The following is a 144,179-nucleotide window of genomic DNA, read 5'->3' on the forward strand; positions in this document are numbered from 1 at the left end:
AACAGTGTTCCATACAGAGTACAAAGAATATGATAGCAGTGCTTCAGTCAGGCAAAGCAAGGGAAGAAGACAAACAATCTCACCAGTCCTTAGATGCCACATTTGTCCTGCCATATGGATGGTCCACAGCTGGTGTTGCAAGACAAAGAAAGCTAAAGAGAAAAAGAGGAAAGGAGAGGAGAAAGAGAAGAGACAAAAAGAGGGAGCGAAGGGGCCCAATCTATGTTCTTTTATAGTTAACCTGGTGCACACCTCTTATGTAAATTAGACTTTCACCACTTTGTTCACACCTGCACAGTCAGCCCTTCTCCAGGAAGCAAGGGAGGAAAAGTGGGGAGGTGGAACTGAGCACGAGTCTCACCGCAGAGCAGGAAGTTGGCTCAGAACTGCAGTGTCCCACCTCCGTGTCTCCAGTCATATCTTCCTGTCATAACAGTAAGAACATTTGAGACAAAACATGCTTAGATCTGGTCTTCTAAAGAGTGACCTTAGCCATGTGACCTTAGAGTGACTCCTCCAGTGGTTACTTCATCTTTAGAGCTATTGGAAGTCATCCACCACTCATGCTCTCTCAACACATCCAGGGCTACTGGGATAGAGAAGGTCCTGACAGGGTAGGTCCTTTCAGGGGCTTTGGCTCTTGCCATGAGGAGCAGACACTTTTATCAGTTCATTCCTAGGTATCCTGCTTTCCCATGCCATGACCTTTTTTCCTCCAATGCATGACCTTTCCCATGGCAAGTTTCTGTGCATATCTCTACTGTGCAGAGAACAAACATAAAGGTATAAAATTTATGCCCGGAATACACCTTAGGAAAACAACAACAACAACAAACACTATAAAAAACACTCTTGTTTTTTTTCTCCTTTCACTCTGCACATGCTCAGACACCTCTGTTATCTCACACTTTTTCAAAAAGGGAATATCCGAAGATTTCAGCATCTAAACAGGGATGTATGGCTTTCATCTCCAGGAACTCGTCATCAGGAATAAAGCACAGCTTTTGTATGGTTGAATTGTGTTTCCAGTGGCAAATCAGTTCCTGCTTTTTGTCACTCAGAGCAATCACCACTTTGCCAACCCCCATCAATCAGTGCATCAGTTTAGATTTAATCTCAAAAATATTAAAAGTCCCCCTAGAAAGTTTCCAGTTTTGCCAAACAGACACATAACCTGGCAGCAACCCATCTAACACATGGTAGCTGTGCCACCTTTCATGCCCTATCAGTGGGCCTCTGGCCAGGCACTGAGATCCTCTTCACTCAGCACAGGAACACTTGGCAGTGACATCTCTGAGGAACAGGAACTACTCAATGGAAGGGGACACCAGTGACAGATGATATACACTTTCTCTTGATATATATGCCAAAGCAACATTTAAAGCTTTTTGATGGAAAGTTAATTTTCTGACAATATGATGCCTGCTGGTATTGTACAACCAGGAATGATTCACAGTCAATGAGTTCTGAGCTTTCCAGATTTAGATGCACGATCCAATGACGTGCAACAGTTAGCAGCATCCTCTGTGTGCTTCTCACAATATCTGAAAACAAGGCACTGTTCTGGCAAGGTAATTTCTACTACTTGAACCAATTAAACCTGTTAAAGAGAAAAAAAATAGATCACCCACTAGCATAGAAAATTCAACAATCTACAAAATGGGAGCAAAATTTGAGGAGGAGTGTTGACTGGCAAATTCCTACTGCTTTGGGAGGCTGGAGGTCTTAGTGAGTTGAGTCACTGTGCCACAGGCAACACCTTAAAATATCCTAGGGGAACACTCAGGGAAGAACATCAGAGCTCCCTGTTTGTATTGCTATTCTACCTTTCCTATACCAACAAGCCTTCAGAGAAGGTTGATGAGTGCTGTCTTACTAGCATGGTTTAACCCTAGCCAGCAACTAAGTACTGCACAGATACTCACTCACTCCCTCTCCCCCACTATAGGATGGGGAAGAGAATCTGAAAAAGATTAAAAAAACTGATGGGGTTGAGCTAAGAACAGTTTAATATTTGAAACTAAATAAATATATTAAATAATAATAACAACAAAAACAATAATAGTAATGAGGGGGTAAAAGAGAAGAGAAAAAAGTAAAACCCAGGGCAGACAAGTGATGCACTATACAACTGCTCATCCCAACACAATTGCTGACCAGTACTCAGCCCATTCACAAACAGTGATTGGCCTCTTTATGGGTAACTCTCTCCAATTTATATACTGAGCATGACATTCCATGGTATGAAACATCCCTTTGGCCTGTTCAATTCGGCTGTCCTGGCCATGCTCCCTCCCAGCTTCTTCTGCACCTACCTCCTTGTTGGCAAAGCATGGGACACTGAAAAGTCCCTGACTTAGGGAAAGCACTACTGAGCAACAACCAAAACATCAGTGTGTTATCCGTGTTATTCTCATACTAAATCCTAACCACAGCACTGTAGCAGCTGTTAAGATGAACCCAAACTCTGCTCCAACCAGAACCAGGACACTTACTAACACTGGGTGAGTGTTTTGAGATTCTAGAAGAGAAGCATTGCTGAAGTGCAAGTCTCACAAGCAGTGAGTGGTTTGGGCTGCAGGAGGTTGGCCACCAGAGGAGCTGAGCAAGCACAGCCCCTAGCACAAGCCAGGCAGCTGCAGCCTGCCACTGAGCTCTACTGTACTTCATGAAGGGGCAGGCATCACAGCTGCAGTGCACAGGTCCACCTGGTTGATGTTTAAAAAGTTTATTTAAGTTGGAAAGCAACTGAAAGCAAATGTCATGCCAAGTTCAATTGCCCCCTTGTGTACCTCTAGCTACAGCACTTGTTCTGCCTGAAACACACTGTACCAGCTGGGCTCAGCTGGACTTTGGGGGATACATTGGTATGTACAAAGTCGGGATAACCTCACAGTGCAAAAATCTCAACTGTGTAACTGCTTTGCTTGCAGCAATCATTGTTATCTCATCTGTAAGCATATCTGTCATTGTTGCAGCTGAACATAATTACATAGCAATTTATCTACACTTTGCAAAAACTGTGTAGTTTGTAACGGTGTGACCTCACTGTCCCGGAGTGCCTTGGCTCCATTGTTCTCCTCCACAGAGCATGTTTGACACATGTTTGGGCTCTTTTATTTCCTCTTGGGCAGAACAAAAAGAGCACATAACAAAACTTCTGCCAGTCCTCAGGACCTTACTCTACTCAGGCAAACTTGCCACTAGAACTCAACTGGTACTGCTTCTGTTCAGAGGGACAGGTCTGTTTTTTCCTTAGGCAGACTTTCACCTGGGAGCACTGGAAGAACAGCATGGATACGCATGATCATCACAAAGAAAACTGTCACCATTGACCAGGAGGTCTCCCTTCCTGCTCCAGGCAGTGGGGAGCCTCCTCTGGAGACTGTTGGTGTCCATGGTACACAGCTCCTCTCCCTGGAGGCAGGAAGGGCCTCTCTTGCAGTACTACAGCATTTCCAAGGCACTAGAACAGAAAAAGGACATCAGGTCATGAAACCTTGTGCCATGTGGGAAGGGCAACCTCCTCTTCCCTTTCCCTTGCTTAAGAAAGTTAAAGAGGAGAAAGAAGGAAAGTCATGCACAATAGAAGTGAAAAAATGTTGATAAATGTGAACAGGAATACCTAAGCTTGTGCTTCATTTATGATAGATTAACAAATAGTTTTCATCTCTGGTACATCAAATGTTGAAATATACCTATATGCATGTCTACATACACATATGTATATAATGTGGTATCATTAGTTACATTTTTAGCCTGGTTTTATGCCAAGAGCCCTCTAGAAGAAATACTAGGCATTTTATGGGTAGTCTGAACTTTTAATTTCTACCTTTAAAACAAGGTCTATGGATTGTTTATCCATTCTCTTCAAGTGTGAACACATTCTGTCATTCATTATTGTATGAATTTCCTTAGGGACTATATAATGCAATTAGGCTCCCTTCTGTCACCTTCCTTCTAGGCCTGGAGATACTGTACTATCCAATCTTCTCATACATAACACATTCATTTAATTCCCTGTGGTACACTCACTTCTTGCCCTTCTGTGCACTTCTTATAATATTTAAATAACATCTTCAAACTATTGTTATGAGACTAGCCCACAAAGCAGCACACAGAAATTAGTCCAGTTTTTGGAACTGCTGCAGAGATGACTTTTCTTTGACTCATAATATTATTTTTCTTGGTCTTCCTGCAGCTCAGTCCTTTGAGAAAAGGAGCCTCAAAAGCGAGCCATTTCTAAAAGAGAGCTACAGCTTGCTGCTTTCTCTGGTGGATTTCAGTCACTTTCAGGGCTGTACAGAGTATCCTGGGTTATATGATTTCCTTTTGCTCAAGCGTGTCAACAGCATCTCAGCTCTGTTCTGGTAGTGTTACGCTCAGCATACAAACAGTGCAAGCAATGAATTTCAAAACAGATATGCTGGGAGCTAAAGAGAATGCTCTTAGTATTCAAAGCGTTGTCACAGAGTGCTAAAACGTTGAACACCTACCAGAAAGAATGAAACATCTGCTTAGGAAAGGAAGGTTATAATTTGTAACAGCAAGACTTTCTGTTGGAGGAAAAAAAACTATCAACAAACCAAACCAAATAAAAAAAAAACCCAAACAAACCAAACAAAAAAGAAAAAAACCGAAACAAAAAACCAAACCTGAGGGAACAAAATATCAAACCCTCATCAAGCAACCCTCTGGAGAAATCAGCTATCTCCTTACAAGAGATACCACTTAGGAGTGAAGCATTCTCCACTTTTCTTTCTCAAATTAATTCTGTGCTGTGATTACATTATGCTTCTTACACTTGCCAGTGCCTAACTATATTTAGTCTGCTTCCAAACCCTGTCAAGTTTACCTATTTTCCCCATTGTTAAATAGACTAGTCTGTGCAGTTTCTTTCCTCTGCACAATAATGAGTAGACTGGTGTGTGTCACTCCAGTACTGTCATTAACAGCAGATTGGAACGAGGCCATGCCTTGCTGGAGCAAAGCCAGACCAGAGAAGTGTCTTAATAAATGCCAGTGCTTGTTTGAGAGAATTCCCCAAGCAAAACAAGCCAGAAAAAAATCCAGCAAAGTAAGTTTTTATTGATTTGGTTTCTCAAACATATAATATTAATTTTTATTAATTTTTATTAGCTTTATTAATTTCAGATTAATTTCTTTAAACATGCTGATTTTTGTGAGAGGGGATTTGAGAAGTATGAGTGGTTTCTAGCCAGATGGAGTAATCCTCAGGAATGTAGGGTCTGTCCTGAAAGCACCTTTGTTGTTGAGAGCACAGAAATTATTATATGATTCATAGCCTAGGAGCAGATCCCACTTGCAGGATGCCACATGTAAGGGAATCCATGAACTCCTCAAGAAGTTTTCTTTTTCTGTAGGTTTTTTTTTTTTGGGGGGGGGGTGTTCCTAGTTTTATTTCATCAGAAGTTTAACATATATCTTCTTCTTTTTTTCCCTAAATCAATCAATAAATAAATATCTCCAAAGCTCCAAGGCTTCTGAATATCTCAAGACTGTGAAAAGAACTCTCTGCTTTCTACTTGCCCTGCTCTACAATATTGAGTTCTCTAGAGAGCTCACAGTAAGTAGGAAATGCAGGTCTACACAATGCTACACTCAGGGTGAGCATGTGCTTTAAAATTAAATTGCTTTTGTTTCCCTACAAGTAGAGGAAAACCACAGTAATAATTGTGCAATGTTACCCGCTCTTATGTATTTCTCAGATTTGTTTCTCTTTTGATGGAATACACTGTATTTCAAATTTTCCACTGGAGTCATCGGCAACACTGGACAGTCTCATAAAACGTGAATTAGGGTCCTTGAAGAGCGAGCTTGGATTTAATGGTGGGTTTAATGGCGTAGCTAGTGTGGTTCTCTGAATAACCTGAGTGTCATTAAAACTCGCCTGGGTGAAATGACACAAAGATCCAAACCAGATGAATCGGCACCACACCTGCAAAATGAGTGTAATGTTGAACTCTGGTTCTCAACTAGCGTAGTGCAGGGCAACTGTAGAGAAGACTTATGAGGCAATTCCTCTGTATTAATTTAGGTGACATACTCTCCCTCTCAAAAATAACTTAGGCATTCTTCTGCCCAAGCCCCCACTACATTCTGCTGAGTCAGCATTTAGCTCTTAATTTCAATGCCATAAATCTTAACAACTGGTGATAAAATGTATACTTTTTGTTGCTGAGGAGCACCAGAAGTTTAGATTCTACATTTCTCTACACCTGGTCATTACAGTAGTGCCTTGGAATGAAAGTAATTCATTGCTCCTGATAAAACTTTTCCATAAAAAAAATTCACTATTTATATTCACAAACATACACGTGTCTCTGTTCAAAAAAAAAAAAGCCTTCGAACGAGCCAAAAATTCAAGAAATGTGAAAACCTGCCTTATACTGCGGTGAGGGGGTGGTGCTTACAGGCATATTTACAAATAAAACTATGGTCTCTTTTGGTTTTAAGAATCAAACTCTCCTTAACTATTCCATCAGCAATAGCACCTTTTTAAGACAACTAAGGAATCACTTACATTGTAAAAGACCTCTAAAACCATTGAGTTCAACCATTAACCCCACTACTGATGTTTTCAAGTTTGTTTTTAAGCGCCACATCTACACATCCTTTAAATACCTCCAGAGATGGGGACTCAACCACTTTCCTGGGCAGCCTGTTCCAATACTTGACAACCCTTTCCATGAAGAATTTTTTCCTAATATCCAACCTAAACCTGCCCTGGTGCAACTCGAGGCCATTTCCTCTTGTCCTATTGTATGTTACGTGGGAGAAGGTTGCTTATACATATCAAATTCTAAAAATAAATTTTTATTTTTCTATTATCCTGAGTTTGATAGGAGCTTTAGTTGCTATTTCTGACCTTTTAATCCTCTTATTTGCTGGCCACGTGCATGTTGGCATGCCATGCAGCAGGAGAGGTCTGCTTTCTCTTTGAGCACTGCACACACTGCCTAAATGTTCACAGACCTTAAGTGGTAATAATGTCTAACATCCCCACTTCCCTGTCCTGCTCACACACTCAGTATCAGCCTTTAAGCCAGATTCCAGGCTGGACCTAACAATCTACAGAGGTACCTTTCAACCCTCTTTTTTAATGTGATTCTGGTAGGTAAATATAAAAGCCCTACAAAGAAATGGAGCAACATAGGAATAAACAGGCAGTGGTATAAAGAAAAGGAAGAAACCAGGGCAGTGTTAATCCTGAGATGAATTTCTATGCCACTTGAGATGGTTAATTATTTCATAAACATCACTGGGGAAATGTTCAGTTCCTCAGGCTCAGTTATAAAATGAACTGACACTGAAAGTCAAGTCTCCTAGAACAACATCCTTACCCTTTTGAAAGACTGGACTGTTAATGGTTAATGACCTAAGAAATCAACCACCACTTGCAGTAACCACCCAGGTGGGTGTTTGAACCCATCACTGGAGGCTACAGCTGGGGGTTGAAGAAGATAAGGGAAGAGGCTCATAAGAGGCAAATCCTTCAAAGTGGGATAAGTGCTTTTATCATGCCTAAGTCCTTACACAAGTGACCTGGCTGTGAAAACTCCCCTCTAGAGAAGTACCTGGACATTCACATGTAGCCGGAAGATATTCATCCATCAAAGACTCTCAAAGTGTCCCGTGATCCAAAGTATTACATCATCCAGTGTAAAACTCCCCATCCTAGGGGAGGAACTTGGGCGTTCCCACCTGAACCTGAGCATATATAACCCGTGGAATTTTGTGTTTCACGGGCTTCCCCTACCACCTGACAGATCAAGACTGTGACCATCACCTTGACAAGACTGGGACCCTCATCACCAAGATCACAAGAAGAGGACTGACAGAATGCTGTTGGAATTCACAGAGTGGGGATATTTTTCTACCTAATCTGTCTCTCTGTCACTCTCTTCCTCTCCCCCCTCTCTTTTTCCTATTTCTTTCTATCTCTCTCTACCTCACATTTATTGTTAAATAAAAATCCATACTATTGACTTGGGCATACGGTGTCGTTTGCACCTTAATTTGGGAGAGACATCTCCCTAATAATTTTAATAACCAGATTATAACACACCTCTCACAAAATATGCTCAGATTTTTTATGACATTTCACAGAAGGACAGCCAGCCCTGAGAGAACTGATTAACGTCACTCCCTGTTCAACAGCATAGGTTAAAAGCTGGAATGAGGGCATCCAGCCTAGCAATACCAACTATAATAGTAAGATGACTAATGAGATGAGTAATGAAGGATATCATGTCTTAAAATTCCACCTTTCCCCGAGATGAAAGGTTGAGAGAGATAGTTGCATTTATACACTAATTTCTCCCATACAGGGACCAGATGGCTTTTAGACTTTATTTCATTGATTTTCTCTTTTTTTTTTTTTTAGTTTTTTTTTAATTGACTTCCAGCAAGAGAACTCTTCTTTCATAGCAGCCACATGACTTATCTTTGTATAGTCCTACAACATTTCTTTCTTCCCTTTCACTTTCTTAATCTGCACACTTTTTTTGATAACTAAAAAGCCAGAAACATTCTTTTGCTGACTTGGTTTGTCACTTATGTTAAACCCTTGCTCTGTCCAATATCACGTGTCTGAATCACACCTGGAAAAGCACTTAAGGACATACTTATTTATAAGAGGCAGAAGTGGTTTTCTAACTTGGAATGCACTACTCAGCTGGGAACTGCATTTGTAAATTGCACATTTATCAGTGAATCTAAGTATTTCAGGAGGAACTGTCTGAACAGCACACATGTGGTGCAGAAATTGCCATGGTACCGGAAAGGAAAGATACGGCAGGGTGATGATAATCACTATTATTAGTATTTTAATCAATGGAAATTATGAGTAACTAGTAATAATGTACCCCAGTGTTTTGATTTGAAAGGGTTTTTTTCCTGAGATTAGGTGTTTGACAAAAGTTTGCACTATAAAGGGCAATATTTCAAGAAGGAAGGCAGGCTTAATACATGCTTCAAAGAGCTCTAAACATCAGTTATTTCAACAGTTCAGGCTCATCCAAGTATGATTTTGCTAGGTGTTGCGAGGTGCCATTGCTAGATCCCATGCCAGGAGGTCTCCTGCTCCCTGTTGAATCCATGACCAGTCCTTGCAGCAGCATTGATCGCGCTCAGGTCTGCAACTAGGAGTCTCTCCAAGTGGAATTATAGTGTTGGAAAAGCGAGAAATTTCACAGTCTTCTTCAGACTTTTCATCTACTGTGGTGAATAAGCAACTTTCAAGGAATTTAGCATCTGTGTCAGTGCCAGGCTCTCCTGAAAAAGAGAGATTTCTGTATGCTGTTTTACAAGCCTTGTAGCAAAGATTGTAGCAACAAACAAGCTTGTTCCACAAGGAAACTCTGGCTTTTATAAGCCCAACTTCCCTCGGTTGAGAAGACAGCTTGCAAAACTGTAACATCTGCTGTCTTTAGAAATAGGACGATGATATTAACTCAGCCATATTGCATGGGCAAGAATACTTGCATCCACGAAAATGTTGAGATGGACCATAGTGAGTCAGCTGCCGAGTCACTTAGAAATTTTTGAGAGCCTTGCACATTGGGTGAGATACTCCATTCCCACCAGTCTTCTTTTGCTACAGTGGAAACCATGACAAATATGATCATGGTTTTTAATTCACAAAATGAGACAGTGCATGGAGGGTGCCAGTTGCCTTTGCTAGGTGACTCAGAGTCTTCAGATCTCTGAACCAGAGGTCATCTCTCAGTTTGGAAGAGTTTTTAATGTTTTCAATTTATTACTCTGAATTACTTTCAGTTGAATGACAGATACTCAGTTTAATGACAGATACTCAGTTTAATGACTTGAATTTATAGACCTTCTGTTAATAACTCCCTCTGACTGTGGAGTGCGAATGACAATGGTAAAGACACAGAGTAGTCTTATAGCAAAATAGCTTTTGAAAAATTGAAGTTGAATTTATGCTAATATAGCTATAAATAAAAGGGACTACTCTATGACATCTTTACAGAGGAAAAATACCACAGCAAGGGTACTTCCTATGGCCTTTCTCATGCCTCTTTTTGTGATTATTCAAGGACTTCAACTTCATGCACTTCAGAGAAGTGCAGAGATGCCTAGTTGCCATGTCAGTATTGAAAAATGGTTCAAATTCACCATGAATGTAGTCTCTTTCTTGCCTGCACAATTTATTTCCACTGGTATTGGTGGCCATGAGAGGCACAGTCCTGCTCCGTGCATTGCCAATGGGAAATGGGGACTACATACCTCATATGAGTGGAAGACATGAACCCTCATGTGGGCCAGGACCTTGTCTCTATTCCACACCTCCAGGAGCTATTTCTGTTTTCACTGGTGTAAGGCAGACTGAAAAGCACTGGCAGATACTTTAGAGAAAAGGAGTTTTCTCACAGTCCTTCCCTTCCTATTCCCCTCCACTTATGGGCCTTGCCTAACATATCTGATAAATATCTTAGAACAGTTTGGGTTGGAAGGGACCTTCTAAAGGTCATCTAGTCCAACTCCCCTGCAATGAGTATGGACTTCTTCAGGATCAGCTTGCCCAGAGCCCAGTCCAACCAGGCCTCAAACGGTTCCAGGGGTGAGGCCTCTACCACGTCTCTGGGCAACTTGTCGGGTGTTTCACCACTCTTATAAAAATTTTCTTCCTTATATCTAATCTAAACAGAATCTGTTTTAATTTAACAGTTTTGAAAAGTATAAAGTTGCCATAACCAAGCCACTAAATCCTGGTCACAGGTGATACCCTTCATTTATCAATAAAACTAATCAAACCTTGAGAGCAACTACAACAGTTCTCTTTATTCTGGAGGAAGTCTTCAAAGTCTGTCCCATCTTTCTTACAGGTCCTCCTTAAGCTTCTTTAAACTGAAATGCTACAATAAGGTTTCCCAAGAGCCTTCTCTTCTCCAGGCCTGAACAACCCAAACTCTCTCAGCCTGTCCTCAGAAGAGAGATGCTCCCTCCCTCTGACTATTTTTGTGTAGAAAAGAAGAAAGCAACCTCCCTATTAACAACTACTTTATTGCAGTTGACATTTATCCAGGGCTTAGACCTCACACCTGTCTGTCTCTGCTTCAGCACCGTTCACATTCTTTTGGAGAGAAAACCTTTCCCTTGTACTGCCCTTTCCAACTTGCAGATGGAGCTTTGACTGCAGCTGAACTTAGGAAAGTCTCTGTTCCCCATTAACTACTTCTTCCCATAGCAATATTGCAGTTCAGTCATCAAAGTCTGACCCAGCTACAGTATCAGGAACTGAAGAACCAAGAGGGCAAATTCAAAACATCATAGATGCACTTCTGCTACATAAATATGTAGGTGTCTCTGTCTCCACGCATATGTGAGAGAGCGCATGCATCCCCTAGCTGCTAAATTACACTTTTTTCATAACTTCAATCTGAGACAAATGAAATTGCCCCCCAAAAATAATGAAAGTCAAATTGATCTTCTAAATGGATCAATAGAAGCTTAACTGAAATAGATAAGGGAGTTTATCAGACCTGATGTAGTAAAACACTAATAAGATCACTTTCAATTCATACGTATAAGACTAAATTTTCAGCACAAATTGATCTCATGGCCAAGGATGAATGGGAACCTTTAGTAACGGGTTAGGGCTGCAAAGCATTCTTTTTCTAACAAACAGTAGGTTTTCCTCTTTTCCTTACTGCTTGCATATTTTTAATTCTGCCTTTCTTCTGCACAAAGCAGTAGATTTCTCTCTGAAGTGCTTATTTGTTTCAGAAAACATCGGTTCATTGTCTGCACGGTTTTGCACTGAACGGGACCTGAGAAAAGGAGAATGGGAACAAAAATCCCTTATGGCCTTGATTGTAAAAGTGTTCCTCTTGGGGCCCTTGTTGTTCCCACTGCCTGCAGTGACCACATAAGGAGTTTGGATGAAGCAGAGCAGCCTCAGGAGAAGGGATGGAGAGAGCCCCCAGCCGCAATGCAGAAGATACGAACTGGAGGCTCCCTCACTGGTACTGGCCACTGTATATTTGGCACCTTCTCCTTTAAAATTTTGGGGTTGATGTTTTCTGCAAAAAAGAAAAAAACTATTTTCCCCTAACTCTATGTCTATAAAATCTGCAAAAGGCAGGTCACCTCATCTGCCCCAGTGACAGGCACCAATCCATCTTCTGGAGTGGGGCTGAAGCATCCTTTTCTCTGCATTATCCCTGGTTCACAAGATGCTTTCCTCCCTCTGCACACTATCCTGGCTTCTTACCCAGGCATGTGCTCTGCTAGTTGGAGGGATAATCTTGTTGGGTTTATCACTACTGCTTCAAAGAGTGGGATTTACCTCTTCTATTTTCAGGTGCCCTGAAGTTCTATCTGTAGCTTATGTTCTTCTATAGCCTTAGGCTGCTCTCCATGGTCAGTGGGGAAAATCAGACTCCTCCAGGGGGAGCAAAGAGAAAAACCACTGTGCTCAAAACGCTGTGAGCTAAGATGTGTCAAAAAATATAATGTGAAAGAAGGAAAGTCCAACTGTGCTGGAGAGACAAGAAAATACAACTCCACCAGAAGCAGAAGGCAGGCAGATAGAAATTCATCCCACATACCCCAGAATAGCTCACATCACCTCCTGGAAGAACCAGTTTGTCTCCAGTGACTGCAGAGATCTTCAACGCTTTCACTCACTAAATACTCAGTTTTCGGATGGTTAGAGGCAAGTGAAACGAATACAGCTTTGAGGATCCAGCATCCACAGCTGTGAAGTTAGCTCTTAATCTGATAGTATTTTTTCCTGGAAGGCTGCTCATGCAGCTGGAATATAACTTTTTTGCTGCAGCTTGATCCATTTAAAAGAGGAAAAAAAAAACCTGCAAAAGAAAGTACTTCCCTGGCCATTTATATATGTGTAAATAAATATATTCAAAAAGGAGAGAGCCCTTGAACAGCTTTACCTTTCTCTATCTGACTCCTAAAATAAAAAGAAATAAAACAAAAGGAATCGCCAGGAGAAATCTTCTTGTGCTATAGGACATGAGGGGAAAAAAAAAAAGACAGTACAGTATGTAGACAAAAAAAGCCCCCCATGAGTTTTGACTATGCAAAATTTTGGTCATGTGAAGAGGTACTGTCTGCATCACTGCACAAAAGATATTGGGTTTTGGTGTAACCCAGACTGAAGCTGGTGTATCATCTGTGAAGTGATACCAATTATTTTGATATGGAGATATTCAGTAAGGAATTTAGTCTGCTCTGGGATTAGTTACCAAAAGACTTTTGGCACCACAGAGAGAAGATGGCTGAATATTCATATCCCAAGGTATGACATTTAGAACAATAAATAGGAACAATTGAGATGAAATTATAACACAGCAAAATAACAGGCCTTTCCTAATGTTTTTTATAAAGCAATATATAACAGGATCATCCATTCTTTTTAATTGTAGAATCAGTTATATATTATTTAGAAAATGGAATTCCTAAATAATTACATTTAAAAGTATTCTGCTGAGGTAATCATAGAATTATAGACTGGTTTGGGTTGGAAGAAACCTTAAAGATCATCCAATTTCAGTTCCCCTGCCACGGGCAGGGATGTTTCCCAGGTTGCCCAGGGCCTCATCCAACCTGGCCTTGAACACTTCCAGGGATGAGGCATCCACAGCTTCTCTGGGCAACCTGTGCCAGTGCCTCACCACCCTCACAGTAAAAAATTTCTGACTAATAACTATGCTAAACGTGCTCTCTTTCAACTGGAAGCCTTTCCCCCTTGTCCTATCAATAATCTCTTTGTAAGGAAACCCTGTAACAGTGTACAAGAACAAACACTGACTACCAAGAAAAGCAGAACAACACTGAAGGCTTTTGGCAGTAAGACAACTGCAGACCAAAATGTAGGACTCTGAGCATTGCCAATTAATACAAATATATTTAATGAAAACCAAAAAGAAATGAAGAAAGATAAGATTTTCTGGACTACAACTTCTAAACATAAATTGTTGTCTAAAAAAAAGCATGCTGAATATGGCATATTATAATAGATAGGAAAACCTATCTATCAGCTGAACTGAGTTACAATCAATTTTTGAAATAACAGAAACATTAATAAAAAAGCAACAGTATCATGATACTTATCAGACCTCTTGTTAATGAGGAGTAAAGGATTTCTGCAAAATAGGCTGTTAATGTAAAATCCATAACTCTGCCTAGATTTCAGATAGCTGCCTCTAGAATGATAGTCCCTGGTCTGTTCCTAGCATTGCCAAGAATACAAGAATATGAACTGTATCCAGAGTGCAGAAAATAAAAACAAAGTGGGTTTTTTGGTTTGGTTTTTGGGATTTTCTAGTGAACAAAATCTTTCAGGAATGGACTTGAATTGTAGGCTTTGCAGGCAAAAATTTCAAAGTACTTTTGGAACCCAATGAGCAATATGAACACAGTTAAGAGGAAAAAATAAATAAATTTACTGCTCCAAATAGAGTCCACAACTTCTAAATTAGGGCTCTGTAAGTTACTCTCAAATTTGAATATTAAGTTCAAAGTATATCAAATTAGATGCTTCAAACCATAGAAAACCAAAACCTGTTGCTGTCTTCTTATATACTATTTTATTACTTCAAACGCTTAATTGTAACTGAAGCGCTTTGCATGCCTTTCTGTTCTGTTCTGATTTGAACAGAAATCAAAGAATAGTTTGAGTTGGCAAAGATCATCTAGTTTCAAATCCCTGCCATGGGCTGGGACACCTTCCACTAGAACAGGTTGCTCCAAGCCCCATCCAGCCTGTCCTTGAACACTTCCAGGGATGGGACATCCACAACGTCAATAGGTGCCTTGGCAGAACAGAATCAGTATCATGTGCCTGTCTTAACCAATCACAATTGTTTTATGGATATAATTCCTCAATTGTAGACTGAAGGTTTCAAAACCATATTTCTTGAATAGGTTTGAATACCATTTGATGCTCAAAAAACCACCGTTTGTTAATTACTACAATATTAGCAGAAAAAGGAGATGCAATTTTCAAAAACATCATTAAAAAATGCATTGTCCACATGTTAGTCACAAAACACATCAGGAAATTAATTTGCATAAACTGCACGTGCATTAAGCACAGGATGGGAAGCAACAAATATTTCCAGACTAAATTTTCATAATGAAGAAAGGTAGGACAGAAAAACTTTAAAAACACAGTACTTCAGGGATATTTCCCCCCTCCTCCCCCTCCCCCAGAGATTTACCCCACATTTACAAGTGAAGGGAAATTATTTCTGCACCACTTCAAAGAACCTACAGCAGAATATGATGGGTGCCTGTCTGGGAAATGACCTGTCTTGGGCTGTGTGTCCCCTTTGTCACATGAATTCCTGGGTCTCAATTTTCTTCTTTTTTTGATCCCATCTGTTGGTTGGAGGCTCCTGGGACACACACACACACACACACACATACACACATGAACCAAACCTCATAGCAGAAGTCACCCAAACTCAAATGCATTTGTTCCCTGAATGTAAATATGGGGGGAAATACGAAAGGTAAACAGAGAACTCGAAAGGTTTATATGAACATTCATTCTGTGCTCATAAAAAGGAATGCCACAGCAGCATGGACACTTTTCAGCTCAGTCCTAGTCAATATAACTTGTCCCAGGCACCTCTTACCTGCCCTCAGGTTTTATCCATCAGCCATCAGTTTTCTCTGAAAAGAGAGATAAGTCTGTCTCTCTGACATCCTCCTTTAAGAAGACTTTAAGCCTGCAGTTGCCTCTTCCATAGGGAAGACACCATGACTGGAAATTCATAGGGACAGAACTCTGCTCATTGTTTATTACAGGTGATGACTCTGTTAGCATACTTTCCTGATCCTCAATTTAGCCCGTCTCCTTGCTGTTACCTTTCTTCTTTTCTCCAGCCTCCTAAAATAAGCCAGCATTTGTAACTGCCCTCAGGAACTGAGGTCTTTTTTTTTTTTCCTTGAGATGTGTTTGCCTCTTCAGGGAGCTGAATTAATTATCCCCCACAGAGACAGGAGCACAGAAATACTCACCACACTGGCAGCACTGATATGTTCGCTTTGGGGCTTTATTTCTTTTATACGGTCTATTGTACCTCAGTATAAAAGACTTCATGGTTTGAGAGCTTCCAGTAGCTCTCATTTGTCACAAACAGTGGTTTCTGGATGGGTTCTCAAAAGCCACCCATTTTTCCCCAGCCTTGGCTCTCGCTAAATTCAAGAGTCCCCCTGGGTATAGGGAGGACAGGAACCACGCAGTGTAGGTCACGGGCCACATCTCCACAGGGGCTGATGACTTTCCCAGGTGCATTGCTTCTGCAGCTCGTGCCTCTCTTTTCCACCACCCAGACAGGAAAAAGCCACTCCAGCCAAATTTCTCCACAGTGCCAGCACCTGAAAGACTGGTGCTGGAGGTGCCTGGGAGAAAAAACATGAATATTGAAGTGGTATCCCAAACTCCCTTGCTGCAGGCACTCCTTCCCCACAGGCTCAGCATTAGTACACAGAGCATTGCTCTTATGTGTTCTCCCACCTGTAATGCTTTATTCCCTCTTTCTCACACACATGCTTATCTATTTTTATTAGAGAAAAAATGTTTTATGTAGGTCTGGAGGATTGGGTTTTATTTTTAAAATGTTTGCAATAGTACTTCTGAAGCATCCCTATCATCTGACAAAAAAGGGAATTTAATGCAAACCCATATTTCACTTGCTCTCTCAACACTGTTTCTTTCCCTACAGAAATTGTTTTATTGAATCTGATTCTTTTGAAATTAATTTGGTATTCATGAAAGAGCTCAGATTGATAGCTTGGAAAATGATGGCCAGATTTCTCCACAGAACACGCATAGCAAAACTTATTTCGGACCCGCTGCAACGGATACTGGAGGAAGCTCAGTTTTAAAAGGGGTTCAGATGGAGTTTTGGTTATAATCCACAGGGAAACATTTTATCCATGTGCACAACATCATGCAGGGCAGTGTTTCCACTGACACCCAGATTTCTTCACAGGTTCATTTTAAAGGCTTGTCCCCTGGATGGGGCTCTGTCAGACAGCAGTCTCCATGTTTGGTGGCTTTGGGAGGTAGCATAATGACAGACAGTGGCCAATAATATGGTCAAACAATGATTCAAACAACTGATCCAAGATTAAAAAGGTGATTTATTGCCTGACAGATTCAATCTTCCCTTTCATCAGTTTAGTTAGAAAGAAAGGAAACAGTTGTATTTTAAGAGCAACTTTGAAAAACATGGTATGGATGAAATACGAAATAGAAAACTTTTCTTTCTTAGAGTATCAGTGAAGATTACCCAAAACCTTACATTAGTGCTTACAAGGACTCCAAAGGACTTCATAGTTTGCAGCAGCCTTTCTACTTACCCAAGGGCTATGTTCCCATGACCCAGTATGCACAGTCACTTTGATGTGAGTAAACACAGGTGCAGATTGGCATCAATCAAAAAAAAAGAAAAAAAAAAAAGAAAAGAAAAATCTGTTTTATGTTTTTCCAGTAGCTCCCTTTTATTATCTTTTCCATTTCTATCTAGCTTTGTTCCAAGACCAAAATAACAAGCCTTCAGTCCATGCACAATTGTAGTGTTTGGCAAACTAGGGACTGGTATGATAATTGACCAAAAAGATGTTCCATGCTTAAAGGAAAAGAGGGTCCATCTTATTTTATCTCATTTATATCAGAGCAAAATAGATTTTGAAGTACTATAGATTTATTACAGAGAGTTTCAAAGAATCTCTTAATTGTTATACACTGCTTTAATAGATCATTGTTAAAAGTGTTAATTTCAATTATCTAAATGCTTTTTCTGCCTTGTATGTCATTTGCAATAAAATTACTAGGGCCAGATTTACTGGTGTATACCATTTGCCGTGTGTAATTCCAACCTCAGCTTTACGACTGCTTTGTGTTGCTGGAGTGGGGAACTGAGCTTTCTAATGATTCTGGCATATAGCCTTTTCCCCACACATTCTATACCAATTTATTATTCCATGGTGGATGGTTATGTGCTTGCTGCAATTTACTTCAGAAACAGTATTAAAAATTAAGTTGATGTGCATTAAATAATACTTCATCAATTTTCTTAAACTTGGAACACAGGAATGCACCTCTCCATCACTAGCCCTAAATCACACATACATATATGTATATGTGTGTACAGAAAAACATTTGTATAATAGAAGAGAAAGCCAAATTAAAGCCACACAAGTCAAACATAAATACATGTCAAATAACATCTTGGAAAAATTGTGAGGAAAAAACCCAGCACATCATACTGCACCAGTCTGTGGTTTGTATGTGGGCACATTCATAACACAAATGAAATTCAACTTCCCCAAGAGTGCAGCTCCCAAACGAGTCCCACTCTTCCGATGGCTTCACAAACCCCTCACCAACAAGGCCAGGACAGGGAAACAGCCACGTGCTACTGCCTCTTGCCCCCTCTGCCCAGGTAAGTTATTGGGTTTCAGACCAATATTCAATATTCAAGCCCAGAGTTTTGGTGCAAACGTCCATTGCCAAGAGCCAAACAGCAACAAATCAAACCCAAATCTGTAGGACTAAAGTGGTTCTGATACCCGAGTAAACAGGTTTTTTCTAAGCAGGAAGAAGGGGAGTGTTTGGGTGACCACCTAACCTTTTGACTAACATATAATGATTTCATTTCTAAAAACAGCAACTCTGAGTGAGTGCAGAGATGAGGTGTTTTATTACCCACATGTGTCTGCTTTAGATAAAGGTTTTACATTTCCATTTTGGAAAGGATTTTGAAAACAATTTTTGTTTAAAATATGGGTAAAGGAATAAAAATGGGTCATGATCGATTCAACACAAGAGATAATTATTGCCATGAGCTACAACCTGAAGCATTTCAACATACATACGCCACTAGATAAATATGACACTGGTGCAGCACCGTATGCTGTCTTCTAAGCTAGCCTGCTTTTCATCATACAGATGCCTTTGTATGATCTCTGGGGCTGTATGAGACTTGCAGTCAAATGCAGAGCCTTCATAAAGGTATGATCAATCATCTCTGCCAACCTGACAGTACAGGCTCTGATTTATCCTGCCTCTGACTCATATATTTATTATAAAATCAAAGGTAGCTAGGGTTTAGCATCAGTACAAAGTACTGGAGTTTTGTTCAATAGTGAGCTGTTGCATGTGGAACAAGCATCAAATCCCCTGGCATTTAATGATTTATTTTAAATATATCGGGCACATGAATTAGCAAACAGAGATGTGAAATACTAACAGCAGCCAAAAGTAATTTATGAATATTGAATTGCACTGTGCAGTATGTCAAGTGAAAATAGAGAGAATTCCCTTAAAAGCTTCTTTGCTTGCCCCAGCTTTCAAGCAGAACACTTGAGGGAACTGTCCTGAATGCTCAAAAAGAAAAGAAAAAAAAGAATATTGAAAAAGAAAAAACCTCAGGAAATCTGAAATGTCCCCCTAGAAATGGATAACAGATATTTTTAAATGAAGCCATTGGTAATTGAAAATATGTAGGTAATTAAGTATACACAGATGTCTAATCATAAAATTCATTGTTGTGCATATAGTATCCAAATCTCTCAGTATCCCCCCAGAGTTTCCATAACCTCAAGCAGGGCATGTCACGTGCCCAAATTTTCTACCACCAGGTTGGCTGTATCAGGATTTCTCATTGGGCATTGGAGTGCAAGGATTCTCTTAAAATGCTACAGCATATCCTGGATACCCAAGAGGAGTTGAGTATTTGCCGTGATAAGCTTTAAGATCCTCCAGCCCCAATCTGCAAACAAAACTGTATGAGCTGGTAAGGGAGGAGCTGCTTGGAACCGCTTCAGAGCTTTATGTGACCCTAACTTGTGATTGTGCTACTTTTTTAAAGTACTGCTACAGCCTGGAAAACTGGTTTTCTATGTGTGAAGGACTGGAGAAAATGATTACTGGCTTAAAACAACTGAAGTCTGTGGTGGGGGGAGAGAGGATCAGGGGAGACAGGAAAGAGAGAGAGGGGGACAGAGAGAGAGAGAGAAAAGGGACAGAGAAAGATTAATAATCACCACTTGAATTCCAGCGCTATCTCAGCTACTATAAAATCTAAATGGTGGGCTGAGACCACATGTATACCTCTGCAATTGCATTTATCTGCTCTGGTCTTGCAGGGCCTTCCCCACAGGTGGGGCTTTTGGTGTGCCAAGGGCTAATAGCCCTTCTGGGGCTGGATTAGAGGCTCCAGGGCTGGGGGCTGTGGAGTGTCATCCCACCTACACCGAACTTGACCTATGCCCCTCCACACACACACACACTTTTTTGAGCCAGCAATCATTTTCTCCAAGTCTCTCAGATTATGACATGAGAGTTTTCAAATGAGGAAAAATATGAGGCCTAAAAAACTCTCAAGCAGATGGGCAAGAGGAGCACCCAGCTTAAAATTAAACACAGATGCCTCAAAAAGCTGGCCTGCGAAGGAGGCACTGAAAGGCAATGCTTTCAGTGAAAATTTATTTGTAGTCTTCAGTCAGGTGAATGTAAGAGAAAGCACTCAGGAAATGGAAAGAACAATCATCTGCCCAGGAGGTCATGTTTATACATCTAAGATTTTCTTCATTTTCTCCTAGAAATTTTGCCAAGTTTGGCAGAATGCACACATCTATACAGTTTAAAACCTCTCAGGCTTTGCACACGTTGTGACCTGGGCTGCATCACAAGCCCTTCTGAAAGCCTCAATTCACTTTAAGCCAGAGATCCTGCCTTGACACTTTTAAACAGCTTGATATGTAGGTACCATGAAAGTTCAGCTTCTCAGGAAGATTTAACCATCTTTACCAGTCTGACTGCTATGCTGTGCTATGCATATTCATTGATTAGTATCCTTAGAAATCAGCTGGAAGTCATAATTAAGACAAGTCAGCATTACCAGCAGCTAATTGTACATGTACTTTAGATCCAATTACTCTGTAATGACTGAATGGCAAAGAGATATTGGCAGCTGAAACTGCATCGAATGGCTTTCTTCCAGGCAGAGCCAAAGGCACAGGGTAAATTTAGAAAAAGATCCTGTAACATTTAACTTCTCATAATTAACAGGGAGGGGAGGGAAAAAAATAAATCAAACACACACACAAAAAAATTACATAAAAGAAAAAAATCCACCAAAATTCCTAGGTAACACTTTTACGTAACATTGTAAGTACGAGAGGTGATTGCAAAAGCCAGCTACTTTTTAAAACCCAGGACTCCAACTTTCCCTGAACAACCTCTGGGCTCAGCAAGGCACCCGTCTGGAGCTACAGTCACTTGTTAACATACAGCTCTTGGTGCTGAGATGCACCACAAAGGAAGGGATGGCATTTCCTTTTCAAAGATGTAGGTACTTCCTGGGACCCAAAAAAGGCCTGTAGAAAAAGCTTAGCAGCAGGAGAGTTCTGTAGCTTGTGTTGGGAAGAGAGAACGAGCTACGGAAGCATAAAACTGACTGCAGCTACAGCACTTTTATAACCATGCTGGATCATCATCAATATGGTATTTAGAAAATATCAAAGCTTTGGTTTAGATCACAACACTGTAGACATTCTTGTTACAGGGAATGTAAAAGAGGATCCAAACTCTCTCTTGATAAAGTCAAGCCTTTGTTGGAAAAGGTGTTTTATCCATTTGGGTCTTTGCACTTCAAGGAAAAAATTATTTCAAAAGTTCCTTTGAATAAAAATGAAACAAGAAAGGAAATGTAAACAGAATTGGTGTCAATTGTTGACATGCTCCCCAACAGCTCCTTGGCAAAAAGACAACAGAAAACAAATTAAACATGAACTAACATACAAGAAAACTATACCGGCTTCTGAAGGCAAGCAGAAAACTCCATCAGTTTGCCAAGTCTCAACGAATCCCCAGTTCATGTTTAAGGCAAGGAGGCTTTCTGCAGTTACTCCAGACTCATCACCACAGAGGACTGGTTCAAAGAATGCAGAGGGATGTTCAAGAGGGAAAAAAAAATCTCAACTGATGTCTTCTACAGACAAGAGCATCTTTCTGGGCACAGAGATACCTGTCATCTCCCTTTGGCAGTACTAGCCTTCCCTGAGACTTATCCTGCCAAGGGGAGAGCCAGCATGGGCACAAGTGTACTTTTTTAGGATGGTTGTCCTCACTTGCACAAAAACCACCTGCATAGACTATGTATAGAGCGTGAATACGTTTAAGAGTACAATCCAGTTCAAATGTCTGAAGTTCTGATGATGCTCCCAAACTGGTGTTTGTTACTGGCCTTCCCTGTGCCAGCAGCTGTACAGACACTGTGGTCGCTGCAGAAGAGTCCCCAGCCTCAGGCAGCAGCCCTGTAACCAAAGAGGGGTTATCACACATTGCCCTTCCTCTTGACCACTCCCTCCTGGGTTCAAACTTTGGCATTTGTATCCTTCCCAGACATACTCACACTTCACACACTGGATTGCACGGATTCCATGGATTGCAGTGTGTTACCTGCTCCATGCTCTGCTGTCCAAGCCATCTGTGCTCTGCAGGCCATTAAACACAATATTTGATAGGTATGTTGGAAAAGAGAAATATCTAATTCCTCCTGAAAAAAAGATCAACACCCATTTCTCTAAGACCTATGCTGATTAAAATCTGTCTGGATCCTGATATATGGTTAATGCTTGAATCAAAAATTCTGGAGGTACTGAACATAATGGAAAAGGCTTTTCATCTTGTTGCATCAACACAATTAGCTACCCACCCTGTGGATATAAGTAACTTCTATCTTCTTCTGTAGAATAATATTTGAAAAACATTCTTAAATTTAAGGCTGATTTTCCTCTGAAAATCAAATAGAAGGAGTACAGACATTCAGACAAAGTGTTATATTTATATATAGGTAAGGCAAGAAAAAAATAAAATAAAGGATCACTGAAAATCTCCACAGAAATAGTCTCTGACCACCTCAGGCCTTCATAATAAATATTATATATAAAATGTATCCTTTATTCTAGAAGAATTTCCTTTATGACTATGAAGAAAATATTTAAAAGTCTTAAAAAGTAACTTGATGATGAAAAAAAATGTTGTATCCTGGTTTTCCTCCATTTGTGAGGATATAATTCCAGCTCTAATAAAAGTCCTTAATACTGACTTTCATAATGCAGTGGAAACCAAATTACATTATTTTGCATTGTGATTACATGTACTAAAGAAACTAAGCCTGAAATTAGAATCCTTGTGCACTTTCAAGAAAATAGTTTTTTATTTTGCAGGTATTTTTTTTTCCCTAAAATATACAACTTCACAGTCAATGAGTCATAGGATATCCCTTGGGACAAATTAACCCCTTACACGAAATAAACCCAGCAAAAATGTGTTCATTGAATCAGGCTTCAGAAACATTTCTAAACTTTAAAGACCACGATGGGAAAATAAAGCAACATTCAGTCATATTTATGGAGCCCATTTATTTCTACAAGTTAACACTGCCTACATTTAAACTTTCAAGTAACGTGGCACAATAGGGGTGAATACATGGGATGAAACAGTCAGAGCTGAAAATCACACACCACACATTCTTCGGGTAGTTTTGCTTTGGATCCCATGCACTCAGTATCTGTCAGTGGAGGAAGGGGTTAGGTGCACTCCTGAAGGGTGCCAGATAATTTATTTCTTTCAGAGAGAATTAGAGTTTGTGTACTCTGAAGACGTTCCATGACAACACAGGCCAAACCCTGATAAACAGGGGTGGCAGGAGATGACCTCGAAGACAGAACTCTGACCCAAACATAAGCACTAATTAAACACATCTACTGTCAACACAAAAACCTGTCTCAAAATGTTTACCTAAAAAAAGTTTCAAATAACACTTTTAAGTTACTGCAAACAGAAAACATTTAAAGAAAAAATTGTTTGCAAAATGTTTTCTGTGTCTTAAATTACTGCTCTTTTACATTACTTGCATTTCTCTACTTCTGTGATATTCCACCACAGAGATACAAAAAAGGAAAACATATATAAATTTAAGACATATTACTGTACACCCTTAAAGCAGAGGATATTCTGGATATATACAACACATATACAATACAGTCTCCCTTTACTGTAGTGGTCTGGCAACGAGTTGTGCTTTTCTCCCAATTTCGGAAGTTTAATGCTGCTTAGTTCCATAAAAGCTTTCATGAAACATATGATTTGCTGACAGTAGGCAGCTCAAAAAGTAGTGCATTCAATAGTTAAGTATTATATTCTTAACAGAATGATAACAAACCTTAATCTTAAGGTTGAGTAGTCGTTAACAATATAAAACTGAATTTCTAAGCATTAAAAAATTTCTTTATCTACAACTCTCTTTAAAAAAAGGGCAAAACTTCAGCTCATACTTGAGCCAGAGCTCAGCTCAAAAACAGTTCTGAAGGTGAATTTAATTTGATTTTATCAGTTTTGATGGCTTTTCTCTGTTTCTGCTGAGATAAAACCCCTGAGAAGGCAGGCAGAGCACCTGTTCCTCAGTGTTCCAAAGCCCAGTTAACTGGAGTGTGCTTGAGTGAAAAGCCCACAGATCAGGCGCATATCCTACTCAGATCAACAAATGTGCTGTAGCTTGCCTTATACCTTATTCATAAAAAGGCACTGCATTTATGGCCATGTCTATACCAAGTTCCCACCAGTGACATCTATTTCTGCCTACCAACACTGATATAAAACTTTTAAATTGGGTTTGCCTGACTGATAACTGCAGGACTCTACGCTTCCAGATAGGAAATATTCATACAAGCAACGGAGATCACATTCAAATGTTTTGACTGTTTTGAAGGTTATTTCTCAAGTTGCTGGATTTCCTGTGTACATGTACACAAAGAAACACTGGTAAAACCAGTAATCATCTCCAGACTGGGAAAAACTTAAACACGCATAAATTTACTGTTCCCACACTAAAATCTTCCTGCCCCACTGGCAGAAATATTAAGTCTCAAAAGATGTTCCCGTCAGCCATAGTATAAGAGCTCTGGAATGAAGAAATCTTGAACTTGCCACCACAAAGGTGTAGAAACCGCTGTGCTTCGTCATCAGTGTGCTGGGGCTTCCAGCAAGACAAGAGAAGTCAAATCAGGCTGCCAAACAGTTTGACAGGAAGAACATATTATGTGAAACTCAGCAGGTTTCTCTCACCCTTTCTCTGGTGAGAGCTGGGAACTCCAGGGACAGCAAGCAGGATACATTCTTCACAGAAGACCCCACTACTACTTACACATCACTTAAACCTGTTGTCAGTGACAAGGCAACGAAAATCCTAGCTTGACGAACCTACAGTTTGTTAAAATAGGACTCTGTAACAAAAGAACTATTGAAGAGACGAGTTCCCTCATAACACAAGTTCTTGCTTTCTACATATAAACCAACCACATTAAAAAATATTTTGCAAAAGCATTGTAAAATACAGTTCTGGTAAGTGACTTGCTCAGTTTCCATCTCGACTGTGACTTGTTCCTCCAGTTTGCAGGATGTTGAGAAGGGGGATAAATCTCCCTGCTCTCTTGATTTCAGGTTGAAATGAAACAGCAAGCCAAAAGCTGTACATGAAGATCACAATTTCTGGTCTTCCTCTGATGGGATGACTTCCAGGAGGATTTGCAGTGTTCTGGTTACCCTGTCTGCAAAGATAAAAGCATACACATGGGAAGTTTGGGGATTTTTTGTGGGGGAGATGGGGCAGGCAGAAGCAGACAGGAAACTTAGCTGCTATACAGCCTATTTCCACATATACATATATAATTTAAATTAATTTTTTTTTCTTTTTAACTATGTTTTCTTTGCCTCTGATCCTAGGCTACGCACATACAATAATAATGGAAAGGTATGGATGTATAATCTTATTCAATAAATGTCTGCAAGCATTAAAAGGCTATCTTTGAAACATGACTACTCTGCACGACAGCTTAGTTTTAACCAATTTGCTATGTTGAAATAAATGTCTGGGAGAGTTCAAACAAGTTAATTTAGCTGTAGCAAAACCTGCCTAAGCAAAAAGAAAAAATAAAAAAAAAACCCTAAAATTAAAGGAAATAATAATTACAAAGCTTCACAGGTCTAAGAATATCACATATCCAAAGAAACTTCATGCTGTCTTTTTGTCACGCTGGACATTTATTTCCTTCTACTGCTTTTGTTGGTTTTCCTTTTAGGGTAATGATTCATAAATGGCACAGTTAATTTACATACAGAATAGAAAAAGAGCATTCTCTTACTATTCCTTTCACTTGTCACTCTTTTTTTGTAACCTATTTTAAACAAGCAGGAATGTTGTAAAAGTAAGTTCTGATTTTCCTTGTCTGTTCTTGTATGACACAGAAATGTCAACACTGACACCAGCGTAAAGCAAGGAGGGTAAAATTGTGCAACTCACAGAAGATATGAACTGAAACCACTTCTCTGACCTCCTGTCTAAGGCAGACTCCACCATCTTTTGCTCTTTTCTCTGGATGTCACCAGTTCAGTGCAAAGCCAGCTTGCCCTTAGACTATAAACTGATAGTGTCAAAGGGGCTGAGAGTCTCCAGGGACTTCATTTTCCTCCCACCTGCCTTCCCTACCCACAGTGGGCATGTCAGAGCTGGGCTGAGCGCAGCTGGGATGAAAGACAGGAGGAAAGCCAGCAGCAGAAAAACAGCAGGGCTTCGCTCCTGCCATCCCACCTCTTCCAAGTTGGAGGCTGAACAAAGGGATAACCAGAATGTTATGAAGCTGAGCAATGGTGTAACAGCTCTTGGAAAAGGGCATGGCAGCAGAGGGAAAGCCTGGACAACTCTAGAGTGTGTTGTGATTTTAATATCCTGTTCACCAAAGTGGACAGAGCCACCAGCAGCAAGACATTGCCCACTCCTCCATTTCCATGCAGCAGTTTTGCTCTGTGCTGGGATGAAGCCATAGGGGAGCAGACAAGCTGGCAGTCTTCTTTGCATTTTTTGGTTGCAATGTACTCAGAATAAATCAGTATACAGGGTATTTTCCCCTAAAGAATGTTCCAACCTGTCTCCAGTCAGTATCTCAGAGTACTACCTGGAGTTAAAGGACTAGCTTCACTTTTGTCACAATACAATTTAACGTACTGTGATGGTACAGATAACTTCCCCACTCCACTTTAAACCCTAATTTTCCCTTTCAAGAGGAGAATTCACTGAAAATAGGTATCAGGGGACCACCTTCATAAAAAAAAAAAAAAACAAAACAGACCTGGTATCTACATAAGCACCACATAAAGTTTGGATGAGGAAAGAAAGCAGGAGTTTAATGCATGTATGTAAGACTGGACATGAAATCTGTGACAACAAAATGCTAGGATGTCCCATCACAAACTCGACCAAGAGAAGGAAACTGAGCATATCACAGTTTGTCCTGAGTGAGCAAGTGTGATCCTCTGGTGTTGCTAAATAACCCTGACAGAGACATTTCGTTTTATAAAGAGATCTCATTTCCAGCAAGGGCTCAGGCTATGAAAAAAAAAGCAGGATTTAACTTTTAAGCTCCCTGTAATTCAATCCACTGAAAAGAAATAGATGTTTTAAATATGAGTCTAAGGTTGGATTTTTGACTGAGGAAGTGCAAACAGAAGCATTCTTGTGCTGATGCCGCATCCTTTTACACACTGATCTGCTTTGTAGTATTTGCTAGGCTTGACTTTTTTCATTTTCACATTAGTTCTGCAAAAAGCAAGAAAGCAGAGGTCAAATGAAGCCTGTACTAGCTGAAAATTATTTGTCCCAGCACATCTGGTGCTACAGCAAAATTTCTTTGGAAAAGGAGAGAACAAAATGTTATTACAGCTGCAAAATACCGCCCAGAACCTACGGACCCACGAACTGTGAAGTCACCTTTTGTCAAATACAGTAATTTCATATGGAGAATGGGCAATGTAAATGCCATTGAGGGCAGTCAAAACATACAGAAGACATTCAACCTTGGAAGAGGATTCCTTGGGTAATCCATGGGGGGCTCTGTTTGTGTAATCAGCCTAAAACCCCTTTCAGAAATGTATGTATTTTCAGGCTGGGTATTTTATCCCACTACTCATTGTGGCTGTTCAACATCCCTCTCCTCTGATCTCTACAAAGCCTATTCAGGACACTGAGCCTGATCTTATGTGGGGCTGGTCTGTATCCACATGTTTTTGCACCAGTGCTGACCTTTGCTTAAACAACACATGTTCCATATAGGGTTTATGAGGAGCAGTCATCTCTTCCTGCCACAGCACAGCAGGGCAGCTGAACCTGTCAGTTCCTCAACAAGGTGACTTAGCAAATGGGTAAAGCCCTACCCCAGCCTGCCCATGCACTGATCTGGGCAGATGAAGCAGCCTGGGCACAGTCTTGGTAGCACAGTCCTGTGTGCAGACTAACAGGCTCCCACTCCCCCTCTGGTATTACACAAAATGCTTTGTTGAAATCTAAGGAGATTGTATTCCTCACATTCTTCTTCATCTAGAAAAACTAGTTATCTTCTCAAAGAAAGCTACCTAGTTAATCTGGCAAAAATCTACCTTTTAAACAACAATACCATTCTTTCGTTTTGCCCTTTACCTCATGTCTGGAATTACACTTTCATGCCTATGTACATCTAATGCATATTGTTTCAAGGTTAGAATATCAAGCTTGCAGCTGGCCAATGGCTTTTCTATATCTCACAGAGGTACATTAAGTGAATTTATCCTCATTCAATGCCTTTAGAAAATGTTCTCAGGCTATACAATGGGGGTCCCTTAACACTCACAAAATAATGCCAGTTTAATGACTCCACACAGAAGGTTTATTGCTTCTTCTGAGGAAAAAGAAAATATTTTTATTTAACAAGTAAATCTCCTCTCTGCTTCACCCCAAAACTGTCAGCATCAGTTTTCTGCCATTACTGTTCTTATTTTGGGGATAATAATTGCAAAGCAAACAAGCTGTTTCACCCACTGACTGGCTTCTGCTGCTTTCCCCTCTGAGGCAGTACACCGTGCCCATCCATAGGTATGACACAGGCACCAAGTCTCCTTTCTAGGAGGAGAATTTTGTGTTATCTCAAAAGCTAGAAATTATTCACCTTCATTGTCACAGCTGGCAGAAAAATCTTCACATTTATCCAGTCTACCTTAAAGAGAATATTTTTTCTCTTGCCCAAGTAATGTAGTCCAACACTGGCATCCTGTGGCCAAAGATTCAAGTAACTGTATTCCAAAACCTCTGAGACACGACAGAAAACGCCAAAAAACTCCTGGGGTTTGATAAGGGAAAATTTCCCAGTCCCTAAATGTCAAGACTGAGAAACTATTAACAGACTAAACTCCAACTATTTAATAGAATGTCCTTTTGCATACAATTACTTTAATTTGCACTGGAGGTTTCTACCCATTCCCAGGACACTGCAAATAATTTATAACTTTATGGATATAAAATTAAGAGTGTGCTAGCCTTAAACTAACATATTTTTCTGTAAATACTTTCTGCCCTATTGTCTATGGACCTCCCAGCATGAATTGAGTGGGAAATTCACAGATTATACAACAGATAGGATATAATTATGTAACGTATTTATATAGAGAAATACATATAACTGGTTATAGTGTAATAACATATAGAAACTATTATTTTCTTGTGAGCAGCTCATTTTAAATCATTGCTTAGACTGCAGCATAGAAGACAATATGCATTTTTGATTCAGCATCTATACAAATAAATTATTTTTAGTTAGAAACTTGCACAGGTTGAGTTATAGTTTTGCAGGTTGAGTTATAGTTTTGCAGAAAAAGAGATGTTCTTTTGGTTTTGTTTGATAAAATATCTAGCATTCCTGAAATATTTTGCCAATAGTCTTGTTTCATGTTTTTAAAATTCCCTTCATTTTGGAAACCTATCCATCTGAGTAACAAAAAAAAAAAGAGAGAGAAGAATGGGCAGCTATAATAAATTATACTGACTTCTAATTGAAATGTTCCAAATAATCCTTCTCTAACACATCAGAACTTCTGCATATGCTTTCAAAAACTTTCAGAAATGGTATACAAATGATTCTCAGTGCGTGAAATAGTACAGACAAATCACAAAAAAGTCATTTGAAGAAGCACAGAAACAATTTCCATAGAAGCATTTCAGGCATGTTATATTTTGCTACCATTTTGTCAGGAGCCACTGCTAAGGACAATATCCCCATAACCAACCTGCCTGAACCTGTCCTATTCCAATACTCCTCAGTGGTCCACAAACACGTGGTCTCAGCAGGGAGCACCAAGCCCATCCTATCATCACAACTGTTATGCTCGAGGCTCCAAACTGATTCTCCAAGAAGTGTAGAGCTGTCTCTATTAGCACAGAAAACGGTCAGGGGAAGGGGTCGGGTGATTTAAAAGGAATTAGATGTTTGCAGGGGAGGGAGAGAGGAAGAGGACAGTGGGAGCAGTGTCAGTCATTTCAAATCAATCACTGGGGAAGAATAGCCTTGCTGTAAAGTAGCTCATTAGTCAGTAGACATTGACTGCAACTGGCAGAGCAATGCTAGAGCATGTGCTGAAAAGAAAGTTGTGTTGTCATCCCCAGCTCATGGTAGCTGAGAGGATTGACCAGAAGGATTTCACAACACAGGGAGAACCCTGAGAAACTCCTGGAGTAAGCATGAAGGAGTCCCACTAGGACTTACCTAGGAGCTTTCTGAACCACTTTGGCTTCTTGTCCCATACAATAAAGAGGTAGTAGGCAGGAATGCCAGTCAGGGTTATTGCAAATCCAATCCCTGTGTTCACTGGGTCAGAGTAAAGTGACAGTGCAACCATGAAGAGACAGGTGAAGGAAAACAATGCTGGAATAAATAGAGGAACCTGAAACATAACCACACGAAGAATCATTAAATAACAGGGTCAATGTAAAGTAATGACTAAGGCATTTAATGTTCCATGAAATATAAATTGGATGAAGCCCAGCACAACAGGACAGTTCTGCAGAGATATGGGTGTCTAGAACATACACACAAAATGGCAGTGACTGCAGAAGCCCAGCCCTGCAGAGCGCTGTGCAGTGAGTACCACAGAAGTCTCTTAATTACACTCTAAAATACTTCAGTGTTTTACATCCTTTAAAACGCAAGGACTGTAAATAAGTTACATTGTAAAAGTCCTTTCTCTAATTCCCCAGCAGATAAGTAAGCAGCTCTAACCACAGTAAAGATTTCCACTTTGATAATTACCCATCAGAAAACGTTTTAAAACACAACCAGGAGCTCAAGTCACCTTTTAAAACTATTAAGAACATATTGATTTTCTTCCTAAGGTAAAAATCAAAATCTAACAGGAAGAGAGCAAATTAAACACCAATTTGACTAGGATAAAGATATTTGATAGTGTTATGCAACTGATAGCCCCTGAAAAAGCCCTTTCTGACTGTATGACTGATAGCGTTATCAGCGTCACTGTTGAAAGCACACAAAGTAACAATATCAAATTTATTTACTCAATTTTCAAGAACACCATTACAATCACTCTGTTAGCACCTCTCTGAAGGAACCGCCTACAGGCATGGCTTATGAATGTAATGGAGAATTGGAGAATTCCTTGGAGATTGTTCTCTTCCTTTCATGCCTCAAAGCATTACTGTTCCTCTTTAGTGCACTGTCAAAGCATTTTTTCTTTTAATCAAAGCAAAACAGGTTGTGTCACTGACCTCCTTATTTATAGATATACCTACAAGAATGCAACAGCGCACATTCTTAGCTCTTCACAAAACAGACTTCTTGGCAGCATCTAAACAGAAATATATTCCTCCATTTTTATGATGATGGACATTATCTTTCTGGGTACACAATGGGACAACTTACTTTGTAAGACAGTACTTGAAATAAGCAAGAAGAATGGTGGAATCAAGGCCAAAACAGCTACAGTTCAATGGGTTGGACTATTTAGTATTTTCTTTCTGGGTTCACAATCACTGTGTCTGCAAATCCACTGCAAGTCTCAAATATTATAATGATAGCACTAACCACTTATTTGCACGGAAAATTGGTGTATTTGATATTGGATAGGCAATGACATAAATGTTTTATATTAATTTATATTAATGTTTACGCCTGACATGAATTTCGGTAGCAAAATTATTCAGGCCTTTAGCTGAGGAGCTTGCAGGGAAACACTTGGAGAGCATTCAGTGCAAGACTATTTTCTTTTAACTCTGCTTTTCTTGAAACAGAGGTTAGCTTGCTACATCAGAAAATGCTCCTTTGCTGTCTGACTGCAGAATGGAGAAGAGGGAGAAGAATTCATGTAAAAGAGTAGAGAGCAGAGGTTACCTTGAAAGGACGAGGCATATCAGGACGTTTATATCTGAGATAAATCAACCCAGCAACTACTAGTCCAATAAAAAGCCACCTGGCAAAACTGAGGAAATTCAGAAGGCTGTAGAGATCCCCGTTGAATAACATTATCATTGTGAGAGGATGCTGAAAAAGAAATAAGAGGGGTTTAGTAGATCAATCTCTATTATTTTACAGCAGTGATGTCAAATTTTTCCACAGGGACAAGCAGCACAGCCTTATGCACACACCTGAGTGCCACAGACTTCAGGCTTGCCTTTGTCATGCAATCGATGTACAGCTGTCCCCTGAGACCACGGTGGATCAATATAGATCTGTCCTGGGTGGCCACACATGGTCAATACAAATGTGTCCCCTGTGACCCAGACAAATATACAGGCACACAGCCCACTGCACCACCCAAATGCTTGAGCATCCTGGGCAGCATTCCCATGGGACCTGACAAGTGTATTAGCCCACTGCAGCTTTACTCGCTCATCACCGATGCAAATAAGAGCAGTTAAATTCTGGTCACGTGTGATCATATGAAAGCAGAGGTTTGTAGGTGTTTTGTGGAAGGAAAAAGGTGACTTTTTGCACATTGTAAATGCAAACATTCCTAAGCAGAAAGAAGCATTTAGCTGTCACTCAGGCAGCAACTAAAGAACAAGGAGAGGGACACCAGAATAAATATGTTTTCTCATCAGAAAGCTGTTCTGAGATACAAGTTGTCTGTGAGGCAGGCAAAAGCTTACGTATAAACGAGCGATGTGTCTTGAGTTAGGTGGTTAGTGTAGCCTACTAGAATCTATTTCAAAGTAATAGCTGGACAAAAAAATGTCCTTGCATTTGAGGATGAAGGAATGAGTCAAATTCCCCATAGCCCTTATTCTTCAGCAATAGGGAAGATTCTGGCGGTGAGAGTATTTAGATTTATAACAAGGCAACAGTTGAAATCAACTGCAGATGCAGTAAAACACTGGGCTAAATCTTTAGATAAGGAAAACTAATTTGTATTAATAATCTAGATTCACAGCCTCTCTCTCTTTCCTGTTTTCGAAGAAGTGAAGACAACATGGATTTGAACCAGAAGAATCAATATTTCAAATGTGGGTCTCTGTCTTCCAACCCCTAATGACTTATAAAGTACTTGGTTCTTTACACACAGACATTAAGCAAACTGCTTCTATGTAAATGTCAAAGGAAATTTTACCACTGAATTATATTGGGCAAGATTTCTTCTCTATAGACTCAGCCCTAAAAGTTTAAAATATCAGTTATAACTAAAATGCAAGTTTTAATGATAATGTAAGTGAAGGAGAGCTATCAAGAAAAAAATAAAATGAAGTAGGTTTACAACCAGATTGGCATGATTTCTTGGAGTTGCTACACACACATCTATCGGATACCAGGGCATTGCTGAGGAACACATCTGGTCCAGGTATCCCGGTTTGCAAGACGCAGGTTGAGATGCAGATTGAAATGTAGATTGAGCTCTCGGTGGGAGCCCGAGACAAGAGGCCGTGAATTGGCAACTTTTGGGATAACAAAGGGCACGAAGAGCTGTGAGCTGGCCAGGTGAATGAACACTGTGAGACACAGCAGGAGCCGGGAACTGCCGACCTTTTGCATGTCAAAGGAGATGAAGATGGGGGATGCCAACGAAGTGGATGAACTCGGAGGGGGGGACAGGAGCCGAAGACTCGGAAGGAAGCGAGAGTTGACTGTGAGGGGGTTCCTTTGTTGGAGCTGTTCCTGTGCTGCTGCGCCGTGAGTGGCTTTATGAAATGAGACATCTGAGACTCTAATATGGGAAACCTGCGGTCGAACCGGTGAGGAAACCTGGTCTGACTGAGTGGGCTTCGGTTCCAGCAGTTAAAGTCTCTGGTGCTGAGTGTGATTGCCAGAGAGTCCCGTGAATGGTCAAACTGGGAAATTTCTTTAACATCATCATACAGACATTAACAGATTTCTTAATTCCTAAAAATGTGGGGAGTTTTATTTAACAAGCCTCAAACACGTTTACCCTCAAGAGCTCTTTCCTTTCTTACAGTGTGTAGACCTTGGCAGGAGAAATAAAATAGGGAAATGCTAAAACACAGATTATTGATGCAGAATATATCCTGTAACTGCTCTATTTGCAATAAGGTAAGACAAAAAATAGCAATCTTTGAAGGAAATCCCTCTTCATATGAGAATTTGACTTTTTCAAAGGAAATCAATGCACTAGTGTAACAGGACCATATACAAAGGCAGAAAATGTCTCTCAGAACAATAAAAAAAAATCATATATTAATACATTTGTGCATTTCATTCCATGGAAAATAGTCAGTCTTTTACCCAAAAGGTATAACTACTTCACCTAAGGAAATAAAATGTAAACTGAATGCTTATGGAAAATTAATTTCATTAAAACTTTTCACCATAATCACATTGCCTAATTTTCAAAATTTGGAAGCCTATGATTGTATGGCCACATATAAAATTCAACACTTCAGAAGTGAGTTATAGGCAAAAAATTATTTAAACTCCAGTACAAGCATCTGATCTTACTAGCATAGACTCACACATGCATCTTTTGCTGTGGCTGGAACTTCCTAAAGAGGCAGAGGTCTGTCCAGATCCATTACAGTCCACTGAACCCAAACGAGGGGCTGAACATCCATGCTTATGAAAACTGCATGATAAGTGAAAATCTTCCCAGCACTATGCAAACTGAACTTTGAGGTTGGTATTTTGACATTTAGTCCTAACATTTTACCATACAAATCAGTCTGCAATGCAAACACACGGCCAACATTTACCTCTGCTGCTGTTTTAGAAATCAGTATTAGGATTTCCACTAAAACACCAGTAGTTTTCCTTAGACAATTCACAGACTATTTCCCAGGCACATGTTCTCTCATTTTTTAATCACCACTACACTGCACTGCTGAGGGTTCCCCCTCCATTATCTTAGTGCATAATTGTTTGCATTTTTCACTATAAGGTAGTATAAAGACCCTTAAGGGTGTTGTTTCCAGATGCTGGTATTTAGCTGCACTTTCAGTTAACTGAAACCCTTTTTGTTTGTTTAACTGGAATTTGTTTCTCTGAAAGGGAACCAGCTCATCACTAGCAGCTCCTTAGAAATACAGAGCAATAAGGCATGAATTACGTTGCAGGGATAGGCAGTCAAGTGCTCCGACAAGAAAGCAAGGAGGAGATGATAAAATAAGAACAACTCCCAAATCTCATTCCTCTCTTTCCTGTTCTCTGTCCTGCTCAAAAGCCCATGTACACATTAATAAATGAGACTCAAGCAGTGCCCAGATTCTGCTGGAATTCTCCAGAGCAAGTCTGTAATATGAATTCTAGTGCAGGAACATTTGTTTGTATGATTTACCAAAACAATGACAGCTGGCAGAGGAGTGTGCTTGCGGACATGAATCATGGAGAGAATTTCCGGAAGGTGACCCTCGCGGGATGCAACGAAGAACATCCTGGTGGGAAATAAATGTGGACAGACTTTAAATGTGCTCATTACTGTGACTACGCAAAGTGGCTCATGAAAGTCACAGAGCACAGCAGCACTTCTCAGTCTTGTTTGAGGTACTCTGAATGAAAACACTAGCAGGAGAAACCCATATACAGAAATCAAAGAGATCTCTGAATGTGTCCCCTGACTGGCGTTTGGAATTAGTTAATATTTTCTCTCCAGTTTCCCTCCTCCACAGGTAAAAAAGTAGCCATTAATTAAGGGGTATCCTCGGAGGAATTAATTTCCAAACCATTCAAAGGATTTTAACAATAATACACTGAAGTCAACAGGAACAAAGTGAGAAAAATCCCCGCACCTAGTAAACAATTAAGTAATTTTGCATATCCTGCTGAAGAAATGAACCCTACTCTCCCTTCCCCTTGCTTGCTTTCTTTTGCTGTGTATCCCAAGCCCTCACCCACAGGAATATCAGCAATGCTCACCTGGAGACCGCAAAAATACCACCATTCATAGATCCAAAGCAGGAGAGAGCAACAAATACTGGTACAGCTAAAGAAAAGTTTCCCATTAGCCGTTCGGCAAAGGTCTGTCAGAGGAGAGAGAAACATACAGTGATTTTTCATAAAACAGGAAAGTAACTGTACTATATTAGCAAATTATTATGGTGTTAATTATAGTCCTTTTCTGCATCCCTCACTGAAAGCTGAGCTGTGGCCTCTTCTTTTGTGTCACCAGCTGAGCTCTTCCACCTTTACTGCTGAGGATGTCTGGAAGATCACTAGTCGAAGCAACGCTGAGGAGCTGGAATCACGCTCTAACTTATGTCTTTTTAGACCATTACGACTCTAAAGAAGAAGACCCAGTCTGAATGGATCAAGGTCTGATTTGCATACCTAATTTTTGTTTTTCTACTGCCTTCATTGTACTCAGCTGATGCTACCCAGCGGTATAGTCCATCAATTCATTAGCAGAAGAGACTTAACTGGAGTTTGGGGTACCACAGGAGACGTGCACAATTTTCTTCATGTTTACAAAATGTTTTCTTTCTAAGTCTCCCATTAGCTGCAGAATTTGGTCATTTTTCAAAAGCCATGTCAACCAAAATAACCACAGGCAGTGTCACTACTGGAAAGGAAGTGGAATTTTTTTACTTCCTCATTATGACTTAGATACCATAAATATAAAAATCGGTATCATCACCACAATTCAGCAAGAACAACCAAAGCAGTATTGCCTAGCCAGGTTGCCTTGCAACTCCTTCCCAAATGAGCTCCCTTATTCACAGCAACCCCCTTCCTAAATACTCAGGACACACTTGTGCAGAGACAGCATGACTGTCTTGCTACACAAGATAGTTCAGAGCTCCCACTTCCACAAATATCTGTGATTCCTGCTTCCCAGGAGCCGAGCTTACAATTTAGCACTGAATTTTTCAAGCATGTACTCAGCTATAAAATTTAAGTCCTATTGAGTTTGTTATAAATACAGTCCAATGTTATGTTTATAAATGTTATTGATGGCCTTAAGTGCAATCTCAGCCATCAGTCAAAAATCAGACTTATTTCACCAGTATGCTAATAAGTGGTGCCATACAAAAACCTCATTAGATCTGTCCACCCAATTTTTTCCCCTGGAAAATAAGAATATATCAACAAACACAACTGCAGCAGGGATACAGCTTTGTATTTTTCTTCTGTAACTTACCACTGCTACAGCTTTTGAAAGCAGCAATTCCCCAGCACTGATTGTAGTGAAATAAGCCACGTTTGTTAACACATAGCCAACTGTGACGATAATCATTGAAATGCATATTGCGAGGGGTATGTTTCTGAAATACACAAGGTAGCTCATTATTTTGCAATCTGGTTGCTAGTCCCTGAACATGAAACAAATGACATGAGAAGAAGCCACTAATGATGGTGAATGCACATTTGGTGATCCCAAAATATCATAATTAGAAACCACCAGTAAAAAAAAAAATAAACAAAGCTATCTAGACAAAGCAAAGAGGTTTATAATGAAGAGGTGAGAAAACATTTGAGGGACGAGTCCTTTGGGGACACCGAGAGGCTGTGATCCCTGTGCTTCCCATACAAGAAGTATGGCTCATCTGAGCTGCCTACTCAGACTGACTTGCAAGCTGAACCCAACAGGAAGGCAGAAGGTGTCACTGGCTGAACCAGCAGTAAGGCTGAGATGACAGATGCAGGTGATCCAGCTCTCTATCAGGAGGGCAATCACAGTGGCATCTCCAACATACCCACTGGCACTCCATGGCCACTGACCACCTGGAGGCGTTTGACATCCTCCCCTGGATGCCAAAATAGCCAGCATCTGAAATTCTGCCCTTTCCTCCTCTGTGCATTTCTTCCCTCACACACCTTACCATATCCTAGTTCTCTCTCTCACTATTCAGGGGAATATGAGAGCAGAATATGACACAGAAATAGAAACAGCACAAATTTGTACTGTTATTACAGCACAAACAGTATTGAATAGCACAAACCCCCGATAGCTAAAAGACAGAACAACAACAAACAAATAATAATGCCAAAATTTTATATAGCGTGTCCTGCAAGTCAAAAAGAACAGAATTATTCCAATTTTAAAAAACAGGAACAGAGGCACAGTGAATTTGTCCAAAGCCACACTGCAGGCATACGTTTGAGTCAGGAGAAAAAAACAGATGCTTCAAGTGTTGCTCTAGTCTCTTTCCACTTAATATTATTGATATCTGCATTACACCAAGAAAAGATTCAGATCTGAAACTAATGTTTGATCCTTTAATGCCAAGGTTAAGAGTTGCAGTATGCAAACTCCCTCACTGCTTCACGTCTGATTCCGTCCAGTTGTCTATATTAAGGCTGCTTTTGAAGGGATGGAGAGGTTGCCATATCTAGAAAACTTCATTGTGAAGGTCACCCCACCAGGTGGAAGAAAGGAGAGACAGAACTAGGAATTCTGATGTTCCAGAAGAGATCACAAGAACAGCCCTAAAGGACTGTTGTAATCACATCAAAGGAAAAGGTGTTCTGGAAATCAACACAAAGATCCATTCTTTTCTGATCTCAAAGAAACACAGCCTGGTCAGAATTTAAGGATCCTCTTTGCTACCAGTCCTTGTTTCTCAAATAAATCCTTTACATCAGTATGCCTGTAAAGAGCTGAAAAGAAGCTCTGAACTGAAACTAAATAAATGTATTTATTTATAAATAAGTAAAGCAGGACAGTATCACTGTCGCACATCTTGCCCACCTTAGAAACCATGGTGTCAAATACTCCCATTAACCCGGACACACAGGTAAGTAAGAGGATCATGCTGTAACATAACACCAAATCTGGGTAGACATCATGATACTGCATTAGCCCATGGCTACCTCATGCACACGTCCTCAGGTGAAGAAACTGGAAAAAGGGAAGCCAGTCAGCTTGTAGAATGTACTTGTTGATGAAGAAGGAGATAGCAAAGACCACAGCAAAGAGCCCAGAATGCAGGTGCTGTATTGCTGGAAAACCCACAAAGCTACGGACTCAAGAAATACTGCAGCTCTCTGTGTTGATACTATGGGCAAAAACAGGTTTTGTGGGTCAGTTGCCAGATATTTTGCAACCAGCAAGGTTAAGCTTCTTACCTGACCTGGGTGTAAATTGAATTCAATCCTCTTAGCATCTGATTCAAGGCAGGGATACATGGATGCAAAGCCTCTCAGAACAGTGATTTTAACTATATCTTCTGCATCACAGATGAATGCTTCAACCACCAAGTTATTGGATAAACCTGCACTTACTCCAACCTTAAAAAGAATGTTTCCAGCCAAAGATAGCAAATTTGGACTATTTTCACTAACCATTTAAATGACTGTAATCACATTGTTAAATTTAAAAACTATTTTTGTTCATTCTAACTCTTACCAAACATTCTGTATTCATATCTAATTTAAATCACAGTCTTAATTTCTGATAAAACAAAACAGCAGTTCAAAACTAAGGGGAAAAAGAAAATCATGCTTCCAAACATGACCATTTTCTTAGCACTGAAGGTCCTACCTTGTTATGCTGAAGAGCACTAACTCCCTTGGATAGTAATACCAACAATAAAAAATACACTCAGGAGAAGAATAAAACTCCTAAACAAGACAGAACTAGTCAGCAAGCACTATTCATTAAAAAGCCTGCAAATCATAACTCAGTGCCTGGAGCATCACAAGGGATGCTGTGACTTCTAAGCTCCTGAGTCCTTGTTTTTGAGGGAAGCGAGCTCCCAGGCTCCACCTCCTTTTGTCTCCTGGCAGGAGCGAGCCTTCAGAGAGCCGTCGTACGCCCGCACAACCCTTCCAAGTGCTGCTTATTAGCCACTGCTTTCAGTGACAGACTTAGACAAAAATAAAAGGCCAGCTTCAAGATTCCAGGGATGAGCAACACAGTACGGTTCATTTCTCACTGACGCCTCCACTCGTATTTGCAGTTGGACCTTGAGTCACCTGAGAGCACAGACAGACAGGCACAAACCATATGTAAAACCACTAAGTGAGAGCTTTAACCGTGTCTTTTCTATCCATCCAATTTAAGAGGCAGTTCCCAATTTGCAACAGGATCCCATTATTAGATTCTCTGCAGTTCCCAATTTGCAACAGGATCCCATTATCGGACTCTCTGCAATGAACTGCAGTCACTGCACTGGAATAAAAACTGTAATGCCATTACCAATAAAGATTACCTCCTTTCCTTGGAGGATCACTGTACCAATTCTCTTGGAATATTTTAGATATTCTCCAAGACATCCAAATCTTCTCTGTAAATAAGAAAAACCATACCAAAGTTCTGCTCTCCATTAAATTGCCTCTATTGATGCAAGTTTCACCTTTTCACTTCCACATCCTGTGAATCACACACAACACAGGGTATCAGAACACTGATAAGCCATGTTTCTGATATAATGCAAATTCACAACTGCCTCAGAGCTGAGAGATTTGCACTAGAGGGAGACAGAAAATTCAAGAAAAACACATTTTCCACTTTAAGACTGTTTTAATATTTTGATTCATCGAAGTTAAAGCTTCTGATGAGGAACTTGAACATATCAGTGAGATGTTTCTTAGGAAAAAAATCTTAGAACAAAACAGAAACCTTATCCAACTGATAAAGACCTCAGAATGGTCAATGGCTTAAAAACCATTGCACTGTGTGTGCTCAGATACAGTAGACTGCAATATCTCATTTACTTAAAACATGTCCAGGACTTGAACTTACATTGAAGTGGCTACTGGCTACTATAGGGCAGTGCTTTCCTTTTGTACTCATCTGAGAGTTAAATCTCAATAGATTTCAAAATCAAGAACAATTCTTTTCAAAACAGCTCTTTGTCTGAATAGACCTTGAGGTGCCAATCATAGAATCATCATAGAATCATAGAATGGTTGAAGTGGAACGGACCTTAAAGACCATCTAGTTCTAATCCCCCTGTCATGGACAAGGACACTTTTCACTAGACCAGGTTGCTCAGGGCCCCATCCAGCCTGGCCTTAATATTAGATCCAAACTTATACAATTATTTGGAAATGTCTTGAGCATTACTGTCAAGATGATATTCAAGCACACTGTTCCTTGGTTAGAAGGGGAAGCTGCTGCCAGGGAAGTCTTTTTGCAATATTCATCTCTTCTCCCAAAGCTTTGAGGAAAACCAGTACCAAAATGAATCTGAGGAAACCTGAATCAGGCAAATATTGACAATATAGTTAAAAAGTCTTTATAAAAGCAGATAAGAGACAATTAGGATAATTTCCATGCATCTGAACGTTGACTAAAATTGAATTGAATCTCTACACCTTTTAAGACTTAGTAGCTATTCCTAGCTACTATTCAAAGCTAAATCTTCCCCTTTTGCCCTATATACAGAGCAACTGTAATAAAGAATTGCAACAGCTTGAACAAAGAGCCCATCTACCTTATGATTCCCAGAAAAAGAGTCACCAAGGAGCCTACCATCACAGAGAAATTCAGCAGTGGGAATATACCTAGCCCATCCTGTGCTATATAGGGCTGAAATGCATTGCCAAGCAACACTGTATATGACTTGGAAGCAAATTTCCTTCCTCTAGACCCTGTAAAGGGCCCAAGAGCTAGGGAATATGGTTCAGTTAATCAGGATAACCACTGGGGTTTGGATTTAACCTTCAGCATTGCAGAATCGTAGATCTTCTGATAATCAGCTCTAGTATGTCTCTACCTCCCACAAATATTTTTGAAAGAAAAACACAAAGCAGAGCAAGTAAGAGAAGGGAAAAAGTGAAAAAAAAAGATAAAAGGAAAAAGAGAAAGAAAGTCAGAGCAAGAACCCAGGGATAAGAGCAACAATGTCAATAAATCAGTTGAACATTCCCAGAAATCTACAGCATATATCCCAGTTTAATGACAACTTTTATAACAACAGTGAGCACTAAGAGCTGTGATCACTGAGGGCTGTTCTTTCTATAAAATGACAAGCACACAGTCAAATACACCCCACCAAGCCAGCTGAGTTCACAAGGATGAAAACCATTGTCGCCACATCCTTTGTTGTTTAGAGGCCATTCCAAAAACTTTTTCTTGCATCCATTTCAAGCCAGGTTTTTACAGATGCTCACTCCCAGTAAACTGTCCTGGACAAAGCTACACTGGTGGGACCCAGCCAGGAAACATAAATAAGAAGGTCTAAATAAAGCATTTAATTACTGATAAAGTTTGATTGAACTACATCTTTACTGTACCAGGGAAATAGTGGAAGACACTTTCTGTTACATACAAATTTAAAAAGAAAATAGTAAAAAAGGAGAGAGGAGAAGTCCTAATTCCACATGATTTCCAGGCAAGCATTTACTTGGTTTTCATGAGCAAGAGGCTGTATATGCTATATTTTTTTAGTTGAAAATTTACCACCAGAGAAGTTTCAATAGTTCTCTTGTGCAATAATTTATTCACCATTTGCAATCTGCTAAGCAAATTTGCAAATGAACTCTTTCCAGATTCTGGCACTCTTAAAAAAATCTAATCATCCACTGCACTGGTCATAAGGCCAAATCTTGGCAGAAGAAGTCACAAGAGCAAATTTATCCTAATAACCTGACACTGGAAAAAGTAACCAAATACCGAAAGTGGCAAGAGAACCCTGGTTATTTAATATTCCCAGGACTTCAGTGCAAGACTAGAAGACATATAGGCTTGCCTTAATAAGGGCTGTGTTCCAGAGTCCAACCTATATCTCTCACTGTTACCAGGTAGTTATTCTGTGAGCTGTGGCAATTCCAAATTCTGGACAGTAAAGCAGTACATTTTGATATAAACTTACTTTTCCCTGCCACGTATTTTTCATGCAAAAAGCAGCCTACAAGACAGAACACAACACTGAAGGGATCAAATAGTTCTCACCAGGTCAATAGATGAAAAAACTGCAATCTCATCCATCTGTTAGGACAAAAGGAGGATGCAAAACTTAAAAGGATTGAATCAAAGCCAGGAACAGAGAGGCAAAAGGGATGGAAATCATCACAGCACCTCTCAAATCCACATATTTATAAATGCTAATAAGTGTCTCAGCAACAGCTGACTTCAACAATAAGCTATTATTATTATTTTGTTTATTGTAGTAAAGGTTCCCCTCAGCAGATCACTCCTTCCCCCCCTTCACTGCCTCCCAATATGTTCCATCCTTATGTTCCAGATCAGAGCTGCTGCCTGTGGGCTTGCAGCTCAGACACTATTCAATTACATCACTTCTCTTCATCATCTTTTGATCTTCTTGATTTTGAGGGGAGAAGTGATGACAAGAAAATCCTAGCTATTAAGCTGCACTCTCATTTACACCATCACATGCTCCATGGATGTTACTCCTGGAGTGAGTGTCAAAGGGCTCCCTTCTTCATTTCCATGCTTTGGTTCCATACTTCTGACTTCTGCAGAGACACAGCAGGATTACACCAGGATAACAGAGTGATGAATCAGGCCACAGTTTGCATTTAAAAACCTTCTTGCCTTCTACCATCTAGCAAGAGAAGAAAAGAGCTTCTGCTGTGCTAATTACTTGTTTTCTACCTGCTGTTTGACTTCACTGGTTCAGATTATAATTGCTTACAGTTCACAAATAAGGTCTTCCATGACCCACTGACTTTAAAGGGTCAAACTGCATTGCCAGTGTGCTGCAAAGGGCAGGAAATTTTATCAACTTCTCAGATGTTTTCAGTACTCCTTCCAGCAGGCTTTCCTCAAAACTTAATTAGCATAAATACTCCTATGTCTGAAATTTAAGACTTAGAAATGTATTAATTGCACAATGTAACCTCTTCTCCATAACATCTCTTCCAGGCAAACCCTCCCAGCTATTCTCAAACAGAAGCAAATCTGCCCAAAGCCCTTGAGAAACTGAGAGTAGTTGTTACATTCAAAAGGGAATTTGCTTTATTTTAACAGAGATTTAAACTTGGCTGTGATCTCTTTGTGTACAAACTCAGGTTGGCAAGCCAGATGCCATCAGAGTGCCACACTCATTTACCTTGTCAAGCCAATACCTCTTATGAAACACCTTTCCTTGAAGAGCAGAATGGATTCCTCTAAAACTTGGACTACCAGCCAGAGACACCCCTCATGTTCAAGCAGGGTCCTGAATCTCTTTGCATGGAGTGGATAGCATTTCTGGCATTCCCAAAGAAAACTAAGCCAACACAAAAGATATTAGGATGACAGCTAAATCCACAAAGAACTTCTGAGGTTACAGCACTAAATATTATTCATGCTGTCTCTGTTTAGCCATTTTTTGTTTAGCAAGCACGTGAGCACTGTTAGGAGCCAGAAACTGAGCACAAGAGGCAGCACACAGAGCTACTACGGGGGCTAATTTTTAAAATCTCTTTAAAGAAATAAATGGAATACAGACTTGAAACACAAAATACAGACTTGAAACATATAATATCAATCATCCCCTATGATTTCTCAGTCAATTCTGCTTCCATATGTCCAACAAGTGCCAGTATTCAACATCTTCATGTTAACTCTGTTGCAAAACTTATAGTACAAAGTTTACAACTGCTTCCAAAAGACGTGAAAAATCAAACCCAGCTTTTATTTTGTACTGTAACTTGACCCGAAATTACATCCCTCCCAAGAACATAAAAGTCTTTTCTGGTTTTTCTTTCCTATTGCAATAGGCATATCTGCATGGAGCTAGGCTTATCCTGGGAACTCAGGTGTGGTTATTATGAGAGTCCAGGAGGCTTAACCACAGAACAGCCAGGAGCCTGGAAATGTGGGCACCAGCTCAGCAGGATGTCTATCAAAGGATTTGCATTTAATTTTTCAGAACCTGAAATGGCAGTGAAGATGCTCAGAAGACAATGCTTGTTTAACTAGGATATTGCAATAAAGGTGAGGCTTAGGCTGGACCTGTAATTAAAAGGGTGTCTGCCTCTCTCACACAGGCGGTCCTCTTAAAAAGCAACAGAGCCTGAACTCAGAGGATTCAAATACAAATATATCGTCACTCTTGAGTTTGATGAACGACTTCCATGTTTCTACCTCACATCACTATTTAACGTCACCCTCGCTGTATTTCACTTGTGGGAAACTTTCATGTACTCAAGGTAAGTTTGTGACCTTTTCCACCAGAGATGCAAAACCTCAGGTTTTACATTTATTGCTCAGCTCCCTCTCAACCAGAAGATGAAAGGAGCACCTCTGCTCTTTCACAAGCTCCAGCATTTTATTTTCTTCCAAGATCTATTTGCTGGAAGTGCTCACAGCACTGCCAGCAGCGTAGATCACAGTGAGAAGCACTCGTAAATCATGGTGCTTGCTTGAAGGCAAGGAAGCCATAACCACAAACCTGACATAGGGTTGTAAAAACAAAACACCTGCCTGCACCAAGTTCCTGTATGGAAATGAATGGGAATGGGGTAGAGGCTCAATTCAAAGAGCTTCCTACAAGTTGCTTTATTTAGCATGGGATAGTGAGTCTAACTTCCTCTTAATTGCTCCACACTGACATGACAGATACCACACTGACAGACTTAAAATAAATGTAAAAAGAAGGGAGTGATGTAATTGTGTATTAAAAGTAGTTTTATTTATTACAGGGGGCTCTCCTGGGAATTTGAAATTATTAGTTCCCTGAGCACGTGATTTATGAACAGGGTCTACTTTCTCCAGGCAGAATCATTTTCTCAGGGAAGACTGAGCACTGGCAGTAGCTGGCAGGGTGAGGGGAGGGATTTTTAGAATTATAAACAAGGGAAATGTGTCAATCAGGCCACATAGCTGAGAAACCTAAGCCATCAGCTACAACATAAGAATAATATCATGGACAGGGAAAGAGATTATGGTGGTTATGAGAGAAATCCCACTAAAAACCATGCTGCCTGTCACAGCACCCTCCCCACACTCCTGCAAGTACCTGCGTGTTTTCAGGCAGCCGGGCTGGGGTGGAAGCAGATCCTGCCTTGATCTGTGTGTATTTCTATTGTCTGTACTGAGGACTTATGTTTCTGATTTTAGGTCATCTGCAAATGACAAAGCAACACTTTGAGTAATGCAAGGGAGCAGGCTGGCAAGGCTGCTATCATTCCCAAAATGAGCCCCTCAAGTTCAGAGTCTGGGAACAAGCAGCCTGAATACAAAACACCTCACTCGACTCCAGGGGAAAGTACAGGAGGGAACACCGCCCCCTCAACCAAACTTTTTAGGAAACATGTTGATAGCATACTAATGACTCCTTACAGTAATAAAGGAAGATAAATGCTTAGGTGCACAGAGGAATGGAAGGAGAAACGTATGTCTCTCTGTGTGTGCACGCATAAAAAGAGCTAGATTTCTCAGACTTGTTAAATTCCCTGACATTTAATTTTGAGCAGGAGAGTTTCCACAATGCCAAGGATCATACAGGAACAATTTGCTGCCGTATGTTACCATTGATATTTCAGCATGAATGAAAATTGCACCATTCGGTGATGAAAAGAGCAGCTACTTGTAATAGGGAGCACCATGGAAACTGAAATATCATTTACCAAGATAGGCTCTTCTTCTGAAGGAATTTAAAATGAGAAAACGGTAACTGCAAGTGCCTCAAAGCATTAGCATTTTAAAAGATATAAAAAGGTGTAAACGAAATTAAAAGGAGATGTCTTAACAATACTACACTGCCATGAAGGAGGCTGTCTGGCAGATAAATTGTTTTCTCTGCAGAACACAGGGAAATGAGGCTTTTGCTAAGGACAGCCCAGCAGACTGCCCATGGATGTGGGACAGCCCATATAGCACACTGAAATAATTCCGTAGGAGCTCCGACATGGAAGAGAAATCCAGAAAACTCCAAATGTGAGCTGAAATATGCCTTTGCAGCCCGCAGTAACTGGGGGCACTTGAATGGAATTCAAATGGGAATATCAACTTTTTCTGTTGCATTGCTTCAGTGCTTTGAGAAAGAGAATATCAGTAAGTTGAAATCCTCTCTCACTAAGCCTTCATAATGCTTGAACTACAATCATAGGCACATGAGAAGAGCTTATCCTTTTTTTTTTTTTTAAAGAAGTGATGAAGTGATGTCATGAAGTGAAATATGCACAACTTTCGAAATCACCGGTAAGGTTGGATTTTTCTTTTTCTGTGTCCAAATTGAGAAATTTTAAATATAACCTTAAACATAACCTTAGGGAGTTAATCCTGAAACCTTTCTGCAAATCAAGTTCCCTTCAGTTTGGATAGCAACGGGAAATAGACAGAATTATTAGTTTATTCTAATTATCTTGGACAGTATAATCAATGAGACTCAGGATTTTAAGGCTGACTCATCTTTGCAATTGCACACTCTTCAATGTACCCTGAATGCACTACTCTTCCATGCTAAAATCTCAAAATGAAAGCGATAACAAGGATTTATACAGAACTTACCATACTACCTCTTATCCTGACCCACAGAATCAACCTATTAAAAAATATGTACTTGTGCCATCAAAAAAGCCCTACATCCTGGCACTCCCTAGCACCCTGCCCAGCAACAGCCTCTGTGACATCTGAATCTGAAAGTAAACCTAGAGAATCATAGAAAGGTTTGGGTTGGAAGGGACTTTAAAGGTCATCCAGTCCTAGTTCCCTGCAAAGATCGGGGACACCTTCTACCAGATCAGGTTGCTCAGAGCCCCATCCAACCTGGCCTTCAGTGTTTTCAGGGATGATGCATCTACCACCTCTCTGGGCAACCTGTTTCAGTGTTTTACAACCCTCATTGTAAAACACTTCTTCCATGTACCTAATCTAAATCTACCCTCCTCCAGTTTAAAACCCCTTTTTCTATTTATTGCAATAGACCCTGCTAAAAATTCTGTCCCCGTTTTTCTTATAGGTCCCCTTTAAAAACACCAGCTCTGGGGAACAGCATAAATTTATGTGTTAGTTTAGCAACAGTGCTTGTAAGGTGCTTTTTCAGTAACCAAAATAAGCACAAAGCAGATGGCAGGATTTGTGCCACTGTGGGCAAAATTATGTTCTTAGAAGCAGAGAAAATATGTAATTCATTATGCTCCAGGGCCATTCTTCTAGCACAGCATCGTGACTCTGACAATGCTCAAAACCATGGTGGCCTGCAGCTTGGATCTATTCATGTCTGGGATAGCCTGCAACTAAAAAAAACCCTCTGCTCATGGCCTTCACAATCACCAAGCAAGAATCTTAAAGCAATTCTGCTTACTTTTCACACTTATTGAAATATTTCATCCTTAGATACACAAGCAGATTATTCTCTAATGGGAGATTTGCCCAAGGAAGCCCAATGTCATGGTCTTCTTTACTTTTATTTGGTTTTGCTTGGCAACTGTTTTTTTCCCTGTTATAAACAAATATGAAAAAATAGAAGCACCTGTCATTCTTTTACACCACAGAATGAATCTAATTCTTCTTTTCTCTAAAATAACCCCACACAGATGTTGAACCTCTTGTCACACCAGAGTACTCCTGTTCACTCTCCATTCTCATGATATATGGAGGAGATCTCTCTATTGCTGTTGAGTCTTTTCAATTGATACTATCAAAACTACTCTTACAAGGGATTTTCCATTCCATCATACTTTAAAAAATTAAATACTGTTATAATATAGTCCATTTTTTCACAATGAACAAAACATAATGACAAGGTGAAGATGCAAATAACTGCACTTGCTCAACAGCAAGTGTTACAAGTGAATGAGGACTGACATAATAGACCACAGCAGTGCAACTTGTGAAATGCAGATTATTCACTTCACAGCTCCTCTGGAGCCATTATAATCTTATATAAATCCTCTTAGTTTACAGTTCGTGGATACAGGCTGTACTGTAATTTAAATGATTGAAAACCCTTACGGGTTGTTAGTTAACAATAGTCTTTCCTTAAATAAAATATCACTGTCACTATGTGTTTAAAATTCCAAAACACTCACAGCCAAACACCAAAGTATAAGCTACAGTGTAAGCAACTAGAACCTGCTTCCAGAACATCTGTACTCACAAGCGCTCACATAAAACAGCAGGGAAGGGATGTGCAGGAGAATAAGAATCTCAGCACTCATTAGCTACCAAACATCCTCCTCTGATGGAAATTCTTCTGTCACACAGAAAAGGATGTACTCACCTACAGGAAAGATGTACAAAGCCAAATTGTCTTGTTTTGATACGACTATTACGTATCTTAAATACAAGCCAGCAATTCCACTACCTATTAAAGCTGAACAATCAAATGAGACAACCCCACTGAATGTTTCATCCAAAAAGACTGTGTCAGAGTTGAGTAAGTTATTCTGCTGGCTGAACCAAGTGGAAGATATTTGTTTCCTTGTGTATGATAATACCATTGCTATTGGCATTTTGACTGTGCTGTTCTAAAGAATAGGTATTCATGATGACATGGCATGTGTTAGCAATCGTTTGTGCAGTTATAAAACTCCAATCTGATGTGCATGAGTGCAATAAAGAGCATACTACCCTTGCAATTTTAGTTGCCCACTGCTTTATTTGTATTTTATTCTCCCATTCTGTATATTATACCACTAAAAAATGCTGTCTGTCTTTCTGTCTGTTATCTCACCACCCCTGTCAGATGGTGCCAGCATCATCCTATAGCAGTTTTAGATGGTGCTGTAATAAAAAGCTGCTGTTAATGGCAAGCAAGATACTGCTACCTGCTCTGATCTAACATCATGCTTACCTAACACAACCTTAGCACCCTGCTCTTTCTCATTTTTGAGGCTCAGTGTTAAAGGGAAAAGGAAATAAAAGGTGGAATAATAGGCTCATGCCCTTCTGGATCCAGGAAAGGATGCACTTCAGTACAGATCAGAACATCACACAGTGATTTAAACTAGTCATCTCTGCCATATATATACCCACAGGTAGTGGGGGTTGGCTTGCTTTTACAAATAACAGGAGAAATGTCTGTGAGACCCCTTTTTCTATACACAGGCTATAGCCAACAGTGACAGTACCCATAAGCAAAGGCTGATTTACACCCCTGCAATTCCATACGGGATTTCTTGGCTTTGACTGGGTTTTACAGTGAGATTTCGGTGCTATTTGAAACACAGATTTAAATCTCAGACCAAAACATTAAGGTGAGTGCTTTGAGTCACCTCCACAAGAGCTAATGCTGTTGGGTAAATACAGAAATCAAAGCACATGTGTCAGAGGAAACCAGGCTCCAGTATTAAAGTGGGAAAGAAAAAACCCAGGAGAGGTTTGTCTCCACCCACACTAGAAGCTGTATAAACCACATTTGCTTGCTTTCACAAAGAGTGTAACACCCCCAGGACCCAAGGTGATAGATGTGGAGGCTGTGAGGGAGCTGCAGTGACTGCTCTGAACCGCCTCACGTGGACTTGTCACCTTTACCCAGCTGTCAGCCCAAAGAATGGTCTGATGCCAGTTACCAGCGAGTACAATCAAGGCTTTCAGGCATTGCATCAGCATACAAAGAGGCAATGCACCATAGTTGAATGAAAAACTGCTTCCCGAGCCAGTAAGTCTTACGCAGACAAAACGTTTGCTGTTTTGGCCTGGTACATTTGGCCCAAAGGACTCAGTGTGGTGGCTAACATTCTAAGCACATAGACAGACATTTATCTGATCTCTACCGACACAATTTTGGGTTTGCCTCATCTGGTTATAACTGATCTGGTGAATTTACTCGTCTTTCTATCTACCACTAATACACTGCTGTCTCACCTCTCCTCCAGCAATTTCAGCCAGGCCATCTCCTAATGAACCACCAAAAGAGAATGAAAATGTCATATGGGACCTTTGCTGTGGCCAAGAGAAGAGCTGCATAGCCCTGAGAGACCCATCATCTCTCCAGTAAAATACAGTCTGTTTTACAGCTCTGGACCTTCAGCAGTACATCAGTCTTGCAAAAGATTTGTATTCTTGCAATGAATATTCTGCTGAGCTGCTTAGGCTTCCCATAAAGAAGATACTGTCATCCTTCCGTACAGGTACTGCTACGTCCCTCAGTGCAACAGAAATAGATGTTATAACAGTTTTTCATATGTTTTAGCTGGTGAAAATGAAGGAAAATGCAGAGCAATGGAAACTTCGAAGGTTACACTGTTTTGTGTTACATTTCATTACCCTGCTGGTAAAGCAGATTAGGATTTTGCCAGCAACCCCAGGGGAGACTGTGGATAAACATTTGTTTTACTTCCTTAGCGGAGCTGATTCATAGTAACCATGATTCACATAAACAAACAGAAAATGATAAAAAATAAAATAAAATTAAAAAAAAAAACAGCAAAAGGAAAGCAAACACACCTGACACTCAACAGGTTATCACATCAGCAAACAAATTGAGCACTGAGGGCTGGAAAGGAGCAATGAGCTCTGTGGTGACGCAATGCTGTGCACCACAAACCAAACAGCCACCACAGGGACAGATGGGGCCAGCACGTGGGCTCATCACATCCTTACACCTTGGAGCCACCAAAGCTCTCTGAAACTCTGTGACAGGGGTGCTCCAGGACACTCTGTGGCAGCCAGCCACAGCTCCTGCAAACCTGTGGGAGTCCTGGCACCCTGGGGAGACACCTTCAAGGCTCTGGGGGAGGGAGGAGGGCAGGATGCTCCAGATGAGTTCCCTGGAATTTGCTTCCTCAAAGGAGGTGCCACAGGCTTGAGAGAGGAAAACCTGTTTGAGGGTTAGTCTCTTAAGTGTCCACTTTCATGTAGATGTTTGCCTTCCGTGTACACTGCAAGCAATAACTTCACCCATACCGGGCCATGACGTCTCTCATTGTCACTGTTAAATTGACAAAAGCAGTCACTTATAAAAATCAAAAGACTGAAATCATAGAACCGTAGAATGGTTTGGGTTGGAGAGGACCTTAAAGATCATCTAGTTCCAAACCCCCGTCATGGGCAAGGATACCTTTCCTAGATCAGGTTGTTCAATCCTCATCCTCTGCAGATGAGATTAGACCAGATCCCCTTTTTCCACTGGCCTTGGATAAAAGAAGAAATAAGGCCAAGCACCATGGCAGCCTGCATGTCCATTTGTCCAGTGAGTCTGCAGGAACCTCTCCCACCCATTCTCCTGCGGTGAGATCCTGCCCAAACAATGCATTTTTACAACTATCTAATAGTTCTAACAAATAATCTTCAAAAAGTTTCAAGTGTCTCCAGAATTCTGAAGGAATTCATTCAGTTATTTTCATTTCAAGTTGGTCCTTTTTATCTTAAACCACAGAGTCTACATAAACAGAAACAAACATTTCAAAGCAATAGCTTCTGAAGTATTACCCTAAAGTAGATGCTGCCTTAGTGGGGAGACAATCATGCAGGCAGCCTGTCCTCCCACCCTGCCTTACTGTCCTCCCTCCCAAAAGCGCACACACAGGCACAGAACCACTACTAACCCTGTGTCCTGGCATATATCACTATGGTATTACAGTCTGCCCTTGAAATTTTTCTTTTTCCTTCCATCCTCCACCTATGTTTGCTGACTATCTTTGATTTTTCAGGTAGCTGACTACCTTCCTGATTTCTGTACTAATGTCTTGGTGGTATCCTTATTACATTTATGAGACATAAAAGGAATTAGAATCAGATTCTATATCAGACAATTAGGAAAAAAAGAGTAAAGACAGCACTATTAATTTCCATAAACATATCCACAGTTAAAATCCAGCACAGTAATATTGTATCTACCCAACATCTATAACATTCATTTTTGTTCTTCCATTTTTCCACTCACTCTTCTCAAGCACCCATGCCAGGCGTGTGTTATAAGTTAACTTTGACTGTATGAAATAATAATTCAGTCCAGAAAAATCAAACAAATACATAAAAGAAACTACAGGGTTTCTTTAGTATACCCTCAAAGCTTAGTTAAGAAATCTGCATTTCCTAGTCCTGAATATTTCTGGGGCCATCAGCTTGACTTTTATGTGAGTAGGAGCATTTCATACAAGGAATATAAATGTTAGAACAGGTAATTATACAAGTGACCTTGCCTTGCTTCATTCGATAGTGAATTATTAGTCTTCTCAACTGCAATTTTATAAGACATCCTTATTGTCCTAATTAATGATCAAGGTACATCTTCGAAATCTTTACAGACACTATAGATTACATCAGTCTCTTTTCTAATTTACACATATTGACTGGCATATCAGTTTAAGCCCTGTCACAGGTAGCTCTTCACAACAGTCAATTTCTAAACAGAACATCACTTTTTTTTTTCTTAACATTAAAATAGAAATATAATAAAGTGAAAACAGGAGATAGAAAGACTGGGAGGCAGCCAAACCAATTCAAATGCTAAACTGGTGTTTAGAAAGCAGCTTCCAATGACAAAGATACTGGTGACTGAAAACCGCACCCGAGGGTCATCTCTTGTCTCTCTCATGGTGTAGAATTGCACCAGAGGACTCAGTACTGATATAAACACAAAAAACACCCATGGGGTAGGAGAAAATTAAAAAAGGCAACTGCACAAGGGAGAAGGAAAAAGAAATAATAATATGTGATGAATGTGTGCCACATACAAATTCCTGTAGATTGTATCCACTAAGTCAGTCCCTAACTAAATGCGTAAGTAAAACATGCAGCCTCTGGAAAGCAGCAAGCACACACAGCAGCTGCCTCTGACTCTGCGAAGGTAAGGAAAAGGAATAGTGCCCAATGAAATCTGCAGCCCTTTTGTTCTCCCTGTGCAGGAGCCTTTGGTCTCTGTGATCCCTATTCCAGATGACAGGTGAATTCATGCAGTGAGTCATCTTCCTAGCCCCTCTGCTGTCTGCATCTATTGCTCTGGTGAATTCAGAGCACTGCTCAGACACAAAGTGCCTCTGTCAAAGACGAGGTAGGGGATTCAGGTTTGCAGAGTGTCTTTCTGCATACATCTGGATCACTCCAGTCTCAAGCTGCTGTGCTTTCCAGCTGTGCTCTCTCTGTTTCCTCTCTCTTGTGACACAGAACTGCTGTTGAGCAGGACCCACTGCACTTGTGGAGCAAGGGACACCCAGGTGTGGTAGGAGGAATCTGTGTTCAACAGCCAAGAGTGACAAAAACAAGAACAGAAGGACTGAATCTGCATCCTCAGTTAATTATGAGATATTACATATGGTAGCTACAATGTTGGAACTCTTAAAAATTGCAGGGCCAAAGAAAAGTCTGCACTGCAGGAGTACAGGATAATCCACATTATTAAATCCAAAAATCCAGTTTGATATAATTGACGTTAGCAAAAAAAAAAAAAGCAACAAATTACTTGGGTTTTAACTTGGGTTAGCATTTTCAATTCCATTCTGACCCCTTTCCCATTTTAACTCAAGCTGCTAACACAGTTTCTGTTCTTTGCTCCATCCAGTTGGAAATATTTTATTGATTCAATGACCTTCACCAAATCCTATCACAAACAAACTCCAATTATGGCTCACAAGCAAGTTGCACCCCTTGAATTGTCTGCATGTCTCACATGTGGCTCATTTAAATGTATCATTTCTTGGCACAACCAACAGATTGTCAAGATTAGGGCATTTATGGCACATCTTATGGTGGATGGGATGGAGAGTGATGAGAGAATAAGTTGGAGCCAGAACTCAGGAGTGTTCAAGGCCAGGTTGCATGGGGCCCTGAGCAGCCTGGTCTAGGGGAATGTGTTCCTGCTTGTGGTACGGAGTCAAAACTAGATGATCTTTTATGTCTCTTCAAACCCAAACCATTCCATGACTCTATTTTTAGTGTTTCTCCTCTCTCCACCACTACCTGCTCCAGCTCCCTAGTTTTGCAACAGATTTTGAATCCAAGCTGCCTCAAACCACCACCAAAGATTAGCTGAGATCAGGTGCAAAATTAAGTAATAATTACTTTTTCTTACTAGCAAGTTGTATTTATGAAGCATATCATGTCATTGATAACACCTTGTATTGCCTCCCACATAATGTTTTGTCAGTCTGAAGTTATACCCATGGTCTTCAAGCGACACAGTTTGGGAAACCCCTGTGTACCAAACTATAGGACAATTAAAATCTCCCAAACTAGGAGTGAAAAGAGACTATAAATAAAGGCAAAGCAACTCCGAACATTCATGTCCCATTCATAAGAGAATTTCTAACTTCCATCAAGAACCAAAAAAAAAAAAATAAAAGAAATTTATGAGGGGGAAAAAATTAGTTCCCATGCTGAGATTTCAGAAATCTGAACCCATCAAAAAACATGCATCCAAGACTGAAATATTTAGTTTCAGAAATTAATTATTAGCCATTTCTAAAAAAAAGGTAATGAATGAGCTGAAGATGTGAGACATGCAAACAGTAAGGAGTTAATAAAGTCAGTGAGAGAACAAAAGTAAAGTTTGTTTTATCAAGAACAGTTTCATGCTGGTGAGTCAGCTCCCCTGAGCTAGTAATTGTCTATTTGTCCCTCTCAAACACACACAAATACTACGGAATTATATTCTTAATTAAATGCTTTTCATACATTTTACAAATAGCAAACCCCATGCTTGGTTTTGCGTAAGTACATTTGAGCAAGTAAATTACTTTGTTTTCTTTACTTGGCAGATTCACCTCCCCATTAAAGGATTTTATAGATTTGAAAACATGATTTTATCCCTTACACAGGGCACAAATAAACCACAGAAAGTGATGCTGAATTCACCAGTGTTTGGACATGTCATCTGAGATACTTCACAGATAACTGAGGAAATTTAGGCAGATTGTTATGCTGTTAAGATACAGTAAAATTTAGAAGGAATAAGACTTCTTAAAGCAACATAAAAATAGCTGGGAGGAAGCTAATTAGAATATCATCATTTTATGATGAAGAATAAGTATTCAAATACAAAAATAACCCAAGACACAAATAATATATGGAGGGAAAACTCACTCAATTCACTTGACTCTCACTTAACTGACCTGGCTTTCCCTTTAAGGTAATCTGATGAATTCACATGAGCAAATGGGCTTTGAAAAATACTGGAAAGATTAGCATTTGTTTCATTTGATTATCTTCAGATAAAATATCAAAATGTAATCCTGTAACTTCTGCACTGAATATTTGGCACTGTAGGCTGACATGAAGAAAATGAATTGGAGTCAAATGTATCTTTTATGAATAAGTGCAGTATAATAAGGCAAGAAAGAATTCAAACTCAAGGCAGATAAACCTTTCTAGTGCCTAAGATTACTGATATCAATATTAATATTCCTCTTCAGAGTAAATCTTGTCATTAAATTATAAAATAACAAAAAAAAAAAGAAAGAAGCAAAGAGGCAGAAATGGCAAAGGTTTGCATTCTCTCAATTAACACTGAAAATACATTCTCCCAATTAACACTGAAAATATTTTTTACTGTTTTTTGATTACTGGGAATCTGACCCCAAATGAGGGGGTAGATTGGCAGTGAGTGACAGTGCAATTCAGGTTTCTGATGGATTTTGGAAGGGGGCTGCAATCTAATGCGAAGTGCCAAAAATCAGATGGCTACAAGAAAAAAAGGGAGCTGGAAGAGTTGTAGCATCATAGTCACCATTCCCCTCCCATCCATCTGCATGTCTATAATGCTTAGATATCCTGAAAGAAACACTTCTAATACCACATTTCTCTCACTCAGTCCTCATAGATGCAAAGTGGACTTTAAACTATAATTAGAACAAATGGGTGGTACACATTAGATTAATTAGAAATGACATTCACATTATTTAAAACCAATATAAAAGCAGATTACATAAAACATTTTGATATCCTGATTTTACAAAATGTCTGATGACATCAAGACTTGGTGACTTGCTATACATTTACTGTTTCTCAGTTCCTTAGAAAAGAAGGAATAAATGAAGTGAGAAGAACACTGGAAAAATCTAATAGACAAACTGACTAATCTCAGACCCCAAGGTCATAGCAAAGCAATTAATTTCTTGGCTTTTCAACAGCCCAAGACATGATTTATCAATCTGAGACCAGACTTATAAACACTATACATCTCAATAATATGTTCTTTGCACTGTGTAAATTTTTAAACAATGATAGATTGCCTGGGCTGGACCTAAGTTATTTTACAAACAGAAATAGAATATTTGCAAATGAAATGCTTCAATAACAGGGGAGGAAAAATGGAAAAAATAGAGTAAAAAGAAAGGATTATGCCAAATAGCAGCTATACTTAACTGCAGCTGCAAAGTAATCTGTGCAGTAAAATGTTTTCAGAATCCACATCCTTTGAAAGTTTATCATTTTGTACCACTGACACTGAAGACCACTAAATGAAAAATATCTCCTAAGTTCAATAACACTAACAGAACACTGCCAAAGAAATAATGTGATTGAGCTAAACAAGGGCTGTAAATTAATACCTCTCTCTAGTTGCTCACTCAATCACAGACTGCCTTGAAATCATTAAGGAATTTGAGTCTTAGTTTCTTTCCCCTTAAAGTGAAATAATTTTTTATCTCTCTTCCAACAAGAGCCTAATCTTCATACCTTGAAGTGTTCAGGCTGATCATCTGCTCATAGTGAGAATGCAGCACTATTTCTTTAAAGCTGGATTCTCTTTGGCCAGCATCTGACACAATCTGGCCCTGGCTCTGACAAGGCTCTGAAGATTTTGCTGTAATATAAAAACACTCTTCTGCTATTTTCTCATCTGGAGACAGTCAAAATTCTTCACTAACTAGAGCACTGATCCTGGTCTCTGCTCAGCCTGGGAAAGGAGGAGGGAAGTGCTGTTTGGGCATGAGCTGCTTTTAGGGTCTTGATTGAAAAAACTTGGGTCTGTTTCTTGAGAGAACATAGTGGGTGCTCAAGAATACAGATGAGCTCAAAGACTATGTATAAGAAATGAGTTTGAAAGTTCAACACGCTTGATTTCCTGTCCTCTAAATTTACTGCTCCAGACAACACGGCTCCTGTCAATTTTCAGGTGACAAATTCTCTCTAAGAGACCCAGCTGTTCCTTCATTCACTTATTATTTAGACAATACAGTAAGATCTCAGTTTGTATAGGGCTGATCCTTATGATGCTAGAAAATCAAAAAGATCAAAGGTGCACGTGATATGGCTGCACAAGTTTCTTTAGGTGAAGTGCTGCTCCAAGGATTATTTAGTTATTTCATTTCAAACAACAACTCCTATTGAGCCAGCACGCATATGCAAAGCATAGTTTTCCAAAAAAGCAAAAGAAATTTCTTGTTACCCATCAGTGTTGTTCCACATATTCTTGATAATAAAATTATTAGAGGTTCTTTTAAAAAATTGAACATTAAAGCAGTGAACACTGCAACCACAGCACCCTGTAAAATAAACATTAACTTCATGTTGCTTCAGGTCCTACTAATGCTGCAGGAGGTGAGCACTTGAACAAAGAGGAATAAAGAAACGAGTTCAGGCTTAAAAATGAGACATCAAAAGGGGGTTTAGCAGGAGACGGAAACAGCTATTTTTACATCTTATGATAATGGGGTTATAATAATGTCTTTATACAAAAGAAGGAACTGTGGCATTTCCAAAGTGAGAATTCAACACTACTTCCAAAACTCTGTTCAGAAAGTTATGGCATTCACTTTCAGATTTTTTTTTAAAAGACTTTCTATTCTCCCTTCTATAATTTAAAGGGTGCTTCCTCCCCGCTTGGCTCATTTCCAGTGTCTCCGTGCCAGCTCTCTCTATCTAGGGTTTCATATCACCACACCATCCCAGTGCCTCAGGCCCGTGGTATTCATCCTACTTATAGACCCAAGTCTGCAATTTATTGCACCCGGGACAGGCTGCTGCACCTCCACAGACTCCTACAGCCTCCATAGCCCCTTCTGCCCCTACAAACACCCACCCTGTTGGAGCATAAAGGGGGCTGTCAGCTGGGCAAGGGCAAAAGTATTCCCCCTCCCTGCCCCTCTTCTGCATTCCCAATGTATGCCAGCAGGTTTTCCTGGTGCAGTACACCACAGGAAGAAATGCAATTCCTAGCCGGAAAACTTTAATGTCTAAAAGTAGATTATTTCAGGATATATTCTAGGGCCCAGCTCCACAGAATCATAGAATGATTTGGGTTGGAAGGGACCTTAAAGACCATCTAGTTCCAATATCCCTGCCACGGGCAAGGATACCTTCCACTAGACCAGGTTGTGCAAAGCCCTAACCCCACTCTCTGCTACAGCATTCCTGCCTTCCTTCTGCTGTTAACTGTGCTGTCCTCCCCACAACTCTGCTACATTCACTGCAGGTTTGAAGCAGGCTGGTTGACACGGGGATGGAGCTGATCATTCATCTCAGTTACTTCCAAAGCTGCCGCACACCTGGAAATACAGAGCTGTGACTGATCCTCAGTCAAATATTTACTTTGGCAGAATATTTACTTGCAGGCCAGAAGACGTCACCGTGCTCACCTCTGTTGCTGTAAGTAATTTGCATCCCTAACCATTGACAAACACTGCAAATTGCACACCTGGAGCTGTTACAGGCTCTAAGTGGTTCAAGCCTGTACTTCTCTCTTCCCTTTTAAAAACAGTTACATCGTACCTCCACAGCAGCACTATACAACAGAATCATAGAATGTTTGGGTTGGAAGGGACCTTGAAGTAGTATTTCCAAGCCCCCTGCCATGTGTAGGGACACCTTCCATTAGACCAGGTTGCTTAGTGCAACCTTTAACACAGCAAGAATGAAAGGAAAGACAGCATTTTAGGTTAAAAAGATAAATTAAAAAAAAAAGCACCCGAGTCCTAATAAATGCCTACGACAGCAGAGTGATTAGTAGCTCACCTCACATTTGTACTGAGTTTGGTGGGAGCTGAGACAGTTGCCACTGGGATTAATCCACACTATTCCCTTGCCCTATAGCTTTGGGAACAGCGGTGGAGGAGGCCCCAGCTCAGCAGGACATCTTTCCAACAGAGCCATTCATAGGTGGCAACCAGATAAAAAAAACTGTTCCAACTGTCATTTAATCGCTTGTTTCAGATTAAGGGAGTCCAGAATCCCCATTTACAGGAGGTGCAGAGGTCTCTGCTAGCACAGGCTGTAGCAATCCATTTGCCCTGCTATATCACCTGCCACTTACTTAGCAATGATTAAAATCTTGATCTTTTCTATTCTATATTGTACATTTGTATGGAGATTGTAAATACTGGGCATCTTCCTTATCCTCTCCAAGTGCAACCCCAAGAAGAAGAATGATAAAGGGAAGCTTTAACAGCTTTGTGATAACACTGTACATGTAGCATTGAGCTGGGTTTTTTTCCAGAGCCATCCTGGAATACACCAAACCAGCCAGGTTATGTGGTTTGTCCTCCAGTACTACATCCTCACTAGCAGCACAAATAACTTCAAGAGTAACTTGGAATAACCTGGAAGCTCTCCTGAGACAGAGGCAGAAAAGATGCAGTCGTCTTCCCTCACATCCCAGTTGCAACGAAAAAAAACAACTTAAAATTGGACCCACATGACTTTTCTTAGCTGTGATACATTATGCTTCAAGGGGTGCTTAGTTTAAAAAAAAGTGTTTTGTCAGAACTGAAGACTAACAAGGAAAAACCCATTTGCACCCATAGGTATCTGTGCTAATGATTAGTCATAAATACTGGTGCTGTATTTTCTACCTGCATTTGTCTGGTTTCAGCTTCCAGTCATACAGTCCTCAGTCTACATACCCTGATCATATTAAAGATCCTGCTAACACCCAAGACACCTCAAAGACACTGAAACAGTGGAAATCTGCCAGTTTTCATGCCATCCTCATGTTTTATCATCAATTTCCTTGCAATGAAACAGCACCAGGTTTGGTTCAGACTTTGAAGAAACCAACGAAAAACCTTCTGCATGCTCCCAGTCAATGCTGTTTGGGGTTTTCTTTCTCTGTGTGTCTCGGGTTCATATTATCTGAGTGTACAGTGCTGGGGGTCCTTTTAAACAATAAGTTATTAGGCACCCAGTCAGCTGTCTTATTTTAAAAACCTAAGACAATTATATTTAGCCATAAATTTTTGATCAAGTAAATTGTTAATTTCCTCAAAGAAAACAAATTTATTTGACAAGGTATATTTTCTGTAATTTTTAGAAAAGGTTAATAGATTTTTTATTACTGTCTCCATGTACCAAAACATACCTACTAAAATAGACAGGACAAATCAAATTCTCCCTAACAGGACAACTTTTCTTTCCATAGTTTACAGACAGGTGCTGTGAGATTATTCATCTCTGGTTTGAAACAGACTCCAACTCATATCCCCTGTTCGGTTTAATTGGATCGGATGCTGTGCTATGTGTATTCAAGATCCCGCATCTCTGAGACATCTAAAACAAGTAGAACTAAGTATTTGATTAATATTTAAACACAGCAAAACTGACAAATATTGCAGCAGATAAGTTTCTTGGGCAAGATTTCCCTGACAGGATACCAGTAACTTCCACTGAAAGGAGCCACTGATAGTTACTTGTATCCTGAGGGGGAGAACGGGAGCCCTGGAGATCTACTTAGTTTTCTGCTTTCTGTGCACATAAAAGCAGAATACATAACAAGGTCACAACAGACCAAAACCAGTAAATCTTGAAGCAGGTGCAATTCAAATAGATACCAGATCTGCTGGAAAGCAAGAAGCTTGACCAGCATGCAGAATTTCTAAAGATCACTACTTTTATAACATTTTAAATTTTATGACTGTTTTTCAAAAGTCAAGCAAAACGTTAGGTACATACTTTTCAGGGTTTTCCACTTCTTCAGTAACAAAATTGAGGTAAAACCTAAAAAAGAATTATAAAACATATTATAAGGACTTGGTAGATTTTTATTCTATATTTCTTTCACAAAGAACCAGGAAGATGCTTTTAGTTAAGCACAGCTATTAATCACAGTAGACTTTGCAGACCCATATTTGGATTACAGAGAGTGTGAGATTTAACCTTCCTTCATCCTCACACTCAGGAAGGGAATTTTCAGAAAAGACAGCAAAGCACAAAAAAAAAGACAAAAGCTATGTAAAGTTAGTGTGGAACTAAATTATTTTCTTTCCCTTGACATTCTAGGCAGATTATGGTCTACCCTAATTCCATACACACACAGAGACACACACACATGCACCCTCAAGCCTCATATTCCACTTGTGCTTGTAGCCTTTACTATTTCAAGTTATATTGGCGAAAAGTCTCATCAGAGTATTCAGCAAGGACTTCTTAACAATAAAAATAAACAAAACCCTGGAAGAAACCCTTCTGAAACAAGAACTTTGACACTAGTTTGCTGTATAGAATCACAATCCCAGGCTGCTAACCCTGCATGCTCTTGCACAATCTCCAGCACAGGTTGCACTCTAGTCGTATTCCAGCAGCACTCAAGAGACAGCTCTGCATGGGAATTCATAGGAACTACTCACCGGGCACAGCCCCTGCATACAAAGCAAACATAAGCCTCAAGGTCAGTGAACCCTCTGTTCTGCATTTATTAGCACTAGGTCTGTGCATCGCTGGATCACAGGCCTGGCTTGGAGACAGGCACAAAGTCAGATCCTGGCTAATTAAACAGGGCAGTCAATACAGTGCTTATGCTGGCTTTGTGCTCTTGTACAGAAAGACAAATGATACCTGAGCCAACAGTGCTACAGTGAATAAACAAACAGTAACTGATCTGGCAGAAAGCTTTGCTCCATCCCAAGTCTCGGAGCAGATCTGGGTTAGCGGAATGAGTTAGCGCTGGCTCACGGTTTTTAAAAAACGTGATTTTGTGACTGAGCATGAAATTCTGTAAAACCAGAGTTGCCACCTTATACAACAACCTCAGTACTTGTTTTTAAACTTTCTAGTGCACAAAGCACAAAAGAAGAGGTTGGGATACTTCAAAAGAGAGATGGCTTCTGACAAGTAAGATGTTCAGCTACTTTCTGGTCTTTGTCCTTCTTCTAGACAGAAGTGATTTTGATCAGGAACTGTAGTGAAAGGATAAGGAGTAATGGGTTCAAACTGAAAGAGCGGAAATTTAGAATAGAAACACGGAAGAAAATCTTCACAGTGAAGGTCGTGAGGCACTGGAACAGGTTGCCCAGAGAAGTTGTGGATACCCCATCCTTGGCAATGTTCAAGGCCAGACTGGATGGGGCTTTGAGCAACCTGGTCTAGTGGGAAGGGTCCCTGCCCATGGCAGGGGAGTGGGACTAGATGATCTTTAAGGTCCCTTCCAACTCAAACCACTCTGTGATTTTACGATTCTGTGACAGCCCAGCATCAGTCCTTTTACTGATGAAAAGACATGTTGCCTTGCATTCCTTTCTTCACTTGTCCTTTTTCACCCAGCATTTTATATACCCAACAGTCTACGCTTGTTCTTGGCAGGATGAATCCACAAATAGAAGAGATACTGCCTTTGTTTTCTTCTTCAAAGCTGTATCATTAAAAGCTAATAGTCTTGTAAGCTATGCATAAAATTCTGCCTGCATCCTGGGACATGCCACCAACACTTGCAACACTCCTTCACATTCAGCTTATCGTATTGATTTAGCCCCATGAAACTGATAGTGCAAGGGTATTGACACTCCACTTAATGGTCTGCTCCTCTGTGCTCCAAGGCAATCAATTTGAGCTGGTGACAAAGACAAATAGGCAGCTGGGAAGAACCACTAGCCAAATTAGGTCTTTTTCCTGCTAATTTCTTTTATGAGTGGCAAATAAGGACCTTGAAATGAAAGTCAGAAGGTATAAAGTAAAAAAAGAAAGATTATTTTTATTGCAGAAGTTTGGACCGTTATGTGGAAAATGGAAAGAAATGGGAAAGAAACATCAAAAATACTATTATTCTGTTGCAACATTCTACAGCTATCAAACTCTGAATAATATTAAAGAGCTTTTAAAATTGCTTTCATATAAAAGCATACACTTAGATTAATATTTTAAATGTGAGAAACCATCATATGTACAGATATGAGAGGACAGAGGCGGTTATAGGGGAGAGAGGGAAGAAAGTAGAGATTGTCCGCATAATAAGTTCCATTTCTTTGAGGCTTCAAAATGACAGGCTCTTTTCTTACATATCTATGCCAGATAAAGGCTTTGGACTCTCTTGGGTTTCCTCCCCTGCTGCCATTTAATATATAAAGTTCTGATCATACTTCAGTGTGCATGTTTATAATCCTCCTGCAACCAGGGAGTTACAGAGGGGCAGAGAACTCCAATGCTCGGCCCATTGTCCCTCCGAATTAAATAAATAAACCCCTTATCTCTCAGCCCTCTCCTTTTGTGTTGAGGTAAAGAACTTGGCTGCCTGTGAGGCTATGGAAAGCAAAGGGAAGACCTGCAGACAAAGCTATCTCAAAATAAGCCCACTCTGTGCATTGTAGTCTCCTTTTTTCCCCCCACACTGCTGCTGTAAAAGCCCTTTGGCACTGCACAATGTGGAGCCCTCACAGGCATGAATAAATTGTAAAGGTAGATTCGAAGAGCAGCAGCACCTTTCAAACCAGCTGCTGTGTACTTTGCTGGGGAAAGAGAGAAATAACTTGAAAGTTCTGAACAGGATACCTGAAGGCGGATTCTCATGCCTTTGCTCACAGTCAATCACACTTGACTTCTGTGGAAGCCAGTTGCACTTTTTGTCGAGTGAGGTCCAATTCTCTCAGAGCAAGAAGCATAAGAATCTATTTTTTTACCCTGTTTTTTGGTCCACACTGATCTTATCATAGTTTGCTTCTTATTCTTCAAATACTGCTTTTACAAAGCAAAGCTAAGGGCCACACAACTTTGTAACAGAATCATAGATTTGTTTTTCATGTAATTACTTACTTGTTCAACAAAAATTAAATCTTCATTATCCCTTTTATCCTTTTATCTAAATACTTAATGAAAATTTAATTTTGTGGTCTGATTTTTTCGTGTTCAGTGCATGTTTATCTGAAGGAGAAGAAAAATCTTTCTTTTATAGAGCTGCTTGCACAGTAATCACTGAGCATCTGGAACAGTGGTGAGAACTACCCTTAAAAAAATGTAGAATGTGCTACTCGCTTCATATAAATAAATGTCTTTCTTAGAGCACATTAGTATAGGTTTTCAGGACAAACACTTATAAGTTTCATCCACTTACCAGCCTGAATAGGCATACATTCCTGAATAAAAAGCAAGTGGTAGTCCCAAAACACTGGCATCATTCCCCGCAAAGGCATTTTTAAAGTGCTGTGTTTCTCCTGCAACATCAACAAAAAGAATATTGAAAAATAAGCTCTTTGGTCACCTACTACTTTAAACAAATAAATATATCACACCATGGAACATTTAATCACACTACAGTTCCCTGACATCAAGTTCTGCCCTTGACCTTAACTTCTGACCCAACCCTTGCCGTCATAATCTGACAGCAACTGTAAAAGGCTTGTGCTGTCCATAGCCATGCAACAGCAGAATTTGACCTATTAGTTTGTTTCAGAGCATTCTGAGCTTGATGACATTCACTACTCTGTCATTTCCAGCAATGACTTACATCAACATGAAAGAGCAGAACAAGCTCTGTAGTTTTTGATGTGGAAAATTTCACTTGTTCAACATTTTAATCAGAAGTAACTTTGATGACATTTCATTCAGAAGTAACATTTATAAGATAAATAAACCCAAAATATTAAACATTTCTATTACTGAAAAATGAAGTTAGTTACTCCCTTCCACATGATAGTTAATACTGTATTAATATTTCATCAAGTAAGAATTACCTGTATATGTCATATATATACATATATATAAATGCAAAAATGTAAGACTCATGCTATGCTCTTATTCATTTGCAAGTTGTTTTATGGTTTGTAAGACGTCCCTACAGTATCCCAAATTTTCTGTGTAGCAATGATCCTCCACAGAGATGGAGCAGGAAGAAGCCGAATTCATTCAGACTAGCAATAGGTCAGATCCTCTACCCTTTGCTCTGTTTTTTCTGAGCTCTCAGTCAAAATTTCCCACTGAAACAGAGGCTTTTTGGTTAAGGGAAAAGCTGCGGCCACAGAAAGGTCCCAGTGGAGAATCAGGGACACTATCTGTGCTACTTCAGGGTATCCAACCGCAACCAAACCTTGGCCTGACCTACTCCAAAGGAAAAGTGGAGTGGATGGGAACGGAGAGAAATTCTGCCCATTTCATGTGTAATGTGCAATGGGAAATGGTGTTGCAACTGCCAGAGAGTAAGTGGAAAACAAGAAAACAAAAACAGTGAACCAGCAGAACGCTACACAGGAAAACCTTTATTTCAGAGTCTTTATTAACCACAGCTGTCTGTCCCTGAGTAATGGAGCTCACTGCACAGACCATCGCTGTGCTGTTCACTCAGATGGGTTTGTGAGTCATCAGAGAAGAGCATCCCCAGGGACAGAGCCAACAACTGTGACAGTTTTTGTTAGATAAAATCTGCCACCAATTCATTAAAGAGTGCTCCCTATTCTGCCCCTCTGTACTGAGTGGCTGCTTGTGCTCTGTGTAGTTGTTGTAAGGAGAGTGAGCTGGGGCTTGTCACCATGTCACACCAACTGTGGAGAGAGCTGTAATGCAAAAGTCTCTGCAGGTAGCTGAGCATCTGTCAGCGAAAAGAGTGCCTTTATAAGGGTATGTAGTGACAGGAAAAGGGGGAATGGCTTTAAACTGTAAAAGGGCAGGTTTAAAACAGATATTAGGAAGAAATTCTTCTCTGTGAGGGTCATGAGGCACTGGACCAGCTTGTCCAGAGAAGCAGTGGATGTCCTGGAAGTGTTCAAGGCCAGGTTGGATGGGGTTTTGAGAAACCTGGTCTAGCAGAAGGTATCTCCACCGATGGAAGGGGGTTAGGTGGTCTTTAAGGTCCCTTCCAACCCAAATCATTCTATGACTGTGTGATTCTGTGAAATCGGAGACCTTCTCCCACCACATGCCCTGTACCATGACTAGGGACCAGCACAATTAAAGGAGACATTCTGCTTGGACGTATGTCCATCTGTCATTAAAACCCATCCTGCCCCTTTCACAAAGTTCACGCCAAAGGCAAATTACAGAGAAGAACAGTCCATTTGCTAATTTGAGAGTGAGTCTGATTGAAATGAACTCATTGGCATGCTGAAGGAAACACCAGTTCACCCCAGTGTAGTTCCACTTCTAATCAATTACATGACAGAGCAGAGCCTCAGTTAAGCAAGCACAGACTAATTAAGAGACTTTGCTGCTACAAGCATTATTTGGCGGAGGCAGGTGGGGAAAGACTGGGGAGGGTAAAGATAAAAGCTCTTTAAAAGCATTTACTTTTCATTTCATACCTTTAATTAGCTGGATAACTCCAGGGACTATAATTATCAGAATTGCTACAAGCTTGCAAAAGGTAAGGAACATCTGAATGCGGGCACTCCAGCTGACACTTGTGCTATTCAGGACCATCACCAGTGCTGTGAGGGGAAAACGAAAAGTCAGAAAGAAATAATTGTCACAAAACTCTTTGCCAGCAGAGAGGTCACATACCCAATAGATCCTGATGCATTAAAGGAAATACACCCCAATAACCTTCTGCTGTCATCCTCCTACTTCTCCCATTCCACTTCAATGTGCCGCATGAAAGGCTTGAGCTGAGCCCCTCCACCTGACCCACTGCATGGCCCGTCCCTCTGTCCCTTCTCTGCCTGGCTCCCTTCACACCAAATTACAGCTTCATTGACCCAGAACTGTCAACTTCTGGTAGACAATGGGCTGGCAGGACCCTGCCTTGGATGAAAGAAATTAATTGCCCAACGCTTGTCACTCCAGATTTCTTTGTCCGTGCTGGTTTGAGTAGAGATTTGCATTTTTCACAAAACAGTAATAATTAATAATAATATTAAATTTTCTCAGCCTTCTTTAGACCTGGCATAAATTTGTCACTTGCTACCTTATTTACTTCTGCTCTTCTTTTCCACACTTTCTCCCCCCTTTTTGCTGTACCACCAGAGATGCAGGAGGGCCAGAGTGCAAATGATGTGCCCATCATTGTCGGGAATTGATGAAGAAATAGAGACCTTTTCCTTCTTGAAAACAAAGCCCAGGTCTGCACCTCACCAGCATGTGGAGAGATAAGTGAGAAGGGTTTTTACATCCTGCCTGCTCAGCCTGTGTCTCCTTCTGGGTCAGGAACAGCATCTTCTTGCATTTCCTACAGCACTGACTGACAGGAAGATGGTAGGTTTTATCATTTGAGGGCCAGTTATTCTAGTTTATTTAAACAATTACCCTGACAAAACATAGTCAATAAATTTTACCTAAAGAATGTAAAATGGGAGCCACTTGACTAGATAAAAAGCCCCTTTCCCCCTTCTGCTTCAGGGAAAGGGAAACGTGGTCAAGCCTGTTCACTCATCATCTCTTTCTTGCCGTCGTATGGAGCTAATGAAGTAGCTCCTCATCTCAATCCTCCCCTACTTCAAGCTCTCTCAAGAGCACAAGTTTGTCTGTATCATCAGCCACATCACACATCTCGGGATGCATAAAAGCACAAGCTGCTACTTTGTATGAGCTGTCATTGTAGATCTGGCACAGTACAGGCTTTCTGGAAGCAAACCCCACTGATTTATCCCAAGTCTTTTATACACTTTCTGTTCACTGGCAAAGCTAAAACTATATAATAAAAAAACCTTCTCAGTTTAAACATAAAGTAGTTTTGGTCCAATGGAAAAGGGAGGAAATTCCAAGTAATCCAGATACTAATGTATTTTTTGGATATTTTTAATAAAATGAAACTTCCAGGAAAGAAAAAAAAAGGCTTTTTCTGGAAGTTTTATTTCAGAAGGAGAGAGTCCCACTCTCAAATAAAGAACTTGCAAGCCAACATAAACTCACAACATCATTTAGCATGATATTTTTCACAAAATAAAGATATTTAAGATCAAAATCTTTAATCAGTTCTGTATCTCACCAGATACAGATTTCTTGGCCAGAAGGTGAAGTCCAGGCATGGACCAGACACAAGGAAATGTCAAGGAGGAGTTTTTTGTGTAAGAGTATCTGCAATTTGATATCCAGCTTACTTGGAGTTCTGACTGCAGCAATCAGTCTGTTACCTTACACAGGTCAGAGCAGGTAACATGAGCATCCAGCCCTCAGAGAGACCTCCTCCAGGCTTTCTAACACATTGGTTTCACCTTCCTGATACACATATGAGAATGCCACAGGATGGTGAACCAGTAGGAACAGTAATGTCAACTCATAGGGAAACTCATAACCTTTTTTGCTGGCCAGCCACACACAGATCACAAACATCAAATCTGTGTAAGAGCTACACTGGCTTGAAAGAAAAAGAAGCCTGTGAGCAGCTTGTGTTAAAATCTCTTCCATCCCCAACTATGAGTTCAAGTCAGTCAAACATTTCATCTGAGGCTTTCTAATCAGATGGTGAAAGCAAAAGGGACACTGCAAGGACCTTTATTAACCAGGAAACTGAAGGGATGCTACACCTGCAGTCAGCCTTGGGCACATGCTGTTAGTTTTTACAGAATCATAGAATGGTTTGGGTTGGAAGGGTTCATAAAGATCATGTAGTTCCAAGCCCTATGCCATGAGCAAGGACACCTTTCACTAGATCAGGTTGCTCAGAGCTCCATCCAACCTGGCCCTGAACACTTCCAGGGATGGGTCAGCCACAACTCTGGGCAACATGCACCAGTATTTACGACTACTCTCATCATAAAAATTTCTTCCTAATATCTAATCTAAACCTGTCCTTTTTCAGTTTGAAAACCATCTCCCTTTGTCCTATCACTAAAACTCCCTTGATGTAAATGTCCTTAGATGGTCCTCCACAGGACTAAGTCCCTTGCAGAGCTAGAGAACTGTAGTAGTATCAGTTCAGGTTGCAGGGCTGACACTGAAGTGCGTAGAATATTTGAGACCAGTTTTATATTTTTTTGGAATTTCATCTTATTGTACCTATTATGGTATAAGAATTTACAGTCTTCTACATAAATATATAGAGAAATATAATACATAAATATAATATATTAATTTTATTATACACTATGATTAATAATTTTAGTATTCTATAATATAATATTTAGTCTTAAGGTTCTATGTGCATAACAGCTGTCTAGAATTGTGAGGCTTATGCTGCTATCATGTACCAGCACCAGACTAGTTGTGTTAGCAATTGAGTAGTGAAAGGCAACAGGGAAGCAGAGTCACAAAGAAAGCTGCTAAAAAGCAGGAAAAGAATATGACAACTGTGCTAGGATCCATACATAGTCCTGTTATATCTCGGGACTACAGCCATCATTCAACACCCCTCATTTACGAATAAAGCCTGATGGAGATATTTAAAGAAACTGATTGTAGACACTTGGATACAGGATCACAGCAACAATGAGAAGGAAGGAGCAGTTTCCCAGGAAAAGGGCAGTGAAAGGAGGACTCAAGTCTAACTTTGCTAACTAGAAGTCCGGCATCTAGTGTGGCTGCATCCTCAGTGAAGAAAGAGCTCCAGAGGATGAATAAAAACACCTCTTTGAGATGCCTATCCCAGATAAGATGAGATGCCTCCAGGAAATGCCTCTTTCCTTCTTTCTCCGCCAACTGCATAGGGAGCATAAAAAATTACCTTAAACTAAACACCTAGCTAAAAACGAGATGGATGCTAACCCAGAGGAGTATGGAAGGAGAACAAAATGGGGTTCAGGAACAATCAAACACAATGGTAACACTGACCATGTTGCTTTTCACAATCTCTTTCCTTCCCACAGCCACAGCTATAGATAGATAACAAAATCTAATGGGAGAAGCAGCAGAAAGCATTACATCCTGGCCTACTTTTGAAGAATATATGTACCATTGCCTCAGCAGGAGACCAAGAAAACTGCCCTGCCTTAACCTGTCAGACTTTGAGGGTCAAGGCATTTAAAAAACGTGAATAATACCCTCAATTTGCAGATCCTAATGCGTCAATTAAAGGTCACAGGAGGCACAAAAGCACCTATCAGAGCAGTTTTTGCTATCCCTGCAAGCCAAGAGATGTTTTAACTTAAACTGCTTGTCTGAAAATTGTCAGCGGTAGAGAGTGGCATCTGTAACATCTGCCATGATGGGGTAAAAAAAAAGGCAACTAACTGTAGACTCATATACATGCCTGTAAACTTTGGGGCTGGACCATTTGCCAGCAAGCACTGATAGATCTGTACAGCTGACCTCAGTTTTTGAGCATAACTTTACCTCGAACAGCCAAAGATGGGGATATTTGAGTTTTTCGGCAGACCCCCCAAAAAAATAAAAAAGGGGGAAATTATACATTATTGCTACATAAAATGCCTAAAATACACATAAATGAGTGTAAAAACGTGTGAGTTAGCAACGAGCTTTCAGTTTCACAGTTTTTAATAGTTGAAACCTCTTTATCTGCTTTCTGATACGGAGGCCAAGTGGAAAGATTGGAACAGGTTCAGTTAACGTGTTTCTACTCAGGTTATATATCAATAGAAGAGTTTAATACCTTTCACAGTGCAATTTATCCCTTCCTGTTACCACTATATTTAAGTTTAGCATTAGAAAAAGAATTCAAAGATACAAATAAAGCAACATATGAATATAGGGCATTTTTGCACTGCCACCATGCTTTGCAATGATAGGCACAGTGATAGGATGTTTCTTCACTGGAAGAAACAATAAATATGTAGGAGTCTACCAGTTTTCACTGAAAGAGAAAAATTTATTTTTAACTCTTTCTCCTAAAAAGACTATCTTCAGCATCAGAACAAAGGTGGACAACATCCCTTTTGCTTTGTGTCCTGGGGCTGTTTCGTCCTACTTGAGCAAAGCTGGGCAGTTAGAAGGGCCGGTCTCCTGCTTGCCTTTTCTTCAGCTGTCCTTCCCTGTGCTGGGGCACATCCAGCTTCTCTCTCCTCTACCTCGCCATTTATTTTCATAAAAATTGTAGTAATTAGATATCCTGTCTCTGGAAGTGTTCAAGGTCAGGTTGGATGGGGCTTTGAGGAATCTGGTCTAGTGGAAGTTGTCCCTGTCCATGACAAGGTGATCTTTAATGTCCCTTCCAACCTAAACCATTCTGTGACTCTAACAGTCTATGAAATGTATGATGTAATAAAAATCTTAAGACATGTCTCCTCTTCTTTCAGGTACAGTTAAAATTGACTGAGTTTAAAGAAAAAGTTTCTGTCAGATCGACAGATAGACTATGATATGCATATCCAGTATCTAAGTTTTCCTCCTCATGAAGACTTGCTTAAGAAGCACCAAGTGAATTTAAGTGATTTCTAAGTTTGAAAAGAACAGGCAGGTTTTGCTTTAGAGGTCCAGAAAGCTGTGGCACCTGAAAAGTGACTCCACATAAGTATCCTCCTCTCTACCAAGATACAAATGTTTGGACATGTTGGTTGGTTTTGTTAAAAAAAAAATAATTATGACAACTAAAAATGAAAGCAGCATACTGTGGAACAGAAAATTTGCCTCTACATATTGTTCAAGATTGCTCTGAACAGGTATGGTTTTGAGGGGTGTTTTGTGCCCAGCATATGCTTTTTTCTATAAATAATAAAGCAAGAATAAGGAATTTTTTAAAGGTCATCATTTCCAGCAGTTCCATTTTAACTCTCATCTGATCTACATCTTCCCTGCATCACCATTCCTTCTTCACTGCAGAGGCACAGGGGGGAATGATGGGAAGGAGAATGGGCTGTAGCCCCACTATGAGAAATATTTTTTCTCAGCTGCTAGAGAAGCAATAGTATTTGCCACTCCCCAGCACAGTCCTGGCACATCCACCTCAGACAACCTTTTAATAATAGGCTTAAGATGCATAAAAGATTTAGGTGGAGGGGGGAGAAGGAAAGAGAAAAGCTGTCTTGTGATAAGATGGAAAAAACTGGGCTGCAATAATATGTGAGGCTTTAAAAACTCCCACACTGCAAACTTTAAGACCAGTTTAGACAAATATCTGTAAGAAGTTGTTTAGATAGTAGTGATTGTATTTGGGATCGGGGATCACCTGAAGATTTTTCAAAATCTCTCCCTGCCCTTTCTAGTATAACGAGAAACAACAAACTAAAACATTAGAACAAAGTCTCACCCAAGGACAGAATTTAATGGTGCTTCCCACTGCCTTTCCCCATGCAATAAAGACAGATACACAACGAGTGCTCATCAGGCAAGGAGAGAGAAGGGACCAGGCCTGGATAAGAAGACAAAAGACATGTCATTTCACTTTCTGATTAACTTAAAATTTGCAGGGGAAGCAAGCACTACTTTTGGCAGCATTAAATTGGATTATAAGATCTTCAGGGCTCCAAAGCATCTGTTCAGCTCATCACCTTAATCTTACCTATCACTCTGCCTACATGCACAATACCAAACATTGATAACAATTACCACCACAACAGCTGATTCTTACTATACAAGGATAACAGTCAGACACTGAGATTAAGTGTAGCAGAAACTACAAATGAAACTCCACTGTAGAGCATACTACAAAGAATAAAGATAAAACCTCAGTCTGTCATGCCACTGTTTTCCTTAGCTTTGTCCCATTCATCATTGCAAGCTTTCCACAAGAATCCCTTCTTTCAGTGAAGTGCCAGCTCACCCCACAGACCTACTCTGTACAGGAGCAGTCTGTTATGACCTCCTTTTCACTTAAATTAAAAGCAATAAAAACATATTTCAAATTGTTCACCTATTGTGCTTGAATCACACGTGCTTAACAAAATGCTTTGATGCAGTCCTCACTTAACATTCCTTCTGTCTCAGTGACCTTGACTGTTACTGAACATCTGTTTCACCCTTATCCTGCACTGAAATGTTTTAGACAGATGTAGCTGTAAAAAGTCATTGACCTCAAAATTCAAGCCCTTAATTCAATTATTCCTATGAAACCTATAGTTTGTGCATAATTAAGTTAGAAAGAAATGCGGTCACATACTGATTTTTTAATACTCCTAGCAGAAGGGAAAACTTATCAAGAGAGTTTCTACAAAAAGCCACAGTAACCTGGAGACTGGAAATTTCAATGTCAATTGAACTCCTTACCCCAAGGAAAGAAAAAGTCATCTGAACCTATTATTGTGCAAAACTGAAAGGGTCTCCTGTGGGCCTTTGATCATTTTGCATGTCTTAATTCCTTTTTCCAGTCCTTTTGTTTCTGTTATGTGCACTGAGCAAACTGAAAGGAACAATCTGTTACTAATTACTCAGGTCTACTCTGCACTCCCCTCCCAGCACAGCTGAATGCCAATATGCGCCCACAAGGAGCATCCTCACCAGTGACCAGACAGAACTGGAAACAAGCCTCTAATGCTACAGGTGCAGGCCCCAGAGTCCCATTCCCATCACCCTTTCTGCCTTTTCATTTCATGCCCCCTCCACACCATCCCAGGTACCCTGTAAAGTTCCTGCACTCAGGGTAGCCTCCCTCTTTCCACTGCAAATATTAGCTTTCTGTCACCCTAAATGGTCCCTCTTACACTAACTGCAAAGTTAGCAAGAATAGGACAAGTTGCTGGTAACAACCGTGCACCAAGCTGTGTGTCCTGTTCCCACAGCTGGGCTGCCGCTTCCTGAATCACAAGCACCTTGACAAGGATTACTGCCATGACAGAAAGAGTGGGACTAGGGAAGATGATCTCATGTCACCTGTCTGCACTCAAGAGAACTACATTTCTTCATGGCATCATACTTGGCACTCAATTGCCTCCTAAAACAGAGGTACAGCAAAGCACTTAAAAGCAGGTAATCATTCTTCCCTATCTCTGGCACCGGCTCACCATCTTTTAGGGACTGAAATTGCTTCCACAAAAATAATGAGACTTCAGCCATTAATTCCAGTGGCAACAGAATCAACCTTGGCAATAGATCTTCCCTGCCATTAATAAAGTCTGCTGTTCTTTTTACTAATGCATTTGTTCACAAACACACATAACCAGGCAAAATGTCATGTGGATGCCCTTGGCACTGGATGCCTGGTCATTAATGATTCACATCAAACCTGTTCAGAGAGTGATTACTTTTTTTTTTTCCCCAATTTCTATAATCTTTACCCTTCCCTGAAACCTAAAATTCGATACTTACTGATGCCAACAGCTGTAATAAGTTTAATCGCAAGTTCTGGGATTTCACACTGCATAAAGAAAGGTTCCAAAATGTAACGTCCAAATGCCAACGATATCACTGCTGTGGCAGCAGGGCTAGAGTAAAAACAACAAAGTAACAAAATTAATCTGCAGTAGTCCACAGATGTTATTCTTATGGGATCATGCTGTAACTTCACTATCACTGAACTGTGGACCTTAATTTTGGTGCCTGCTGGTAACTGTGCTGACATGTCCCGTGGTTTCTGAATGTAGCATTGCTCAGAGGTTCTGGTCTTGACAGCAACACCTCTGACCACTTCTTACATCCATGCTGCAAAGCAGCCATAATCAGAAAGGAAAAGTACCGACAGAAATCTTTATTCACTTGCTTGAAGTGAACACAGCCAGAATTGGCTTACCCTGAATAAAAGTCAGTTTGAATTTTAGTGCCTAGGTATATCTCGCCCCTCAGAGACACAAGGAAATTAGTTTCAGTCAAGCCGAGAATTCTGGTTTACTGAAAGAAGCACCAAAAACCCACCCAAGTTTGTTATGAAATTCTGAGACAATGGAAAAAAATTAATTAAAATGGGATTTCCTAAAATACAAACAGAATTTGTTCCTTTTATTGACGAACAACTTCCTAGCACTGCAAGTGACAGCAAAAATCCATGGAGCACAGAAAGCACCTACCATAAAATCAAGAAATGTCAAGAAAAGCAAGCAGTTGTTGGATTTACAAATTTGAAATGCCCATAATATTCATACAGCCTTTCTCCTTGAGACAAGCTAATTGTTTGCCAGAAGCCTTAGCATTGACACGCATTAATAGCAAATTAGCCTTGAATCAGACACTGTCTGCATATTACAGTTCCAGTGGTCTGTTCACGTTCCATTTGGGAGGACACTTTCACCCTTCTTAGGACAGCTGGTGGCATCTGTGCTTTATCACACACCTCACACACTGTAAGGACAAAAGGGCATATGATTCAGTCTCAAAGGATTTCTGAGTTAAACCAAAGTCCATGCAAATGTCTTGTGAAAAAATATACAGCATTTAATAAAATAATACCTCACTTTGATAAAAATGCTATGCAGCAGGGTAAAAATTCTGCAGAGAAGTTGTTATTCGCCATTGAACAACAAAGGAATTTTCCACAAGGGAGTTTCACCTTGGAAACAAAACCCACTTTCTTCATGTTATCACTCAACCCAGAAGTCACACACTATATTGGACCAAGCTGCAGAGCAGCAAAGAGCAGAAGTATCTTCCTCGGAAAGTTTCTGCATGGATGAGCAAGGGCTGCTGCATGTGCGTCTCCCATGCACGAGGATGTTCCTCCCACCGGCCAGCAAATGGCTTTGCAAATTTTGCCTAGATTTTTACAGACATTTACAGACTTTACCTCGGTGCAATATTTCTAACTCACATAAGAAAATCACCAGGCCTCCAGTTTTTAAATACTGCAGCCTGCCAAAAACAGTTTGAAGTGCCCTAGATCAGATGAAAGGTCACATCTTTGGAGATGTCACAGACTTTTTTCCTCAGTCTCAGTTCCTTTTCCCAGAACTTGGATTTTCCCCTCCCATTTTAAGGAAAAGCCTTTTTAAAAAAGCAGTCGCTGCTATCTGCACCACTCTGTTTCTAAAATCATAGCTCCTAAATTACACCTCCAATAAATAGCTTTGTCTCTGGCATTCCCATGTCTGGGAGGAGATGTTGCTGGCAGTGCAGTCAATCAGTGGATGTGGAAGTTCAAAGAATGGAGCAATATTCAAAAAATGTGCAGGTGGGCTGTTTAGGGACACAGTCTAGTGGTAGATTCAGCAGCGCTGAGTTAATGGAGGTCTTTTTCAACCTCAGTGATTCTGTGCTTTTCCTTCTGACTACAATCCTACAGGCAGGCTGGCAGCCCTCAATAGCTCTGGGCTCAGCAGCAGATAGAAAGCACATAAGCAGCTTTCACTGAGGGGGAAGGACACAAAACGCCACCAAGGGAGGAGCAGGTCAGCGCCCCAACAAATACCACAGGTGAGTCAGGCACCTGGCAGTGCACTTTTACCCAGCCTGCATTTAGCAACCACCACAGACTACAGACAATGCAGTCACATGGTCATCTTCACTTGTTCGAAAACTAGTTGTTTGGGGCTTTTGTCAAGGTATGTATATCTATAAAATACTCAAAACCTGACTTTTGGGGAGAAAAAAAGTTCACACTTGCACTGGATGAGAAGCAAGGCATAACTAAACAGCAGGTGAGGCACGGTTTAATCAGTATGTGGGCAGAGTTTAAGTGTGTCCTACACAGCAAAGTAGTGCCTGTAGAGATATATGTAGGAAATGTTTACTTTGGTTGCAACTGCTCCACCAGCTTGTGAGTGTGATAATCCTGCAATCTTTGAGAGGAAAACACAGCTTAGCTGAGAAGTGTCTGCACAACTTCATCTGCCAAAAACAAATATAGACAGATATTTGGTCTCAACTTCTTTGATAGCGGCAGCCAATTAGTTTCCTGATGCAGGAGTCAGGTATAAAACTCTACACAGAGGTTCAGCAGCGCTGCTCTGATCATCACAAGTTATAACATGTACACCTCCCTTGCTGCCTCTCTGGCTCATTAAAGAGTTCACTGATGTTCGTTCCCATGCAAGATGATTATTTTCTGGGTGTGGGGCAGATCATGATGACTAAGAGTATTTTCATTACATTCCTGGGACACTATCATACATAAAAAAATAATTATTTTGTGAGGAGAAGAATTCATGAAGCCTGGTTTCTTGTGGGTGTTTGTGCCTGGGTTAATAAGGTCTCTCTGCCTAACAAGGTGCTGGTTAAGAGGGGGATTTGTAACACTGCTCTCTTTTGTTGATTCTGTGACGTGAAATGATATAGCTGTTCACAGCACTGTGAAAACAGGTCTCATTCCTCTACCTGATTTTCATTTTTGGCAGAAGGTTAATACAATTGAGACATTTGCCCTTTCATCACACTTGATGGAAATTACGCAGTTAATTCAAAGGTTATGTGTGGGTGGGGAGGATGCGAGGGACCATCTGACACAAAATTATTTCCTCCGGAAACAACATAAGGATTTATGTATTCATAATGACTCAGCACTGTCAGCACTTTTAAACTCAATAATCTACGTTAGAACTTGTTAATGTTATGTAAACATAGTTGTGATCCGAAATGAGGCTTGTGCTTTTGTGACTAATCTGCTGATTGAGGAAGAGAGGGGAAAGGAGTGCTAACCAGCCTGAGGTGGGGATGGAGCATTCCCAAAGTCATTATGCATAAGTGAGTTGCCCTGTTCTACATGTATCAAGCTCTCCAACGTCAGCAATACTGTAAAAATAAAAAGAAAAATTCAAAGGGCCACATGTGAGTTTGATACAAAGATCCATTTACATTATGTTTATACAACGTCAAAGGCTTACAAACCAAAACACCACTTTGGACATTTTAGATATGTGAAGACTTAATGTCGCTTTATTTGGTCAGCTAGTGCTTTTCACAGTAAAAGTTCTCCAACACCCCACAAAAGCAAAAAATGGGGATCCAGGCTGACATATAAAGCACACATGGTGCTCCTGACTCTGAACACTACTGGGTAATAGCTTCATCAGGAGTTATTCCTCTGTCCACAGACAACAGCAACTGCTCTAAAAGCTACTGCCAAGACTCAGAAAATTTAAAGGTGATTTCCCTCTCCCACTGTACTATATCTAGGTATGGGTTTTATTAGTGACAATAATGGATACAGTACGCTTAGCAAAATTAAAGCAAGTAGTTTAATTTGTGTGGCAGGTAGTTTTCTTAGAATCTTTTATTTCCCTCATACAGGTCTTCTTGAATGTTTCAATACTGACAAGCAAAATAACATTTCTAAACTCTCTGAAGCAACTACACTAAAAGAACACAGTTAATTGATCAAGATATATTTTATTTGTTTTGCCCATCATGTACTGGACATTTTTCTTTATGACTGAAAAGCATTTTCCTATCAGAAAAGAAACAGAAAAGTCACATTACACTTACCGAATAATGAGTAGTTCAACCCACACTCTCACAAAAGCAGGTAATGGACCAAAGGCCTCCAGGATATAGGTGTAGTGACCACCAGATTTCTTAATGCATGTTCCCAGTTCAGCATAGCAGAGGGCACCTATGAGAATTAAACTGTGGTATCAGAAGAGGCATCCAGAAATACCTTTCAGAACATTTACAGGCCAAACAACAAAGCTGCCATGGTATCATACCTACTTTTTATAGATTTATTTTTTCCAATCAATTTTGTAAGTCCCAATTCATTCAGCTAGACATGCAGTTGACCAAACTGTACATATATAAAGTTACATTTATTTGTAAAGCCACTGGACAAGCTATTTACTATCAACAAGCATTGTTACTCATCTTCATCTTGTGAAGAGGGACAACAAAGCAGGGTGTCACACCAGCTACCCTACTTCCCAGACAGCCAGACTCCACTACTAAGTGAAAGTTTTCTGACACATTTGCTTGTTGTCAAAGGCTGCTCAGCTCCTTTCAACTTTAGAGATGAAGAACCTCTGAAGAAAATCCTGAAGACTGTATTACCTCTTCTCAGCCACAGGCAAAAGCAACCAACTGGCAAAAATTCGGAAGCGGGAACTGTAAATTAAGAATTTTCCTCGAGAGTACTCCTTATATACTATATACAAAATTTGGGGGATGGCTTAGCCCTGGCTTTTCAACACTAGTGGAGTGGTTTTGTGTGCTACGAATGCAGTGAAAGCTCAGGACCCACCATTCAGTCACCAAGCCAGGGGATTCTCAGGTCCACGGGTGGGCTGCATCAACAGAGAAGTGTACCAAAGCTGATAAACATAGATAGCCCTTTCAGAAGAGACTGAGAAGCCAGATGAAAATAGTAATAAAGTTTGTAAGCACAGTACAACACAGAGTTAAGCTCAGCAACATATACAAATTCATCTCAGCTCTGTTCCTTGCATGCTTTCATGCCACAACACTTTTAGATAAAAACTAGAGTTGTCAAAACATCACACGTACAAGCCCATTAAAGCTGAACCACATAATGACAAATTCCATCCTTGCTCATTTGCTTTGGGGTTTTGCAAAAACGTGGCAGCTTTTATCTATTCTTCAGCTTACCTGAAAGTGTACTTAAAGGAATCCCTACAGCCACATTAAAAAAAGCTATTGCTGGGTTTTCTTTCGCCAGGCTCCTCTGTGGAAGTTCAGCATGAAGTTAAATTGTTTCAATACCTGTTATACACACAGCCTCAGCAAGACCTTAAGTGACCTTAACGTGTGATTTAACTATAATTGAGTCATGGAGGAATTAAAAACAACCATGGGGGAAAAACCAAAAACAAAAAGACATGAGAAAAACAAAATTGTAAGAGATCCACTTTGAGAAAGAGATAGTATCTTTTGTTGGGCCAAATTATATTCTTCATATCTAGAGGTCTAGAAAATGAGCTACAAATTCTGTCTGATAAAAGAGATTTTCTTTTCTTTTCTTTTGTACAGACTTTACTTCACAGCCAGAAAATCACTACTAGTACAGTTACAGCCAAAAATGCGGTGCTTAAGCAAACTCTGTGTTGACTAAATCAAAAGACCAAGGTCTTCTGACACTTTCGAATTGATTCTGAGGTTTTTCTTGATAGGAGAATTTTGATTACAGGCAGGACTTCCATGTTCATACAACAGATTATGCTGCACATTGTACCAACACATTTAACATTTGACCCAAATGGGTCCTAACTCACACTGTCTGTTTGGCCTGGGTGGGCTCAGCTTGTAAACCATCTGTGTCTTCCTAAAACTCAGAGCCAACTTACACAAGGTGGCATTTGCCTGTTCCATCTATTAAGCAGACACAGACACGTGTTAGTCCTTATTTGTCCTCTTTACCTCCTGCCAGTAAACAGGTCATTTCTGTTTTAAATAAAGCCAATATTCATGTTAGCTCTTCAGCTTCTTTGAGATTAACTCACTAAATAGGTCAATGAACCCTCTGTCCCACAGAGGCCGGGGTGGGGTTTTCCACTCTGAATGGGGGTTTTGTGTACTGAACAACTAAACTGGACTTCTTCAGAATTTAACACTCTTCAAGAATACACAGAATTAGTAAAAACTCCCACGATAAGCAGGCCGGCAATAAAACTCCCATGATAAATTTGCTTCCAACGCACTGTTTGTGGTAGCCCAGCCTCTGAAAGCAACATCATGAGTGAGGAATGAAGTAAAGCAATGGGGAGAGGGGTTATTAGTGTTATTGTTTTGCTCCCTTTCATGCCAATACAGCTTACATACAGTGGGAATTATTCCTCTCAGACCTTGCTCTAGCCTCTAGGGAACTAAGTCGAGCTGTCTAAACATTTCAGTGGTGTTCAAGCCACATGACCCATATCTCCAGCTGCCGGGGGCCTTACCAGTCAAACGTAAACTACCTCTTACAGACAGGAGAAAAATATTATACATACAGCACATTTGATGGAATAAAACGAACATTTGCTTTTCCCGTTCCTTTAGGGACCCATAAGAAACAATAATTTACGCTTCCAACTTTCACCAGCTGGCTGCTGGGGGTGAGGTGGGCAGGGGTTGCAGATCTTTGCGCCCTCCACAAACCTTCTGTAGCCCCATTGGTCCTCAAGCTCTGCTCTGTGACTTGCTATCCAATAGTAAAATCAGACAAATAATCACGATAATCCACCGGCCGCCCCTCCGGACCAATTAGAAACTTTGCAGGGACTTACCAAAAAGTGAGAGGATACCACATGCTGTCCAGACAGTCAAGGACATGCCCACGCTGCCTGTGTTCTTCAGGATGCCTTTGGGAGAGATGAAGATGCCAGCTCCAATGATAGTGCCAATTATGATGGATATCCCCCTCAAAAGCGTCACTTTCTTCTTCAGCACAACTTTTCCCTCCAGGGCTGGCTGTCCGCTGTCCACAGAGGACAACCTGCCATTAGCTTGCCCCTGCAAGTAGCTTCCATTAGAGACCGTGGGCAGAGCAGCTTTCCTAGGCATGCTACAGTGCCACCAGCACACTGACGGCAAGCACAGGCAGAAAAGTTTTCAGCAGGAACTCAAGGCTTTTTTTTCCCCCTCTCTGTGTAGCCAACTACTTTGTCTCTTTCTCTGTCCTCTCTTATCTTTCCAGCTGCTCCTACTCACAGGTAACAAGCTCCTAAAGAGTATGTGAGCCCTTCCTGCGATCCGAGCCTGGCTCAGGAACACCTGCGCTTTCACACAGTGAGTTGGTACTGCCCTATCATTGGAAACCAGCTCAGCTTCCGCGTGGACTTGTATTTAAGCTCTTGTCATACCAAGTTACTCCAGCTGAATGATGATGCAAATTCTCCAGGTTTGCATCAGCCATTTGAGAAAACTCTGGCATTACTCAGCATTTCACTTTTTTCCGGCCACCCCCCCCTCCTTTTTTTTTTTTCCTTCTTGAACCGTAGGGGCATGTTGCACAACTGACCTGAGGGTGGTGGGAAGAACAAAGGACTCGCAAGCAGACCGAGCCAAACCTGGCCAATCAAGCTAAGCACGTCACCCTCGACACCCCGAGACACGCTCCCAATTTTTTTTTTTAAAGCAACTCGCAGCCAGAAACAAAAGCCTGCCTAAACATAAAGCTCGTCAGAGCGCAAGGGGAAAAGAAATCAAACAGGATACGTCATCTCTGGGTCTAATCCAATTTCATTCTCGAAAAACTCTTAACAAAAAAGTTAAGTTTGCAGGGGCTGAACTTCTTGTGTTGCCCTTGATCAGTCTCTCCCCACGTCTATGTTACTTATTCGGAAATCTGTGTCGGGACCAGGACCTACCTAAAGGATAATACAGCCCCCGTGTTACCCCGAGTTGCTTAGCAACACCCCCAATCAGCCTAAAGAACAGCCAGGGGTTACTTCCACAGAACGGTGGTTTTCATATGCGCAGCTTGTTTCCAGGATGTCGGTAAGCAACACCACAACACCACTTCTCCTTAAAAAAATATAATTAAAGTTTACGGCCGACTCGAGTGTGTGTGATCCGGCAGGAGGAGGGCAACACCCTAGAGCACGGGATCTCCAGCAGCTCAGGAATCAGCATGGGATTTTTTTGTTGTTGCAGAGCTTCCCTGAGCCCATAAACAGGTAATCAGATGAATACGTGCATTTGTTTCACGACCTGATCATTCAAATTCAAACCTGAGCAATTAAACTGTTAAAAAGAGGTGCATTTCCCCAAAATAAAGCAAAAATCTACAGCCTTCAAACACTTGTGACCTAATCAAGGGACAGGCTGTGCAATATATGTCAAAGGGGAAAAATCCTTCGTGGCATAGCTATTGTAGCTGCTCATGGCTTCAGATTAGATCAGTGAAGTGAGAAATTACTGCTGCAGTTACTGCTCTTACAGGTATTGCTTAATTAGTACCTAGGTTTGACAGGGAAAATAAGATAAGTTAAACCATTTTATCATTCAAAAAGCAGGCACTGAGCTCAGAGCACAACTGTGCTTTCAAATTCATGTGAGAAAGAGGAAATCCAGGACTATCAACACGCTGCAGCTGCAAAACTTCAGTGTTTTTAAAGCCTCGTATTTTCAGTTATAACTCACCTGTAATAGTTGGCACTGAGATAAAAGAAGGCATAAAAAAAAAGCTTATCTGGTTTAAATGCACACAGGTAAAAAGCAAAGTGGTTGTAGATTTTGACTGCATAGCAGTCAAGTAGTGCTTGCCTGTTTTCTGAACATATCTACTTCTCCCTCATCTACTGATATGCTCAGCAGCTGATCCCCCACTTCCCTGTACAGCCCACACTCCTGTTGTCACTGCACTGAGTGCCCAACCTTTTTGGGAAGTGACTGTCCCTCCAGTATGTGCCACTGGTGACTGCACAGACCGACGGCAGGCGGGATCTTCTCACAGCCAGTTTTCGAGGAAGTAGTTACATGCAAAGCCAGGACCAGGTGGCATGCTATGGCAAGTTGTTTTCCCTGATGCACATTTCACACACTGCCCCCCAACAAGATTAGGCAACTACATCAAATCAAACCAGCAAAAAGCATTAACTACAGACATGGACTGGGCTGATGACCTTTAATTTTCAAAGGCTCTTTAATGAAGAAACACATGACATCTTCAAACATCTACTACACTTTGAGGTAATCATTTCTAACTGGTGTTTATCCTTCATTTACACAGGAAGATGGTTCCAAGATCAAACTTAAAGCTCAATAACCAGACAATCCTGAGGCAGCTCCCAGCAATCCAGTTGGCTGCAAGAGCCATCCAGTACAAATGTTGGGCAGTATAATGGCTTTCAAGTATCATTTGATCACTGGCCAGAAGAATACATGTTTGCCCTTTGGACATAGCAATTAACGCTCTCCCACGCAGGGAAAAGGGTGTTTGCTCCTTCTGTGGTATCAGATGGCATGCATGCAAAGCTTAGGACCACATGAAATTCCCAGAGAAACTTATAAGGTGGGACCTGAGGAAGGCTGGATGCAGAAGACTCTTTTTCTTAACTACTGGCAGCTCACTCATTGACCTCGCTATTTGTAGCCTCCCCCGTGAGTACTGTTGTGCACACTGCTTCTCAATGCTACCCACTAAAAATAAGAAAAATAGGAGCAGTTTTTCTCCTTTGAGTTCCAGCTTTACTTCCAATTATCGGTTCCACCCAGGGTAGGGAATGTTTATTTGGTGTTGGGGGATTATTTGTTATATTCTGGAAATTTCATGAGAATTTTCCATCACCTGAGCTCAGTTCTAAGGAGGGCATGAAGCTGGAAGAGGCTCGTAACTGTCTGCTGCTCCCATTACACAGTATACTCACAAAATCTCTTCTGATTATTTGTAGCCCACCATCACTTTTATTTGAATTATTCATCACAGAGTGAGAACCACTATGCAAACACAAGAGACAAGGCTCAGTGTCTTTTCAGAGAGCTCTTCTGAAAATGCAGGGCTTAACCTGTCCAACACCCAGAACAGCCCCATTCTTCCATAAAAACTCACTCTAAAAACAGAACAAAAAGGTATAAGGTGGAGTTTTCTCTAGACTGAAATTATTTGAAGCAATGTTTCTAAAAATGATACTCTGAAAATAAACCTTCAGCCCCTTATAGCAGCTGACATTGTGCACAGCCTTTTATTGTTTCTCTCCACTTGTTTGTTTTTTTTTTTTTCCCAGTTCATACAAGTCGTCCTACACCTATACCCAGCAAAGACCTAAACCACCAGTAGAAAGGTTCATCTCCCCAGGCTGGTTGCCTGCTGCCATGGGTGGGCTCTGGTGCACAGGACCTGTCACGGTGTGAACAACCTTTCTGTCAGCTGCACCTCACTACTCAATGCTCGAGCATCACACAGAATAATGGTACTACAGTGTTTCACAGACCCAAACAGTCCTGACACAGGGTCACCCCCATTTACCACACTCGTAGAGCTTGTGCTGATACCAGGACACAGCTCCATCTTTCAAAAGGAGCTATAATTTTGATATTTTCCCTGGGAAATGCTAACACACACACACACAAAGCATTCCCTTTTATGCTAATGCTACAAGAAACACAGCAAAGTGAAGGACCTAAAATTCAAGCCTGAACTTGAGTTCCCACTTCTCAAGCCCACAAAACCCACAATTTCTAGGTGTAGAGAGCATACCTTGACAGTCCTTCCAGGCATTTGTATATCAGCTTATTGCACCCAACAAATCCAAGGAGTCACAAGTCAGGCCTCCAGGCCACACATTGCCACGCTGACTGGAGACACGGGAATAAAAGAGGAAGTACAGCAAGACTGAAGAGGCGAGGAAAGCCCCAAACTCTTTTATGTGGGTGGTGTGGCATGAAAAATGTTGTTTAGAAAACTGATCTGAGTCTTCTCTGTATAATGCCGAGTTGTTTGTGAGCCTCAGAAAGCAGCCCTGTAGGAAGGCGGTAGTCTGGTTTCAAATGTCAAAGGATGGCAAAATACCTAAAAGTATTTGTTTCATGTAGATAATCTAGCATCAAAAAGTTTTGACTGGGGATTTTTGCTCCCTTTGTAGTGCTGAGGAGGAGTTTAACTAGAGTTAGGGGGGAAAAAATAATCTGTAAGCATTTAAGAACTAAGGTGTCCTTGGGAATTAAGTGAGAATAAATCATCATGAAGTAACAAAAATCTCAGCAGATTGGGATGGGTTTTTTAAGTTATAATGCAAACAGAACTCTGAGAAGATTGAAACAATTTGTTATTATCTCTACTACAGGTCAAAGCTTTAGTTAAAAATGGAATTACTGAGAATGTTAGGGGGAGTGTTATTTTGTAGTCGGAGACTTACAAATTACTCGCCTAATTATTTTGCATTCCACTTTGTGCTGAATACAAAGATGATATTTAGCAGCAAAACAAAAACTGAGAAGGAATGAAATACACATCCAGCTCACAGGCTTAAAAAATAAGATAAAACCACTATAAGAAATCCAAAAGCAATTCAAATATTATTTCTTATATTTTCAGTCAAAAGCTTCCAATAAAAGGCAGGAAACAAATAGAAATCTGGTACCAAGAAGACTGCAGACAACAATAGCAGTCTAGAAGGCAAATACTTCTGAAAGTTTCCCTGTCTCCCATTTGCTGATAGCTGCCAGTCAATTTTCGGCTGGAATAGAAAAGAAAAAAAAGGGATTTCAGAAATCCTTCCTATTTTTCTCACTATTAAAGCTCTATTTCAAAAGACATGATGATTTTGCCTGATGGTTTGACAGTTTAATGGATCTTTTTTAAGCAGACAGGAATCATTAGTACCTGGTACCAAGCAAGAAAACTCCTCGTGAGAGAAAGATGATTCTTACTGAGGGCCTGTGTGTGTGAAAACATGAGTGTGTTTTATACCACCTCATTTTTCATATTCAGGTCATATGTAATCATAACATAAGCAGTGCTGTACATAAATATTATTCTTGAATTTTCTGTGTTTGCATTTCTCATCAGCAGAATAAGACAACAATTTTCAGAGTCCCTATGTTATTGTTCCTCGGCTTTTGGATGAAAACACTGAGATACCTCATGACACTCAAGAAATCAAGACCTCAGAGTAAATTTCCATCAGAACTGCATGTGCTGAATACCTGGCACGATGGTAAGATTGCTGGCAGCTTCAGGGAGTCAGGATTTTACTTGGGCTGACTCAGGCTAGGCTGGGCATGTGAACAGAATTAATTGGCACTTCAGAAAAAAACTGTCTTTGGAAAAAATCAAGATAGAGACAGAATTAGCACTGAGCATGCTTTCTACCCCATTTTTTGTATGAGAATTCTTCACATTAGATAAAAAGCTTATAGTGTAAAGAAAACATACCACAGCTACATAGATTATCAGGTTTAAACTTGGCTCTTTAACCACTTCTTATTCACTCTTATTGTATTTTTCGTACAATTTATACAGTATCATCTATCCATTTGGATTACTCTTCTATTTATCCAAGTGTTGAACTTTCTGGGAGTCATGTTTTTTTTCACTATAAATCAAACCATTCTTTTTTTAAAAGGGTTACCTTATCCCAATTCACGGGTGTGGCAGGCAGATTCAGCCAGTGAATTCTGTTACGAAAATAATGCATGCAAAATTCTGGAGAAGGGAGTTCAAGAATTTAAGCAAAGTTTTAATTTACTGAGCACTCAATGGGGAAATCTTTCAGATCCCTTGGATCTGAACTGCAGTTCCTTACTCCCACCCTTAACAGAAGGTCACCTGTCTTTCCCATCATATTAAGCAAGCTCATTCCCCTTCTGTTGCATAAACTTAGATTAGACAGAGCATATATGCAAAGTTATTTGATTTTCCCTAAACAGAAAACTACACTCTTACCCAAGAATAATTGTAATGGGACTTTTAGGTCCCATTTAGTTCTCACTCCTCTCACAATTGCCATATGCAGCAATAGTTGCACCTATGGATTTCTCTTTTTGTTCATTTAATGTAGAGTTTTTTTACGCCTGGAAACCAAAAAAGTCTTGGCTGGGGCCTTGTGCAGGTCATGAATGTAATAAGGTCAGGCTCCAGTCAATAAGCTCCTTCTTCAGCATCAGGTCAGGGCTTCTTTAGCATCAGGAGCAATGGCACAACATCTTCATCAATAAAGATGGACAGAAGCATCTCAATTAAGGATTGAAGCAGTCACAGAGTTTACCACAAGAAGGGATTTAAACCGCAGATAAGCAAAAGCACATGTGTGCACAGAAATGACTGGCAGTCAATCATTCACACTGCCATCATAATTTAGCACTGAAATGAAGCCTATGGATCCTACAGGGAATCATTTTGTTGGCATCTAAATGCCCATACTATGTCTTCTTGAAGTATTAAGAACTCCATCAGAAAAAGCGCTTGCTTGGAGCACCGCCAAGGTGCTTCAGCAGTTTGTACTAGTGCAGCCCCATATATTATTCTCACATTTCAATAGAGAGGAGCATCTTAGTGCTGAGGTCAGCCTCTGCTTCTTCTTTGAAAGTGAAGTTCCTGTTTTCCACGTTCACAATCTGTTCTTCAGAGACACTGTCTATTCAAGCATAGCAGTTTTACCATGTTTTGTGACATTTAGTACGAAGATTTTGAAGACAATGTACAGCAGATGCACACTGTGTGTAGTCTTGATGAGGGTATTTCTGACTTGTCTACTCTGGACTTTGAAATGTTGTGCAAAACAACTACCATGTCAGAAATCTGCCCTCTTTCCCCTCCCCAGTGAGGGGTCCCCTCCCCAGTGAGTTGGTCCAGTTTACCCAGCGTCTCAGAAGTCCAGTTTCCAGGACAACAAGAAGTAGTGACATGAATTTCTAAGTATATTTCTAACCCATTCTTCACATATAAGCTTAAAAACAGCCAACAGCTCAACTCTGTGCATAATGCACCAATTCCAGCATTTTTCCATCCCTCCCACATTTAATCTAGTCCAAAGATTAAGACAGAAAGCTTTTCTACCCAATGCCTCTACTCTTACCAAAGACTCTTTTACAACAAAACCGATACTAACCTCAGTTTTATATTGTTCTTTGTTAGTACTTTGCTTGCACTTCAAAGAAGAGAGTTGAGAAGATTCTAAAATTACACACTTTGAGGACTCTTGCCTTAAAATAAATGAATATAATCAGTACTGCTCACACTTTTCCAGGGGGTCCAGGTCCCTCACTGTCCCCTCACAGGGATGGTGGTAGAGAGGGATTCAACAGAATAAAAGACTCTCACTCCTCTTGAGTCAAAACAGCACATGAAGTTAACTGGGGTCATTTCCAAGTAGCACAATACCTCCCTATAACAGGTACTCACTCCTGTGGCAATACAGAAGGCTTGAAGAGAGGGAGTACAGAAAGATGCTGCACTGTAAATCATGTGAGCACTTACACAAGATTAGGTCAAAGTACCACAGAAATTTAAATCAGGGGAAACTAAGCTGCTCCTGTATCAATTTCTCTTCAGGTTACCCAATGTAGGGTTTTATTTATTCCTAATTAAAGAAAAAAAAATATTTACTTGGACAGGAGAATAGGCTAAGCAGAGAGATGATGCTAATCATCTGAGTATACTTTTTACTAACAACTTCAGTTTATAAAACCCTTCCAGAGAAACTAGGGAAAATAGCCCAATTCAGCTTTCTGAAAACAAACATAGATTTAAAGGCATCTCCTCAGACACGACAGCAATGAATCTGGTACATAAAGAATATCTTGCCATTAATTCTTGCTTTATTTTAGTTTTTGATCTTTATTTCTCACCTTTTCTCCAACCTAAAGCACACTCTCTAAAGCCTGAACTAAAGTAGAAGCCATTCCAAATTTCTTCTTACTTTTCCTTATTTTCCCATGCCCCTTTCCAGGGGGTAATGAATGCTCAGGTCTCAGTGAATCTCCAGGAATAATGCAGAATTCACTCTTTGACCCAGATCCCTATCATTATCCCACATAGCTCAACTAAGCCTACACCAAGCCAAGTAGCTTAATTCAGAGCCTCTCCTGTCCTGCCTGCCCCTCGGGCCAGTTTTACTCTTTGGAGGAGGACGTGACCAGTCAGTTGAGCCAGCTTTGTGTGCCCACAGTAGTGCAGAGACAAGCAGAAATCTTGGTAAGGAAGCAGCAGTTCCCAGGTTGCCTTCTGGCATTGGTGCCATTCCTTAACCTATTCTGGGGGATGCTGCATCTCCTTCCCACCAGCACAGAGTCAACTCGACTCGAAGTACAAAGGCAGGAATTCTCATTTTTCTCTAAGCACAGTAAGAATGAGAAATATGATTACTCTATTACAGGTAATTAGGGAGTAATTCTATTGATTCTCTCCTTCCACTGGTCCTCACCTTCCAAGTGGGAAAGGCTTTATCATCAAGGAAGAATAGAAGAGGCACTAACCCAAAAGTTCCAACAAATCCCATAACCAGAGCAGAGAGCTTTTTGAAGCACTCTCCTCTTTGTATGGCCAGCCTTGCTAATCTTCACAGAATGGAGGATATCACCACGAAACACAATGTAAAGGACTGAAAGGTCAAAGTAGTAAAGAATTTTATTTTCTATAATGTATTTCGCATCATATTTCTAATATTGCTTCTCCTGACAAGAGCTATTCTGAACACACTGGGCAACAAAATAGAAATTCAATGTCCCTACAACTGTCGGTCAGAGAACTGGAAATGAGAAACGATGCTCTGAGTCACAGTCCATCTTCCTAACACTACCTTCATCTCCCCATGCAGGCTAAATGAAGTTTTCCTGGAAGAGTTCCCTTTCCTCTTGTCTTCTGCATGGCATGCACAAGCAACCATGTATTTGGGAACCTCTGCACCAACACAGTGATAGACAGGTGTCTCCAGGATTTGAGAGACATGTTTTGTCTCTCAAAACCCTGTTTTGGTTTTATCTTCTGAGCTTATTCTACCTCATCTATCCAGATATGCAAAATCCACCTCTATAAACTTCCAGATCTCCTAATAAGTGAACTCTTCTGGGGGTAAAAGACTCACGCATTTTTATTTCCTCTTGCATGGCCTTGCATTTAATTCCTCTTTTTCCTTTCTGGTAATTACTGACTTGGGAGGGCAGAGAGCAGAGGGAAAGGTGAGGAGAAAAGCCAGGAATTGTGTCGACCTCAGGTTTTAAAAAGTTTTCTTCTCTATTTTGGCAGCAAACTTTGCATTAGTTGTCTTGGATTCCATAACTGTAGGTATTACTATGCTTCATTTTTAAGGGGAAAATGTCAGAGTATGCAGAAGTAATTCCAAAGCTACAAAGCAGGAATGCTTCATATGTTTATTGGCAGTTTCTGTAATTGAAGCAGCAGATTCAAACTCAGCACCATAAAATATATAATGAGGTGTAACTACAAAAGTTTACTGGGTTAAAAGGAAACCTACAACTATTTTGTTCAGAAAATAAAGCCTGAAACTAAAAAAAAAAAAAAAAAATAATCTGGGAACAAAATCAACTATGCATTAGTTTGTTTTTTTTTTCTTGATAATGAAGGTCTAGGTGCTTAGCTATCACTCAGAAAATGAAATTTTGTCTCACCAGGGAGTGTGCAACCGTGAATGAAGGGACTTTGGCTTCTTTCTCTGGAAGTAGCTGACAGGCTACTCTCTCTCTATTGACAGAGCCTAGGGATGCCCTTGTTCTGTTCAGGTATGAAAAGAGCCAGCCATATCTATACAGCAATATCCATCATGTTGAGAAAAGGATGCTTCTTTCCTGAGGACAAGACAGATGTGTAGTTTAAAACCTCTCAGTGACCAAAATCTCTTTCTTACCCAGCTGCCAGCTGAACCAGCCAGATTTGTACAATAACCTGATAATACCAAGGGCAGTACATCTCTATACTGTATTTAAAATTAAGTCATGTCTTTACAGTCATGCTCAGTATTTAACTTTCTCTGCATGACTTTTCTGTTTCCATGCTCCTCTTCTGACTTGAAATTACAGACATTTATTTGCATTCAGGGCTCCTCAATATACTTATTTTAGGTCTTTTTCCATTTGTCAGAAGGATAATTTCATTTTCTTAAGTCTGATGCCATCCTGAAGAGCAAACATTATAAATAGACTCCAAGCAGTGTGCATTCCAATAAATTACATGTTTAAATGTGTCAGTTAAATTATAATGCTCAATTAGACAGCTAATTATGCTGAAAATGCAGTTGTGTGCATAAATTGATGGCCACTCCCCCAGCCTGCCTGGCTGCTTCCATTCATATATTGTCCCTTTGTAAGGTTTATCTTCCAAATATCACCGAGTTGAAGGTTTATCTCAGTGCAATCATACACTGCTTTACTGTCACTTCATTTTAAAAAAATAACTTCAAATACAAATTAACATTTGCACTGAGTTTTACTACCTGCCATCAGAATTTTAGTGGTAGTAGGATTTGTGGACCAGGTTCCCAGGCTTCTCAAGGTCACATTCCCAAAGTGCTTTTCCTCTGCTTATGACGTCTCACTTGCCAGGATGCTTTTTAATCACTCCCACTGCATCATTTTACATGGAAAAACTAAATTTGTCCTAAATTCATATGCACATATGAATTTTAAATATGACCTTTTGAGCTGATAAAGAAGCAGAGCATGAAACTATAGATGACACACTTACATTTATAAAAGCACGGTCTTAAAATTGCCACTGAATTTATTAATACTGTCTAAGACCTGGAAATCAAGTAGCAAGAAGAGTCTGTCAGCATGAATTAATCAGTCTGATTTAAGACAATACCTTGGCATGACAAAATACAACCTCTTAATTCACGACATCTTGTCTCAAAACCACCTCACAAACTAGATCTTTTCAGTTATATTTTCCATGTTTTACCCTCCATTCAATTTCTATAGGTTTACTATACTTGCTCCCAACTAATCTAACTGAAGCATTTATACACAGCAAAACCCAAGTTCTCATACTTGATGAGATCTGTGAAGAACTAAATTATTTTTTTCGTGTTTCCAGACAGCTACCTATCTCATTTCTTACAATATGAAAGGAATCATACAAAATGAAAATTCATCAGTATCACTATTTTAAAAATTTAGGCAAAATAAAGACAGTATGATTCCATCAAAGAGATAAAAATAAATTTCACTTGAACTCAGCATAAAGTATAATTTCAAGCAGGCAGCTGTTCTCTTCAGTTCTTATGCTTAGATGACACTGAAAAAATAATGGTGGAATAAAAAACCCAAAGCTGACCATTTTCTTCCTTTTCTAGGTTTTTGTTCTTTCCTCTGAATTATAAAAGGTAATAGTTTCATTTTAAGGTCTAAACCCCTTGTCATATAGTTTGTCCATACTGTTAGACCATATCAACCATAATTATTTATGAAAGTGTTCTCAGTCAGCCCATAGTTAAAGAAAAAATAACTGAAATAAGCCCATGTCTGTGTCTCTGGGCATATATGGTAGTAAAATCCAGCTCATCAAGACATCTAAAATTAATTTGGATAAATACTGCGAAATGCCGATGTATGAACCTACTCCAACTTTGACAATTTAAGAGACATAAAGTTCTATTGTACTACATTTTTTCTGTTATTTGTTATCTCTATGGTTAGTCAAGAGGGAAAGCTTTCATCGTTATGGTCTGCTTTGTCCTTTCAGGACTTGTAGTAACTCCCCTGAAGTGCCTTAGCAGCTGAAATCAGGGAATTCCAGGGTATGTTTTTTATGGCACATGCTACAAATTATTAAATTCCACTTCAAAAATAAAAATTCTGTTCAAGTCTCTTTTCAAAAATGGCATTAAAATCCACACATCCATTTCCGACATGTCACTTTGAACCAGTAGTCACAGTACTTGAAATATGTAGAAGCAGGGCTAGTATTTATCATTTGGTCCTAGGTCTCTGAGCAGAGCCTGTCTGCCAGCCTAGGGAGTCAGAGAGTGACACTGAGAAGGCCTAGAAACTGCTTAAGACTTTTAAAGGTTCTTATGACTGTCACTAAGCTCGCTGCTTCACAACAGACTGAAAAATGCGAGAGGTTTTCCAGCTGAAGTCACGTGTGTGTTAAAGAGGATTAGCATGAACAGCCAACTAACAAATGCAAGGTTTTTTCTTTCTATTTTTTTAATCTTCCCTTCCTCCTATCCTGTAATAAAATATTTCTTCCCCCCTCCTATTCTATATATTTTCCCCCTTTTGGAACAGCACATAAAGGAAGCTGCAAGTCATTTAACAGACGCATCTAGCACAACAGACTCTGAGGATGCAGACTGCAAAGTGAATCTCACTCAACGCAGAGAGTATTAAATCACATAACCACTGGAACAACTCAGGGTCTCAACTGCTCATTTACACAATTCAACTGTGGCATGCTTATCTCTCCATTCTCTCCTATCCCCAGTCTTAAAAACACCTTTGGGTTAGCATCCAATGCCACTGAAGACAGAAATAAAATACAAATGGATTTGGATAAATCACACTAAAAGGCAGCCTTCAAAGTGACACCTTCATCACGGCAGAACGCAGCACCACTGCTTTTGGACACTGTGCAGCTTCATTCCATCAGCTGGCCAGCTTTCACCTTCATCTGCATTTCCAAAACATTAATGGCATCACAGTTTGGCCCAGTTCTAGAAGTATTATTCACACACAGTAGGTTGTCTGAGTATGGCAAGAAAATCAGAGAAACAAACATTGTAACTAGCAGATCTCACCATTTTTCCAGGTTTGAGTAGTTTAATCAATTAGTCTCATACTTCTTCATGTTGAGGCCTTTGCATGATAACCTGATGTTCTCTTGGTGCATTCTCAACTAAAAGTTAAAAGAAAGAAAAAATAGCAAGGTTTATTTTCTGGTGGAAAAAGTGAGACCAGAGGTCTGAGGTTAATGCTGAGTTGGTATTATTCACCTTTCTCTTCTAGGAACATCTCTTTTCATAACAAAGAAGTAATTTCTGGTTCCCTCATTAACTGCTTTGCACCAGCTCAATGCCACCATCACAGCAGTTCTTCACAGCCTGGCAAATTGGATCTGCAACAAACACGATCCACCTGCAGGACACAGAGAGCTGGCTCCAGCTGCAGTCCCAAGAGTTTTTACACAAAAATTGCATCTGAATTACCACTATTTTAATTGCCAGAACACACCTCCACCATGAATTTGCATAAGACCTTTTGAGACATACTTCAACTCTGGAGAAAAAAAAGAAAAAAAAGATGTTTTCTTTATTTTAGCTTAAAATTTCTTTTATTTTAGACCATCCGCTCATATTAAAACTCCACACTCTGTTGCTCTTTAAATTGCTTCCTTTCAGTTTAGAGGGAAGTTTTCTTAGATGTATTTTTCAACCACTTGAAGGAAATATATGAAAAAAGAAAGAGAAAAAAAACCCCACATCTTGATCTTCACTGATTTCTATCATAGGAAGCTTTCCCCCCATTAACGTTGTTCAATATCATTCACAGAGCAATTTGACATCTGTACACACTTAAACTATGAACATTTCAACACTTCCCCTTCAAATTCCTCAGGAAGTAGCGGTCAGGTAAAGATGAGGAAGATAAATTTCTGAATGGGACTTCTGAGAGACCGATTATAGCACATTTTATCTATTACATTAAGTTTTCTCAGGTGAAAAAAAAAAAAAGCCAAAGTTAAAGGAGACCCCTGGGCCTCTTACACTGTTCATTTAGGTCAGAAACCTTTGTAGTGCTTAAATATTTCAAACTAATTCCTCCAGAAAAGCCTTAAATAAGTAGTGTTTTGCTTTTTTTTGGTAAAACTCTCTCAAAGTATAAAGTTTGGCTGAGCCAATCTGAGCTGTAGATAGGAGGAAGTGGTACATTAGTACAGTGAGAGACTGATCTCGCTATACTTGTAAATCAACAGATTAATGCTTTGATGCAATATCTTCCTCTCTTGCTCTTCTTTCTGCAAGTGAACTTTATATGGGCCTACTCTGCTCTCAGATACGGCTCGAAAAATGGGGTAATTTGGATGTCATAATAAAATAAGCAGGATTTTCCTCCATTTCCTATAATTAATATATTCTTCATTCAATTACCTTACACCAGAGAGCTTATCTATGTTTCAGACCTTGATGAGCACATAATATCCTTCAAAAGATATTTTTTTGCTGTGTTTAAAGCCTTAACTATTTGAATGCTATTCAGTTCTCACAGAGATCTTAAACTCCTTATTCAGGTAGAGTTTTCTACATAAAAGAAGAACCAATTCAGCAGATTATCAGCCACGAACTTTTTCAATATATATCCCATAGTAAATTAAACAACAAAAAGAAATCAGACAGATTTTATGGACCTAAGTAAATCTGGCAGTTCCTCATTTTGAAGCTAATGATGTTTATACATTGAAATACCTAGATCTACTATTACTCCCAGTATGTAGGCTACATGGGAAAAAGAGATGGAAACCAAATAAAAAGGAAGGAAAATTCAGCTTCATGTTCTCTTGGAAGGAGAAAGGGATGAAGGTCCATAAGCAGCTTCTTGCATCCAGTTGCTCAAAAGAAATATGTGCTGGCTGCATGACAACCTCTGTCATGAACCATCAAGAAAATGCTGAACCTGAAAATATAAACCACCTCCACTGCAAAAGTGACTCTACCAGCTGGCAGCAGTAATCAGGAACACCATAAATTTATTTATCATACTGCACAAGCTGCCTGGAAGAAAAGGTAAGTAATCACTACATTTACTTTCTGCACAGCAGTGCAGAAAGAAATGCATGTCTGAGTCTATGTGATTTAACTATGATTACTCCAAAATCTCATCCTGTGAAATAATCACTGACTAATCTCAGCATGTAGCTGCAGAGACACTGATGGCACTGATCACTGTTTTTACATGACTATCAAGCAATTTATTTTGTTTTAAACAGGAACAGTCCATCCTTCTTTGTCTGTTGGGTTCAGCATACTCATTATTAATAAGTAATTTGCTTATATTGATCGCTTTTCTCATAACTTTCATCATAATCTTGTGCTTGTGGCATCACTGTTTGCTATGAAAATCATTACATATTAGTGAATTATAAACAGCAAAAGAGGCTTCTTTCAGACTATGTCAGGTTTTCTAATGCAAAATTTTTGTAATTTTCTCAAAACCTCCCTCATGTAAGTAACGAAAAAAGGGATTTTTTTCACTCTGCTTGTAAAATGAGGAAAACAATTATTAGCCTTCAAATGACTGTGGATCATAGGAGGATCCTGCAACTTCTGTTTTCAGCACCTGCCACATCCCCTTTCTTGTATTCACAGCTAACATTACAAGTCTCACTCCTATGCTTAGCTTAAATCCCCTAGGTAGTCCCATATATTTCAGCAGTATTAAGAATCATAAAATCATTTATCTTGGAAAAGACCTCTAAGATCACCAGTCCAACTGTTAGCCCAGCACTGCCATCTTCATCTCTAAACCATGTCACCAAGCACCACACCTGGATGCTTTTCAAACACCTCCAGGGATGGTGACTTAACCACACCCCTGTGCAGCCTGTTCCAATCCTTGACAACATTTTCCATGACGAAATTTTTCCTAATATCCAATATAATCCTCCCCTGGTGCAACTTGAGTCATTTGCCTCTTGTCCTATCTCCTGTTACCTGGGAGAAGAGACCAACACCCATCAGGCTACAGTCTCCTTTCAGTTAGTTCTAGAGAGCGATAAGGTCTCCTCTCTCAGCCTCCTTTTCTCCAGACTAAGCAATCCCAGCTCCCTCAGATGCTCCTCAGCAGACTCATGCCCTTCACCATCTTCGTTGCCCTTCTCTGGACATGCTCCAGCACCTCAATGTCTTTCTTGTAGTGAGGGGCCCAAAACTGAACACAGAATTCAAGGCTGCAAGCCCTTTAAAGCACAGATTAGGTCTTTAATTTACTAATATAAATCAACCAAACACAACAGAGATTCCTCAGAGCGCTCTGTACATGGGCACACCCAGGCACCTTCTCATCCCGGATACACGTGCTTCTGTGCCAGTGTCCATCCACAGCTGTTTGCCAATGTGGAAAGCACCTTTTCCACCTATGATGTAAAGCACATCAACAAGACTTGGTCAGTTCTCACAACCCAGCTGGACCCAACACTATGGAAAACAAAGCCACATGGTACAACATGCTTTCTTGTCCAGCTCTATTGAGGGACCTGAACCAAAGACTTCCTCAATAACATGGGAAGCTGAGTGAGACCACCACATCTTCACTGAAATTGGTGCAACCAGCTATGTAAAGAGTGATGATTACTAATGTACAAAAGACCACTGTAATTTGTGTACTTCTGAGAGGTATTCCAGTTCTTTTGAGAGGACACTCTATACAAAAAGGTTTTTTCGTTACAACCACACCCATTGGCAGTGGAGGGCAGAATATATCACTTTGTCAGCCCAAATATAGATAGCAAACTCTCTGGTGTAGAAAGAGATTCACTAACAGGCGAGTACTTTTGCAGGCTTAGGTTATGTCATTTGTCATTTTTTGTATTATGCAGATACTCTGCACCTCTTCTAGACGGCATCGCCACCTCCACCATGTTCAAACCATGACACATGCCAGCATATGTTACCTAAGCCATTCCAGTGCTGGCAAGGTCAGCACGAACGCACAGCAACTCCAGTGTATTTTTTTTTTCATTTGCATCTTTTTTACAAGAAATAGAAACCCTGCCTGGAGAAAGTGGATTCATTACAATATTTCTCCTTTTCTTCTTTCAGGTATGGGTCACCAGAGGCAGACAGAGGTTAGACTGGGCTCATAAAAAGAGGCAGAACTTGTAGAGCGTGCTGCAAGAACTGTCTCATTTTCAACCTTTGCCCTCTTCTAATTTAATATGAAAACTACGTGTGATTAATTTTTTAAAACTTGGAAAAGATGATGCCTAAGGCATCTCAAATCAACTTGATGGTGAGGTACATACAATTCTGCTGCAGTCCTGCACGGCAAATAAGTTACACAGAATTTTAATATAGCAATTACCACCTGCCACTTCAAGATAACAATTAGCTAGCAACCCATTTAAGACTCGCGTATGTGCATCAATGAGAGGGATAAACTGCAAGCTCCAGAAGAAGAGGCAGCAGAAAGAGGCTTTTGCCAGATGAACTACTCCTTAACACTTCAAGGAGGGTAAAAGTAAAGTATAACCACTGCATAGCTTCAACATCAGATAATGGAAAAACAAGAAACAGAACCACCAATCCACATAAGAACTCCTAACTTTAAAAAGGAATCCAGCAGTCTGGCAAACAGACTGGCATGGACATATCTCTGGATGGAGAGAATATTGATAACCAAAGAAACAGAGACACTGGAAGAAGTGGAGAGTTTGGAGGGCACGCCTAATCCAGGAAAAAGAGGAACTTGGAAAAATGTCATCATTTTCCCCTCTTGTGCTTGTCTTTCTGACCTATCCCTGAGCTCCTCTGGTTTTCAGACACATCTTTATAATCCTTCTGGGCCACAGAAAGCTCTCACAACAAAAGGTGGTGCAGTTCCTCTGCTTATCTATCGTTACACAGCCCAGCTTTAAACCAAGTACATCCATATGGACAGTCAGAAGTCATTGGTTATTTTTAAGCTCCACCTCTCTAGGAAAAGCTTTGGTTTGTTAACTATCAGTGGAAGTAATTGTGTGTACTCTAGAGTATGTCAAGACACTGTTATGCTAGATCAAGTCTATGGCAAGCTCCTCTAGCAACACAAAAGTATCACTGTGTATTACTATGACACTGTGATGGACAAAATTTGGCAGATCTTGTTTAAGGAATAAAAATGCAAGAAGTTACTCTTGGTGGCAAAAAAACCCAAAACATCATTACCCATATAAGCACTGCTAGTTTCACAACAGCCATAGATGTATTCAGAAAAACAAGAGGTGACAGTGAGAAAACTTGTAGTGTATCAGAAAACTGCAGGGTTTTCACCTGTGGGTAGATGCTGAGACAATTAATTTGTTGCAATGAATCCTCTATGTTTTCTTTTTAGAGTATGAACCCAGCATGTGCACAAAATTCTATCCAAACTCTCTATCCTTGGTATTTAATATAGGATATATACATATACATAAAAACACAACTGTACGCTACTTGAAATTAGTAGGATGACAACCATTTTAGCTGTAGACAGCACGAAAATTCCTATGTGAGAATTCTCACTAGAAATTTCTGAGCATGAGATTTGTCCTCCTCCACTAGAAAACTGCAAGAAATTCCTAAAACAGAAGCAGAAGCTGGAATATAGATTCAGAGTTTCCAAAAGACTTTTACAGATTTTGTCCATTCAATGCAATAAAGTAAGTTCAGTAATTAAGAAAAATAAAAGTTCTGCCATAGATTAAAAATTGAAAAAGAGTACTTTTTAAGGCAGAAGATCACTGAGTTACAATAAACTCAATAAAGTTGTAATAACACTGATGCTCTTTGCTGTCTTTACTGGTGAATTGAGAAATGGAGTAAAATGGGGAAATTGCTGACAGCACAGAAGTAGTACAAATTATAAGAAAAAACAAATTCCAAAGTCACAGTAGTACTAAAGTAGGAGACATTACAGTGCCAGATAAAGCCTATCTAAGTGAAAGCCATCTATGAACACAGTTCCCTTATGAATTACCATGTTTTCAACACCTCAGGACAAAATACATGAGAAAAATTGCGCTGTTACTGCGGATGAGCAGTAGTGGAACTTCTACTCAATGCATAAAAGAGGTCAGAGGAAGAATATTCAATAACACACTTTAAAATGTCATTACTGAACATCTCCAAAAATACACTTTTTATTACCATTTGCAGCTTTATGAAGATGTGGCGCTCCATGTCTACTCCACACCTACTTTTGATCTTGAATACACAATCACACACTAACAGAAACTGAGACAACTTTGCACCGTATTCCTCAGGATTTTAAAGAATGACTTTGCAGAACAGATCTTCTGCTAAAAGCTTGGTTCATCCTGTGTTTAAAGTCTGCTTTCAAAAATACACATAAAACAGACCAGCAGTTAACATTTCTCTTTTAAAGTCTACTGGTCACTGCATAGCTTCTGTACTGCTCCTCTGCTGAAAACTCTATAAATGAATAAGTATGGGAGACAGACATTTTGTAATGTGGGAGAATAACATGATACATTCCTCACTTTCCCCTAACTGCCTCATACTCGGATCCTCTTTCTGGAAATTGCTTATCACTGCATGTCATGAATGCCAGGTCAAAAAGATTTGAGGTCCATGAGCAAGCATTTCTACCTCTTCCAGCTTTGCTTCTAGCAGTGCTTTGTCCATCACACACTCAAACATACTTAAAATCAAAATGATGATGTTACAGAGTTATTCATCATCTTTATGGATAACTAAACAATATTGTACATGCAGTTTTTAGTTTTACTTCCGTGTCATGTTAGGATTAATATTTTCAATTTCAAAAAAATGTCTTTGATAGTTTAAAGAATAGTAGGAGAAAAATCTAAAGAACATTTAATTGTCACTGTCACATTTCCAGCTCTTGATCCTTTCGTACTTAAAATTGTCTCCCTCAACCCAAAAGTACACCAAAATAAGAGTAAATGTTACCAGAACCGAATGTAAAGAAAGAGGATCAGCTTAGGCTGCAGCTGAGGTCAAAACATTCAGCAACTTCTAAAAGTGTAATAAATACAGTGAGAAAGGATACAGAAAAATCCACTGTACAAGAGAATAGCTACATATGAGCAACCAGAGTAAAGGCTAAGCTGTGCAGTCACCTTGCTGCTCTGGCAGGGGATGCCAAGGCTAGGTTTTTGGCTGAACAGGAAACTGCTAAGGCATGACCATTGCAACGAGGGCATGGCAATAAGCACTTCTAATCTTGTATCCTGTGGATAGCTTTTGACAATGAAGTGTCTAACACATTCAGCCTTTTTTTTTTTTTAACCATGTCAGGCAGTAATTTTTTTGTGTTAAGAGTAATATCAGGCAATACTGGCATCACTACTTCAAGTTGTAGGACTGTAAAGCCATTTACATTGTGTTTCAATGCAGTGTCGAGATTACTGTGAGACAGTTCACAGCAGCAGCAGTTTCACGAAAGCCAAGTAATTATACAGTTAGCTTTCCTTCAAAATGCATTCCATAGCTGCTACAACCTGTGAAGAACTTTCTGCAATGTGTGGAGTATCTCTGAAAGTCACACGCTAGCCAAAATATGTCTGGTTTCCCTTTAATCCCATTCATAAATTTCCAAAATTATGTTATAGTTCAATTACATTATTCTTCTGGAGAAGAATAATAAGAATATAACAGGAGATGAGGGTGGCTCATTAAGTCATTGCTCAAGTCTGCAGTTGCACTTCAGTTATAACATGCTTTTTCATCACTGATGCAAGGGAGAGATGGTGTCACTTTTCAAATCCAATGGAGAAAGACGGAAAATTTCCACCCTGTACAGCTAGTTGCTTTGGGAGCCACAGCCAGCATAGACCTGATGCAAAGACCTGATTCACCACAAATCCAGCCCTGGGCATGCTCTGGGCATCACGGCTCTGGCTCCAGCTGCCTGCCCTCAACCTGTCTGCTGTCCTGCCTCCCTCGTCCAGGCAAGGCACCACTTTGGAAGAGACATGTACAGCCCTGTCTGCTATGGAAACATCTAGATCCCAGTCCTGGGGCAGCTGCTGGTAGATCATGTCCTTTTCAAATTTCTGGAGGAACAGACTGGACATCCAGCTCTGTTTGCTCTGTATCAATTCAGTGCATTCATCCGTAAGCAAAAATGTAAGAGAAGTAGTGTTGGGTTGCATGTCTCCACACACACACGTCTCCTGACAGGTTCTGCTTCTCTTCCTGAACTCCTCTGCCCCTCTAGCTACTTCCCAAGGCATCCCAGCTGTCATTTTCCTGCAGAAGCTGGGTGCTTTCCTGAAGTCACATAATCACAGAATGGGTAAGGTTGGAAGTGACCATAGTGGGATATCTGGTCCAACCTCCCTCCTGAAGCAGGATCATCCCAGAGTACATGGCACAGTATTGTATCCAGACTGTCCTTCAGTATCTCCAGCGAGGCAGACTCCACAACCTGTCTGGGCAATCTGTTCCAGTGCGTGATCACCCTCACAGTAAAGAAGTTCTTCTTCATGTTCAGATGAAACTTCCAGTGTATCGGTTTTTGCCCTTTGCCTCTCGTCCTTTTGCTTGGCACCCCTGAGATTAGCCTGGCTCCATCTTCTTGGCACCCACCCTTCAGATACTTATAGACACTGATGAGGTTCCCTCTCAGTCATCTCTTTTCAAGGCTGAACAGGCCCAACTCTCTCAACCTTTCCTTATAAGAGAAATGCTCCAGTCTCTTAATTATCTTTGCTGTCTTCTGCTGGACCTGCTTCAGGAACTCCACATCTCCCTTGTACTGAGGAGCCCAGAACTGGACACCACACTCCAGATGCACCTCACCAGGGCTGAGTAGAGGGGCAGGATCACCACCCTCGACCTGCTGGCAATGCTCTTCCTAATGCACCCCAGGATACCATTGGCTTTCTTGGCCACAAGGGCACACTGCTGGCTCACACACAGTTTGTTGTCCACAGGGACCCCCAAGTCCTTCTCCGCAGATCTGCTTTCCAGCACATCCACCCCTAGCCTGTCCTGGTACATGAGTTTATTCTTCCCCAGGTGCAGGACCCTGCATTTGCCTTTGTTGAATTTCAGACAATTCTCTGCCCATCTCTCCAACCCGTTGAGGTCCTTCTGAAGGGCAGCACAGCTCTCTGGGGTATCAGGCACTCCTCTCAGCTTTGTGTCATCAGCAACTTCCTGAGAAGGAATCTACCCCCTCATCCAAGTAATTGATGAAAAAGTTAATACAGAGTCCAAGATCTGTTCTCTGCTGCTTTCCTTCCTCCCTCTTTTCAAGATCTTGAATGCCACTGTTTTGTGGACCCCACAGCTATGGTCCAGAGAAGTCTTGGATGCCCCATCCCTGGAACTGTTCAAGACCAGCTTGGATGGGGCTTTAAGCAATCTGGTCTAGTCGAAGGTATCCCTGCCTGTGGCAGGAGGGGTGGAACTAGGTGATTTTTAAAGTCTCTTCCAATCCAAACCATTCTATGATTGATTACCATGACCCAAAGCCACGTCTTCTATGTTAATGGTGAGCAGATCCACCTGTGCATCACCCTGGCTGATCATTCCAGTGCTTGGAGCAAGAAGTTATTCTTGATGCCCTCTAGAAATCTCCTTGACTATTCATGTTCTGCCATCCTGAAAGCAGATCTGAGGATAAAACAGTGTGGTTTAATAGCGTAGAAGGTAGTGTTAGGTTAATGGTTTAATTCTATGATCTTAAAGGTCTTTTTGCAACTTAAATGATTCTATGATTCTTTCAAATAAACAATAAATTCAAAGTCCAGTTAGGATCACCAAAGATCAGGTAGCAACTTCATAAAATTAACTGTCTCAGTGACAGTGTCATAATTATGTTTCTGCTAAGATAATTGCAGCTCAATGACCAGCAGTTCCTGCAGGCCCCCTGCTCCCCCACCTTCCTCCCTCTCTTCTGTGAAACTTGCCAATGCAAGTTTCTTAACACACTCTTAAGAGACTATTGCATTTCAGGGGTGGGCAAAGTTGACTTTGTACAGCTCAGTCTTTCCCTGTGCTGTGAAGACTCATTAAGTTAAAGCAAGCACATCAATATGAGTTTTTTCTCTCAGAAGGCACTTTATTATCTTCAGACTGTCCTGTGGACAACTGTTCTCTTTTTAAAATCAAAGCTTTCAGTAAACTAAGACAATTTCCCAATAGGATAGCTTGCATAAATTTTTACTGTGTGGTTTTTTCTAATATTCTAATAGAATATGTAATGTAATATTAGATAAATAAAATATTCTAATTTTACAAATAGCCTTTCTTGGGCTCAAGACAGAAGAGCTCATGAGCTCCTAGCACATCCCAGTTCCAGGAGGCAGCATAAATTACTCATGTCTACATACCTCCTCCTACCTACCAACAAAACATCACCACAGACACACTAAAGAAAGGTGCATAAAGTGAAAAAGTAGCACCTGTGATACTCACTGATACTCTGTTGTTCTGCAGTTGCTTTCTTTCATCTGCAGCGCTTTTTTGTATTATATTTGGTTTGGTTTGAACAAGAGAAAAAAGTCCTTTCCTACATCAAAATTATTCTGAATAAATCCACAGAAACTTGTGAGGACACAGCACCACCTAATCTGGAATCAGACTTAGGCACAAAGTCAGGATTTACAAATCTGGTTGTAAAATTTATGGCAGCACTTAAAAATGGCACAGTTTAATTAAAATATGAGATGCTAGGGTGGATTTCCCTCCCGTTATTACAGTTTCGTGGCCAGACCGCTGTGGTAATTGAGGATTCATCTTCTTCGTATGATCTTCTTCATAATTATTTTTCTTTTTTTATTGTTCAAACTGAGTTTTGTTTCCATCTTCCATTTCATTTTAGAGATTTTGATCTTACTAGCAGCCTGGAGAGCCTAGTTTAATTCTTCTACATGTTAGGACCAAAGAAGAGAAATAATTAAAAAGAAAAACTGGGAAGTACAAAGAAGATTCGAAATGGGGGGGTTGAGAGCACAACAATAATTGCCAATAAACTTACACCTCATCAGCAAGCAGAGTTATTGAGGTATTATTCCAAGCAGTATTCTCTTACCTGAGTAATTCTGCCTTTCCTGACTTGGTCTGGAAGAGAGTTCTTACTGTATTTTCATCAGGCCCTCACACATCTAAATTTCCTGTGTGATAACTTCAGGTTACATTGTGCCTAACAGGAGTCCTCACATGAAGAGTTTGTTCAAAACCAGGAATTATTTCTGTCACATATTCCCTTTATTCCCCCATTGTCACGGAAAAATTTCACCCAGCTTTACAGTCTTGCAAGACTAAATCCTGATGTCCTAAGAGGGAAAAATATGTTGTATCCAGGGAAACAATACATTAGTTTTTATTTCAGTGTGAAACAATTAATTTGAAAACTGGTATAAATGTGTGCATTTTTTTTTCTGAAAATAAAATGGAATTATTTGCTTTGACTACACAAAGGCATAAATGATTGTGTTGGCCATGCACTTAATCTATTACTCACCTGTGGCAGACAGTACTTCTTGGCCAGTAGTTAACTACTGTATAGGTACTAAGGTAACTTATCATCCTTTTTCTGTACCATAGCTTTTGCTATTTTTATCAGCTGTAGCAGCTGTCATATTTTCAGACAGTTTTGATACAACATGGAACCAAAGAGATGCCCATTTAAACAACTTCTCAAAACCTTACTGTAATTTTTTCCTATTTATTCACTTAGGCTCATCTTAAGAAAACCCACATAACAATTTAAAGAACACATAGCCCCTCTTTGTAAACTGAAAACCAATACAAAATGAATATCTTCTATTTATTACAGAAATTAGAGTTCTGAGTTTGAAGTGGGCTACAGTTAAAATGTGTTAACTGAGGTATTCCTCCTTTATAATGGTGATAGCCAAAATGTTATCCCCAAATTTGGCCTTGCTGATGTTTTAAAACTTTTTCAAAAGCGCTAGCAGACATAAAGGACTACTCTTTCAGTAAGGGGAGATCAGAACCTGTCATACAAAAGATCTTAATAAAGCAGAAGAAGGGCCAGGAGGTCACTGTTAAATTCTCACAGCTTTAAGAGGAATTCCTGGTCCTAGACACTAATGTCTCATCCATATGCAATGCTTTCAGGTATCTTTCTGCCTCAGCTGATGTTCCAGCTGTGCATGGGTATCCCATAGATCCTGTATCACATCTGCCAACCATACAGAGGTTTTATCAGCAAGTATAGGTGTCTACTACAGTTAAGTACCTGAATCACTTCCCTTTTATCTCTTTCACTGCCTGCAAACTGCAAGCTTGTAAAAACATTCCTTGTGGCAGTACTACTCCTGATACTGCATCATCCATCACAGTCCATTGACACTCAATATTTTGTCTTAGAAAAATGTGAGATTTCCTCTTCTTCCACTTGTATAATGCAGTATTACCAAAAGGGCACGCAGCATTTCAGCAGTGTCCTTGAGGTAAGTGTATTTGTTCCTCAAATTTATGAATCAAAAGGACAGATCTCATTGCAAAGTGCTTCAGAACAAGGCATAATTTAAAGAACCGAATTGCAGCTTCCATGGCAATGTTCCAACTGCATCTCATGTCCAATAAAAGGAAATCCAGGCACCTGGACTAGACAGCAGCTGTGGCATGTTCCCCCAGGCATCTGGAAAGGAGATCCATGACTCCAAGGCACACTGCAAAGTTCCTCTGCAAGTTACCTAGATGCCACTGCTTATAACATTCAAAGTGCATTTCCTGCCTAAAATTATCCCTGACTCCTGTGTACAGAAGAAGTGAGAAGAAAGAAAGATTAGAATTTAGAAAACAAACAGAATTATTCTCCCTAACTATTGGGGTTTCAAGAGACTGGCAGAAATTACCAGCAAAGACATTTGCTTTGAATTACAAAGAGCATCAGGGAGACAGACTTGTTAAGATTTCAAAATTGCTTTTGTTCCACTTCCACCAAAGAAATCACAGTGCTCAACACTTCTAATTTTCAATCACAGCGAGGCAGCCTTGATCCCATACTCTCTTATTAATTTTTCCTTCTCACCATCCCAAGCAGCTGTATTAGTTCACCATTTTTTAACATGTTTTCATCCTGCACGATCTAGATACCAAGGGCCAAACTGAGAACTTCTATTACAGGCATCAAATTGGATGAAGGGCTTCAAACTGCTTCTATTAACAGGGAACAGTTGATCATTTATTAGTGATGTGCTTTCAGCTTGAGACACTGCTGCTGTTTTGCACCTAAGAGGCAATTCAGCCTCCTAGACATTTTTATGCCTCTTTTATTTCAGCCTCTTAGACATCTTTAACCTTGCCTAGAGCCAAAAGGTCAATACATTGGAGCTGCATTATAACACAAATAACACACAGAGGTAAATCTTATTCCACAGATGCATCCTGAAACAGAGTATCCCACTGCCTTTTTCTTTAGTTGGAGCTATTTATGACCAATACACACACATGCTTTCAAAGAGAGTGAAGGGAAAGAGGGACCAAATATGCTTTTTAAAGAATAGGGTATATTCAGAAATAGCTATCGTAGTAATTAATATTCACTTGTCTCCTAGGTATAGACAGTGACACACAGGAAAATTGGGATATGTCAGGTTTTGTATCCAATTACCTTTAATTCCATATCTTCATGTTTGCTTCTTACAGGACTGTGGCTGTAAACCTGGGTTTTCTTATGGAGAGCACAAATTGTTTGCAATTCAACAAGCCGAGAAAGGCCAGCATTTTCAAGCAAGCCTGGACATCAAGTAAGTGAATGTTCATATTCACATCTTTTGGTTCCTCAGGCTACTACTTCTCCTGGGTTTATGACCATTCTGAATTTCCCCAAAACATATATTTATCTGTCAACATTTCAGCTTAGATGACTAAGCTTTGGCGGGTCACAAAAGGTAGGCTTCGTAATATTCAACTGCAGATTACATCATAGGCTCTGTTAAACAGACAGCAGAGAAGAAAAGACCTTTTTAGGGCCATGGCCATTTGATCTTTTTCACACATCTACCTTTACAATGAGATCAGTCATGCCCCAGACATTCATCCTTTTTTCTGTGTACTCAGGTACACACCAAGCTCTATGTTTGAGCAAATCAATCACAGCCAATGAGGCAAAGGGCAAACTTCCACTGCCCCATGGAGGGCTGGGTGGAGGTCCCTGAGCCAGTAGTTACCAAGCTGGACAGAGAGACATAGAGCAAAATTAGTCTGGGACCCAAGAGCAGCAGAGTGCTGCACTCAGGACAGTAAATTCTCCTTTCCAGACAGCTCTGCTTGCAAAGCCACCATCACAAGGAATGCTCCTCCAAAGGAAAAAAATAACATCTTATTCCTACTTGTTGAACATAAATAATCTCATACTATTCAACTTCAAGTGAGGTCCACTAATGTACTATTTATAGTGACTAATTGCTGTCAGAATGCTTACAGGTGTATATTTGAGTTTCAATTATATTTTAAATGCCTAGAAAAAAAGATATTATTCATAACGCTAAAAAAATATTCTACAATAAAAAGTAGATAAATGTCCCTTGGATTGCAGAATTGCACTTTTTAAAACCGGGTGCAAAGCTTGTATTTCGGTATCTCTGGATACTTAAAGGTAAATTACTGTTTCATTTCTTTAACAAGCTTGGTAGCTTGTTAACTTTACAGGTATAGATCATTATACCTCACTTCTAAAACAGAGGTCTGCAATCCTAAATATCAGTTTACGAAAACACAGGTTAATTTACAAGACCTCACATTTAAAGATTTCTGGAAATGAATTTTAAAAAAGAATACAAAAAACCCCAAAATCCTACCCAAAAAAATCCAACTAAAAACTTTCCTGCAGTAGGAGTCCCTATAAACAAATAGTGAAAAGTAACAAATCACCCTCTAACAGTATGCAGTGAAATAAAGTCTTTCAAATAACAAAAGATTACTTAACCCATTGAGAAAGGAACTGCTGTCATGCTTGGATGCGATTTCAAAGGGAAACATTTTATAACTGGTGACTTAAACAGGAAAGGTTTTGCTGATCTTCTCTCTGTGGCATTTATGAGCTTAATTTCTATCTCCTTTAGGTGTTAATGGGGGTAGGAACAACAATTATTAAGAAATACTTATTTGAGGATCTTTGTTGGAGATCTTCAACAGATTTTTTTTTTTAAGTACCTGAGATTTGAGTTTAAAATTATTAATAACTGGTGAACAAAAAACAGTTCTCTGTATTTGTTTCCTCTACTTAGAGTCTGACCATTTTCGGGGAATATATTTTGGATGTGACATCATGTGAAATCAGACTGCATTTACTTTAGGAATGTCTCCAAGCTGTAACAAATTCACTGGCAGTTAAAATCCCCTCGGAAGTTAATGGCTCCTGCAGTTGAGACTTTACTCAGAAAATTAACTTCAGAAACTGTTGAGCTAGAGATCCATGACAGTAGTTTCCAGAACAAGTCTGATCACTCTGCAAACAGCACTACTTCCATAATAACTGTCAGTCCTGTAAATTTAGCATTAGAACTCAAACATACAGGTCATGTATTTTGTTCCCAGCACACCACCAAAAAGAAAAGGACTGTGTGTGCTTCTTGTCTCCTGAGGAAGGACAGAATGACACTTGTCAAGGTCTGACATCGCACATCATATAATGCCTGACCCTTGAGATGTCCACTAGGATTAACTACTCCTACGTGTAATGGTTAAATTTCAAGAAGTAATGAAAAATGAGAGAGAATAATGGGATGAGTTGGAGAAGAGAAAAATACATTAAACTTCCTGCCCATAGCCCAGCTGCTCAAGTGGGGCTGGCTGACTTCATTTTGCTGAGTTCCTTCTGTTCTCACAGAGACCCCACTCACAGACTTCCAATGGTCTCTTCTGGAAGCTTCAATCCTTCAGCTATTAAATACCATAACAAACTGTAACATCTGCCCTGGAGAAAAAAAACCCACCTGGCAGGAGGAGTAATTTTATTGCTTTATAGACCTCATGCCCTTATAATTATCAGAGCTATAGGAAGCTAATACCTGCCCTACAACACAAGGTACCCAACAGGCCAGTGCTCAGCAAAACACTCTGGGCTAGTAACATTGTAAACAAATAAATGTATAGTGCTATAACAGCTTTGTCTACCTACTTTAGAATTAATCAGATATTAGTAATTTGTTTTGCTTCTGTGAGCATCTCAAGGGGAGGAATTTAAAGAGTACCTTCTATAGAAAAAATTAAGCTCATTTAAAACCTGAGAATTATTTTAGATAAGAAATTTCACTGTATTGCGACTGTTTCACACCTGGGATTTTCTTTCTTACTGAGCAATGCATGATAGAATAGTTTTCCTAAAAAATAGTAAATCAATTGCTTTTATTCACATTTCTATGCTCTTCTCCATTTCTTTGAAATATGGATGATCAGCCTAGGACGTAGTTCAATATGTCCAACTTATGGACCATATTTTATACAGGATCCACTCAAACTCAGTAAAACTTAAAAAAAAAAAAAGGCAAGCAAATACTGATGTCTTTTTGTTGCTTCTATCAATTTCCTGAAGTTACTCTTGAAGACTTATGTCTGTAAAAGGTGAACAGCTAGAAAATACAGCGTGTGGAAATTGGAATTTTTTTATTATTATAATAGGAAATATGCCACAACAAGTCAAGCATTAAGCACTTTATGGATTTTCTTTTTCCCTGGGTAATTCCCTTGCTCCTGGAATACACAAAGGATTTTGTTTTTATTAAGAAGAGAAGTTGATTTTGTTGTTTGGATCACTGAAAACATATTACCAAATTTGATGATTTTATTCTTATTTATGTATCCCCTATTGTCCATCAGTATGTTCAAGCAAATAGAGTTTAAATAATTTGCCATTTTATCTTAAGAGAGGGGAAAATGTGTTTTTCTAATCAGGACTACATAGATACAAACAGCTGACTGAAAAACCTTCAAGCTTCCAAAACAGGGTTAGCTTAGCTGAAGGGCAACTCGAATTTTGACATACTTCTCCTTTTACCAGTGTGTCCATAATACAGCACATATCAAGGCTGCCACCTGAACGACACATTTTTGAGTTGGGCATGATATCTGCATTCAGAGGAAGCTCTCAGTCACTGAGTGACAGCAGATATTGCAGCCACTCATCCTTAAAGAAAACATATTTTCTGTTAATACCCACAAGTGCTCTGCTAACAGGAATTTCCAAAATCTGGATTATAATGGTTTCAACATGCTTTATTGATCTACTTTATTTCTTTATTGGAGTGTGGCTCGAAGCAAGATGATCTCTTTTATATAATGTCCTGACCTTCCCCTAAGCTTGGCAAAATCTCAGCTGAAAGTATGGATGTCATGTAAAAATAGACTTTGAAAAGGCTTTTGAAAAATCATTCTCCAGCTAAAGGTCACTGAATACTATTTAAATTATATAAAAGGACTGGGAATTAAGATTATGCACCTTTGGCTGCTTTCCTGCTTTACGGAATGTGAGGACAATTAATAACGCAAAGAGCTTACAGTATTTAACGATGCAAAGTGCTTAGCAGAAATACCCATGCTATTTCCAAAACACCACAACACAGACTAAACCATCAGAGACTGAACAGTTTTGCTATTCTGCCTGCACAGGATATAATTGTTCCTTCATGACTTTTGAAAGCACTACACTCACAACTTCTTTCCTGAATAAGACAAACACAATCCAAATTCCTCCTGCTTAATCATATCGGAATCAGAGAATAGTCTGGGTTAGAAAGGTGGGTTTAAAGGTCACCTAGTCCAACTCCTCTGCAGTGAGCTGGGACATCTTCAAATATATAAGGTTACTCAAAGCCCCATCCAACCTGGACTTGAACACTTCCAGAGTTGGGTCATCCACAACTTCTCTGGGCAACCTGTGCCAGTGTTTCACCACCCTCTTAGCAGTGTCTAACTGAAACCAGCCCTCTTCCAGTTTACAGCCAAAAATTTGACTGCTCTGGGTCTCACACTTATGTACGTGCTTGTTAGAGAAAGGAGAGAGGCAGGAGCTGCAGAAGTCAATATGTTATTGTAACACTTCCCTGAGGCACGTGCTCAGAATAACAGATCTGAATGGGGAAAAGGATGGAGCATAGAAATAACAAAGCTTCAGAGGTGATAAAGAAAACATTTAGTTGACAACTTCACTTGCAGCCCCTCAGTTCTTACAGAAGAAGCTGAAAAAATATAAAGCTGAATGTATGAAAACAAAAGTTGGGGAACACTGATAGGAGAAAACGAGTCAGAATTGCTGGGCACTTCAGGACTTGGGAATAGCAATGCCTTTCCTCTTCCCCACTCTCCTTCCAAGGCAGGTCATTATTGTGGATTGTAATCCCTTGGTACAGTAATTAGACACGCTGGGACTCGCTGTGTAACAAGGGTTATGTGGAAAAGAGGTTTGGAGGAGTCTGCTGGGAGTCTAGTGCAAGCCTGTCCATGGCTGTGGTGCCTTTTCCACCCTAAACACTATGCAAGCCCATGGGAGGCACCAGATGTTTTGGTTATCTTCATCCATTAATCTTAGGCAGAAGAAGAAAGAGACACCCTAGTTGGAAGGATAGGAATAAGGAAAACACTGGAAGGAGTAAGAACACCCCCGACACCACACCTGACTAATGCAGTGTCTAACACTCACTTCAGAGAGAGAAACAGACTGAATATCTGATGACCTATATTCACATCTGTCATACTAAAAAAAAAAAGCAATCTAAAATAAAATTTGGCCCAAACCCACGCCAACTCCTACATTAAATGGAGACTTTCCTGAGTTACTAACCTGATCAAATATTTCTTACTCTAGAAGCCAAGTGATTGAATAAATTTGGGACAATGAAATAATCTAGCTAATAGTTTAAATTAACTGACAACAAATAACCCCTTATTCCTTCAGGGAGTTCTACAAAAGAAAGAAGAGAAAGTGAGCAGATCCAAATAGAGAAGTGGAACATGTTATTTCAAAGATTAGCAAATTCTTCTGAGGGATTTGAACAGATTTTTCCTAACTATCGTGCAAGTGTACTTAGTGCATAATTAATCTGAATCTAGCCCTGTACTTCCACTTGGCTCATTCTCGGCAGACTAAAATGACTGAAGAGATACATCAGGGCTAATGTTTTTCTGTGCCAAGGAATATCTGATTTGGCATCCTAGAACTTGAGATCTGGCATCTTAGAACTTAGAACTTTACGGCATCTCATAACTTTAAAATATTGGGATATGAATTAGCTGTAAGAAAAGCATAGGGATTTTGATGGAATAAAGTTTTAGAGTATAAGGATGTGCTTCACTGGCACTGCTGCTGTTTCCCTACTTGCCCCTCCACCCCTTGCACCATTCTGGTCATCTGCATCTTTATTTTTCCAGTGCTCAGAGTGACTGGGAGTTGACAAGAGCTCCACTCCAGATTTTACTCTCTGGCAGGAGCTGAGTACCAGCAGTACTACCTCTGTGCTTCTCACTAGCTAATACATAAAAATAAGATGCAATGGCTGGAAAACAATAAAAAAAAATATGAAGAGAACCAAGGAGAAAAAATTCAGTTTCTGATGAAACCTTTCACAATATGGTTTGTCCCACTTACCCTCTCCTCCATTTTCTGATGTTCTTTCTCATTATTCATGTTTGCTGAGCATGTACTACCACAACATTCTACAGCAAGGTTCTTTCAGCTCCACTTCCAATACAACTAGCTTCTTCAGCATAAAAGACAAGAACAAGCATCTGTCTTTTCTTTTTAATGGATTTCATACCAGGAGGACAGGCAGTACTATTTAGCAATGCTATTTTTGTCATCATAAGCAGAAACAGAAGAGGTTTGAGCTACATCTGTATTACCAGGCCTGGCAGGAGTGCATGCCCTCTCCCAGTTCTGCATTTGCACGTGTCCCAAGCCATCTTTTACTCCCAAAATCTAGCTTCTGTACAAAGGACACCATAGTTGACCCCAGCACACAGTCTAGATGTAGTTGAGGTAAAGTCCTGAAGTGTGCCACCAGATAAATTTCATCAGGCAAATCAACTTCAATCTTACTTGAATTTGGGAAGTTGATCAAGAAAAATACAAGCACAACTCACAAAGTTCAGCAACTTCTCCCTTACCAATAAAGACTTTGGCTGTGACTGAAATTTCTAAGAGGGTGGCAAGACTTTTCAGATGATTGGCATTCCTCAGCCTGTAGACTACAGGACATCAGGAAACCATTCATAAATGGCAGTTATCGTTTTTAATAAAACCACAGAGACTCCTACAAATAGAAGCCAGTCACCAGACAAATTCAAATTACAGCTAAATTTTTTTAAGTTAGCTATTTGGCATACAGTGGATTTTTGTCCATGATAGTTGATCCTTACATTGAGAACAATAGGGATACCCTAAAAGAGGTGATCAGGCTAATCTTGTAGCATTTGGATGGGTCACTGCTGCCTGCAGCTGAATGAGCGCTGTCTTCAAGATATGAACAGGGAAAAGATTTCCTGAAACATGTTAGAAAACTGTAGTGCCAACCCAGTAAGGTGGGGAAGATGTCAGAAAAACTGAAAATGCAGGAGGAAAAGGCAGCTGTTGGAGTTTCATGTGCTGAGGGCTGAAGAAAGCATCACCCAGCTCAAGTTCATCTAGTAGGAAGAGTTTGCTTTTGCAATAAGCAAATATGGCCTGTGGCCACATGTCAAGCAAAGCCAGAACCTTTGATCCTGTAAACCTCAACCTCATTGAGAACAACGAGCAGCAACTCTCAGTCTGGGAAGGACATTTTAATGAAGGGCAACCTGTGACCGCAGGGCTCCAACAAGACATGCAGCAGCAGATGAAAATTAGACAGCTGAAGCTGCTACCACTCCCCGCCTTCCTCCCCACCTGCCTAACAGATGTTGCTGCCCCCAAGGCAGGGATGTCTAATCCACTCATGAATCAACTCCTAACTCATCCCACTTTCCAGCCCCGCACTTAAGGTAGCCTGACATCAAAGTTAGTTTATAAAATCAGGATGGGGCAGACAGATACAGGCAGTAGCAGCTTTAGGGGTACGATGCTAATTCACCTCTGCATTCCTGAAAAGGCCTGAGCTGCCAGCTGAAGGACCAGGATGGCAGTGGTCCATCCTGGAAGCAAGCCCCAGCAGAGTGGGGTGGTTTGGCTCTCTCTGTCTAAGGTCCAATTTGTGTCTCACCTGCAAATTTCCTCCAGGCTTCAAAAAGGTCAGAGATTTGGGGGAGAATTCATAGGCACAGGGAGATTTAAGCTCCTCACAAAGGCTGAGTCCTTCCTTCAAGCACGAACTCACCCCTAAACATAAGTCGTTTTATGCAATAGCAGTGTTTTGGTGTGTTTCTAAGACTAACCAGAAATAATAAATTTAATGTTTACTGATCTATATCCACACATCAAGTAGAGTCTCAATAGGCATTTTCGAGATATTAATAGTTATTTTTTTATACTTCTACTACAAATTTGCAGATTATTTATGTTATTATTAGGCTATTCAAAGTAACTACAGTAGGGGCTTTTTTTTTTCCCCAATTTGTATCTGTCTGTATGTACACATATGAGGTCTTCTTTACATGTGCAGGAGCTTGGGCAAAGTTTGCACAGTAATATGCTTTGGAACAAAATGGAAACAAAAGTTGGCAAAAAACATTACACTCCTTTCCTCTGCAGACACCAAGGTCAGTGGAAAGGGGAGGAGGTGCTCCAGGCGCCAGGGCTGAGGTTTCCCCTGCAGCCCGTGGTGCAGCCCATTGTGAGGCAGCTGTGCCCCTGCAGCCCATGAAGACCATGGGGTGCAGAGATCCACCTGCAGAGCAGGGAGGAGCCCACACTGGAGCAGGTGGATGCCTGAAGGAAGGCTGTGAACCCATGGGAAGCCCATGCTGGAACAGGCTCCTGGCAGGGACCTCTGGACCCATCAAGAGTGGAGTCCACACTAGAGTAGGTTTTCTGGTACGACTTGTGTCCCTCTTGGGGACCCACGCTAGAGCAGGCTCTTCTTGAAGGACTGCATCCCATGGAAAAGCGACCCACACCAGAGCAGTTCATGAAGAACTGTAGCCCATAGGAAGGACTCACCCTGGAGAAGTTCATGGAGCACTCTTTCCCTTGGGAGAGACCCCACACTGGAGTAGGGGAAGGACTCCTCTCCCTGAGCAGCAGCAGAAACAACATGTGATGAACTGACCATAACTTCACTTCCTTGTCTCCCCTGTGCCACTCGGGGGGAGGAGGTAGAGCCTGAGAAGGAAGGAGGGGTGGGGGGAAGGTGTTTTTTTAAGATTTATTTTACTTCTCATTATCCTGCTCTGATTTTGATTGGTAATACATTCAGTTAATATCCCCTAGTTCAGTGTGGTTTGCCCTTGATGGTAACTGGTTTGTGATCTCTCCCAGGCCTTACCTCAAATCATGAACCTTTTGTTATATTATCTCTCCTCTGTCTAGTTGCTGAGGGGAGTGGTAGAGTGGCTTTGGTGGGTGCCTTGGACAGTGGTAGCTCTTGGGACAGCACACTGAATTAGACTGGCCACTGCCTTGTGAAAAGTTTCAACATCTGAAACAAGTTTATGTGGGAACAAATCATAGCTTCTTCACTTCTGTCCTGCCAAAAAACTAGTGGGCAGGCTGGTACTATTTGCCCAAAATCTCTAATCCCAGGTCCAAGGAGGTGGTAATAGCTGTGAGCTCTTCACCACTCACTGGCCAGAATTAAAACTCTTGTTTTTACAGTCTTGGTGGCTGTAAAGCCACTCAGGACCCACTTCTGCCTCAGTATGAATTCTGTACTGAACTACAGAGAATGCTGGAACACAAACATGCTTCCAATTGTACATGAGCAGTACAGAAACTACAACCTACCCATTCATTTCTACAGCTGTGCGCTTAGCAGGAAAAGGCTGGACTGCAATGTGATTTCACTCACAAAATAATATCATTTACACATAAAATTACAAGAATTATTTTACACTTTGTTCTTCCACCAAAACTACTGAACAACTTTTGTAGGTATCCCAGGTACTGTATCCTTGCTGAGCTCTAAAAGGAATATTCTGAAGGCAATAGACTGTTCTTTAGTTATATGTATCTGAATGAGAGCCAAAGAAGTAACCCTAGAAAAGACAGACATCCCAAAAAAAAGGGAAGTAAACATTTTAGGGAGGAAAAACTCAAACACAGTAAGGATATGGAAGTATGTGGAACTGATACCCTGAGCACACTGATCTCAAATTCTGCTCCTTAAAGTGTTCCTCTTCTGTTTGTATGTGGACCCAATACTAAGGACAAAATTATTTATAACATATAATAAAAGCACAAATTTAGGTCCTTATAAAAAGTTAGTGATATTGAGCTTAGATCCTTTATACAAGACAATATCTGTTACTTTCCAAAACATTTACTAGATTGCAACTGAATTTATTCTTTCATATAAAATGGAAGTGTCTGGCCCACCTTTTTTATTTTATTTTTATGCCATATTAAATCACTCCAGAGACAATGATGACAGAGCAGTAAATATTTAAGATTACATCTTCTTTCCTACAACATTACTCTTTTCCTTCTCTATCAGATCTACTGTCAAACAACCCAGCTCCCACTTTTATTCTCACTTTTCAAACACTTTCAGCATCTCAGTTACACTGAGATCATCAGATTTCATTGGAAAGATGAGCAGATATCAAAAGTCTGAGACAGTACTTCCTGGAGTCAACAAGAAACACTGTCTTCCATTAGACTGGCTTAACATTAAGCTCCAAATATTTATTGCCAATTCTAGAGATCCCACGCCAGAGCTTTCAATAACAGTCATTACAATGAAGTGTTTATTGGAAAACAGCAACAGTAAACAAGTGAAAATATGTCCAGACAGAACATTTAATACTCATAACCCTTTTCCTATCTAGGGATTGCTCGAAGAGCAAAACAAGTATTTCTTTCCCTTTCTCCATTTAAGAAAAAGACTCACAAAAGACTTCAAACAAAGCTCAGGGGAAACATTAGGAAAGGAACATCATCCAGCAAAGATCAGATAATTTTGAAATTATTATTCTGATCTGTAATTCCCAGCAGGTTGACAGCTACCTGGTGAACAGGTAGTCATACACTTCCTATAGAAAAAAAGCAAACTTCAATCAACCAGTTATGCTTAGATACAATGGCACAAGAAAATTTCTAGCTGTCATCCACAAATATTTTTCCAGAGAAAGCTTTTGTGTTTGCATTTCTCTGAACCCTTCTTGGATCAAGCAGGGGTTTGTGCTGGTTAGTCGATTGGTTATGGGCTCCTGGTCCTGCCTTGTTTCTCCTATATCATGAACTTGCCTCGTTTGAAATTCTGATGCAAACCACAGCACTATGCCAAAGCTCAACATTCCAGGGATCTGCCTTTAGCCATAATTATAGGCTCACCTTTGTGCTCTCTACTTTCAAGGGCAGCAGTTGTTGTAAATTACCACAGGTAGAAAAACAAAATAATCAGAAAACAACAGCAGCATTCTCGAAGGGGCACCAAACAAGCTACAACTTTGTCCACTGACAATTTCCTCCTGGATAACCCAGACCAGGAGGTAAAAACTAATACTGGCTAACAGGAGAGCATACAGGGAAAAGGTTTCCATTAACAGTGCAACAGAAGAGCACTGTGTGGACAAGTAATGTAGGAAAAACACACCAAGATGACCACTAGGACACTGGGGACATGCAAGAAATTACTAGATGCTAGTCAGAGAAGCAAGTTTCTGAAAAGGATGCAATTTTGTTAGCTAGACGCCCTTCCAAGTGTTCAGTAACTTCTGCTCCCTATGCATTTCCTTCAGAGGTAGAAAATACAGATCTTCTAATGTTCTTACTTTGTTATTAATGTAAGTCAGAGCTTTGATGATCTCGCCAGGTGACTTTCCTTAAGGCCCCCCAGCTTGTGCAATCAAAACAGACAACTTGAGAAAAAAGAAAAGAGAAAAGTAAGTGGAGCATCTGTACTGTGTTGCTCAGGCAGATCTGGAGCAGAGGATTCTCTGTCTGTGGCAGTAACAGCACAAGCAGTGGCAGGTCAGCAGATGATTCCACCCATCCCATGCAGTAATCCCAAACAGTTTTTTCCAGTCTGATTCAATCTTTGGTTTACCAGATATATACTGATATTACCAAAAAGATTCATAAAGGATTTCTGAAGGAAGCTTATGACCACTAACAAAGTCAGCATAAATGGTAGCTGAGAAAAGACTATATCCCACCATTTCCAGACCTATAAAGAACTGAGTACTGTACAAAACACATACAGTTTCATTCTCATAAGTAGTATTGGCACATAACAACTTTGCATCTCGTTTGGATATCATCTGCATGTCTCTGTTTTCTTTCTATAACAGTGTCATAGAAGCCATGGTAGTGGAAATCCAAAAGCTCCAAAAGCAAACAGTACAGGCTGGAAAAAAAAAAAAATGTACTCTTGTCCAGACATCACTGCACTTATGTGGCAGAGACTTGGAAGCTTACCAAGTCCTATGAGGAGAGGCTGAGGGAGCTGGGGTTGTTCAGCCTGGAGAAGAGGAGGCTCAGGGAAGACCTTATCACTCTCTACAACTACCTGACAGGAGGCTGTAGCCAGGTGGGGATTGGTCTCTTCTCCCAGGCAGCTCTCAGTAAGACAAGAGGGCATGGGCTTAAGCTGTGCCAGGGGAGGTTTAGGTTGGATATTAGGAAGAAATTCTTTACAGAGAGCGTAATCAGACACTGGAATGGGCTGCCCAGGGAGGTGGTGGATTCACCATCCCTGGAGGTTTTTAAGATAAGACTGGAGGTGGCACTCAGTGCCATGGTCTGGTAACCACAGCAGTAGTGGATCAAGAGTTGGACTTGATGATTTCGGAGGTCCCTTCTAACCCAGCTGATTCTATGATTCTATGAATGGTGTGGATTCCTGATTTCAAAAACAAATTTCATTAGCAGCATTCTGATCAAGAAAATGCCTTCCTACAAGACACACATAATTTTAAGGTTCTAGGAATACATAATGCCAGGTATTAGAGAACTGCAAATCTGTTCCATTTTCTTAAAGCTAAGTGTTCTCTGACTCTTCTCTTATAGTACTGTAAACCTGGAATAACTTCAGTGAATTCCCATGAGTTGCAGCCATCTAAGATAGAGACAGTGTGAAGGTAAGCTGCCTGTTTAGTAATCTTTATTGCTAAACAACTCCATCTCCTACCATGGTAAAATGGAAAGCAGTTTCAGAGTGTCTTTGCCTTGTCTTTTGCCTGCTTAACAAAAATATACTTGCTAAGAGGCTTTCAATCACTCTCTCCAAGTACAACAACAATTAAAATTATTTTAGAACTGCTTTTGGTGAGGTAGGTAGGAAAAGCAGCCTCAGCAAGGTATCCTTCCCTGCAAGCTCTGTACAACTGAGAGAGACAACAAAAGTTTCCATTTCCTAATATTCTTTCTAATGCTGATCCCAGTCTTATGATTTCTGTTGATCTTCATTGCAGGCTACTGAAATAAAGACTTAATGGAACTATAAGTGGGACTTCCTAAAAGCAGCTGAGTGTTATGTACTTTTTCAAGAGCTATCATATATGCTGTGTGAGGTCAGAAATCTATCCTGGCTGTAACTGATGTTGAATTGACCATAACTGAAGAACAAAGGCAAAGGAAGTTTCTTCACTGCAACGTGTCTGAGGTGTAAGCATGAAAGCTGAAGAGAAGAACTGAACACAGTTTAAAAAAAAAAACACAAACAGATTGGAAACAACTATACTTGTTTTAAGGATATAACCACTTCAAAAGTGATAAAAAATTAACATGAATATGACAACATACACGTATAAATAGATTGTGTTGCTGCTTTATCTGCAACATCCTCTAGATGATATGCAGACACAGCTTTCCTGCATTTCCTATTACTTTTTTCTTCTCCGAAATGTCAAACATTTTCTTCAGAAGCACAAGAACTACACCAAAGAGACCGATGAGATTTACACTCATACTCAAACTGATTCTTTTCTAGAATAATTAAGCCATACACCAAGACCTTGGGAATCTCTAACAGTCTATATACCTCACTGGTTTTATACAGAGACTTAAAACCACTGTATGTTAAGCCACAAAACCAAAATTATCTGGACTAAGCATTCTCTATCGGTGATGTTCCCACTGCACTCTTTCTTCTGACAGTGCAATATCAGAGGAGAAAAGATGGAGAAAGAGATAGTTCCAGCCAAGGAGCTAGACAATATTAATCCATTATCCTTCAAGAACAAGGAACAGTTTTGCATAAAGCTGAGCCTCTTTCTAACCATCTGAGTATTTGATCTCTGTATCAGAGACATACTAATGAGAATAAACAAGGGTACAAAGACAATGAGCTTTCCTAGACTTGGTGTGTATGAGCTCCAGCTACCTTGGGGTTAGAAATCCAAAGCAATGAGGAAGCCAAGCTGTGTGCAAGTAAAAGTGGTTTTCCTGTGACTTAAAGGACACAGAGAGATAAGCAACAGAGCAACCAAGGGTCTACAAACATGGCAATTCGATTTTGGACTGGCATGCTCTTTTGATCCTTTATTTAACGGACAAGTGAATTCGAGCTAGGTTAAAGCATGCTATTTGTGTCCTGAGTGCTCTGTTACACTGTCAGATCTTACTCACACAATCTGAAAGAAATCAAAGTTTATCTGAGCATAAACAAGGAAATGATATGGTGCCAATTTGTGTAGCAATTCTAGTGGGGCCAGTTGTCTACTTCCTCTTCTCATAGAAGCTGATACCCTTAGAAAAGCAAGAAAATGAGATGCAGAGAGGACAAGCCAGTGAATGAATACTAACGCAGCTACCTTTAAAGCACCTAATCCAAACAAACAGGGTGATGGGGTACAAAGGAGGCCTGCACTCCTTCACAAGCACACATCTGTGCAAGTCAATGTGAGCAGGTGTTCTGTAGGGACCAGGGAGTAGTGGGGGAAACTGGGGACATGTGACAGTACCCCTGAGGGCTCTTCAAGTAGCAGGAGGGCAGGCCAGGAACAGCCTCAGCTACCACCCCAACACACATCTCGCTGAATATTAAGCCTTCATCTGGACTAAAGTAAAATACCACCATGGAATCATCATAGAAACATAAAATGGTTTGGGTTGGAAGGGGACCTTGAAGATCATTTAGTTCCAACCCCCCTGCCATGGGCAGGGACAGCTTCAACCAGACCTGGTTGCTCAGAGCCCCACCCAGTCTGGCCTTGAACACCCCCAGGGATGGGGGATCCACAGCTTCTCTGGGCAACATGTTCTAGTGCCTCACCATCCTCTGAAAAGGTTTTTTCCTACTATCTAATCTAAACCTACTCTCTTTCAATTTGAACCCATTCCCCCTTGCCCTGTCACTACATGCTCTTGCAAACAGTCGTGTCCCATCTTTCCTATAAGTTCCCTTCAGATATGGGAAGGTTGCAATTAGGTCACCCTGAAGCCTTCTCTTTTCTAGGCTGAACAATCCCAATTCTCTCAGCCTTTCCTCATAGGAGAGGTGCTCCATCCCTCTGATCAATGTGGTCACCCTCCTCCAACAGGTCGGGGGCCTTCCTGTGCTGGGGACCCCAGGGCTGGATGCAGCACTGCAGGTGGGGTCTCACCAGAGGGGAGTAGAGGGGCAGAATCACCTCCCTCCGTGCTGCCCACGATGCTTTGGATGCAGCCCAAGACACATTTGGTTTCTGGGCTGTGAGTGCACATTGCAGCTCATGTCCAGCCTCTCACCCACCAGCACCCACAAGTCCTTCTCAGCAGGACCAGCCTCTCCAAACCTTCCAGCAGTTGAAGCAGTATCTGATGGTGCCTGGACAATCTGCACTGCCGGGGGTGCTGCACATCTGCCAGCCTGGGCCTCCCTCCCTGATATGAGAGGTCATTTCCTCTCCTCTATCCACTAACCACCAAATTGGAAAAAGAAGCTCCTGTAAAACAACAGATGTGATGAGAAAGGGGCAACTGAAGCGACAAAGAGAATGTCACTGTGAATAAACAAACAAGTGTTTATTACAGAAGGAGTTACCATCTCCACTTTGTCAAAGGGGAGAAGATAACGCTCATTTTGCAAACAGTCATCCAGGGACAAGCAGGCACTGAAGAAAATGCAGATACCATCCCTCCCAGTCCACTCCTCCCCTCTCACGCATTCCTGCCCAAGTTTTTCATGCTGGTGTAAGAGAGACAAGAATCAGAAGAGACTATGGTTGTGCCCAAGGCTGTTTTACACATTAGCCAGCCCTGAATCAGCCAAGACTCCTGCAAACCTCTCATATCTTGAATTTTCTTTGAAAAAGGAAATAAAGAAACTCTGCATAACTGACTGATCAAAGAGGCACACTGAGTTATTGTTCAAATGACACCTCCTTGTGTTAAGGTGACCTCCAAACGAAACGTGGGTGCACAACTGAGTGATTAGAACAGCACACAATTATTAAAACAGCATCAAATTATTCAGTATCTAAATGCATATGTTTAATATCTGAAAGGTTATCTTGATTCATAACACACAAACAATAGGAGGATCAGAGTAATTGTCTTGCAAGCACAGGAGCTTTCTGTTCCCATAATCCACTAACCAGGAAAAGCATCAGACCTGCACAGCAAACAGAGAAGATTAAATTGTTAGCTGTCAAAGGCAAGATAAAAGGGAGAAGTCATTTCTGTGCCTCCAGCTGCACAGGTTGAGTTCAGTTCCAGAACACAGTCAGTCTTGCCAGTTCCTGGCGTTATAAATTCATTAGTCAGCCTTTAACTCTCCTGAAACAATCCCCTTCCTCACATGCCTTTTAAAAACATCTTTTTCTCATGATAGATCCCTTTGATTTGTGTAGTCTAGGCACTGGGGAGGAATTAAGCTCATATTTTCAGGCTTTTCCATGCAGATCAGATGAGCCAAGAGATCTAAAACACATTCTTCTCTTTTTTTAACCAAAAATGAGTGTGTTCCCTCCAGAAGTCAGGGCTTGCAGAAAGCTGCAAAGGTTTCTGATGAAATGTTGGGACTAGTCAACAGCCCAGGAAATTCTCTGATGTGGTAGAGAGAAACCAGTGGTGAAGCTACTTTGGACACAAGATGCCACTATGAATGATATTTACAATAAGCCTTAATTAGCCTATAGTTTCTTAGTTTTATATGAATCCATGTTTAAAACATGAGAAATTGGTTATTCTGTACAACAGGAAAAAAAAAAAGTGGAGAACCGTAGAGAACTGCATCTCTAAGGGAGTCTGCCATAAGCCATCCAGAACCAGCCACAATTTTAGTACCATCCAGGGGTCTTTAAGTTCAATACAAACTACAGGGCTCATTGCAGGCGCAAAAGGTAAATATCTGTCGCCTGAAATATCAATTTTATAAATTAAAAAACTCACATCATTAATATTTACCATTTAGATTAAGTCAGGAAGTTTCAGCACTGAGACAGTGTTTCAGCAAAGTTGTCTGATTTCCCTTTCTTTACAGAAAAAAAAAATAAGATAGTTCTACAGCTCACAAATTAACAGGCAAAGAAGTTTGGAGTACCCTTAATTGAAACTAAAAAGTACAGTTCTGTTCATTTGCATTCACTAGAAAATTTTAGCCATCCCAACTCAGTTCCCTGTTTTGTGGCTACAGTTCATACCCTGAACTTCAGAACTTCTCTCAACCCATACTTTGTAGCTGAGAAAACCCAAAATAATGTAGAAAATCTGGCCAACAGAAACACATAAAAATTGAACTTGTAGAATTTTATCTTTTATGCCATTTTTGTATACATTAATATGTTTGTACATGTGTACAGAAGCAACACTCCACTGAGAAGCAGCACAATCCAAGTTAATTGTGTTAAAAGTTCAATTTCAAATTAAAATCTTGGGGAAACTATTGCTTTACCTATTTATTTAGATTATTTCATTTCCTCCAAAACCAGCGTTACAAGATCTCTCCTCCTCTACTCCACTCTCCCGTATTAGTGAAGGAAAGCAGTTTGTGAAATATGCATGGACAATAGCCTTTAAAAATGTCAATTGCTATACAGCAATACATCATTCCTCTGGCTAGAAGGATATACCTATATCTGGTATCCCATATGCTCCTGGACTTTAAAGTTAGAGTCAACGGATAGAAACAGGGCACAGGTCAGAAGGAACTGAAAACAGATCAGGGGAATCACAGACTTGTATGAGAGAAGTCCCAGATTCCAGAAATCATAAACATATACACAGAGAAGATAAAACAAAGGAAAAAAATCAGAATAACCAGATGGAATAGTGTTGCTGAGAGCTCCTAGCCTTGACAGCTGTCATTTGACTTAAAAGATCAGTCTCATTTTTTTTTTTTTTACAAATACTGTATTATATTTACAATACATTCAGATTTTAGAGGGACAGGCTCCCTCCAAAACTTAATCAAGTTTGTTTTACTTGTTCTCCAGCAGGAAAGATGTCTTTCCTCCATAAATCTGTTTATTATTTACCTCCATTTTTCAATTCAAAGTCATCTAAGCATGTCATTGAAATTCTATATTCTTATTTTTAAATGAAGGATGTGTGTTATAATTTTTTAGGAGATCTATGCTAAACTGTGTCCTATAAAATGATCTCACATAACTAGATATCTAACCAGCAATCTAAAAGATATCTTAAATGGCCTGTCTAAAAATGCACTTCAAACTCAGAAGGGTATATAGTTCATAAATTGTGAGCAGCTATTAAACTGTTATGCAAATGTCTTTGCAGAATGGGGACTTTAAATGATAAAGAAAGAGAGCAGTGATTTTATTCTCCTAGGGATTTGTTAAAAAAAAAACCCAACACATATAATTAGATAATATTCAAGAACTGCATATTATTCTAAGCTATTCCGAATCCAGGTTTCTTAGGGAATACAGAAAACTTTACATTTGTTTTAATCACCACTACAGATTCTACTTCCTAATAATTTCCCATGAAGAAATGGAAAGTAATTAAAGACAACCTTTAGTGCTGGGAGAGAAGAAAAGAAAATCTGACAAAAGGTAAGCATTAAATGAATGAACATTAAAAAGGAAAGAACAAACTTTTCTTCTGTTTAATTTCATTAAAAAGTTTTTTGCCTTTTGCTTAAAAAAAAGGGGGGGAAAGTACAAAACACCCAACTTTGAAAAATTATTATTCTAACTATAGTTAATTATAATTAAAAGCCATCCAAAGCCACAAGGTATTATTTAGTGAACTGCAATTCAGGTAGTGACTGTTTAGCTGGGGATTTATCGTACATAATATTAACCCTCCTAAAATTAACAGCAGAATACACTGTACTGATTTGCCTAGACTGACATGTTAGTTCCAGACCAGTCTTTGCTGGGATCTCATTATAAATCCTGAAAGAAGAACATAAACCCCTTTTCTTCCTGCTGAATTTGCTCTTCCCTGTCCTAGGAGATCCATCCCCTTGCTGCTAGTGCTCTTACCTACTGGAATGTTTTTCACACAGGTGGTAGGTGTTGACACACACAGGTCTGGCAGTAGTTTGACATGCAGGACAGGTGTTTCTTATACCTTTTTTCTTTGTTATGAAAGATCTGTAATAAGATTTGTCTCATACTATAAATTATGTGATCCAGAAAGCCCCAAAAGTTTGACTGTAGGTTTGTGATGGTGTGACAACCCACCCTAAGTCACTCTCTAAAAGAAAACCTCAATTTTAAAAACAGGCTCATGAGGCTGTCCAGCTTCCTATTTCAGTTTCATGAAATTGTCATTTCAACCTCAAGCTCCAGTCTGTACCTTCTCACTGCAACACATTCCCCCAGTTCCTCCCTCCTGAAATGGGAGAACATATAAATCCAATCTTTGCATACTAAATCTTCCAGCTATTTTATCTTTACCAGGACTTGACCCTATTTTCAACCATTCAAAACACATTCTTCCTGATGAAGACCCAGCCCTCTGGGAAATGAGGCTCAAATTTGCCCATTGCAGCTGTCATTCACTCAGGTACTCAGCACACACCATCACCCGAGACAGGTCCAGGTCATGAAGGAATAGCAGAGAGAGCAGCCTACGAGTGCCAATTAGTGTTCAGATTGCAGCTGACTCAGCTTCAGGGACAAGATAGAATCCAAATTTTTTGTGTACCAGCAATTTTCTGCTTTCTTATGCCTATCCTCTAGCTATTACCATGCTTCACTATTAAGACCTTTTTTCTTCCTCAACTCCAAATATAACTACCACTTCCTTAGGCTCCTACCTTGTCTTACTTTTCGTCTGACAGGCTAATGATCTGTCAACTAATATTAAATTATTTGCTCTCCTAATTGCCTGTTTTCAAATAATAGATTGTGGAGGAAGGTGGCTACCTTAGCACTTTCCCTGTATATTTCAAAAGAAGAAAGAATTGATGCATTATAAATGAAAGGCTCAAACCCCAAGATACCTATAGTCCTACTTATTACTCATACATATATTTCATCCAGAATATTAAAATGTATTACAAAATTTCTGCAGTATTTATTTTTTCATTCCCTTCCAGTATCAGTTACTTTCATTCCGAAGCCTATGAGTTTTTCCCCTTTTCAGATCAAACATTTAAAGCATCCTGAAAATTTAATAGCACCGTAATGCTGCATTTTAAAACACGGAGAAAAAAAATATCATTGAGCCCACTGATGTTTTTTCCACCTTGTAAGAATTCTTCCTGTATGCCAATAAAACAAAATGAAATCCAAACCGCAGACAGCTGACCAGGTTACCAGTTTGAGATCAGTTTGGCTTTGTGACACAGGGGCTACACATGTAATAAGCTTAAGAATAAAATCTTTCCAGAGTTAAAGAGACTCAACTGATGAGGCTTTCCATGTAGAGCAGGGAGAATGCAGAAAGCCAAGGTGGTAACGGGATGCAGGCACAGGGATGCACACATACAGGAAACAAGGTCCCCCTACCTGTCTCCTCCAAATCCCGTAATTATTTTTCTTGGATGGATTTCTGCTCATGTTTTCTTCAACCCTTCCTGGACTCTACGATGAATCAATTGGAGTACTCTGGTTACCCTGAACTTCTGAATAGACTGAAGGTGGAAAAAGACATGGAAAAACACTGACTAAAGACCTGTTGGCAACTCAATAGAGACATGTTGGAAGGAGCCAAATAAAGCTCCTCTCTCTTTCAGACCTTTTGGGTTCACAAAATGAATTTGCTTCAATACTCCACCGAGAGCTTCATCCTCATTTCACCAGTGTGCTGCAGTCTGACAAAAAATGAATGTGTGGGTTTGGAGAATAGAAAAATGAAACCTTGCACTGTCACAGGGCATTTGCAGAGGCAACAAGAAAACAACAGACCATCAGCTATAGCAAATTTGCGGCATAAAAACCATGCACAACAGTATTCTTTCCTTTTTGTTGACCTTTATCTCTGAACTTCAGTGTTTTAACAAGTGAGGTTTCTCAACAGAGAAGAAAATTCAAGATTGTATGGCACTGAGTTGAACCCAGTAACATCAAATATGTATGATTTCCTCAAGAAGCTAATCAAACTTTGTAAAAACATTATTAGTACAGAGAGATAGCTCTACCAAAATAATCTTCCTGCTAAAAAATAATATTCACTTTAAAGGCTAATATGACAGATGGTTTAATGCAGAACATTGCTTAGCTTTCATCCATTTGTTTTAATTATTATCTTCTAAAAAGTAAAGCCTCAAAGGATTCTCAAAATTTTTAGTGAGTTTAACATTAAACACATAAACATATTAGGTATAGCATATTTGTCTATGCCTAGTATTTGTTTATCAAGATAGGCAGAAAAATAAAGCACAACATAACCAGTAAGACCTTAAGTCAATGTAGGGAACCTGAAACCTTTAATTACAAAAATAAAATCCTAAAATTACTTTCACATTAGAAAAATAGAGAACTTGAAAAAGATAACTTTAAATTTCCTTTTGGATGACAGTTAATTGCTAACAAAAATACCTGCATCTGTCAACAATTAACAGTAAGTGAATATAACTTCCCAGAAACTTAATTACAAGCCTTTTCACCTCTACCCTAATGACCTAATCAAAAGATGATAGAGAAATATTTGCATTACTTGTACCAGCTATTTGGTCCTTTAATCCGTAAGTGTGACAGATGATCATCAAATATCCACCTTTGTATCCTTGCATTCCCAGTAGCATACAACACTTTCTTAATCAAAGAAAGTGCCCTGTGACCACACTTCATGATCAGTCTGAACCATGGACTGATGTGTCTTCCATAGTACCTACTGTGAGGGAAACTTAGTGAAAAATAAGCACTTTTTTAGACAATGACTTGCTCACATACTTAAATTCACGTTTTCTAAGTGAATAACAATAAAACCAGATAGACCCTAATGTTGTTATTTAACACATTACCTATTCAACTGAGAAAAGCACCTCTCATTCTCTGGGAAACTCCTAATTTTCTATAGTTACTGGGAGGTCACAAAATCAGAGGTGTCAATGGGAAAACATGCTCCCTGTCCACCTCCTCAAGCTCCCTTAATTTAGGTGGGGGTTTTTTATAGATTCCTTTCCCCCACACAAGCATTCTAGTCTGTATTCTGCACAGTTTTTGTGGATTGCTCTTTTAGAGCACATTTCCTTTAAAGAATGAAAGAGCTTGAAGAGTTCTTACAAACAGAGGCAGGTACTGCACAGAGGCAATGGATAATAACGATTTAAAACATTGATTCCAGTCCAGCCTCGGTGAATGAGTTAGAATTCCAGTAGGAATTAAGTGACTCCAATATGAATTCGAGTTTGGGCAGAGCATCAGGTAATCATGAAAAAGCAGAAGGCCACCATGCCCTGCCATTATATTTTTGCAGGAGTTTTTCAGGTCACATCATTCTTTCCCTGTGAGCCAAAGCCAGATATAATCCTGTTTTTACTGCCATGGAGAATAATAAAAGAGAGGCCATTAGTCTTTAATTTAAGGTTTACGACACAGAAAATTTTAATGGAAGGTAAATTAACTATTGACATTTATCACAATAATTTGTTCCATAGCCTCTGACCTGCAAGACAATAGCAGGATAATAAAGGCTTCAGGACACAACTGAGCTGGGAGAAGAAACTGCCAGTTATCAGATGCAAATAAGCAGCCTGTCAAATGTGAGACTTCTTGTTTTACAGACACAGAAAATCCAGTGGTGACTGTTTTATCTTTGAGATATATTCACACACAAGCAATCAAAACATCTTTCATATCCATTCATTTCACAAGTATAGGCAAAATGAGGTCCTGAAAAATCTTTTTAAAGGAAGAAAGCTAAATTGCTACTGACCATTACGGCATACAAAACAGCCAGAATGATATCCTCTTGAGAAAAATGCTTAAAAACTTTCAAGATGATTTACAGATGTAAGCTTAAATTCAAAAATACTCTACCATATGAAGGAACTACGTTTTAAACATGTATTAGGCAGGGTAATATAAAGGAGATCTGAGACAGTAAGAGACAGTCTTTTTGACTTAGGGGCTTGTTCCAATCATATTGTGAAAAACTGGAATATTGAAGCTTTCCATTCAAAATAATTTTTAACACTAGCTATTAATAACATATTGCAGGCAGGTCTATATTCTTCCAATGTAATTTCACTGTATTTTACATCATGGGTAGGTAATTGTAAATGTATTTTTTTTATATATTAATAAAAGCATAGTACAACAGTGTATAACTGCTAAAAGCCTCCGTTCCGGGATTTTGTAATTAAAATGTTGGTTTCATATCAACATGACAGAGCTTGTGCAGCCCAGGAGCAAAAATATGCTCATAAATACTCTCCTTCTACCACACAATCCCTGTGTCTTTGCATTCCTGCAGGAAGCCTCATCTAGCAGCAGGAATCAACACTGGACTTTATATCCAGATCCTTGCCCAAAACTGTCCTGAAGCTGTGACTGTAAACTGGCTTTAACATCACAGGGCAGCATAACTCTGGCATGTCAAGCCAAGCATTAGCTGACTTTTTCATAAGAATATTTTCCTAAAGAATGGAAGAAAAAGAAAAGAGCATCAAATCCTGTGTTTAGGCACCAAGCAGTATTTATTTAAATATGCTTTTGTTCATAATTATACCATCCTGTGGGGAGGGTGGGGCCATGAAGCCAAACACACAGGCCTTAATTAGACCAAATTCTCCTGAATTTAAGAGGAAGTTTGTCTCTTTAAAACTCAAGACTCGGATACTTTTTCCTACACCCAGCAATTGATCATTATTTTTCCCTTGAAGCCTGATTAATTGTTCATATAATGTAACTTTTTTCCTGGCCTGTGTAACTGAACTCCTTTTCATGTGTGTCTCATCATTTTTATTACCTAAACCGAGCTATTGGCAACAGCATCGTCCTGCCTTGGCAATTTCTATAGATTAAATAAATGTTGCATGAAGATGTTTTTCTCTTTATCTGTTTTAAATTTGTTGCCTTTTAATTTCAATATCCCTTTGTTCTTTTGTTGTGAGAAAGAGCAAAAGCTGAGCATTTGATTGAGCCTCTCCATACCAGTTCATTTTTCATACACTTCCAATGTCTTTTATTGCATCCTCCTTCCTTAACTAGGTCAGGCAAGCCCTAGAAATCTCTGGTAGTCCCTTAGCCTCTAATAATTTCCACAACCTTCTGCATTGCTTCTATTTCTGCCAGGTCCTGCTGCTGTAATGCAACTGGAATTGAGTGTAGCATTCAAAGTTAAGAGAAAGATCTGTTTTGATAATGGCAGTTAAATATTTCCCGTGTTGTTTTGTGTCACTGTCTAATATATCCCACTACTTCACTTGCTCTCATTGCTACTGCAAACCCTGTCCCCACCCTTACTGAGCTAAGCCTAGCTGCCTCATATCCCATGTCACGCTTCAGTAAGTCAACGTATTTTAGTGAATTCAGTCGAGAGATGAAAACTGAACAAAACACTCCAGTTCTGTCTCTTGTACTTCATGTTGTACCACTCCACCCTCAGAGAGCCCATGGCTGTGGTCCCTGGACATCACCAGACAAAGGCTGTTACTTCACCCTGGAGGCACTGTAAACCCAGACTCTGCCTAGGCAAGTACTTCTAAACATACATGTTCCCAAGAACTAGGTTACATCTGTCTTTTGATGCCTGCTGGGGTGAGGGTCATAGTTATTTCTGTTCCACAATTTTGAATTGTCTTTTCCTATGCTCCAGTTTATTTGCATCACTTCCTAAAGTATGGGACGTCTCTTACATGGGTGCCCATTTCTCTTATCTATAGGTTACCTTTTTTACACTAATAAGGTAAAAATGTTACCAATGATTATAGCTTCTCTGCCAAAAGTTATTTCTCACTCTTTGCTTTGGGGGTATGAAAACAGGGTTGTTTACCTAGTGAAGGAGCAGCTTATGTCATGTCAGTAATTTTCAACTCAGATTTAATCAAAGAAATCCAATACTTTCACAGCATTTTTTGCTTCTCTGTTAAAGGTATTATGGCATAGTATTTACATTCAGCACACCACTGCTCTTAAACCTGCTCCAAAGTTTAAGGAATAGCCTAAAAGATCAGTAAGGTCTGTCTAGCAGCAAACCCACCACTGAACTTGAGGGTGGAAATGATATCAGCTGTAGCAGCTTCCCCCCAGCCTGACCACTGGATTCACAGCTAGTCTCATCTGGTCCTTGTGGACCTGAAGTTCCTTGACACTGGCCAGTTTTCAAAAGGCCAGAAGACTTTCCAAGTAGTATTACAATAAAACTGTCACACACAAATGCATATTTTTTAAATTTCAAAACCTTTTTTTTTTTAATTCCTCTCCTCAGGAGGGGATTTGGAGGAGAGGTTACTCTGGTATTTTTGAAACAGCTAATCCACTGCTTTTCAGACACACCACCATACATATCAGAGATCCCACAGCTGGAGATGATCACATGTTCATCATCTGATAACAGACCATTTGCAAAAGCAGGACCTTAGCTATGGAGCAATCTGCCAGTAAGGATCACACTGGGCTCTATTGCACTTCACTCTCAGAGACCAGTCTCTACATAACAAATGGAATAAAACAAATGAAAAAAAAAAAGGAAGTGCAAGTTCTTGACCTCATTCCACTGTTAGCTCTCATGGCAGTTACTCACATCTAGTTCTGTAAAGTATTTCAAATGCTTCAGTGTGAAATTCTTTTGAAATGCCATGGACTGGTTTAGATTTGTAATATGTAATGAAAGATAACAGGTAGATGCTTAAAGAGAAAAAAAATGAAATTAAGACACATGTGCCCAGCAGCTGCCTGAGGACTAAGACACAGTAGACAGCAAAGCAACATCTAAACCCTTCCATCAGGATGAGATGTGAATGACTCACTGTACTGAAAACACTTTTCTTCTCCCCTACATCCTCGCTTTGCTCAGGTTTCAGGGACAGAAAATCAAGACTCTTGGCTTAGAAATAAGCAGAGGCACTCCCTGGCAAGACTGACTGATGTACATGGTCAGGAAAGAGATTTCAGAGCACACTGGGGATCCACCATTTACTATTTTCTCCTCTTCCCTTAGATTACTTGCAGTTTTGTTTTAGCCTAAGGTACCTGGAGGGTACAGTTAGGGATGTGTCTGTGGCTATGGATCTCCAGCAGCAAAAGCCTGAACAATCCCATTAGAAGCAGCTTGGTGAGCAAGGACGAGTAAAGAGGAACCTAAGAAAAAGCAAACAGGTGTGTACAGGGCCACTTTCTTTATGGAGAAAGAACCACATTGAAAAGCACCATTTGGACCTCCTTCAAAAATTATGGAAGAATGAAGCTAAATTATTAATAAAGGAACTGGTGGAATTCTTCATCTATTTTTGATTCTTTTACAAATTTTTATTTTTTTTTATGGGGAACTCCTGTTCTGGAAAAATCATCAGATTATTTTTTAATGGATTTTGTTTTAAAATACTTTTAGGAGATACTTTTTGAACACAGAGAATATTTTTTTACTTTTGGGGGGGGGGGGAAAGTGTGTTGACCAGCTAGGAATGAGAAGTGGTTTTGTGGTTCTCTACCTGCTGACAGTTGCTTGCTTTTTTTCATAAATATTCATAATCCACTGAAGCTCTCTTTGTAGATCTAAGAGAGGAATTCTGGGGTTTGCGTATGAAAAAGATAGATTTGGATACTATAGAGAACAGAAGAGGCCTATCAGAGTGCTGTCTATGGCAGCTGTCATCTTCATTCTTCTTTCTGGAAAAGAAAAAAAGGCATTTGCCTTTTGTGGAAATAAACACACCATTCAGAAACAAACAGGTATCAAAGTGGTGAAACTTGGCTTTCTGGGGCAAGTTCACACTGACACAGTAAGGTATGTACAGAGGTTTCCCTAAAATCATACGATTCCTTAAAATCAATCAGTAAAACGGTGTTGATGAGCTGAACTAATTATTCTGGCTCAGCAGTAAGCACATACATGCATGGTGCATTGCATGGAGTAGTCACTTCACAGAAAAAATGGTCAGAGGAAAAGCTGAACTAGGATGATTTACCAGGCAGCTTTAACTGTTTCTACCAGTGCTACTATGGAAGCTTCAACACTGTGGGATGTTTTGGTGGGAGCTGGTTTATACCAACACTTGCAGCTTTTAATCAGCACAACCTACAAACACAAACATTTTGGACCAAACACTCAGCATGAGCAAATAAAAATTTAAAATAGAAGATGGAAAGGACAGCTCCAACTCAAGCACCTTACAGGTAACAATCACCAAGTAGGACATTTGTTTGAACAAAAAGAAATTGAAGTACTTTGGCAGACGAGATTTCACGTTGAGTGTCAGGAAAGTAGTCTCTATACACCAGGCTCTGGGAATACCCTCCAAATTGCTTTATCCATCATCAAGAAGAAAAAGTCCACAGCCTGTCACTGGACTGGTTTCTGTGTGAGAGATGCTGGGCAGGATGATCAGAAACAAAAAGTCAAGATATGCAGATCAATAAGAAATTCAAAGCAGGAGAGGAAACAAGCTCATGGACCCAGAAGAGAGAAAGTCCATTAAATTTCCTCTGATCCTTGAATGCCACAAAATGTATATCCTAAAGAGATAAGATGATAATATATTTCTTAAAACAACCTTATAGAGGAGGTAGCCTGATTTGCTGAGTGACACACTGAAAATGGAGAGTCTTAGGTCCTCTGCCTTTGCAAACCCAAATCAGTCAATTTTATAGCCCAAAGGGAATACAAACACTAATGATGCAGTAATCACTTCTGCACAAACACCCCCATAACAAAATGGATAAATCTATATTATTTGTTTGAACTAATAAAAATAAAGAGTATCTTACAATCTCTCCCTGCCTTGCAATCAATAACTGTGCTCTGCTTTGGTTTTTCTGAACTGGCAGGAGACCATTACCTTGTGACAACGTTCTTCCATTTAAATCTCACCTCTCTAGAAACACTCCATTGACCAGATTTTACCTGTAAACATTGATTTAGGATGAAAAAAAGGAAAACCAACAAAATCTCAGTAACCACCATCCACTAAAGCCATGCAACCTGAGCAGAAACACACTTCTCAAGAAAGACTTACTTTGGAGAAGAAGAATATGACGGGGGAAAAAGAACCCCTTCTTTAGAGCTAAAGCATGCTTGCTGCTAAATAGCCTCTTTGTATAATTAGGATTTGTGAAGTGGCAAGATGCAATCCAATTAAGTGAGTTAGGTTCATGTGATTAACACCAGACTGGCAGTATTGCTCTCATAGTTCACCAGCAGCTTTACTAATTAGGACATCGCTAAGTAGAGACATCTGACCTCGCCCCAGCCAGTTCACATTATTGTTTACCCTTCTGAACCCTCACTGCTTGCTTCTTTCCTTGCTTTCCTTATTGGTGGATACTTTCCTGTGATATTCTGTTCCGTTTGAAAGCATTTCTAGTAATCATCAGCATCAAATCATTAGCGCCTCTCTGCTCACTAACTGAAGAACGAAAAGAAAAGATGAAAGAGCTTTCAACACAGATATTTTTCTGCTCGGGCTTTAAATTCCCCTACAATATCAAAATAAGTGCAGGATGTGTAGAAAACCAGCCAGGAAGCAATTATAAGTTTCAAGTAGCAAAAAATGGAAATTATCTGTGCCTGCCAAATAGTAACCACAAGTGAAAATGGTGTCAAGTGGACACAATGTCAGAAATGTTGCTCAAAAGAACAGAAATAAGATTTTCTAGATACTGTCTTGTCCATTATAGCTTTGTGTTTAAGTGCCCTTAAAATGACAGCTAACAAAATAAAAGAGTTTGGCAAGTACACACAACTTTGTGATGTGATGAAGCAGCAACTGATAAGCATAATATAAGAGCTCTAAGTATCAAGAGAAAATATTATAAATTTAAATTTTCTCCAAAGCAATTCAGCAAATCAAACAGAATTGCTTCATAATATGCAGAACTTAGAGAGCACAAAGAACTCATATTTTAATCACTTTTTTCATTTGACATTAGAATTCTTTTCCATATACCTCCTAGGAATGACTGCTATGCTACAGAAATAAAAATGCTGAATAAAAATTAAGTGTAGATCTCTGAGGATAAACCCCAGCAGCCTGATGCCATTTACAATCAAATGGTATCTATGATATTAAAAAGACATTAATAAATGTGTTACAGACAGGGAGACAAACAATGAATTAAGCAAATTAGTGGGAAAATGAAACTTCTAAATACAAAAGAAAGCTAATTACAGGATTAGAAAGAATTAAGTGACAGAGCCTGTGGTGACAAGGAACTTTACTTGATAGTCCTTGAGATCCCTTTTTGTATTGCATTTCTAATCTTTCTAGGAAAGCAAATGTCACTGTTGCATATATCTCTCAGCAGTCTGTTTAGTTTCTCACCAAACTGTTTTACAGACAATGCAAATCATTTTCAAAAGAAAGTACAAGCAGTGCACCATGCTCTCCCCTCCATTCCTTCCTCTGATTTATCCTGTTGTTCCCTCTACTCCTTGATCTGTGTCACTTTAGCTATTAAAAATGCAAATGCCAAGGATGCTAACTAAACCTTTGATGGATCTTGTAGCTTAGTTCCCAAATAACTCAATGTCAATGAGTTAATCTTCAAATCTTCACTTCTTTCCTAGATCAAGGCATATTTTCAGATACTATGCCCATGTCTGAGAATACTGTTTCAGTAGTGAAGCTTGTCAAAAAGCCTCAGTGTAGATCTCTGCAGGAAAAACAGATTAAAGAAAAAAATTCCATTCCCTCTGTTCTCCCGTGATATCAAAAAAGCACAGTAAAGGCTAATTCTAATTCTAGGTAACACCCGGATGTAGAATTCCAGTGCAATGAGTTGTACTTCATTCACATTTCAATGGTAAAGAAACCACTTAATCTAAAATGCTTCATTTGCACCCTATCTAATAAATAAGAACAAATCCCTCTGCTTTTCAGACATTTGACTCCACATCTTGAGAGTATTCAATAGCTTAATTTCCAGTGGGGGTAATGTCTTCTTAAACTGTGTACCCACAGACACAAATATATATCTGCAAAATATATCTTGGGATGATGTTGAAAATTAAATTCATGCCGGAGACAGAATCGCAGAATGATTTGGGTTGGAGGGGAGTTTTAAGATGATCTAGTTCCTACCCCCCTGGCATGGGCAGGAACATCTTCCACTAGACCATATTGTTCAAAGACCCATCAGTAGGAAATAAAGTGACTCACTTTTTGAGCTACTTTTCAAGAGACATCCTTACAACTAACTGAATCAACATAGGATGAAAGACCTCTTGCTTGGACCCGAAAATACAGACCTAAGTCAACTAGACATAATGCAACTAAGTTTTAGATTATCAAGACAATTCATCCCTCAGCTGGGATTCAGATAAATCAGTCCTTCCCATACTGTCTCCATGGGATTCCTCTGATTCTGCTCTTCTGAGCACAAAGGTGATTCCTGGCTTTCTGCTTCTTTCCTCTAAAGTCACATTATCCATGACTTTCTGCTCTAGACCACAATGTTGTAACTTCTTCTCTTTCTGTAGAAAGCAGGGGTTTAAGAGTTTGGTGGAAAGAGTCTAGTCCCTCTTTGTCCCCTCGTGTCCCAATGCCATCTGTGGCAGTGTGTCATCATGAATAACCATCTCACACCACCATCTTCCCCCTCTCGCCAGGTCATGGCACAGGCATGCTGGTCAGCATTACAATTTACAAGAACGGGTGTATAAAATCCAGCACTGAAAAGCCAGGAAAAAAAAAAGGGAACAAAGAACTGGGTAACCCCAATCATGTGCAGTTTCATATCATGGATGACACTACTAAATAAGGATTTGCATCTGGAAATGAACTGCTCAGTTATAGTTTTCACAAAATACAGTTCCTAGTGCAGATACCACTGACCTTTATCCTGGATATTAACTTCACAAAGAAATAATTCTTTGACACCATACCTTGAGATAACCAAGAAAATCTCATTTTTTTCTTGCCACTGGAAATTTTCTGCCCATAAATGCAATTCATATCTATAGATCTTGTGGGAAATGAGTGGATGTGCCTTTATTGCATTATCAGAAAATACACATTTAAAAGTGTGCTAAAAGTCAAGTGGTTTATATGGATTACAAGAAATAATTTATTGTATTCCTCAAATTCAGAGGACCTGGACCAAAAAAAAAAATAAAATTTTACCTTAATGAAAAATCAGGTCGCTGAAAACATTGTAAAAGATGATGATGCCTAAAATAAATCTTTACCCTAATTTTACACAGTGACACTATGCAAATTTATTCCATGCTACTTTACAGTATGTGCAAATGACACACTTAAGATTTTATCTTAAGGCACTTTCTGTGTTATTATGGAATACACATTCCTCTGTAATTTATGGTATATAAGCCAATAGTTATAGGGTAAGCATTAAGATTTTTCGGTGGACATTTGTTTAAACATTTTCCCAATGAAAATGATGAAGAGATCAATTTCATAACAAATATTTAGTAGCAGAAATCTTCAACATTTGGCAAGTTAAAAATACTCTTCCTCAGAGAAATATGATTCTGTACTGTTTAGAATGAGATATAACCACCAGTGTGTATGATATGGCATTGTTTCATATCACAAAAATGGGCATATATGTATCTCCCAATAGTGGGAGATATATACTATATATATTTTATTATTATAGATATCTCCTACTATATCTTTCTATGCATCCCTGTTAATATATACATTGAACACATATTTTAATATATATTAAAACCATTTGAGTTAAGCTTCCTGTATTTAAGTAATTATAATATAAAGTGCAACTTGTGCTTTATTCTTCCACTTGAAGAATAATACAACATAAGAGAGTGTAATGTCACGGATTACTGAACCAAATCCCTGAATTGTGCCAGATGTAGATCACATCTGTTATTAATAGTAGCAACCTGGCTTTTATAATGCCTTTTATAAAGAAGAAATCTAAATGCTAGTCAATTTTAAACCAATAACAGCAGCTATGTCCAGTATGTGGGACTCACTCTGTTTACAATTGAAATGTAAGAAAGCAAAGGCACTAGCAGTGCAAAACAACCTTGTACAACCAGAGCATTCTTTACTCAACTGAGATATTGTACACAGTACTGTCCAAAGAGTAAGAACAAATAATTCTTTTGCCTCTGAACAATTTTTTTGCAACAGCAAGGCTAGATTTAATCAAGCAGGTTTTGCTTACAATGCACTCAAAAAGACATGAACGAGCTAACACAGTGACCCAACATAAAATGCCACTCCGTCACCATGAGCCAGTGTTAGCCCCTCTGTCAGCACCAATGGTTTTATAATAAGTAGGTTTGCTCTCCATACAAAAAATTCAGGAATCTGCCCAAGAGGAAGAATGGTGAAGATACCTCATTCTGAAAGCATGTAGATGAATGATCAACTTTGGAAAACGTGCATGCTACAGATCCCTGTCCTGTGTCTGTGAGCAAAAACAAAACCTCAAAGCAGTTCAGCAGGAAAGGAAAAATATTAGCTCTACAGCTACCTTTATTACAGGCACAACCTGGTATTGAGGTTATCCAGTGACTCCCAGGAAGGTGTGCCAGACAATATAACAAGGGATTCTTTTCCACTCTTGCTTGCTGTCATCCATCTAATGACATTACGGCTGTAACAGTTTCCCCAAGTCACATACATAGAAGGCTCCTTCTAATTTCCTAACCTTACCGTGTTAAGACTTTGTGCCAAGGAGTAAGTTTTAGCCCATTTCCAGCATAGCAGCTCTCCCACATCTTTAGTAATTACTTCAGCTGTTAACTCCCACTGTTCAGGTGAGGTATTCCCACAGTACACCTGCTGCTCCTTTGGCTATGTACTGAAATAGCCAAGGCTACTGAGGTTGGGTAGGTGCTGATGTGTTTAATCTGCCTAACGGATAAAACTGAACACATTAAATACCTTCAAGGAGACAGGTCTTAGGCACAAGCTGCCAAAAAGCAACAGGAATAAAGGGGCTTTCAATCATATGTACAGATTATAGCCAGCCGGAGTCATAAATCGTGTGACCTCCAGGGATCCAGCCCAGACAGGCAGAGGCTGGAGCTGCACACAGGTGTCTTTTTTTAAGGCTCACAGTTTTGGCACTATCTGACCCATAATGGAGACCACATTAACCAAACCCCTCTCCATTCCCAATCTGTATGAATATCTTGCCCATAATACTAAAAGCATTCCTGTATATTTGTCATACAATTTTGGGTTCCTGATTTCTCTTTAGCACACAGAGTGGGGACCTTACCTAAGACAGAAGGAAAGTAATGCAAAGAAAAGTTCAAAAGCAGGCACATGAACTACAGGATTAGCTAGGGGAACTCAAGGCAGTGTGAATTACCCTTCTGAAATTTTCCCTAATTCCAATAATGACCAGAAAGCATCTTCAGCCATCATCTCAGCATAATCCTAGCCTTGCAAAGACTGAGCTCAACCACTTGAAAAGTACCATGGGATTTCCAAGTGCATTTATCACTTACATTAACTCATCAGGGACACAGTACTAATCCCCAGAAAAAAAAAAAACGAGCTGTCCTGTCAAATTTTTATTTAGGCAGCCAGCAGTACTGTGCCATAAGATCTTTAACAGGATTTGAAACTGTCCTCTCAGCAGGCTGCCATAAACATTTTGCTTCACTTTGAGAAAGCTGACTAGCATAGTTTATACTAGGTAAGTCAAACCAGCCCATTCAAGGACATTTCTTCTGTGGACTGGATGACAGAGAGAAGTATATGCACTGGAACTGGAGCTTTGCCAATTTGAATACCATCCAGAAAAAACCAAACAATCTTCCACTCACGGCTTTACCTTCTTCTTTCAAGTGTTGATTTAGTATTTTCAATCTTTTGATCAGTGATCCAAAACATACACTCAAAACCAAGTGGCAGCAAGTACGGTAAAAGGAAAGAGGCCTTGGAAGTGTTACACAAATACTTTTCCATGCAAAACACATTCTTCCATACAGATTAAGGGATGTGGTCTGAAGACAAATGCTAGTCAGCACAACACATCTGTCTATTTGCTATGTCTCGAAGCATAGAACCAGCAGTCCAACTAAAAAAAAGTAAAATAAAAACAACATCATCCAGAAAAAGATCAAATGGTGGGGGTAGATACAATGTATTTCACTAATAACAGAAAAGATTAATATCCATCTTCAGGTTTTCAAGCTCTCCAGCTTCTAAGAACAAGCACTAAAACAACAAATATTTTGCTGCTTAATTGCTGGGTAACTAAAAACCAAAGTAATTGGAATTGTTTTTTCCTAATTAGCAACAAGAAAAATGTAAGTCAGTTCTTGTAAGGCAATATTAGTGTCCTAATACATATGACAAAACAAAAGTCATGCTTGCTCTCTGAAATTAGGAAACTTAAAAATTATTACAATGAGCATAGGAGAGACTGCCACGCACTGAATATTCCTTGAGAAAGTTTTGACAACAACAAACATTTTCTTGTGTAATCTTCCCGTAGCCTAATTTTCACAGCTTGTCACTGAGCGAGTTTCAGTCTCCAAGCACATTCAATGCAGAAGTGGAATTTTCCTTGGGGAAAGGTAGGGCACTGTCCTCTGGGTGCTGAGGGACACAGTGCCTTTGCACAACACGATGGTAACATCCCTGAATCACTTGGGGTTGGCTTCTATGCCAGGACCTACAAGATTTGTAGGAAAGAATCAGTCAAGCACAAGTACATTTAGGGGAGCAGCCAATGTGCCAAAATGGCCACTATCATCTTAAACACACGAATTTGGGAATTCTAAGACTAGATTACAGAGGAACAATGTTATATTTGCATTAAGAACGATTATTACTGGGTTGGTATGCATGTTGGTAACATCAATCTGCAGAGCCACTTTACAGACTAAAGATGGATAATAATTCTATCCTCTCATAATTAAAGCAAACCTGAACTTTCTTTCTCTATCAATATTAAAAGTTTCAGATTTTACTGCTTTACATGAGTTTAACTTTGTTACTCTAAGAGTGAAGTGACAGGGTTTTTTTTAGAAAATGAACCTGATTTATAAGGTAGGAAACAGCTGTTGTTTTTTTTTTAAACCAACAAGCTTTAACAGAGACACCTTTCACTAGAAAAGGTTGTTCAGAGGCCCTTCCAACCTGGCACCGAACACTTTCAGGGATGGGGTGGCAGGATGGGAAGGCAGGACTGAGCAGTAAAGGGATGAGTGAACGGACCCATATCAAAACCCCTAACTTCTGCCCTCCCCGAGCCACTGACATTATGTGATGCTGCACGCACAAGCATTTAACCTTTTAACCTCCTGTAATGGAACTGTCATTAATGAGTTTATCCCTCTTCCCATATATTTCATTCAGTGCTCAGTCATTGTCGAGACTGGTTTATGACTTGTTTTGGGGTCTTTTAAACATGAAAAAATGGAACATGTTAGTGGTGATAGGAGTAACAATCACTTAAATTAATATTTTATTTTTAAGTTCCACATGGCATTGCTCATACTCTTCAGTTTGGTACTCTATTTAAACACCCATTAAGGTTTTCTGCATTCTTTTTCATTTATTTTGAGGAAAAGAAGTATTGAAGCTTACAGCAACCTCATAATTTTGAACATCTCTACAATTGTACCTCTTTAAGCAACTTCCCCCCTTGAAGTCTGCTCTTTAAAGTCAGAAAAGCCATAGAGCCTATTAGAATATAAAGTAAGGAATAAACTGAATAGAGTAACTGCCAGCTGAAATATTCCAGGAATTAAATAAGATGAAAATGTTTCCTTCTGAATTCCTTTCAAATTAATTCTATGCAGCAGAAAGAATTCAAAACCGTATCATTTGTTGAAAATTCTTCTAGCTGTCAGCTAACAAGTTTGTAAA

At 39.9% G+C, this 144,179-nt stretch overlaps 1 protein-coding gene and 2 long non-coding RNA genes across 3 annotated transcripts; 1 reads left to right on the forward strand and 2 right to left on the reverse strand.

The window, feature by feature from the left end:
• Positions 1–571: 571 nt before the first annotated feature.
• On the reverse strand, positions 572–10,767 carry LOC135413823 (uncharacterized). Its single transcript, XR_010430407.1, has 3 exons — positions 10,273–10,767; positions 3,272–3,466; positions 572–1,600 (listed from the first exon to the last, which is right to left on the reverse strand). It is a non-coding gene; the product is annotated as an uncharacterized LOC135413823 (long non-coding RNA).
• Positions 10,768–22,969: 12,202 nt separating this feature from the next.
• On the reverse strand, positions 22,970–83,125 carry SLC7A11 (solute carrier family 7 member 11). The gene is made up of 12 exons (XM_064651545.1): positions 82,033–83,125; positions 79,304–79,430; positions 75,263–75,378; positions 67,495–67,620; positions 65,316–65,415; positions 61,949–61,993; positions 37,484–37,607; positions 36,262–36,365; positions 35,684–35,780; positions 32,296–32,445; positions 30,658–30,835; positions 22,970–25,641 (listed from the first exon to the last, which is right to left on the reverse strand). The coding sequence occupies exons 1-12, from the start codon at positions 82,307–82,309 to the stop codon at positions 25,574–25,576; spliced, it is 1,512 nt and encodes a 503-aa protein (XP_064507615.1). The 5' UTR covers positions 82,310–83,125; the 3' UTR covers positions 22,970–25,573.
• On the forward strand, positions 83,059–85,410 carry LOC135412734 (uncharacterized). Its single transcript, XR_010429925.1, has 2 exons — positions 83,059–83,424; positions 84,480–85,410. It is a non-coding gene; the product is annotated as an uncharacterized LOC135412734 (long non-coding RNA).
• The last annotated feature ends 58,769 nt before the right edge of the window (positions 85,411–144,179 follow it).

The sequence above is a fragment of the Pseudopipra pipra genome, chromosome 4, assembly GCF_036250125.1.
Source record: "Pseudopipra pipra isolate bDixPip1 chromosome 4, bDixPip1.hap1, whole genome shotgun sequence".
Classification (NCBI taxonomy): domain Eukaryota; kingdom Metazoa; phylum Chordata; class Aves; order Passeriformes; family Pipridae; genus Pseudopipra; species Pseudopipra pipra.

What these genes read in the sequence shown, in the direction of transcription:
- SLC7A11 (XM_064651545.1), bottom strand. Translation starts at nt 82,309, where the DNA reads ATGCCTAGGAAAGCTGCTCTGCCCACGGTCTCTAATGGAAGCTACTTG. An exon ending in TATTACAGCTGTTGGCATCA is followed by an intron (nt 67,621 to 75,262) that starts GTAAGTATCGAA and finishes TTCCCCTCACAG; the next exon opens with CACTGGTGATGGTCCTGAAT. An exon ending in ATGTATGCCTATTCAGGCTG is followed by an intron (nt 61,994 to 65,315) that starts GTAAGTGGATGA and finishes ATTCTTTTTTAG; the next exon opens with GTTTTACCTCAATTTTGTTA.